This window comes from Sapajus apella, unplaced genomic scaffold (genome assembly GCF_009761245.1).
Source record: "Sapajus apella isolate SASKATOON/1434 unplaced genomic scaffold, GSC_monkey_1.0 scaffold24, whole genome shotgun sequence".
Classification (NCBI taxonomy): domain Eukaryota; kingdom Metazoa; phylum Chordata; class Mammalia; order Primates; family Cebidae; genus Sapajus; species Sapajus apella.
Window position 1 is genome coordinate 5,425,540 of NW_022436964.1, and position 144,179 is coordinate 5,569,718.

Below are 144,179 nucleotides of genomic sequence, written 5' to 3' on the forward strand. Positions count from 1 at the left end.
TATGTATTTACCCTCAACACTAGTGAAGAATATGTTGTTTTTCTTAATAATTTGTGCTGGTGCAATTGACCTACCATTAACATCATTCTGTATTTATCTGACTGTACTACTTGATAAGAATACACCATCAGAAGCAAGCATTACAAAGTACTGCAAAATGACATATTTCATAGACTATATGTAAATTGAAATTCCCTAAGATCACCTGCTTGTGGTCCCAAATAAGTCATTTCAATGGCAATCCCCAAAGTCCAGAAAATTACTCAGTCCCAAAGAATTCAGCCACTATGTCTGTGTCTCTTGAATAGTCTCTGAATTGGGGATCTTGAGGATCAAGAAGTGTCACACACATAACCAGAATTCCTGGAGCTGTCTTTAACTTGTTGATTTGTAGTTCTTCATATAAGCTGGACATACAGCAAATATCTACTTCAGTTGTGACTTGCTTTCATTGTCTCTTCGGTGTCTTTACATGAAGAGAAATTCTTAATTTCTATAAATTAGAACTTACCAATTTCTGTTTGCATGTTTTACACTTGTTTAAGAAAGGCCAACTTTGTACCCATAAGTTTATAATTACCCCTACAAATCCACCATGCTCATTTATCAGATTTCCATGTTACATTGCTCTGTTCCTATTAGAGATGTATTCTGCTCCACTGGTCAATGTCTCCATCTCTCTCACAGTACCACAAAATCTTGAGTATCATAGCTTTATAACAACTCTTATTACCTACTAAGGCAATTTCTCCCCCACTTTATTTTTGTTTAAGGATAATTTTGACCATTCTTGGTATTTATTTCTGCTCTGTGAATTTTATAATCATCTTGTCAAGTTCCTCAAAAATATTCTATTCGGATTTTGAGTGGAAGTTCTTTATGGATTGCTTAGAGAAAATTATTATCTTTAACATATTGAGTCTAATGAATATGAAATGTCTCACTCTGTAGATATTCTGCCTTTCAAGACATATTTTTAAATTTTTTCTATAGAGATTATACAAATTTGATTCTAATATACCCATTTAAAAAAATTGGTATTGCTAATTTCTTTTGGTTAATTAACTTAGAATAATTTGTCCATCCTTTTATATAAAACTTTCTGTGCCCTTAAGTGTTACATTTGTCTAATATAAATAGCATGTGTCAAGATTTTTTTTAATCTGACAATTTGTTTTCTAACCAGCTAGTTTAATATATCAAAATTTATTGTGGTTAGTAATATATTTAGACTTGTCTACCCTTTTATCCTTGCTATGTGTCCCTTTCCTTCAAGAAATGTTTCTTTTTTCTTGCTTTCTTGCCTTTCTTTTTTAACTTTAAAAATACTTTATCCTATTTTATTAATTCATAATAGACGTAGTTTGAAATTACATGTGATAATTTAATACATTCATATAATTTTTAAAGATAAAATTTGTGTACTTGAAATATTCATCACCTTAAACATTTTTCTTGTCTTTATGGCTAGAAACATTCAAATTATTTTTTCCAGCTCTTTTGAAATTTATAATAGATTATTGTAAATCACAGTCACCCTACTGGTCTATCAAACACTAGGTCTTGCCTCTCTTTTTAATTCAACTGTTGTTTTTGTTGTTGTTGTTTAATTCCTCCGTACCCACAGGCTGAAAAGTTATATATGCTATTTTCATTTTAGTTAAAAAGTTAGTATCTTAACCTTCCCTCAAAAACAGTATGAGAAACATAATGCCTTCAAGTCCTCCCTCCTGGTGTGCATGCCATCATTTGTATCGTATTTCTGCCGTTTTCAACTACTAATTAGACAATGCTATGATCACTTCTCATGAGATGGCTTAATTTTATTTAGCTACATGTTTACCTGTTTCTATGCCTTCTTGATCTTACATGTGAGAATTTCCTTCTGATGTTTTTTCTTAAGTGTGACTTTTAGAAAGTGCTTTACATAAAAAACTTCTAGTTTTTGAGTGTCTAAAATGAAGTCTGGATTTTACATTTATTCTAAAAGATATCTTACCTGGGTACCCAGCTTGGTGCTGACAGTTATGTTTTGTCTTCGAATTTCCATTGTTGCTATGAGATGTTAACTGTCATGTAGCTTTGGCAATTTGCTGGATTATCTATATTTTCTCTCTGGCTGCTTTTAACCTCTTTTCTTTGTCTTTGATATCTTACAGTTTCTCTACAATGGATCTAGGTCTAGATTTCTTTTCACTTATATCTGTGAATTCATGTCTTTTATTATTTCTGGAAAAAATACTCCTCAAATATTGCCTCTCCTTTCTCTCTTCATACAACTCTGATTAGATATATCGTGAAACTTGCGGTTCTGTCCTCCATTCTTATTGGCCTCTTTTCATGTTCTCCATTTTATTGTCCCCTTGGACTATACTGTGTGATTTTTTCTAATCTAGCTCCCAGTTCACTAACTTTATTCAGCGTGCTGTGCTAATCTGTTGTTTACATATGTCCTTGAGGAATTTTTTTTACTTTGACAAATAATACATTTTCATTTCAAAACATAGTACCTGGTTCCTTTTAATATCTGATTGACTATGTTCTTTCACTTGTTTAAATTTCTTATTACCTTCTCTTTATTAGCATCTAATGAGAGTTGTTTTTAATACTCCATATTGAAATATTTAATATCAGAAGTATTTGGTTTTTCTCCAAATGTTTACCATTGGTGGCTTATTTTGGTGTATATTTGATGACCTTTGGTTGTGAATTTACATGTGCTTGGTTGACATTATTCTGTGGTTTTGCCTTTGTATCTTCTGGGAACCAGAGGGACTTCCTATCTTGAACTACTTCCCTATTCAGGGTTTCTGGTTTTATACAAGCAACTATGGGTCAGATTAACTTCTTCACTATTCGCCTGAGGCTTAATTCATATGATATGATACTAATATTGGTTTTGCCTTTGGGAAAATCCAACTTTGATTTGCTTGCCCTTCACTGCTTTAGTTTCAGCACACAGATTTTTGCCGCTCTTTATCATAGATGTTTAGAGACTTCTTTTATGTCCTGGAAGCCCAACACTAAATCCAAAAGTATTTTGAATGCAGAATCCAGCTGACTTCTAGCAGAAAGGCTCATGAAGGTACTTGCTTCACCACCCTTGTTTTGAAGCCTAGAAAACCTCTACCTCTTAGGCCCATCGATATCATTGCCAGTGTGCTGCTTGGGCCACACCTGTAAAAGCTCCAACTTCAAGCTCCAGAAGCACCTTTTTTTTTTTTTTTTTTTTTTTTTGAGACGGAGTTTCTCTCTTGTTACCCAGGCTGGAGTGCAATGGCGCGATCTCGGCTCACCACAACCTCCGTCTCCTGGGTTCAGGCAATTCTCCTGCCTCAGCCTCCTGAGTAGCTGGGATTACAGGCACGCACCACCATGCCCAGCTAATTTTTTGTATTTTTAGTAGAGACGGGGTTTCACCATGTTGACCAGGATGGTCTCGATCTCTTGACCTCTTGATCCACCCGCCTCAGCCTCCCAAAGTGCTGGGATTACAGGCGTGAGCCACCGCGCCCGGCTAAGCACCTTATTTTAATGTTCTGAAGCCCAAAGTTCCACAACATGTCTTTAGTTGTCTTTTATTTTCTATTCTTATGACACATGCATGATTAAGGCTCCTATTGAAAGAGCCCAGTCTGTACCATCCAGCACCCTTTGTAAACAAAACCGATTCCTACTGAATGACTTGGGCTTCCAGTGCCTCAATTCTTTAATTTCTACCTACAAAACTGTCTTCTTAGCTTAATTAATTAATTAATTAATTTCTTACTAGACAGGTAGACTAAATACAGTCACAGTCTGACTCTATATCCAAATAAATACATTTTTTTATTCTCCTACTACACAGGCAAACTAAATATAGCCACAGTCTGACTCTATACCCAAAATCATTATCCCATTTTGAAAAGTAGGACTCATTTCTGAGTCAGCCCTAGTAGACTCAATCCCTTCTGCACTTTCACAGATTTTCTGCCAGTCACTTTCTGAAATCTGACTTCCATCATGACTCTTCTAATCCACTAATTTGTATAAATCTCAGTTATGGTGGTATCCAAGGTCTTTTTCTTGAGCGTATTTACTCCTGATAAAATCAGTCAGTGTGGCTTTTTAATTAACAGTTAATGATATTGCTTACTTGTCCAATCACGCAAAGGATCTTAAGGAGGGCAATGATTATTCCATAAATAGGTGAATCTACGTTTAGCTATTATCTTCACTCCTGAAAGTGGCATTGAATCTGGGCAACATATTGCCATATTACTTGAGTACTTTTAAGCTAAGTTGATTATTGGGAAATGTATCCACCTAAGAGTATTAATGAGATTTAATGTATTTATTTTTCTCTTTTAAGATATTTTTAGATATCATAGTTAACTAAGGTTTAGATTAAAATATCAAATTCTTCAGAATCAGAGAAATTGTGTATAAATTTTCTAAAAAGAATAATATTTGAAATTTTATTTAGCAATTCTTTTGACATTTGTTTTGTTGTTTAAGACCATGTATCACTGGGTTACTCAGGCTGGAGGGCAATGGCACGATCATGGTTCACTGCAACCTTAAACTCCTAGGCTTTAGAGATCCTTCCACCTCAGATTCCCAAGTAGCTGAGACTACAAGCATGCACTACCATGCATGGCCAGTTTTAATATAAACATTTTTGTAGAGATGAGGTCCTATCATATTTCATAGGCTTCATTTTATAGTCAAAACAGTTTTAGGAGTATTTTTACTAGGCCTTTAGCTACAATTGTGTTCTTTGAACCCAGTATGAGGAATTGGCATGAATTACATGACGTGAACTAGCCAGTGAGACTAGTGTGCACACTGCCTGCCCAGGTATATTTGTGAAACACTCTAGGCATCTAGATTTAAAAGTGGCATGCATCATGGATACTCATCTATCTATTCATTCTTTGTGTAGTTTCTTTTTGACATATTTCAGCTGAATGTTTTTCTTCCTTAAAGATATATTAAAAAGCTTATAGAATTCAGACTACTTTCACATGATACACTTTATTTTCCTTAGCTAGATTGTATAATTAAAGTAGAAAACGTATATGAAAAATAGCAAAACACATAAACAGTGAAAGTAATTTTCCCTCTCATCCTATACCAACCCAAAGGGAACTACTGCTTAAAAGTTTTTGTGTATATTTTCTGGAATTTTCTATGTAAATTATTGTTCCCTGTGTTATCTTCTTCAACAACTTTTGTTCTAACAATATATCTTAGAAAATTTTATGTCAGCATGTCAGAACATAGGGAGGTACCTCATTTTAAAAATGACTGCAGGGTAATCCATTATATGAATGTTCTATAATTATTTTAATCAGTTTCCTATTAACGGGTCTGTGTAAATGTTTCTAGACCATTACTAATAACAATGGACACATATTTGCTTATACATTAGACATATCCATAGGAGAGAGAGTCCTTGAGATGAAATTGTGGAGTCAAATAGCAAATACGTTGAAAAATGTGTAAGATATTTCTAAATTGTGCTTCAAAGTGGCTATTCCAACGTGCTTTCCTGTTAAAATTGCCTGAAATTTTTCATTTCTCCACATCTTCAGCAATGATTTTTTTGATGAATATGAAATTAAAATGATATTTCACAGTTATTTTAATTTTGATATAAAATATGAATGCTGCTGAGCATGTATTCATATGGTCTAAGCTATTTATATTTCCCTTTTTGTCAAACTATTTATGTTCTTTCCCTTTTCTCTATGGATTTATTAACTCTTAATGATTTATAATAGCACTTTAAATGATAGTTTAATTCTAAACACAATCATGTGTACTGCCAATACTTTTTCTTTTCTTTTTTTTTTTTTTTTTTTAACATAAGGATAGTTGGCCCTAAAAACTGTTAAGGTATTGAGATTTGTTACCTTTCCTCTTAGATCAGTGTTTAATTGCTTTTTATCAAAAGATACAATAATATTTTAGAGAAATAAATGACTATATTATTTCCTTCAATTATAGACATAGACCAAAGTTTTTTTAGTTGCCTTTCACTTAAGAACAAACACATTTTAGAAGAAAACACAAATAACTTGGAAACATGCTTGAACATATGCTCAATTTCACCCATAATTAAATAATAAAATTTAAATTTTTTTCATTTAAAAAAAGAGACCATCATGATTTCCTTCAATAGATGTAAGAAAACCTTCGTTCTTATTTTTTAGAGTATTAATACAAGATTCCACAATAAGAATTTTGTTTCCACTGGTTTTCCTCTGGATTGAAAAGTAGCAGTTGCCCTGGTACCTGGCAGAGGTTAAGCAACACAGTGGACCTCTCATCTAGGAAGCCCTACAGGTTCCAGCTTGCTCGGCTATGGCAACCTAGTAAATTCAATGGGGCCTGGAATATACTATGTCACGAGGCAGCCTCTCTTATAGCGCATTTTAAAGTTTAACTTGCCCTTTGTATCTTAACAACCTGTCTTACAGCTTCCTGCTCACTTCTGACAACTTGATTGAACTGGACGCCCTTGGAAGTTCATGGTGTCGCCTGTGACAGAGTCTGTGTAGGCCAAACCCCAGCCTGTGCTGGAATTTAACATTTAAAAAGCAACTTAAGTAGAACACAAGATTATAAACTATAAGGAGATTCTAACAACAAAAGAAAGTGTGACTTGAGCCAATGAAATGCCAAAATCCAGTTCTAGCTGACATCGATAGTGGAAGACAGACTTCCACTTGCCATTTGAGGAAACAGCACATGAATTCATGAGTGTAGCAGCAGATAGCCCCACTACCAATTACCAAATCCAGTGCACATTCCTGTTCTCCAGTCTCCTTTTCTCCATAAATGTTTGTTGTATAAAATTAAAACCTTTGGGGAGGGAGCTAGGGAAGGGACAGCAGGGAGTGGGGAGGCCAGGGAGGGATAACAGGGGGAGAAATGCCAGATAGAGGTGACGGGAGGATAAAGGCAGCAAGCCACCTTGCCATGTAAGTACCTATGCAACACCCCTGCATGATCTGCACATGCACCCCAGAACCTAAAGTACAAAAAAAAAACCCTCCATTATAGTATTTTGCTTGCTCTTCTGGGTATTTGAAACTTTTTATAATAAAACTGTTTTAAAAACCTCTTTAAAAAAAAAGTAAAAACCTTTCCAAATATTAGAAAGTAAACCTTTATTATCTGATTTCTTTCTCTAAACTTGTACTGCCTTCATATTCAGTATTACTGCCTTGCACCCAACGGTTTTCTGCTTCTACTGTAGGTGCTATCTAAAACTGATTCTGTTCTTGAGTCTTCAGAGTGAGCACAGCCCTGCCACCTCTGGATTTCAGCCCAGTGCAAGTGCTTTCAGACTTTACATGTATTTTGCTTCACTAAGTTTGTGGTAATTTGTTATAGCAGCCATAGAAGACTAATGCGTACCTATCAGGAACTGTTGCTCCAGTGAAAACATGACTGCAGACACAGTGGTGAGCCTGCCGCAAAGCTGTGTAAATGCTGTTCTGGGGAAGCGAAGCTTTGGTTTTAAGGGATTTCTGAAACCAATACAATGACTGCCACTTTTCCCCATGTTCATCCAGGGAATAAATACCTAGACACCTGGCAGCAAGAGGTCTTTCCTTCCCCAGACACCCTCTCTTCTATTACTTTAAGAGAAAATGTTACTGCTCATCACTGAAGTCACATTATTCTCTTCCTTTATGCCCTGTTTCCGATACATTTCATCCAACTTATCTTTCTGAACTTTAAGGAGAACAGAGTCTTGTCTCAGGGGACTTAGGTGCCACCCCAAGTTAATATTCCAACCATGTCTCATGCCCCCTCCCAGGTTTCATTCCTGAGAACTTCTGAACTTAAATTCTCCCCAGATTCCAGCATCACTGACTTTCTCATTTCCCTTTTCTGCCTTTCATTCAGATTCTTGTCAATTTAGTCCTTGCCTTACACATGGTTGATAATAAGGTAGTACAGTCAAGTGACAAAAGTTCAGATGGTCTGGTTATAAATCCTGGGTTTTTGCAATCTACTAACTGTGTGACATTGGACACGGTATTTAACCTCTCTGGGCCCCAGTGTCCTTAAAAAATAAAAAAGTGGGATTATAAATGATACCTATTGCTAGAGTTATTATTAAGATTAAAAGAATCGGAATTTGCTAATGACTTACAATAGTACTTGGCATAGAGTAAACACTATTTGTTAATAATAAATGCAAATCCCAAGCTTATCACTTACTCTAGTTTCTGTCATAAGTTTTGATATTCATCAAGGTTAGGCTCACAAATATTACAGCATTTTAAAGGCCCATATTTTCTGTGCGTAAATAAAATATATATTTGATAAAATCATAAGACTTTAAGGGAAAGAGAAAAATACTTTTTAGTGATTGTCCATGTGGTTAACTTAGGCATTTCACTAGTTAGTGCTTCTAAATTTCAATACAACAGCTTAGGCTAGTCCAATGTCAAATTAGAAATTGACCTAGTATGTGTTTTGAACCCTTAACTTCAATGCATTCTCCCCACAAACCCCTATCTTTTTGCTCATAAATGTTCATTTTTCCCTCCATCCTGTGAGACCTACTTCCAGGCATGCCTCTGATACTAGTCATTAACAAAAGAATAAGAGTTTAAAGAAAAGGTGCTATTTACCTAAGACAAACCGTTTTTAGCAGAGGTTCTGTTTGGTTTGGTTTTTCTGGTCCCTCACACGCCCCCCTCTCCCTGCTTTCAGTAAATCCTGGAACTAGATCATGGCTCTAACATTTAGCAGCTGTTTGATGCCAGGATCCTCAGTTTTCCCATCCAGAAGGCACACCGGAAGATGACACTCCTGTCCTGGAACTTCTGAGAGAGTCATTCCCAGCTCTATCTCAGGAAAGGAATGAGCCGTCGTTCAGGAGGCCCTCACTGCGTCACATCGCCCTGGAGTCACAGCAGTGACTGGTTCAGGGAGGGCCTAGGCAGGCTCCTTATAGCAAGGGCAGTTTCTAGAGCTCCAAACAAAAATATTTAGAGCCAGAAAGACATGCATCCACATCTCTGAAGTTCTAAAATTTCCCACAAGCCATTTTCTAGTCCCTGAGAAGTAGATGTATACTAATAAGCAGGTGAATACTCTGCTTATTAGTAACTAGGGTTTTAGCCCCAATTCCTATATAAAATTATTTATCTGATGAGATGAACAGGCTCTTAGTGAGCCTTTGCCTAAGGCCTGAAGCAGAATTTGGGGGATATGCAATGTAGACTGTCTGCATCATATGTACCTGGGGTGCTGATTGAAGTCTAGATTCTTGGCTCCACCACAGATCTAAAAAATTAGGACAACAAGGCCATAATTAGACATTTTTTGTAATGAGTGACTAGTGAGCACTTCTGGCCTAGCCTAATAGCAGTTTCAGTGGCGCCTTTGGCCCTCTTTCTTCTGAGACTATGTCCTTTGGCCTTAGAGCTTCCAAATGGATTTGGAGAGGCACAGGGTTTCTGGAAAAGAAAGTAATCCAGTCACGTAAACAATATTGACCTTGAAAATACAAAATACTTTCTTGTGGCAAAGAATGCAAGGATTTAAAAAGAAAAGACAAGTCAAATTGTAGGAAAAGCAACAAAATCTATACGGAAAAATAATAATTGAAGTAAAACGCAAACAGAAATATAGCAACAATTGATGGAAAAGACCTAAGTTGGGGCACTCTACCTACAAAGAAGAAAATATAATCCTACCCCTCTATTTTCCCCAGGACTCAGCAATACTTAGTCAATACAGCTTGTTAGTCTTCACCCCTAAGAGTCAACCTATGAATAAAAAATGGGGTACTTTGCTGCCAGTGCATGACAAAATGTAAATGTTCACAGCACAAAGAAAAGCAAAGGTCACCGACAGAGGTGAGTTGTGCAAGGGAAAAGGAAAAGCAGAGGAGTCGTGAGAATATAGCTTTCAGCATAAAGTCCTAAGAATAAACATTGATAAAACAATAACATAATACTAATAGAAAATACTTGAGATTGTGTAATGGACACTAACATCTACAAATCCATTTTTCCGCCTACGCATCAAGAGCTGCCCATGTGATGGATATTAGCCTTTTCCCTGATTTACAGATAAGGAAACAGGAGCATAGGAAGGATCTGTAAGCAGCTGCATAGCCAGTAAGTTAAAGAGCAAGGATTCCAAACCAAGTGATCTATTTCCAGAACCAATGCTGTTAGCCACTATGCTACCATTTTCCCTCATCAAAAAAGCTTACAAACATACGTGAGTTATTGAACAAAAGCAGCAAAATTAATAAAATGAATATGACGCGTGGGAAAGAAGAGACCGGAAATATGAGCGGGAGTGGGAGTTTATCGTCCTCTCTCGTGTTAGGGTGTTAGAAATATTTTCTAAAATGAATATGTCACGACAGAGCAAAATAAGCATAAAGTTTAGAACTATGGGGGTAACAACAAAGTGGCTAAAGACTCTTTGGAGAAGGGAACTGGTGTAGAAAGGGTTGAATTTCAGCATTATTCAAATGTATATTATGCTTACTTTAATAAAAACAGAAGAATCTATTTGTTTAGAAATAGTTAAAGCTGTGTAAGCTCATCAAAACATAAAAATCAAATTCATCTTTCTATCTCTCACACATTTTTTTTAAGTTTGTCTTATCAGAATCATAATTGAAGGTCTTTTCTCAAATGACAAGAAATGTGAGTTTTTAAAATTTGTCCCAGGTAATATTGTTCCCATGCATGGTAGAGACAGGGGGCAGGACTATTTAAAGCAAACAGATTTTGGCCCTGCTTCTGAGAGGCAGGTCTGACCACAAAGGGTGGGTGATTCTCTGCAGCCAGTGTGCAGGAACTCTGACCCTCTGGAACTGTGCTAAGCCACTGACAGTAAAGGAATCAGGCACCAGGGTGCCAGGAGGAGTCCACCAGTCTCTTTGTGATGGTTTTGTTTTTACAGGGCTAATCTCATAAATATTGCACTAGGCACAATGCTGTGCATTTTTAGTCCCAGTTATCATATTTTTACAGGTGTTAACTTTGTAAAAGTAAGCATTTTTATGCTCCCTTTAAAATAGGGTTCTTCTATTTGCATTGTCTAGTAAAGGCAATCAGAGGACCACTGCCTAAGGAACTCACTCATGGAGGACACATATATAAGTATATGCTCTCTATCATTATGTATCTGTCTGTCTGTCTATCTACCTATCAAGATCCCTATCTATCTTCCTACTTACCTACCTATCTATATTAGTCAGCTTGGGCTGTGTATTAGAGTTCTCTAGACGGACAGAACTAATAGGATATCTGTTCTCTAGAGGGACAGAACTACTAGGATACATGTATGCACACATACTTACATACATACATATAATGGAGTTTATTCAGGAGTATTAACTGACACAATCACAAGGTCCCACAATAGGCCATGTACAAGCTGAGGTTCAAGGAGAGCCAGTCCAAGTCCCAAAGCTGAAGAACTTGTAGTCTGATGTTCAAGGACAGGAAGCATCCAGCATGGGAGAAAGATGTAGGATGGGAGGCTAAGCCAGTCTAGTCTTTTCACGTTTTTCTGCCTGCTTTATACTGTGGTGGCACTGGCAGCTGATTAGATGGTGCCCACCCAGATTGAAGGTGGGTCTGCCTTTCCCAGCCCACTGACTCTAATGTTAATCTCCTTTGACAACACCTTCACAGACGCACCCAGGATCAATACTTTGTACCCTTCAATCCAATCAAGTTGACACTCAGTATTAACCATCACAAGCTGCTATAACAAAATGACATAAACGGGTGGCTTCAACAACAGACATTTATTTCCTAAAGTTCTGGAGCTTGGGAAGTCCAAGATGAAAGCAGATACCATTTCCTTTGGTGACGCTTTTCCTGTCTTAAAGACGGTCAACTTCTTGCTATGTCCTCCCATGGCAGTGAGAAGAAACTCTGGTGTTTCTTGTTTTTCTTATACAGGCATGAATCCCATCATGGGGGTTCCATCCTCATGACTTCATCTAAACCTCGACACTTCCCAGAGGCCCAACCTCCTAATAACAGCACATGGAAGGTTAGGGTTCCAAAATAAGAATTTTTGAGGGAATGCAAAATTTCAGTCTGTACCTCTATCATCTATTTATCCATCTATCCATCCATTTATCCAGAGAACAATAACAGCAATGGTGTCTAAGTTACTTCCTTATTTTATTTTATCCTTATCAAAATTTTCTCAGGTAAATAGTCCATAGTATAAGGACTGATTTCATTGAGATGCTTGAAGGTTGACTCCACTGTTTGTCATGATCCAACTAATAAATGGTGCGAGGAATTCATCCCATATCTTGTCTGTCCTCCTCCCCTCCCTCCCTCCCTCCCACAAACTAACTCCATTCCAGCCACATTACCTCACTAGCTGCTCCCTGACACCCCAGGCATCCTTTTCTGAGCCTCTGCAGTGACTATTCCTATTATCTGGGATGCTCTTTGCTCAGATATCTGGCTCAGTTGCCTCTGATGTTCACATTTCACTTTCCCAGTGCGGTTCTCTTGTCCACAGTTTAAATGGAAACCCCTGCTTCACGCCACAATCTTAATCCCCCGCATACTTCTTTATTCTCCATAGCATTTGTTACTGGCTAACCTGCCAGATAATTTGCATGTTTGCCATTTCTTTTGTCGTCTGCAAAGTTAGGAATTTTTCCTTTCTTATAATTGACACTACTACCTACAATAGTCCACAGCACATCCCAGATGCCCAACAGATGTTAAATTCATAGAGTGAATACACTGCTTTCCAAATAGAATCTGAATCTTCCATCATCATCTCACACTATGAAAAGTAGAACTTACATTTTTGCCAGAAACACTTATGTTTATTTACTCAAGCCAGCTGATGAGGATAGGCCTGGGCTCATTGCTGTCACCCATTTCACTTCCCTCTTCTCTGATCTCCTGACCGTCTCTGCTGTCAGCTCCTTTACACCAGGAGCTCATTGCTTCATCTTTGCTTGGGTAACTGAAGTATCATTAAGCTTCCTGTCCTCTGGCCTGACACCATTCACTTCTTCTTTCTCACCCAGTCACAGGGAGGTTTCTAAAATCTACGTATAATCTTGTCATATCTTTGCTTACAATCCCTTCATGACTTTTCATACTAGCAGAAAAATGAACAGATGCCCCATTGTGGTGTTTAAGTTTGTGTTCATACTGCCCTTGTTGAACCCTGCAGGTGCACCTCCCAGCTTTGGTTTCACTCTTCAGACATTCCTGACCACCCATCTGGTGCCCCACTGGCCGGTCATCTCCATTCTTTCCTGTTGGGAAAAGCAGCAAAGGAGAAAGGACTTACAGAGTACCTACATACACTGGTTATGAATAACATATAAACAAGGACCAACAAACTGTGGAAGGCCACAGGAGGCCTCTGACGAGGAAGGCCTCTCCATATCTCACATTCCAGTGCAGAGTGACCTAGACGCTGTTACCATAAACGTTGTGCTTAAGGATATAAAACCCCTTCGTAGCGCTATGATGCAGCCAGACTTGCAGGTTCCTTGTAAGGCCCACTTTCCATCAGCTGCACATAGGTAATAGGCTAAAGATAACCACACGTTCTTATTTTATGAAACTTCTAAACCGCCACCGTTATCAGTCCTTAGAATGATACACCAGTTCCAGCTCACTGATTCAGTTCCAGCTCACTGATTCATCACACCATCACTCCACCCCTACTCTGTAGATCAAAGGGATTGTAACCAATAAATAGCGTGGATGACCAGAGCTTGGGGTCTTCACTGCCTCCTCCAGAGTAATAAGTGATGGCCCCCTGGTCCCACTATCCCTCTTAATCTGTCTTTTTTCTCATTCCTTTGTCTCACCTAACTCAGGGTACCCATGGGTGATATAGGGCTGCTTCCCTACACTTTCCCAATTTTTCAATGCTATTGCTTTGACCTGGAAGTAGTCCTTCTCCACTTAACTGTCCCCTTCTCCTCCTTGAAGGTGCAGTTCATGTTTCATTTCCCCCAGAAGTAGTTAATGTTCTTCTTACCTGCTTCCATTGTCTCAGCATCTACCTATCCAGTTAAATGTTTGGTCTGGTCATCTGTCTCCCAGAATACATTGTAAATTTTCTGTGGCAAGAGATGTCTTTCAACTCTGTATCTCCAGGGCCTAGCACAGAGTTGATTGTAAAGTCATCACTGGCAAATGTTTAATATGCTAGAAGCTGAGGGAAATGCTTGTACTTTTCTCCTTTCCCCATCTTGAGATGGTTCTCCTGGGTTGTGAAATACCTTAGAAAAGGTATTATTTTCACAGCAGTGTAGTGGAGACCTAGCAGAATGCTGGAGTCAGCCAGATCTCAGTGTAATTGTAACTCTTGTGATTTGACGTCTTGGTGATTTAGACTAGAGCCAGAGCAGTTATTCAAGAGAAGCTTTTCTGATCGTTTTAAGCAGCATGATAAATTCTAAGTAAACATAAATTTTTATTAATTACAGAGTAGGCATGAGTGCTTCCTTTCTTGGTTCCTCTACATGCAAGAAGCTGGATGCCAAGCCCAACTTCTCTGGGTGAAGCAGGAATCTATAAGGATGACCTGCCTAAGTCTAAATTAAACAAAAAGACACACACAAAAGACATTTAAACATTTTTTAAGTGAAAATGAGCAAGTGAAGTTTCCTCACACACCTCGGGAATTATATTGCCTCCAAGAGGTAGGAGTGGTTGGAGAGAAGAACAGAGGGAAGAAGCAAGGGCGGGCCACCTGGTCTCTCCACGGTCTGAACCTCATGTCTCACTAGGTTGTCATCCCTGATGCTCCAACCTCACACAGAGGCTTCAGGACTCAGCCTGTGAAGTCAGAAAGGGTTGCTGCTTCCACATCCTATTCCCTGGGACACAGAAAGTTTTGGGTAAAAATCTACCTCAACACATCATTTCTCATACGTGTCAATTCTTCCTCCACAGTTGAGTCTGACAGCAAAGACACATGAGCAGAGGCACATTAGCAAGAATAAGGTTTTAATACACACAATCTGGAAAGATAAGGGCCCACTAAGGAAAACAGGCAAGGGGAGAAGTACCACCTGCAAATAGCAGTGGGTATCCATCCTGTCAGTTCAAAGATTAGAGAACTGGCTGAGAACTTGGGGCAGCCAGGTGAACAGTCAAGCCAGGGAGACCACAGCTGACACATGCTGGTTTCTTCTATCTTCCACCACAAGGGAGTGTATCAATTTGGGTCATCTGGTTCCTAAAGGGAGAGAGCAGCTTAAGTTTAATTTAAAGGAACTGAGCCCCTTCCTCCAGGGGAAACATTTGTTCATGGAGATTACATGTGGAAGGAGACTTGCTCTTATTTGTCCTGCATCACACCATCTGTGTGTAACAGCTGGGCCTCAGGTGCTCTTTGTGTATGGGGACCCCATAAGTGTGTCCAGTCACAGCATTTGTGGTGCTGTCCCCCATCACACCATCTGTTCTTTGTCCAGGTGGCCCCGGCTGCTGTGCTTGGTTGCTGTGCCAGCATATCTTGGCCTCTCATTATAGCTATGGTGGCATTCACTGTAGATGCACCATTTGTGTTTTGTCCAGGGGGGTCAACCATGGACTGATGGAGAAAGGAAGCACAAGGGCCTCTGACAATGGGAATGTGGTTGCCTCCTCTTGGTGCAACACCTGGGCTCTGGAGCAGTGCATGTCAGGTACTTGGCATGAAGATGGAACAAGTAGGGATGGTGCTGGTGTTTTGGGCCACAACCAATGTGATGTGGACAGGTGAGCCCCAGGCTACCTGACCAGATGGGAGAACAGAAGTGATGCTGCCTGTTCTCCTCTTTTCTGGTACAGCTTTTGGTGTTCCTGATGTGGAACTGGGGCCTCAGACAGAGGTGCTAACCCCAGTGTTCTCACCATCTGTAAGGGCCCCAGATCTCATTATCCCCTGTGGGCCTAGAGTAGAATTGCCAACCAATGTAGTACTGTCCCCAGGGCCAGGCATCCCAGGGCTAAATCTAAATGTAGATGACTTGGCTGTGCCAATGAAAGCACTTGGGTTTTTAATCATATCAGACTGCACACTGATAGGCAGGCCAAATCCAAAATATGGTGTCACACTAGTAAGGTCTGCTGCCATGATGCTGCCACTGGGTGGCTGGGATGCAAGGAGACCTTAGGCCTATAACTGGTGCTGGGGTTGCTAGGTTTCCCAGAATAAAAGAATGGCCTGACTTCTCCTGCCCATCAGAAGCCCCAGATATGGATCACAGATTTACTACATGGTGGGAAGTTGGGATCGGTCCCATGACTGACTGTGCAGGCAAACTGGTGACGATGTGGGCTGAGACAATGTTGCCACTGGGTTCTGTGTTACCAGGACAATGAAACACCAGATAAGATAGGGTGCGCTTCTTCCTCGAGATAGCAGCAGACTGAAAGATGACAGTTTTTGAATAAGGAGTCACATCCACAGTGCTGCTGCCAATGGTGGGTGTGGATGATAATGATGCAGAGGCTCTACTCCCTAAACTGGAGGTGTCTGGAGGAGCCATCAAAGGAAGGCTTAGAAAAACAGGGGTACTGGGAAGACAGGCTTTCCAGTGTTGCCCATCAGGAGCCCCCAGTGTGAGCTGAGCAGTGGCTCCCGCATTTATGTGGTTAGAAGTTATGGTTGCTCCTATGGCTGACTGTGCAGGCAAACTGGTGGAGATGTGAACGGAGGCAATGTTTCTATTGAGTTGTTTGTTTGTAGAAGCAGGGAGCCCCAAATAAGATGGGGTGCACTTCTTCCTTGAGACAGCCGCAGAATGGAAGATGGCAGCTTTTGAAAAATAGGTGGTAGCCGTAGCCTTGCTGTCAATGGTAGGAAGGAATGATGATGTTGCAGAGGTGCCGATTCCTAAACTGGAGGTGTCTTGGAGTTTCTGAGAAGTCTCAGAAAACCACTGATGAGAGAGGCTTTCCACTGCTGCCCAACAGGGGCCCACAGTGTGAGCTGATCAGTGGCTCCCTGATTTACGGTATGGTTAGAAGTTACAGTTGGTCCTACAACTGACTGTGCAGGCAAACTGGTAAAGACATGAACTGAGGCAACATTGCCTCTGGGTTGTGTGTTCCTGGAACCAGGGAGCCCCAGATGCATGCAAGGAAGAGACAAGGATGCGCATCTTCCATGAGACAGTGGCAGACTGGAAGATGACAGCTTTTGAATAAGGGGTGGTAACCACAGCACTGCTGTCAATGGTAGGAATGGATGATGATGTTGCAGAGCTAATGTTTCCTAAACTACAGGTGTCTGAGGGAGCCATAATGGCAAGGCTCAGAAGAACAGGGGTACCAGGGAGACAGGCTTTCCACTGCTGTCCATGAAGGGCCCCCAATGTGAGTGGAGTGGTGGCTCCCAGATTTACAGTGTGGTTAGAAGTTGCCATTGATCCCATGACTAGCTGTGTAGGCAAACTGGTGGAGACTTGGGTTGAGGCAATTCCTATGTCAGGGGTGGAAAGGGGACCTGGGACCTGGGAAGTGTAGGTGGCCATGCAGAGGGAATATGAAGACACTGCAGGTGAGGAGGCAGCAGGGGAAGGCTGGGGGGTGCTGTAGTTTGCCTTGGCCAAATCAGGGGCCCCAAATTTGGGCTGAGGAGTGGGGCTGGGGAATACAAATGTAGCTGGGTGGATGTAGGTTGAGTCTTACCAGGGGGCACCTGCTGTGCACTGCCATCAACTTGGAAAACTAGTAGAGAGCTCATCCTGGAGTTTGAAAAAGTTCTGAACATAACAGTCTTAGGTGGGAAAGTGGTATCCCTATTGAGGACCTGAGGGTCTGAAAGAGGCTGCAAGGTCTAGTGGGCAGATGTGTTTGCTGTGATGGTGGAAATGACTGCTGTGGAATTCATCTGCTTGCTGATGACAACAGAGATCCTGGTGGAAGGTCCTGGAAAAAGAGTGGGAGAGGAAAGGTGGAGGAGGGGATGCACACACACAGCTGTAGGGGTCTCCCTTCTGAAGGGATGCTGGAAGGAGAAAGGTATGGGACTAGAAGGTGTTGGGGGGTCAGAAGTGGGAGGTGCTGAAGCTACTCCAGAATGAGAAGAGCCTCGTTCCTCATTAGGTGGAACCAAAAAATGGGAACAAGGTCAGTGGAAGAGACAGTGGAGAGTCAGGGATTTTGGATATTCTTAGTGTAATGGACAGGCAGAATGTGGGGGTCTGGCAGCCAGCTCAGCCAAGTCAAGGGTGGAAGGAGGAGCTGGGAACTGCAAAGTGTAGGTGGCAGGGAGTCTGAAGTTTCCACGGCTGGGGAGACAGCAGGAGCAGTCTGGGTGGCACTGTACTTTGCCTTGGCCTCTGTTTTATCCTCCAAAGCTTGTGTTCTAGCCTCCAAGATTGTTGTTCTACTTATACCCCATGTTGCTCTACAGGTTGCCCAGGTATCCCTCAACAGATAGGCAAGGAAGTTTAGCAGGTTTGGGCAGCTCACCTCTATCCCACATCAACTGCAGGATAGGACCAGTGGTAGCAGCGGTGGAATCCACATTTTCCTTTTGTGTGGCCTGTTGCTAGCAACTCTAGGTTGAGAAGAGCTGCATAACGCAAGAGCTGAAGGCTTCTTGCCCTACGTCTCCTTCCCCAACAAGCCTGGAGATCCTGGGCAAGTGGTCTTCATCAAGCTCCTTCCGGGCCTCCTCCTCTGGCAGCAAGGAGCATCCCAGAGTCAGGTCAGGGAGCCAGGTCAGGCTTCCCAAGGGGAAGGCCACCTCCACTAGAGCTGTGTGAGCTGGGGATGTCATGGTCCTCCCAAAAGGAGCCACTTGCTGGAGATACCTGTGCCTTCCCACCCAGGTATCTGGGTTTTCCGACAACTAGGAGTGGGTGTTTCCCTGCAGAAGCCTGGGCCTGCACCTGAAGGAGGTGAGGTCTCCCTGGATCTCCAAGGCCCTGAATGTGGATGTTGCTTCCCTGTGGCTAGCGGGGCCCTTTTCTTGTCATCCTGTCCCTGGGTCTGTAAGTGATGCTCCTGCATCACTGTTCTGGGCTCTTGTTCAGCCCTCCCTTCGGTCCCCTTTGGGAGCCTGGCTGGGACCTGCTCAGGTGGCAAAGGCAGTGGGAGGGCGAACTTGCAGCTGGGAGAAGGGTCTTAGGGAGTCTGGGTGCGGTGCAGCAGCCTCCGGGAATTCCCAACAGACGGCTCGGAGGCCACAGCCTGCAGGAACCTCAGAGGGTCGCCCTTGTCGTATAGGACAGGACATGGGCGCCACACAAGCTGCCTGGAGAGGAGGGCCCAGGAGGCGGCCGCGGGTTGAACAGGAATCAGAAAGGGCCTGGATGTCCTGGACAGGTGCGGAGGCCTTGAGGGCGAGGGGCGGGCACTGACCCGGGGGCCTGTAGCGAGACCAGGGAGGAAATCTGTGAAGTAAATTACGAGTTGAGCGCCTGTGATACGGAAGCGGATGTGACGCTCTTCCGTCACCCGCCCCTCCGTGGCCCGGCGCCCCCTGGCAGCTGAGACTCCAGACGTCCCCATGCGGCTCCTAAGAGAGGAGCGCGCCAGGGAGCGCGGGCCCAGTGAGGGCGCCTAAAACAGGGTCCGCTGACGAAGGGCGAGGCCCACTGCCGGGCCCAGCGGGACTCTCTAGGCCGGGGGACCCAGGGACGCTGCTGCTGGGGAGAGTGCGTTGTTTCGGATGGGACTCTCCGTGGGGCTCGCAGGGATGCGGGCCTGATCTGCCAGAGTCTTTCTCAGCTGGCATCTGGCCCAGGCGCTGGCTTGGCATCCAGTGGCCCTGTCTTGGCTGGCCCTGTCCCCCGGGTCACAGGGGCAGAGCCTGCTGGAAGCCGAGCACGAGGACACCCAGATTCTGCCAGACTCCCCCGGGGCCTCTCCAGCGCTTCCGCACCCCCTGGAGCCAGGCCCTCCTCCTCCATGGCCGCCCTGGCCGTGAGGGCCGCCAGCGCCGCTGCACAGGTTTCCACCGAGAGGACGCAGTGTGCTGAACTGACTGGATGCCGCCCCTGTCATATCCCTGCCTGGCAGGCCAGGCCTTCTCACTTCTTTTTACAGATTGCTAAAACAACATTTGAGCCTGAGACTGTTCCCCAGATCACTCAGGCGGCAGTGGCCCAGCCAGGCTGTGAACCTGGGCTGTGTAATTCCACAGCTCACGTGTCCTGTGTGCCTCCTTATCGTGGAGACATGGTGTTTTCTCATTCTTTCCTATATTCCTTAAGGTACTTAGCACCGTGGGATATGTGTAATAAGCACATGCACTCCTAGGAGGAGGCCCTTACCTCAACTCATAAGTTGACCATGGCCCACACTGAGCTGCACTCTTCTAAGAAGATAGATGTAGGACAGGGACCAGCAATTGTCACACGACTCATGCTACATTTTTCTTCTAATGGAGCCTTGCAGCCCAGATGTTCTTTCTGGTCCCGTGTGAAGAATCTAAGTATGTAAAGATTATGATCTAGATCCGTTATGGTGTATCCTGAAAGAAATTCACTAGTGGATTATTTCATATGGATAAGAATCCATGTTCTCTGGTTTTCCTGAAATATGTCTAGAAGGCAAATATATCACTTATTTGCCAGTTTATATTGGAGAAATGTATTAGTTTAAAATATGATCAACACAATTTGGTCATTGTGAGCATTCCAGCTGGACCTACTCTTCACCACACGTTATTGTCACCGAAATATCACTCTAAACCTTCTTATGCCCAAGAGGAGACATGATCTTCAGCGTCAGGAGGAGAGAAATGTGTGTTACTTCCTAGGAGCTAGAAGCTTCAGCATGACAAGAAAGATTTGAAACTCCTACAGGAATTTATCTAGTTCGAATCTTGTTTCTTGGGCTTATTTCATTGATGTGCTTTTCTCTCTTGGGGCTGATGTTGTGTACCAGACATATAAGACATTTAGAAGTTTCAGAACCAAGAACCGAGCTCTTTATACGATTTTAATATATGTTTACATTTTAAAACATCTATTTAAAATAACATTTTAAATAACAGTTGAGTCTTCTGGACTTAGCTGACCTATGGAGTTCATTAAATAAACTTTTTTTCTCTAAAATACCTTTTGTCTCCTTGCTGTCAGTCACTACACATTCCTCTCCTATGAACAAAAGTTTTCTGAACAAGGAATTTGGTGGAAAGAGACATTATTCCAGTGAATAGTTTGAAAACTATAGCCTCCAATACAAAATGAAGGAGTGTTCCGGAAAACAAAGGGAAGGACTGGGATGGTTTTTATGGTTTGGTGTTTTTATCTTTTTATGTTAGATTCGGGAGGCACATGTGCAGCATGCGTGATGCTGAGGTTTGGGGTACAAATAATCTCAACACCCAGGTACCATGCATAGTATCAAATCGTTATTTTTTAAACTCTTGCCCACTGTGAGATTTATTCCCGAGTTTAAAATGAGGAAACTGAGGCCAGTATAAGAAAATTAAATGCCAATTTATTCAGCTCCCGGGTGAGGTTCTATGGTCCCAGGGAAGAGGGGCCAGAGAAATCACACTGACTTCCTGGGGCGTGGGGTTTCTATGGCTATGAGGAACGAGCAACAGCTGGGTGCTCTGATTGGCTCCAGGGGAGCAGGATTGGGACGGGGCGGGCCGCTATTGTTTGGCGGGTTGTTGGGCGGGTTTTCCGGTGCAAGAGCCGGCCACGGTTGCATTAGCTGGAGCCTTCCAGGGGAGCCATGCGGCAGAGCTAGGTGCTGAGTGCAGAGCCTGGTGCCGGGCGCAGAGGTGGGTGTGTCCGGCCTCCCGGTGAGGCAACCGGCCTTACATTCTAACCCTTTTGATGATATAGGACGCCGCTTCTTTCTGGCTACTTCCTGCTGAATAGGGGCGGAGTGAGGGAGAAGGGTCAGTTGTCTGGTGCCTCACTTGGGAGTCGGACATAGGGGTGAAGTAGCATCTGGTTTACGGCCACCCTGGAAATTTCTTTCATGTGGGCCTGTAAAAACGTGAGGAAAAAGGGGGCTAGCATTAGCAGAAGACAAACTACAATAATGGGAGTGATGATAGGGGTTAGCCAGGTAAGCATGGGGGATTGCCACCAGTTGAGAGGCGAGGCTGATGCATTTTGCTTCTTGCAGAGGTCTTCTTGGAGGTGATAGAGAGTATTGACATTTCCTTCTACAAGGCCTGTTTCATTGATGTAATAGCAGCACTGCTCCTGAAGAAACAGACAGGTGCGTCCCTTTTCCGCTGTCAGCAGGTCAAGGGCCCGGCGGTTTTGGAGAGTTACCTGGGCCAGTGACATGATTTGTCGCTAGAGGGAGGCCAGGGGGGCGGCCAACGCTTCGATAGCCACGCAAAGCTTGTCTTCTAGTTGAGCCGCTGAGGTGACGCTGTAGCCCAGGGCGCCGCTACCCAGCCCAGCCGCCATCAGAGAGGATGCTAGAGAGAGACCAAAGACCATTGGGAGAAAGACTGCTCGTCTGTCCCAGTGATTAGGGGAAGGTGGAAGGAGGGATAGAAGTTCGGCCTGTCCATATACCTCTAACTGCAGGACCAAGGTGACAGGCACACAAGGGAAAGGGAAGGAAGCATTAATAACTTTAGTTAAGGTTCCATTACGCCAGAAGTATCCTCCTGGTGGCACGTAGATGGAAGATTTTACCTTTACTGTGGTGTTACAGCTGGGACTGGAGCTGCTGGCTGTCTCATAGCAGAGAGAGAAATTTTGAGGGTATACTTGGAACAAGGAGATATCCGTTGAGATGGTGCCGGGTCCTATAGGTGATTGTGACAGATTGAACCTGGACCTAAGGCAAACTGTAGCTAAGTAGGGGTTGCTGAGAGAGGCACATAAAAAGCAGTTGGTGATATTCATGGCTTTAGTTAAATTTAACATGTTGGCTCCCTGCTGTACTAGAGTCAGCCAAGAGAAATGTTGAGAGGTGCTATCTGAGAGTTTGAGTTGGTTAGTTAGGGTGGCTTCATTTTGCAGGATTGTATGGCTTACAGAACTGAGCTGTTCTATTGCTTCAGGGACGATACAGGTATAGGACCGGAATATTAGCCATGTTCCCTGAGGGTGGCTCCAGGTATAATCTTCATAGCCTTTACCGGACACTCCTGCATCCCAACAGCTGTGCCAGGGGTCGCGGATGTTGAGGGCTAAGGAACCATTGCTGAAGCGAGTGAGCATGCGACTGGGACGGCTTGGAGGCTGTGGCTTGTGAATAACACAAGAGCTGTATGGGCACCCCCCGTAGGTGGTGTTCCACCAATGACAGTAGTCCTTGGTTTGGTCATATAGAAAACACAGCCTGTGCCGAAAGTGAAACCCATGATTGCGACCGAGGGTGAGGATGGAGACAGTAGACTGACAGCCACCTGTTTGGCAGTTTGCCTGTGCAAGATAATGGGTCCTGGTGGTGGGGCCCTCAGTCCAGGATTCCTGGGCTGCAAAGATCCTGGTTCGAGCTCTCGGAGGAGAACGCTGTCGCCTGGTCAGAGAGGCGTCACTGGGTGGGGGTCTTCCAGTTCTGGAACAACAGGTTTTACAGGGAGATTGTGAGAAACCAGGAAAGGCCGGCAATACAGCAATTTGAAGGGGCCAAGGCCCATTGGCCCCCGTCGGGTGGTCCGGACCCGGGCCAGGGCAAGAGGTAGGAGTGTGGGCCAAGAGAGTTTTACCTCAATAGCAAGTTTGGCCAAATGGTCTTTGAGGCTGCCATGGGCCCGTTAAACTTTACCCAACGACTGAGGATGGTAAGGGATGTGCAGTTTCCGGGAGATGTTGAGGGACTTGGCGACTAGCTGGACTACTTGGGCCGTAAATGCTGGACCGTTGTCCAACTGGTTGGTGGCAGGTGGGCCGAAGCGAGGGTTGATTTCTTGAGTAAGGAGGGAGGCCACCGTGTCTGCTGTCTCCCAGGAGGTGGGGGAAGGCTTCAATCCAACCTGAAAAGGTATCAACAAAAGTTAGGAGGTAGCAGAGCTTTTTGTGAGTGGGCATATGAGTGAAGTCAATTTGCCAGTCTTGGGCCGGTAGGTTGCCACGCATTTGGTGAGTAGGAGACTGTGGCCTTAACCCTCCCCAAGGCAAGACCTTAGAGCAAGCAACGCATGCCTTGTGTACCTGCTCAATTGTTTGTTGCACACCTGGTGAGAAAAAGAGGGGCTGTACAAAGTGGTGTTACACCTTAGGCCCTATATGTAAGGATTGGTGGATTTTAGCAATAATTTTAGGGGCCTGTTCCCGGGGAAAGGCGATTCTGTTACTTAGGAAGATCCAGCCCTGATTAGATTCTGTTCCCCCCTTTAGTATAAGGGCCTGTTTTTCTGATGGCGAATATACAGGCTGTGTGGCCGTGGTAAGGAAGAGAACAGGGGTAGGGGTCAACTTGGTGTTAGTTAAAGATCTTGCTGCTGTATCTGCCCGCGATTTGCCCCAGGAGACAGCATCATGCTGGGCCAGGTGTCCTTGGCAGTGTATGACTGCAACTTCCCTGGGCAATGATAAGGCCTGGAAAAGGTTGGAGATCTGTGTAGCATTGACTATGGGGGACCCTTTTGTGGTAAGGAATCCCCGCTCTCTCCAGAGGGCAGAGTGGCAATGGGTAATAAGAAAAGCATATTTCGAGTCGGTATCAATATTTGCTCGCTTTCCCTGTGCTAGTGTGAGAGCTCGAGTTACAGCAATGAGCTCTGCCTTTTGTGATGTGGTTCCGTCAGGGAGGCGACATGCCTCGAGGGTGGCTGAATCTGCGACTACCGCATAAGCTGCCTTTTGCCTCCCGTGGGCTGTTATTACTGAACTTCCATCCACATAGAAAGTAAGGTCTGGGTTAGGTAGGGGAAGGTCGGATAGGCCCTACTGAGGTTTGGCAAGTGCATCCATTAGTTCAGGACAGGAGTGGGCTGGGGAAGGGAGAGGGGATGGAAGAGGAAGCAGGGTAGCCGGGTTGAGTGGGGAAATAGGGTGAAGGCTGACTGAGGATTCTCAATGAAGAGCAGGTGTAACTCCTGTAGACGAGAGGGCTGTTCAAAGAATGTCTCATCCTAAAAGGGGGACTGGGCATGAGGGTATGATTAAAAAGGAGTGGGAAAAGGGGTGTCCCTCGAGGACACAGGCTAAAGGGTAGTTTTGATTAGGACAGGAATGCTTACCATCAATTCCCATGACTGAAATCTGGAAAGGTATGCTAGGTCCTGAGTAGGAAGGCAATACAGTATAGGTAGCCCGCGTGTCCACTTAAGAAGGAAATGGACTTATCCGCTACCTGCAGCATTACCCTGGGCTCGGCAAGGGTGATGGGGGCCTTCGAGTCCGGGCTGCGTCAGTCATCCAGAAGGCGGAGAAGTTCAAGCGATGGGATTGCTTCCTGCTTACCGGCCTTCCCTCCACATAGAGGTGCAGAGGGTGGGCCTGTAGTCCGGGATGGGCAATCACTGCGCCAATGTCCAAGCTGCTTGCAGTCCGGGCAGGGCTTGGTAGGTGGTCAGGGACATGGACACTGACTTGCCCAGTGTCCTCCTGACTGCACTTGAAACAGGACCCAGGCGGAACGCCTCTGGAGTTCTTGGTGGGTTTAGATGGACCCCCTCTACCAGGCGCCTAGTGGGCTGCCGGCCTCAGAGCTGCCACAAGAGCTTGGGTTTGGAGGCTTACCTTTTGCTATAGACGGGCCTGGTGGGTGGCCTCAGCCTTTTCCTCTCGGCCATTAAAAACTTTAAATGCCATGTTTACCAGGTTTTGTATGGGAGTTTGGGGGCCCTCCTCAGCTTTCTTAAGTTTCTTTCTAATGTCAGCCGCTGACTGAGAGATGAAATGGGTGGCTAGAACTGTAGCCCCTGCTAAAGAGGCCAGGTCCAGCCAGGTATGAAGGATCATAGCATTTGTTAATCCATCAAGGAAGGCGGCTGGGTTTTCAGTAGGACCCTGAGTTACTTCCCTTAACTTATCATAATTAACTACCTTTTGGGCTGCGCTTTGCATGCCTGCTAGGAGGCACTGTAGCATTTGGTCTTGGCGGCGGTGGCCATCTTGACCAGTTTGATAGTCCCAATTAGGGTCGGCCTTGGGGACCACTGCTGCACCTACTGGCATTTGATTGTTTGTGAGATGTACCGGATCAGCGTGCACCTGGGCCGCCGTAAGAATGTGGTCACTCTCATCTGGAGTAAGGGTGGAGGACAGGATTACATAGGTATCATGCCAGGTGAGGTCGTAGGCCTCGGTGAAGTAGCGAAATTCTTTGGTGTAAGCAGTAGGATTGGTGGAGAATGACCCTAGGCGTTTCTCAATGGCTGATAGATCAGAGAGGGAGAAGGGAACATGCACTCGAACCTCCGCTCTGGCCACCTCGAGGAAAAGACAAAGGAGGGAGGTTTCATTGTTAGGAGCACAGCACAAGTGAGTGTGAGCACTAACAGGAGAGGCTAGGTTGGGACCAGGAAGAGGAGGAGCTGGAGGGGGTTGAGGTTCTGCATAGGGTGGAGGATTAGTAGATCTGGCGGGTGGAAAGGAGAGTTTTTCGGGCGGGTCAGGGTCAGAAAAGGAGGAGGATGGTGGAGGGGCCGAGGGCAAAAGGAACAGAGTGTGGGGCGGGAGTGAAGCTATCAGAAAGCCTGAACGTAGGGGCCCTCCAACCATTTACCATTTTTTTTTACAGAAATTGTCCAAATTGGTTAGAATGCCAAGATTGAAAGTTCCTTCCAGTGGCTGCTTGGACTGGTTATCCAGAGGATACTGGGGCCAGGCCACAGTGAAGAGGAAAAGCAGCCTTTTCTTTTTTATGGAGAGGCCCAGCTTGGGTAAGTTTTGGACTAGACATCCCAATGGCAACTTGGGGTCTAGGCAGGACTCCTGATTACCCATAGTTCCCTCTCTGTTGCGGGATAGTCAGGAGTGAGGAATGGCGTCCTGGACCTCAATACCCAACTACCAGAGGTTACGGGGAAGGACAGAAGTATAGGGACGTCTCCACAATATTCCTGTCTTCCAGAACGGGCGAGCAGGGGCACCAGGACATCTCTGCAAGGCCCACAGCTCAAGACGGGAAGGAGTCCCTGACGCGGCCACGATTACAGACAGGGTCTCCTTGGATCAGAGCAAACAGAGGATGGGGTTATGGGCAATAGGAGTCTTACCGAGTGATGGCTGCAGACGATCAGAGAGGCGATGGCTCCCTGGTTCAGCTTATGGTAGAGGAGTCAGTTTCCCCCAGGAGGGGTCTTGAACTCCTCCTGGGTTTTCGGCACCACTTGTAAGGGTTATTGCCGAGTTTAAAATGAGGAAACTGAGGCCAGTATAAGAAAATTAAATGCCAATTTATTCAGCTCCTGGGCAAGTTTCTATGGTCCTGGGGAAGAGGGGCCAGAGAAGTTGCACTGACTTCCTGGGGCGTGGGCTTTTTATGGCTATGAGGAACGAGTAACAGCTGGGTGCTCTGATTGGCTCCAGGGGAGCAGGATTGGGATGGGACGAGCTGCTATTGGTTGGCGGGTTGTTGGGTGGGTTTTCCGATGCGAGAGCCGGCCATGGTTGCATTAGCCGGAGCCTTCTAGGGGAGCCATGCAGCAGAGCTAGGTGCTGAGTGCAGAGCCTGGTGCCGGGTGCAGAGGTGGGTGTGTCCAGCCTCCCGACGAGGCAACTGGCCTTACACCCACCATCTGTCACCCCTCTAGTAGTCCCCAGTGTCTATTTGTTGCCTTCTTTATGTCCATGAGACCCTGACGTTTAGCTCCCACTTATAAGTGAGAGCATGCAATATTTAGTTTTCTGTTCTTGCATTAATTGGCTTAGGATAAAGGCCTCTAGCTGTGACATGGTAAAAAGCCCCATAAAACTGCATACCTCAACCATACCTCAGCTTTCTGTTGAAAATGCTCTCTATAACCCAAATGTGAATAAGTAATTAAATAATAATCGCCACCCTACCCAGACAATGTGTAAACAAATGCTAATCTTGACTTTTGTGAACCACTTAAGTAACAACCAGAATGTCAAAAAGTCCCCTGGCCCTCGGAATGTCCGGAACCCCTCACCCTATCTTCGCCCAGGAATCCACTGGAATGTCTGGAACCCCCTCACCCTCATCTCCGCCCTGAATATGATTTACAGAATCCACTAGCCCTTGGAATGTCCAAAGCCCCTCACCCCCACCCCCGCCCCTCACCCTCACTCCCAAGGTGATTTTTATGGGTATAAAGGGTGTTGACACCCTCCTTTTGGGGCCACGGGTTGAAGAGACGTGAGTCCTCCATGGCGTTGATGTCCCCTACTATTGTTGTGTGGCTATCTAAGGTTTTTAGTAGATCTAGAAGTGCTTGTTTTGTCAATCTGGGTGCTTTAATATTGGCTATGTACATTTTTAAGATAGTTAAGTTTTTTTGTTGAATTGAACCTTTTATCATTATGTAATGCTAGTCTTTTTTTTTTTTTTTAACTATTGTTAAAGTCTCTTTTATCTGATATGAGAATAACAACCCCTGCTAATTTCTGTTTTCCATTTGTGTGTTAAATCTTTCTCAACTCTTTGCTTTAAACCTATGGGTGTCATTATGTTTGAGATGGGTCTCTTAAAGGTAGCAGATGTATAGGTCTTGTTTTTTTAATCCAACTTGCCACTCTATGCCTTTTTACTGGGCATAGTAAAAAGCCCATTTATATTCAAAGTTAATATTAATATGTGAGGATTTGATCTCATTGTGAAGTTGTTAGCTGTTTGCTTTACAGTTTCTATTGGGTTTTTGCTTTATACGGTCTACAGGTTATGTACTTACTTGTGTTTTTGTGGTAGCAGGTATCATGTTTTCATTATCATGTTTAGAACTCCCTTAAAGATCTCTTGCAAGGTTTGTCTAATGATAACAAATTCCCTGAGCACTTGCATTTATGGAAGACAGTTTCTCTTTTACTCATGAAGGTAAGTTTAGCAGGATACGAAATTCTTGGTTGGAATTTCTTCTCTTTACAAATAGTGAAAATAGGCCCCTAATCTCTCCTCGCTTGTAAGGTTTCTGGTGAGAAGTCTGCTGTTAAAATCATGGAGTTGCCTTTCTTCATCATCTGCTCTTTTTCTCTACCTGTTTTAAAGATTTTCCTTTAACATTGACATTGGATAGTTTGGTAACCATATGCCTTGGTGCTCTTCATTTTGTATAATGACTTACAGGTGTTCTCTGGACTTCTTGTATCTGCATGTCTACCTCCCTAGAAAGATTAGGTAAGTTTTCTTGAATTATTCTCTCAAATATATTTTCCAAGTTATTTGCTTTTTCTCTTCTCTCAGGAATATCAGTAATTCATAGGTCTGGTTCCTGTAATTATCCCACATTTGAAGACTTTTTAAATTATTTTTTCTTTTTGTCAGACTAGGTTAGTTCAAAAACTGGTCATCAAGCTCTAAAATTCTTTCTTCTGCTTGGTCCAGTCTATTGATAAAGCTTTCTATTGTATTTTGAAATTCAGAAGCTCTGATTTTTTGTTTTTGTTTTTGTTTTTGTTTTGAGATAGAATCTTGCTCTATCACCCAGGCTGGAGTGCAGTGTCTCAATCTCAGCTCATTGCAACCTCCACCTCCTGGGTTCAAGTAGCTCTCCTGCCTCATCCTCCCAAGTAGCTGGGACTACAGGTGCACGCTGCTACACCTGGCTAATTTTTTGTATTTTAGTAGAGACGGGGTTTCACCATGTTGCCTAGGTTCGTGGTAAACTCCTGAGCTCAGGCAATCTGCCCGCCTCTGCCTCCCAAAGTGTTGGGATTACAGGCATAAACCACTGCACCTGGCCAACTTTTTCTTTTAAAAATGTTTATCTCTTCCTTCATTTCCTGGATTGCTTTAGCAGTTTCTTTGTGCTGGTTTTCAACTTTATCTTGGATCTCATTGAGCTTCCTTGCAATCCATGCTTTGAATTCTTTATCTGTCAATATCAAGTTTCCATTTTGGTTAGGAATCAAACCTAACTAAATCTCCATCCATTAATGGAGAGTTAGTGCAATCCTTTGGTAGTGTCACTACATTCAGATATTTTATGGTTCCAGAATTATTTGACTGGTTTCTTCTCTTCTGGAGACACTGGCACTTCTAACTTTTGTAATTATTTTCCATACAGGTAGGATTTCTTCTTTTTCTTCTTTCTTTCCCTGTAATAATAGTATTATTGTTTTCTTTTTTTTCTTTCCTTTTCCCTTTCTACCCTCACATCCCCTTCCTAAGGGAGTGTGACTGTAGAGAATGTTGGGTAGAATCTTTTGGCTTTGCTTTTTTTTTTTTTTTTTTTTGAGACCCAGTCTTGCTCTGTTGCCCAGGCTGGAGTGCAGTGGCACAGTCTTGGCTCACTGCAACCTCTGCCTCTAAGATTCAAGTGATTCTCATGCCTCAGCCTCCCAGGTAGCTGGGATTACAGGCACCTGCCATCACACCCAGCTAATTTTTTGTATTTTTAGTAGAGATAGGGTTTCACCATATTGGCCAGGCTGGTCTTGAACTCTTGACCTCGTGACCCACCCACCTCAGCCTCCCAAAGTGCTGGGATTATAGGCATGAGCCACTGCACCCAGCCTTGACTTTGCTTCTATAGCCCCATGCAATCCTCTTGGTAGGTTTTATGTTAGGCTGTACAGTTCAACCTATAGGGAAGGCTTGAGTTATAGAGCAGAAATTTTCTGCCTAGGTTCCCATTCAGGTCCATTTACACAAATGAAGGTTTGAAACTTGCTTAATTCTGATTGGTCAAGGCAGCTGAGTTCCAATAATTTGATGCAACTGAGCTCTAATTAGCTGATGCAGACAAGCCCTGCCTGGTTCATACAGCTGAGCCCTGATTGACTTAGGCAGGCTAATTGGTTGGTTCAGGTGAGCTCTGAAAGTTCCAGCGTTAAAAAGGTGTGGATTTTGAGGGAATTCAAAGTACCTGTGTTACCGCTAGTAAGCAAATGACTGCTTGGCTATATTTTAAGTTTAGACCGAGTTAGCCACTCAGGGTCCATTTTGTAGGATCAGAAGTATTGGTTGTTTCAGGTTCACATTTGTTCACACTCTTCTGCCTTTGACTATACCCAAGGCTCAGCAATCAATCATTAATGATTTAGAATACAGCAGTTTCTAATAAGGAAATAATACCTATCTTATGGAATTGATTTGAAGGTGAAATTAGGTAGTTAACATGAAAATGCTTTCTAGAATTTTGAGTTCTATAAAAATGCTTTGTGTTATTGTTTTTGTTATTACTACCTCAATTTCATATATGACATTGTTTAGATGACACAGGGTCTTCTTGTTTATTCTTTCATAAACCGACCATATTTTTCAATATCGCAATGGAAATGTATGACATTGTAAAGGTTGAGAATGAAACCATAGATATTTCTTGACACCTATCACTTAACAATGTTTTTCGCAACTATTTTCTCATGTATTCCACTTTTCAGTTGTATTGAGGACCTACTTCCAGTTACATCCTTTACTTGAGGATTTAGCAAATATTTTCCAAACTTTAAATATTTTAGGCTTTGTAGGCCATATGCTGCTTTTGTAGCTCCCCTTCCTCCTCCATTTCCTCCTCCTTTTTCTTCTTCTTGAAGAATCCTTTCAAAACGTAAGAATCATTCTTAGCTCACTGGTCATACAAAAAGATCTGTGGGCCATTTTTTGCCCATCACTGATCTATTTCTTTACTGAGTAGAAAGCAAATCTTGGAGTAAATCACTTCTGTAAAGAAATTGGTCTCCCTAATCTTTTTCTTACTTTTCTGCAATTTTTAATCAACGTTGCATCTAGAGAGCTCCTGTTAAAACCTAAGTCAGATTGTATCAGTCAAACCTCTATAAAGGCCTGCTCAAAGCAAAAGCCAAAGTCCTCTGAATGCCTCCAAACCCCTAGCAATCCATGCTCTCCATTTCCTTTCTGACATCATTTCCTTGTCCTCTCCACTCTGATCCCTCTCTCCCTCACACGCTTGTCCCCTTTCTGTTCCCTGAATGCTCATAGGCACTCTTGCCTCATGACCTTCCCATTAGGCTGTTTGCTATGCCTGTAATGCTCATTTCCAAGATATGCACACTATTGTTTCCTAGAACACCCTTAGATTTCTTCTTAAATTTTACCTCCCCCAGAATTTCAAATTACAACCTCCCTCCACCATCTAACATTCTTTATCTCCTTTCCCAGTTTTCTACTTCTTCCTAGCAACTACCTGATATACTATTTATTTTTCCTATTTTTATTTATATATTTATGCATCTTTTTATAAGGTTATTTTTTTGTCCTCCTCCAACTAGAAGGTGAGGATATTTATCTTTTTTGGCTTATGGCTATATTTCCTTAACATACATGTGAAACATACCAAAGGACAGTACCTAGCATTTCGGAGGGGATAAATTATCTTGCGTGAATAAATGTGTGCATGGATTAGTGAATGAATCCCCACAGTGTCTGAATTGAGGACTGGTGTGAAGAAGAAGGTAGCATGGTTGGAACAGGCTACTGCAAGAAGCAGTATTTGGAGTTCTTTTCTATGTATGTAAACATATAGGGTTTTGTTCATTTAGGTAATTTTAATGGGGGAGCTTGGAACTGTTTGATGGAGACGCATCACCTATTTTTTCTATAGTGCACTCTAGAGAATTCATTTGAAATGTCTGTAAATATTAGCAATATATTCATGCATATACACCTCTATTAATTGTATATGTATTTATGTATGTATTTATTGTAAGAGAACATTGAGGTAGGGACAGCAAGTGTAAGTATCTTTCTTTTACAGATGAGCTTAACTTGCTCAAGGCTACCCTATGATTTTGTTATAAATGTAATGCTAGACTGAGAGTTTTTCAGCAGATCTTCCCTAGAAACCTGTGACTTATATAAGTGATCCGGTAACCCACAAAGATTTATTCAGATTTCAACAATACATACACTACAGACTCAGATATAGCCCATCCATTTTAATGAAGGGAAAAAAATTATTTAGCACAAAACATAGTATTAAATGCTGTATTCTATTAATATTAGTAATGAGAAATAAATAGGCTCTATCCCTTGTAACATAGCTTGAGCCCATCATATCCACATTATGGTCATGGTGATATTCAGCCAGGCTGCCCTTCTCTGTCACTAGATGAATTCTCATATAATTGTACTTATTGAAATAGTTAAGGGAAATTGGGTAATTAAGAGTTTATCAGCTTGATTTTTCCAGAAGTCTTCCCTATAAAGCAAAGATAATTGGTCTAGATACTTTCAGCTAGAAAGAGGTTGTTAGGTTCTTAATTTTCATGGTGAATGAAGTGAGCTTACTTTATCTCTGCAGCCTCCCATATGCCTATATCCAGTCTCTGTTCTATGTTTGGAAAGAATCAAGTAGAAATAAAAAATCAAGAAAAATAAATGATAAATGATACATGGGATATTTTACTGATTTACATCAACGTATATAGATGTATGCATGTATACATGAATGCATGTAGAATTCAATGTAATCTAGTCCAAAAATTTTAGAATTATATGTTGGGGTGGAACCTTCAAGGTACCAGAAAACAAAAATTCAACTGTTGTTTTATTAGGAACTACAGTCCTCATACACCTTTATTTACCAGTTCTGCTCATCTGTAGTATCAGAGGTCTGTATCTTCATTTTTGGAATTTTCCAAATACCTCCTAATACTCAGTGCTGCAATATCAATATTGCCAAGCCCTGCACCAGTTACATGGAACAGAAGGATTTTATTTTCTGTGTTTAGAACCCAATGAAAGAACAATAGAGTGGAATTGAGGACGTCTAGGTTTTTGCCTCAAGCCTACCAGAAAACAATTGTGGCCCCTTGGAAAAGTCAGTTATTCTGGGGCCTCTTTACTTTTCCACAGAGTCTACTAGATGACACCAAATAGTAATAGTTTAGATGTCATTGCTATTCTAAAATAAACACAATTACACATAAAGCTGTGCATCATCTCTCACTATGTTTTTAGAGATGCCTCCATTTTACAGATGATAAGCTGACAGAGATATAGCAGAAGTGAATAATTTGATCAGAGACTCCATAGTAAGTGGAACTAAAACACAAGTTTCTTTCACTTCTTGAGCTCACTTAGCCAACACATAGGTTGTTGAATATTTAACCCGCATTTTAAAGGAGGCTGTTGTTATAGGTCTTCCAACCAAAAGCAGGAAGTATTGAAATTCCTGAAAGATCACTAACTTTGTGAGATTTCCAGCTCATTTTCATGTCGAGCATGTTGTATAAGCACCAGATAATAACTTCTCAATGATTCTCTCAGCTAAAATTCTGAACCTCTTGAGGTCTCCTCCTTGCTAACTTAAGTTTATCCCAGATAGCAAGGAGAAAACCAAGGAGAAAAGATAAGTTTTCTATTTCAAAATAGAAAAGTGATTATAAGGGTTTTGATGTCAAATAAGTATATGTTTACCTGTAATAATTTATTGTACCTACTAATTGTGTTCTCATTTGGAAATGCAAAGGTGTTTGAGGCATAGGCTGTTGTTTTTTTCTATTTTTCTGCAAATACTGTAAGCTTCTGAGGTAGAACTTTATTTCACTAGCATCTGTAACCAGAACCTAACGCAAGTCTATGAAACAGTCAATAAATATGCAACAAATAAATTAATAGGTGGAGACATGATTTATTTCCAGATAAACACACTATTAAGAAAGATCTGAGACATAAGCAAAAAGAAAGATTTTATTTCCAGTCATAGAGTGGCAACCGACATATGATAGAGACAACAAGTGCTATAGTGATTTGAAAGCGGCATAAAAGTTCTTATTGGATTTCCATAGGATAAACCACTAGAAAAAAAAAAAAAGGAGAGTTGGATTTTTATTTGTGGGGGAGGAGTCACAGGCCTAGTCTTGATTTTAAATCAAATTTGCAAAGCAACCATATTACAAGTAAAGTAATGACATAACTCACTATACTGAGACCTGCACAGCTTACAATGGTTGTCCAAGATACAGAAACAAGTAATTGTGGACCAGAATTTTAACCAAGTCCTGATGATCTCAAAACCCAAAGTCCTTTCTCTGTCCTTAAGTTGCCTTTGACAGTAATTTTTGGTGGAATGGTAGAAACTGGCTATAAGATGTGGATGGAAAATAATAGCATTGAAGACTGGTGAAATATATAGAGATGGTACTTTAGAATGAATGGCCTCTGTCCTGTTGCCAGTGAATGAGGATAACTCATTAAAAGTTTCAATGAAAAGACTGACAAGAGTAACATTAGCAAAGTGGCAGAGGAAGAATATCTAAGCTCTGAAAACAGCAAACACACCAAGGAAGAACCAGAAACTATCTGAACTAACCTTATAAAAGCTCTGAAAAATAGTCATAGACTTATAGCAAATGAATGTATCCTCAATCAGGAAAAAGACACCTTCCTATGGTAGGAAATCTTATGATGTTTTCACCTGCCTTTGCTCAAATTCCCATCTCCCGTCTGTGTTTCATGGTCTTGAACTGGAAGAGGTAGCAGCCCAGTTACCAGTTCTCTCTCTCAAACTGGAGATAGTGGACATGATTCTATCTGCAATGTTCTAAACTGTCCAGGTGCTGCTCAAAGGCCTGGTTTCTATTTCTCATAACTCACATCTCAGGTGGTAAAAGTATCATCCTCTGCTTTTGAAAGCTGCAGGGAGACTTCAGACCTGATGATATCTATGACAAAAGATGATAGGTGGAGACATAGAATAGAACATCTAAGGCCCTGAGGAGAGTCTAGTGTAAGATTCTTTGGAAAATTAGGACATCTGAGAGAAGTCATGTATATTATAGAGTTGAGAAGGCCAATTTCAGACCCCGGAAAGATGCCGACTCAGAAAACGCCCTAAACTTCCAACTTTAGCTGATCCCTGTGCTCAGAGAAAATCCAGCTAATCAGTGAAGCACTGTCCTCAACAGAGTCTATCTTCAAAAACTGGAAGATGTGTCTGTTTTTCAGATGCCCAGATTTCAACTATTATAACAAATTACAAGGCATGCAAGAAACAAGAAAATATGACCTATTTAAGGGAACAAAATAAATTGACAGAAACTGTTGATGAGAAAGTCTACAAAAAAGAATGACAAAAAGTCAAAAAAAAGCTTGTTATACCTGTGGCACACCTTTATGAGGACCAATATATGCATTATGAGAGTTCAAGAGGGCAAAAAGAAAAAACAAAGGGCAAAAGGATAATTTGAAGAAATGTCTAAAAATCTCCAAATTTGATTGAAGATAGGAATCTACAAATCCAAGAAGCCCAATAAACTCTACGTAAGCTAAAGTCAAAGAAACTACGCTGAAACACACTATTAATAAAGTGTTGAAAAACAAAAACCAAAAGAGAGGCACTTGAAAGCAGCAATAAAGGAGTGATTTATCATTGCCAATCATCAGCAGTAAGATTATCCACCAATTTATAGGGAAGAAACTTTGGAATCCAGAGTTGGTGGGCTGATATATTTAAAATGCTAAAAGAAAAACAAAACTGTGAACTGAGAATTCTATGTCCAGCAAAACTATCCACAAGAATGTGGGAGAAATTTAGACATTTTCAGATGAGCAAAAACTGAGGGGTTTATTACCACTAGATCTGCTTTACAAGAAATGATAAAGGGAGACTTTTGGATTGAAATGGAAGGATGCTACACAGTAACTCAAAGCTGGCCTTTATCAAATGCTTCTAAAAACTCAAAGAGCAAGAAATCACTTTTCAGCTTTTCCTGTGGGGCCAGCATTATCCTGATGCTGAAGCCAGACAAAAATACTACAAGAAAAAAAAATACAGTGAATGACTCTTATGAAAATTGATGTAAAAAATTTAAAAACTTCAACAAAATATGAACAAATTGAATTCAGCAGCATATAGAAGGATTACACACCAGGATCAAGTGGGATTTGTTTCTGAAATGCAAGGATAGTTCAACATATGAAAATTCATTGAATACATCATATGATTTAGCAATTCCACTTCCAAGTATATATGCAAAAGAATTCATATCAGGGACTTGAACATATATTTTTATATATTTATAGAAGCATTATTCACAATAGCTAAAGGCTGGAAACTGTCCAACTATCCAAATATGGAATAATGGGTGAATAAAATGTGAAATATACATGTATACCTTATTTTATTATACTTTGCATTATTGTGCTTCATGATATTGCATTTTTTACTAATGGATGATTTGTGACAATTCTGCATCAAGTCTATTGGTACCATTTTTTCCAATAGCATGTGCTCACTTTGTGTCTCTATGTCACATTTTGATAATTGCCACAATATTTCAAACTTTTTCCTTACCATTTTATCTGTTATGGTGATTAATATCAGTAATCTTTGATGTTACTATTATATTAATACTTTTCTAGGTCTGCCATAACAAAATTCAGTTGCCTCTCCATATTTGTGGGAAATTGGTTCCAGTACCCCCACGAATACCAAAATCCAGGGATGCTCAAGTCTCTTATGTAAAGTGGCAGAGTGTCTATTTGCATACAACCCAACAATGCAAAAGCCACAATTATGTTCACACCAACCTAATAATTATTTTGGAGTGTCACAAACCTCACTCATTTAAGATAGCCAACTTAAGCAATAAATGTTGTATGTGCTCTGACTATTCCATAACCAGCAGTTCCCCTGTCTTTTCCCTCTCCTTGGGTTTTCCTATTGCTTGAAACACAGTAATATTGAAATGAGGCCAATTAATAGCCATACAGTGGCTATAAGTATTCAAGTGAAAGAAAAAGTTACCAGTCTGTCATTTAAATCAAAAGGATTATGCTTAGTGATGAATGCATGTGAAAGCTGAAATAGGCCACAAGCTAGGCTTCTTGTACTAAACAGCCAAGTTGTGAATGCAAAAGAAAAATTCTTGAAAAAATTTAAAAGTGCTACTGCAGTGATAAGAAAGTAAAATAGCCTTATTGCTGATATGGAGAAAGTTTTAGTAGTTTGATAGAAGATTCAAACCAGTCACAACATTCCCTTAAGCCAAAGCCTAATCCAGTGCAAGTCCCTAAATCTCTTCAATTCTTTGAAGGCTGAGAGAGGTGGAGAAACTGCAGAAGAAAAGTTTGAATATAATGCAGGTTTGTTCTTAGGCTTAAGGAAAGAAATCATTTTCGTAACTTAAAAGTACAAAGTGAAGCAGCAAGTGCTGATGCAGAAACTGCAGCAAGTTATTAAAAAGATCTAGCTGAGCTAATTGATGAAGGTGGCTACACTAAACAACAGACTTTCAATGTAGATGAAACAGCCTTCTGTTGGAAGATGTCATCTAGGACTTTCATAGCCAGAGAGAAGTCAATCCCTGGCTTCAAAGCTTCAAAGGGCACAGTGATTCTCTTTTTAGGGGACTAATGCAATTGATGACTTTAAGTTGAAGCCAATGCTCATTTACTCTCCAAAAATCCTAGGGCCCTTACGAATTATGTTAAATTGACTCTGTCTTTGTTCTATACATAGAGCAACAAAGTCAGGATGACAGCACTTCTGTTTACAAAATGGTTCACTGAATATTTTAAGCCTGATGATGAGAAAATATATATATATTTCTTTCAAAATATTACTGTTCATTGATAATGCACCTAGTCATTCAAGAGTTCTTGAATGGGGGTGTACAAGGAGATTAATATTGTTTTCATGCCTGTTAACACAACATCCATTCTGCAGCCCATGGATCAAGGAGTAATTTCAACTTTCAAATCTTATTATTTAAGAAATACATTTTGTAAGGCTATAGCTGTCATAGATAGTGATTCTTCTGATGGATTTGGGCAAAGTACATTGAAAACCTCCTGGAAAGGAGTCCCCATTATAGATGGCATTAAGAACATTTGTGATTTATGGAAGGAGATGAAAAATCAACAAGAATAGTATGGATGTTCTTATTTTAAGACATTGCCACAGCCACCCCAGTCTTCAATAACCACCACTGTGATCTGTCAGCAGCCATCAACATCAAGGCAAGACTCTCCACTAGCAAAAAGATTACAACTCTGCTGCACAAGGTGGCTCACACCTATAATCCCAGCACTTTGGGAGGCTGAGGCAAGTGGATCACTTAAGGTCAGGAGTTGGAGACCAGACCGGCCAATATGGTGAAACCACATCTCTACTAAAAACAAAAAAAATTAACCAGAAATGGTGCAACATGCCTGTAATCTTAGCTACTTGGGAGGCTGAGGAGGGTGGATTACTTGAACCCAGGAGGCAGAAGTTGCAGTGAGCTGAGACCACAATATTGCACTCCAGCCTGGATGACAGAGAAAGACTGTCACTTCAACTAGGTAGGAGGGAGGTGGCATCTGGGACCAGTCTCTATTTGACAGAGCTTAAGATTATAGCATCACAGATCTAAATAATCACAGCAGAGTCAAGAGTACTTTTTATCCAAGAATTAGAGAGGTTAGTAGAGTAAGAGGATTCCATTAAGAAACTCTTGTTTAGGTAGACTAAAGAAGAGAATAGAGATGCTTAGAGGTAGTTTTTTTCATTTTTTGGAGAGACTGGATCTTGCTATTCAGCCCAGGTTGATCTTGAACTCCTGGCCTCAAGTAATCCTCTTGCCTTGGCCTCCCAAAGTGCTGGGATAACAGGCATGAACCACCACACCTGGCTTATTCTGGTTTATTTTTGTAGTGAAAAACAATATATAACACACCAATGCTCCTCTTTGCTCTTTAAAAGTAAAACTGGTGGCTGGGCGCGGTGGCTCACGCCTGTAATCCCAGCACTTTGGGAGGCCGAGGTGGGTGGATCACGAGGTCAAGAGATCAAGACCATCCTGGTCAACATGGTGAAACCCTGTCTCTACTAAAAATACAAAAATTCAGCTGGGCATGGTGGCGTGTGCCTGTAATCCCAGCTACTCAGGAGGCTGAGGCAGGAGAATTGCCTGAACCCAGGAGGCAGAGGTTGCAGTGAGCCGAGATCGCGCCATTGCACTCCAGCCTGGATAATAAGAGTGAAACTCTGTCTCAAAAAAAAAAATAAATAAAACTGGAGAAATACAAATGTGTTATACTTGAACAATTCATAAACATTCAAAGCTTTTTATATATATCTTGCATTATGATAACCAGCATTTCCATTAAAAATGCATTACATATTGAGAATTTTGCCACAACCTTTTACTGGTGGAAAGCTTTTTCGAAAGTGATCTTTTTAAAAGATGTGGTCAGAAGGCTGACTACAAACAGCCAGGAAGAGCTTCTCCCACTGAGAGAGACCAGGCCATCAGGTAGACTGGCACACTCTGAGCAGATCTGAAAGTCGTTTCTGAATGACTTTTGGGCATTGAGGGTTGACAGAGGGAGGATGCAGGATGCAGGCTAAAAGGAGAGGTAGCTGGGAAACCGGCATGGGGTTGCTAAGAACCAGCACTCATTCCTCACCCTGAGTAGCTCCTAGGAAGGAGCAAGTGAAACAGGTGTGGACTGGCCAACTGTAGCCATGGTCCTCTGGGATCCTAGCTGCAGGAGACCCCATAATCCCCACAGACATCTGAGCCAGTAGGGAGAACTTCCCAGAGACTTTGCACAGGCAGAACTCTAGCCTGCACAGAGCCCAGAAGGTTTAGCATAGGAATGGCTGCAGTGGAGAATGGCCATTGGTGCCCATCCCCCAAAGCTCAACATACTCCCCCAGGTGCTTTAGCTTTTGTTAGCTGCTGCACCTGGACAAAGCAGGGCTGTCTTGCCAGTGGGGTGGGGCCTGTGTGATCTGAACACCCCTATATCTGCCAGCCTCTCCCAGGATCACTGCCTGGCTGCACCCATTAGCAGCACAGCCTCAGTTTGCTAGCGGCCATGCCACAGCTCTTTAATTGACAGACATTACCTGCCCATCATAATACTTTTGAAGATGAATTCCCACCAGTATGGACTCACCCACAGCATTCCCTGTCCTGTGCCCACTCACCCTTAGCCTTCCCCCAACCACCCTGCTGGTGTATATGTGCATGGAGCCAGCCACTGCCTCATCAGCATGCCTGCATGCACAGACTTGCAGATGCACATGCACATGCAAATCTACAACCACAACCTGTGCACATGCACACAAGGACCCGTGACGTTTTGCTGGCATGCACACATGAGAGAGGTCACTATTGCCCCCTGGGGTGCTTTGCCAGCAGTCTCCATTGGAGTATTGATGCCAGCAGACTGGGAACCCCTTAAACCCTCTGCTGCAACAGGTGCTTAACCTTGAGGGGCCAGAGAACAAAGCTGCAGGTGGCCTGCTCCCAGTCCCCAAGAGTAAAAGCATGCAGCCCAGGAATGCTGAGACAAACATTGGCCCCCTGAAAGCATGCAGAAATGATGCCAGTTGACTAAACTCCACCAATACCACAGTCAAATGCTCAAAGGCATCAAAAAATACAAAAGTAAAAAGCCTCATCCAAAAGAAAACAACTTCAAAGAATAAAGGAACATTAGGCCACACAAATCAAACTGAACGAGCACTCTGGCAACTCTAAAAGCCAGAGCACCTTCTTATCTCCAAATGACTGCACTAGCTCCCCAGCAGTGGTTCTTAACCAGACTGAAATGACAGACATAGAATTCAGAATCTCGATGGCAAGGAAATTCACTGAGATAAAAGAAGGTTGAAATTCAATCCAAGGAAAACAATAAAATGGCCCAATAGTTTAAAGATGACACAGACATTTTAAGAAAGCACCAAACTGAACTTCTGAAAATAAAAAATTGACTATGGGAATTACAGAATTCAACTTGAAGCATTGATAACAGGATAGACCAAGCTGAGGAAAGAATCTCAGAGCTTGAAATTCCCTTGAAATAACAAAGGCAGTCAAAAAAATTTTGATGATTTTTTTCAAATGAACAAAACCTCCAAAAAATATGGAATTATGTAGAGACCAAACCTATGACTCTTTTGCATTCCTAAAATAGATGTAGATGACAGAGCAGCTTGGCAAACATTTGAGGATACTGACCGTGAAAATTGCACCACCTTGCTAGCATGCAAATTCAGGAAATTGAGAGAAAACCTGCAAAATACTGTACAAGATGGCCATCCCTGAGACAAGTAATCCTCAGATTCTATAAAGTCTACACAAAAGAAAAAATAATACAGGTAGGTAGAGAGCATGGGCAGGTCACATGCAAAGAGAACACCATCAGGCTAACAGTAGACCACATTCAGCAGAAAACTTACAAGCTAGAAAAGACTGGGGCATGTATTCAGCATCCTTAAAGAAAAGACATATCAACCATGCATTTCATATTCAGCAAAACTAACCTTCAGAAGTGAAGTGGAAATAAAATCCTTTTCAGAGAAGGAAGTGCTAAGGTACTTCATTATCACCAGCCCTGCCCTAAAAGAAGTCCTTAAGGGAGTGCTAAACATGGAAATGAAAAACAGTTACCTGCTACCACAAAAACACACTTAAGTACATTGCCAACTGACACTATAAAGCAACTACATAATCAAGTTTACATAACAACCAGCTAACAACACAACAACAGTATCAAATCCTCACATATAAATACTAACCTTGAATATAAACAGGTTTAACGCCCCACTTAAAAGGCACAAAGTGGCAAGTTGTATAAAGAAGTAAGACAATCCTGTATGCTGTCTTCAAGAGACCCATCTCACATGCAATGACATCCATGGGCTCAAAGACAAGGAATGGAGAGAGATCTATCAAGCAAATGAAAAACACAAAGAATAGAAGTTGCTATATTAAAAAAGATAAAACAGATAACATAACAATGAAAAAAGACTAAGAAGGGCATTACATAATGATAAAAGGTTCAATTCAATAAGAAGACTCAACTATCTTAAATATATATACACACTCACACTAGAGCACACAGATTCAAAAAAAAAGTTCTTAGAGACCTAAGAAGGGACTTCAATAATGGCACAATAATAGTGGGAGACTTAAACACCACACTGATTGTGTTAGAGTGATCATTGAGATAGAAAACTAGTAAAAATATTTAGAATCCAAACTCAACACTTGACCAAATACACCTAACAGACATCTACAGAACATGCTACCCAACAACAAGAGAAAATGCATTCTCCTCATCTGCCCATAGTACATGCTCTAAGATCAATCCCACATCAGCCATAAAAATTTCTCAACAAATTAAGAAAAAAGCAAAATCACACCAACCACACTCTTGGACCATAGCACAATAAAAACTTAAATTAATACTAAGAAGATCTCTCAAACCATATGATTAAATAGAAATTAAACAGCTTGCTTCTGAATGACTTTTGGGTAAAAAATAAGATGAAGGCAAAAATTAAAATTTTTCTTGCAACTAATAAACAAAGATACAACATACGAGAATCTCTAGGACACAGCTAAAGCAGTGTTAAAAGGAAAGTTTATAGCACTAAATGCCTACATCAAGAAATTAGAAAGATTTCAAATTAACAAGATTCACACTTTAAAAGAACTGAAAAACAAGAGCAAACTAACTCCAAAGCTAGCAAAACCAAAAGTTGATTTATTGAAAAAAATAAGATTGGTATACCGTAGCTAGACTAAGGGAAAAAAGATCTAAATAAACACAATCAGAAATGACAAAGATGACACTGCCACTGACCCCACAAAAAAAAAAAATATATATATATATATATATATCAGAGATTCTTATGGATACATCTATGCATACTAAATAGAAAGCCTACAAGAAATGAAGAAATTCCTGAAAACATACAAGATCCCAAGGTTGAACCAGGAAGAAATTGAAACCCTGAACAGAGCAATAACAAGTTCCAAAATCGAATCAGTAATAAAAAGCTTGCCAACCACAGAAAACCCTGGACCAGACAGATTCACAACTAAATTCTATTGCATGTTTAAAGAGCAGGTACCAACCCTACTGAAACTATTCCAAAAAACTGAAAACAAGGGACTTCTTCCTATCTTATTCTATAAGGATAGCATTATTCTGGTAGCGAAACCTTACAGAGTCACAATGAAGAAAAGAAAACATCCAGCCAATATCCCTGATGAACACAGATGCAAAAATCCTCAACAAAATATTAGTACACCAAATCCACCAATATATCAAAACACTAATTTACTACAAAAAAAAATAGGATTTATTTTCTAAGATACAAATTTTGTTCAACATATGCAAACCAACAAATGTGATTCATCACATAAACAGAAAGAAAAACAAAAAAAAATATGATCATCTCAGTAGGTGTAGAAAAGGCTTTCTATAAAATTCAACATCCTACATGTTAAAAAACCCATCAAACTAGGCATTGAAAGAATATACTTCAAAATAATAAAAGCCATCTCTCACAAACCCACAGGCAACATCATGGAGCGAAGACAAAAACTGGAAGCATTCCCCTTGAGAACCAGAACAAGAGAAGTATGCTCACTCTCACCATTCCTATTCAACATAGTACTAAAAGTCATAGCCAGAGCAATCAGGCAAGAGAAAGAAATGTAAGGCATCCAAATAGAAATAGAGGAAGTCAAACTATCTCTCTTCACAGATGATATGATTCTATACCTAGAAAACCCCATAGTTCTGCTCAAAAGTTCCCAGAATAAATAACTTCAGCAAAGTTTCAGAATACAAAATCAATTCTATACACCAATTACATCCAAGTTGATAGCCAAACGAAAAATGCAACCACATTCACAATAGACACAAAAATAGTAAAATGCCGAGGAATACAGCCAACTGAGGACATGAAAGATCTCTACAACGAGAATCACAAAACACTGCTGAGAGAAATCAGAGATGACACAAACAAATGAAAAAACATGCCATCATCATGGATAGGAAGAATCAATATTGCTAAAATGGCCTTATTGCCTAAAGCAATTTACAGATTAAATGCTATTTCTATCAAACTACCAATGTCATTTTTGACAGAACTAGAAAAGCTATTCTAAACTCTATATGCTACCAGGTAAGAGACTTAATATCCAAAGCAATCCTAAGCAAAAAGAAGAGGCATCACATAACCCAACCCAAAATATACTACAAGGCCATAGTAACCAAAATAGCACAGTACTGGTACAAAAAATCGGACACATAGACCAGTGGACAGCATACAGAACCCAGAAATAAAGATGCACATCGACAACCATCTGATCTTTGACAAAGTCATCAAAAACAAGCAATGAGGAAATGACTCCCTATTTAATAAATGCTGTTAGGATAACTGGCTAGTTGTATGCAGAAGATTCATATTGGACCCCTTCCTTTTACCATATACAAAAATCAACTTAAGATGGAATAAAGACTTAAATGTAAGACCTACCGCTTAAAAATCCTAGAAGAAAACCTAGGAAATATCATTCTGGAGATGGGCCTTGGCAAAGATTTCATGATGGAGATGCCAAAAGCAATTGCAAAAAACAAAAATTGACAAACGGAACTTAATTAAACTAAAGAGCTTCTTTTGCACAGCAAAAGAAGCCAAAAATAAAGTAAAGTAAACAGACAGCTACAAAATGGGAGAAAGTATTTGCTAACTATGCATCTGACAAACGTCTCATATCTGGAAACTATAAGGAACTTAAGCAAATCAACAGGCAAAAAAAGAAACAACAACTCCATTAGAAAATGGGCAAAGGACATGAACACTTCTTTAAAAAGGTATGCATGTGAGCCACAAGCATATGAAAAAAAAAATGTTCACCATCACTAATCTTTGGAGAAATGTAAATCCAAACCACAATGAGATACCATCTCACACCAGTCAGAAAGGCTATTACGAAAAAAAATAATACAGAAAATAACAGATGCTGATGAGGTTGCAGAGAAAAGGGAACACTTATACATCGCTGTAAATTAGTGCAGCCACTATGGAAAGCAGTTTGGAGCCTTCTGAAAGAACTTAGAACTACCATCTAATTCTGCAATCCCTTTACTGGGTATATACGCAAAGGAATATAAGTCACTCTTCCAAAGAACACATCCACACATATGTTCATTGCAGGGCTATTCACAATGGTAAAACATGGAATCAACCTAGATGCCCGTTAACAGTGAACTGGATAAAGAAAATGCCATACATTTATACCATGGAACACTACACAGCCATAAAAATTAATGAGATCATGTCCTTTGCAGCAACATAAATGTAGCTGGAAGCCGTAATCCCAAACAAATTAATGCAGGAACAGAAAACCAAATACTACATGTTCTCACGTATAAGTGAGAGCTAAACATTGATTACACGTGGACACAAAGAAGGTAACAATAGGCACTGAGGCCTAACTGAGGGTGGAGAGTGGGAGAAGGGTGAGGATCAAATAACTACCTATCAGATACTATGCTGATGACCTAGCTGACAAAATAATCTGTACCCTAAATGTCTGCAATGTGCAATTTATGCATGTAAGAAACCTGAACATGTGCCCCTTGAGTCTAAAATAAAAGTTGGGAAAAAAAGAGAATTTTATAAAAAAAAAAAAAAAAAGACATTGAGGACTGCTAGAGAGGCAAGTAAGGGAGGGGGGAAAAGTAACGAAAAATTACCTATTGGGTACTATACTCACCAACTGAGTGACAAGGCAATTCATACCCAAAACTTTAGCATCATGCAAAATATCCATGTAACAAACCTGCATATGTACCCCTTAATCTAAAATAAAAGTTGAAATTATGAAACAAAAAATAGTGCTGAAATTAAGAAACCCTGCTCTAGGATACTTGAACACCTAACTCATGATTTGCTAATCATTGTATCTCTAGAATGGTGTCTGGCCATAGAGGGAATTAGATAAATCATTTAAGATGACCAGAGACAGCAAGTACTCCGCAGAATATCATCATGTAGGGAGTTATTGAAAAGAGCATGCAATTTCATCTTATTTGATTTTTATGTCATTCACAGCATGCTCTTTCTATTCCAATCCTTTAAATGTTAGTGACCCTGAGAATTTTCCCACTGGCCCTTTTCTTTTCTTGTCCTCTTACTTCCTCTTTTCCTATTCTTTTTGGAGTCCCCTCATGCTCATAGACTTCTGAAATAATCTCTTCCAGTTGTATAACTCACTATGAAATCTATATTAAAAGTCCACAAAGTTCTATTTTCAGCTCAGACATCTCTCTAGGGCTCTACTATTGCCTATTCACATGTGAACGCTCACAGTCTCCTTTCTCCACAGAACCCCTATACATACCACACATGATGAGCACAGAGCATATAAATCAGATCTCCCTCCCAATTCCCTGTTTCAGCAGAGGAATGACCAAAAACCATGTGTGTTGCCTGACACATGGACTCCTCTCTGACTTCTCAACCCCATTTTCAATCCTTACCACGTGTTGTAAATTCTACTTCTTAAATAGCCTAAATTGATGATGAATTTATACCTTCTCGTCAGCTTTACCCCTAGAAACACATTTCTTCCCTGTATCCTGTCCACCAACTCTTAGCTTGCCTTCGTGTCTCCATTTTTGCCTCTTCCAGTCCCTTCTTAGAGTCACATCCTTCATCTTTCTACAAATATATATCTTCTCATATCCCTCTCTATCTTAAAATTCTAAGATTTAAGCATATGGATAAATCTAAACTTCCTAGCTCTAAAATGCAAGACAACTTATGATTTTGCCTCTGCCTAACTTGCAGCTCACCATTATAAATCTTTTCCTTCTTCATTCTGAGTTTCTTTTTCTCTTTTTGTTTTGTTTGTTTTTGCCACCTTCCATCCCACCTGCAACACTGAGTTTTTTTCAATGTTTCTATTCACATGCTGTTTCCAGGTCTGATACACCCTCCCCGTCACATTCACCTAGTTAGTGGAGAAAGCTGTATGTTTTCCTCACTATTTGTGATGGTCCATTTCATGTGTCAACTTGGCTAGACTATAGAACCTAGTTATTCAATCAAACACTAATCTAAGTGTTGCTGTAAAGTATTTTGTAGATTTGATTAACGTCTATAATTAGTTGACTTTACATGAGGGTGATTAACCTGGATAATCTGGGTGAGCTTCATCCAAGTAGTTGGAAGGCTTTAAGAGCAAAACTGAAGTTTTCCTGAGAAAGCAAAAACCCCCCCTGTGAGCTGCATCACCCCTGGTTGGGTTGTTCAGTTTGCCCTTCCTAATGATCCACCCTACAGATTCTAGATTCGCATAGTCAGTCCCCACAATCACATAAGTCTCATTTTACACACATACACACATACACACACACACACACACACACACACACCCCACATTCTACTTATTCTGTTTCTCTGTTGAAACCCTGGCTGATACACTACTCATGCCTCTCAATCTGACATTCTGCATGCAGAAGACAGTATTATAATAAACACTTAGGCTTTCTCTCTGTCTTTCTCACTCTCTCTCTCCCCCTCCAACTGTTCCCCCAATCCACTCTTTTCTAAGGAAGAAGTAGTGACTATAGTGACCAATTAAAAGAACCAGAGCCGGTATTCTGTGGCTCATGCTGTTTTATTAATGAGTGGAGCTACTCTGTCTTGTAACCTGAAACAAAACTGGCGTCCTGCTGAAGCATGTACACCTGGGTGGGATGCTGCTGTGCTTGTGGCATAGATATGATTTATTTGAACCCTGCCAAGTCCCCTGCTGAAATGTGATGCTCAATGTTGGAGGTGGGGCTGATGGGAGGTGTTTTGGTCACGTGGGTAGAATCCATCATGAATAGCTTGGTGCCATTCTCATGGAAATGAACGAGTTATTGCTTGATTAGTTCTTATGAGAACTGATTGTTAAAAAGAGCTTGGTACCTCCCTCCCTTCTCTCACTTCCTCTTTCCTCTGCATGTGCTCTGCACATGCCAGCTCTCCTTCACCTTCCACCACGAATGGAAGCAGCCTAAAGCTCTCACCAGAAGCAGATGCTGGCAATATATTTCTTGTACAGTCTGCAGAACTGTAAGTTAAATACACCTATTTTCTTTATAAGTTCCCCAGCCTAAGGATTCCTTTATGGCAACACAAATGGACTAAAACATAAGATTGGTACCAAGGAGGGGGTGTTGCTGTAAAGATATCTGAAAATATGGAGCAGCTTCAGAACTGGATAACGGGCAGATGTTGGAAGAGTTTGGAGGGATTGGAAAAAGAAAGACAAGGGAAAGTGAAATTTATTACAGAATTTGGTTAAGTGGTTGTAACCAAAATGTTGGTAGAAATATGGACAGTGAAGGCTAAGCTGACAAGGTCTCAGATGGAAAAGAGGAACTTACTGGGAACTGGAGCCAAGGCCACTCTTGTTACACTGTAGCAAAGAACTTGGCCACATTGTGACCATGTCCTAGAGCTTTGTGGAAGGCAAGTTTAGCAATCTTAAAATCAGCCTTCCACAAGGTTCACTTAAACTCAGTTGGAAAAATTTTCCATCATGAGGTTCAACATACTGCCGTATGTTCCTACCCGAGCCTTACATAAGGCCAAAGCTTGCTCACCTGAGCCATTGCTGAGACCTTTCTCTTTCTGAATCCTGAGAAGTGAAGACCTCTGCCTGCCATGTGCTTCTCCTCCCAAACTTGCAGTGACTGTGGATTTCTTTAGCTCATTCTGGCTGACATAACCTCCCCAAACTTGTTACTTAGTGGTCTCTGAGAAATAATGAACCCAAAAAGCTTTTCCTTTTGTCAATATTCTGGTGTCTAAGCAGCTAATCATTCAAGAAGTGCCATAGCTAGTTTTAGCAGCTTATGATCAGATATAGGAGCAAATAAATGACCTAAAGTTGGAATTTGTAATTAAAATGCAGAGTGTGAAAATTTGGAACAACTTGCTGCAGAGATTAGCAAGAATAAAATGGAATCAGGTGCTAACAGTCAAGACAATAAGGAAAAGGTTCTGAACGCACTTCAGAAATCTTTGAGGCTACCCTTTCCATGATAATCCCAGAGACCAGGCTGGGCGTGGTGGTTCATGCCGCTAATCCCAGCAATTTGGGAGGTGGATCACAAACAAGGTCTAGATATTGAGACCAGCCTGGCCAACATGGTGAAACCCTGTCTCTATTAAAAATACAAAAATCAGCCGGGCGTGATGACGCACACCTGTAGTCGCAGCTACTCGGGAAACTGAGGCAGGAGAATCGCTTGAACCGGGAGGCAGAGGTTACAGTGAGCCAAGATCATGCCACTGTACTCCAGCCTGGTGACAGAATGAGACTCTGTCTCAAAAATAATAATAATAATAAAATATAACCCCAGAGGCCTAGGAGGACAGGACAGTTCTGGGGAACTGGTCCAGAGTGTCACTGCCCTGTGCCATTTCAGGATGCTGCTCCCTATCTCTCACTCCAGCTCCAGCCATAGCTCAAAAGGACCCCAGGTGCTGTGCAGGCTGCTGCTCCAGAAGGCACAAGCCATAAGCCCTGGCAGCTTTCATATGGTGTTAAATCTGTAGGCTCCCAGAATTCAGGAGTGATGGAGACTTGGCAGCTTCTAGCTAGATTTCAGAGGATACATAGAAAAGCCTGGGTGCCCAGGTAGAAGCCTGACACAGGAGCCCATGCAGATAACCTCTACAAAGGCAATGCTAAGCAGAAATATAGAGTTGGAGCTCCCACAGAGAATGCTTTCCAGAATCCTGCCTAGTGGAGCTGTGGAGAAGGCTGTCATGCTTGAGACCCCAGAAAGATAGAGCCACTGGCAGCATGCACCCTCAGCCTGGATGCCACAGGTACCAGACTCCTACCCATGAGAGCACCCACATGGGCTCACCCAGCAATGCCATGGGGAGGTGGATGCCCAAGACATTGGGAGCCCACGTCTCACACCGGTGTGCCCAGGATGTGGGACATGAGGTCAAAGAAGATTATTTTGGAGCTTTAAGAATTAATTTCTTGGTTGGGCACAATGGCTCACACCTGTAATCCCAACACTTTGGGAAACTGAGATCAGAGAACTGATTGAGGCTTGGAGTTCAAAATCAGCCTGAGCAACACAATGAGACCCCATCTGTACAAATTTCTTTTTCTTTTTCAATTAGCCAGGTGCAGTAATGCACACCTGCAGTCCCAGATACTCAGGAGACGGAGGTGGGAGGACTGCTTGAGCTTGGGGGGTTGAGGCTGCAGTGAGCCATGATCATACCGCTGCATTCCAGTCTTGGTAACAGAGCAAGATTATGCTTCAAAAAAATAAAAGAAGAAGAAGATTTAATGTCTGCCCAGCTGACTAGTGTGGGGCCTATTGACCCTTTCTTTTGACTGATTTCTCCCTTTTGAAATGGAAATGTTTACCCAATGTCTGTATCACCATTCCATCTTGGAAGTAAATAACTTGTCTTTTATTTTACAGGCTCACAGCTTAAGAAGCTTGCCTTGAGTTTCAGATGAAACCTTACACTTTGGACTTTTGAGTTGATGCTAGAAGAAGTTAAGATTTTTAAGGACTAGTAGAATGCACGATTGTATTTTCCATGTGAGACAACATGAGATTTGGAAGACCAGGGGCAAAATCCTGTGGTTTGGGTATGATTTGTTTGGCCCCACCAAGTCTCATATTGAGATTTGGTCCCCAGTATTGGAGGGGGGCCTGATGGGAGGTGTTTGGCTTGTGGGGGCAGATCCCTCATGAAAGGCTTGGTGCAGTTCTCATGTAATGAATGAGTTCTCGCTCTATCAGTACTTACGACAGCTGGTTGTTTAAAAGAGCCTGGCACCTTCCTCCCCTCTCTTGTTTCCTCTCTTGCCATATAATCTCTGCACACACCCGTTCCCCTTTGCCTTCCACCATGAGTAAAAGCTTCCTGAAGCCCTCACGAGGGACAGATGCAGGTGCCATGCTTTCTGTGCAGTCTGCAGAACAAGGAGCCAAATAAACCTCTTTTCTTTACAAATTATTCAGCCTCAGGTATTCCTTTATAGCAATACAAACAGGCTAGCACTGACACGTACCTGGGACCAACAACCTGTCTTTTACAGGCAAGCTTTTGGTCCTTGTTTATGGAGCTATTTGGGTCAAAGGACCAGCCATTCATTTGACCAGTTTTAGCAGAAGGCAGGATCTCCATGCCTCCAAACTAGATGATCAGCTTACTTTTTCACTCTCACATGCTCAGGAGAAGTGTGAGCTTTCTTCTAGCTTCATTGGTTACAGTGAGTGAGATGGAGGCCACACTCCTCTCTCTGTTCCAATTCTTCTGCTGCTTACAGTGCAGATCATTACGGCACCTCTGGAATGACAAGGCCAAGGAATCTGGACCTATCAATCATAGGCCCCAGCAAATGACAATCATCTGCATCTGTGCCAGGGATCCTAATGCAGTTGGTCACAGGTAGAATTACCACTAAAAGAAACTCACTGTTTATTTGGAATCTCAAAATGAATAAGCAGGGATCTGGTCTGGAGCAGAGATAGAGACTTCTCATCTGGCATCAGTTAGGTTTTCTTGGACCGTCTAATTTCTCCAGGGGTTCAGGATCTCACGGAGCCTTTCACGGACTGCAGCCCTGAAAAGAACAAGGACTTTAATAGCGTTAAAGAAGACTCATCTCAATTGAACCTAGAAATATTCAAATGTCAGAGAATTCAAATGGATGAGATATTTGGAGAGTTGAGCATGTGAGAGACAAGGTTACTTGCTTAGCTTCTTGCCTTTGTCCACTGCTTTGGATTTAATGTATCAGGACATGGGTGGTTGACAAGGGATTTTGTGCTGCCTCTTGGGCAGCTGAATTTATTCAAAGCCTGGGGAGTTAAGGAAAATATTGGGAAAGGAAAAGCTTTGAGGGTCATTATTTCTCAGGGACCACTGAATCACATGTTTTGGGGGTTATGTCAGCCAGAATGAGCTAAAGAAATCTGCAGTTACTGCAAGTTTGGGAAAAGAAGCACATGGCAGGCAGAGGTCTTCACTTCTTAGGATTCGGAAAGAGAAAGTTCTCGGCAGCGGCGCAGGCGAGGAAGCTTTGGCCTTATGTAAGGCTTGGGTAGGAGCATATGGCAGTATGTTGAACCTCATGATGGAAAATTTTTCCAATTGAGTTTAAGTGAACATGTTGTATACTCCAGACAGCTGGCATAGAGTAACTGGCACACAGGCAAATCCAAAGACAAGATGATTTTTTTCCCCTTCATACTTTTTTTTTTTCCTCTGTGCTACTTCCTCCACATAACAACACCAACTCTCTGCTTTGATCTATTGCTGGCTAAAGTAAGAGGGGAACATCGCTTCTATTTGCGAAATGCTTTTCGCAAATCATCATGTATAAATGGTGCTTGTATGGGTCTGATGCTCTGATCAATCATCTTATGAGTCAGGTTGACTATTTGGCCCTTTGGGGACCTGGGACACATTAGATCTCTGGGGTTGGCCGAATCTACTCTTAGAAGGATTCGGCAGCTGTAGCACTTCCCTAGAAATCAGCCTGCAACAGCCAGGCAAGACTGACTCTGAGCAGAATGGGAGATGGAGGAGGAAGGTATTTTAGAATTAGGCTTCTTTGGTTGACAAGGGAAAGGGGAGTTCGATTTTTATTTCACTTTTGAGCTCTAATTTCTTCTAGGACTTTAGTAGGGAGATAAGTTATCTATTTTTGATATTGGGGAATCAACATTGCATTATTTTGATCCAGTTCCTAATCTTGGGTATGCTATTTTGGCTAGTGTGCCTGGGTATTGGCTGAGGCATGAACTCAGCCTAAAATTCGGCTTGGCCTTTGAAATAATGTCCTTTTGTAGCCCCTCTGTATCCTACTGAAGTAAGAGCTGAACTGCACGGCTCTGTAGGGCCAGGAGATGATCCTCAGAGTCTTGTTGAGTATGGGACAGTGGCCCAGCAGAAGGAGCAGCGTGGCCCTGGTACCGCTGACCCCTTCTCTCTGGGGACAGCTGTGTCCTCGGCTGACTATAGGCTTGTCCAGCAGTCCAAAGGTTTGAGAGAGAACTGAAAGCTGAGGAGAATTTGGGGATGCCTGGCCACCTGGCGACCTGTTGGTGCTCATGCCGTCTGGTTGTGCAGGGACATGTTGGCAGGAGAGATCTGTTTTTTTCTCCACTCACATCTTTATCCACTCACCCTTCCGGAATGGAGAGGAAGGTGCTAGCCTACTAGGTGAGAATTTGAGACCCTCAGTTTGCCTCACAGCACTAATGGGTGCAGTTACTGGGCTCACACTCCCGCCCCAGCATCTGGGCCAAGGGAGTGAGATGGTGGGTACTGGGAGATGACAGGAGGTATCCATGCTCATGTTGAGGAGTGTTCTATCCCAAACATTGTCTAGAAGTATCAGGGCATGATGATAATATGAAGCAGAGGACTCTGGGTCAGTACTACCATTGTCTTTAAATTCTCTCCAGACAATGCACCCCCTATTGTGGGTACCAGGACAGACCACACCCACTGCCCTCCCCGGGTGCACCACTGGGTAGAGACTCCCAAGGCTCCCCTCTCTTTCACCACATTATATTCCAGATCACTCCGCCCTCTCTATCTCTTTCTTGCCACTCTAGCTACCACCATCGTCTGCCCTCACTTTTGGACTTTTTTTTAAATCTGAGATGAGTCTCACTCCATCTCCCAGGCTGAAGTGCAATGGCACCTTCTCAGCTCACTTGAACCTCCCAGGTTCAAGTGATTCTCCTACCTCAACCTCCTGAGTAGCTGGGATCACAGGCACAGCTATGTGCCACAACTCCTGGCTAATTTTTTTGTATTTTTAATAGAGATGGGGTTTTACCATGTTGCCCAGGGTGGTCTCAAACTCCTGACCTCAGGTGATCTGCCCACCTTGGCCTCCCAAAGTGCTGGGATTACAGATGTGAGCCACCACACCTGACCTCTTTTGGACTTCTATAAGATAAGGCCTCTCATTGTCCTTCCTGCTTCCTATTTGCCCATTTCATTCCATTCTCCTCACAGCAAGTAGAGTGAGAATTCCAAACTTAACCCCTGCCCCCCATAGTGTCCCATCACACTGCAAACCACATCCAGCATTTTTATGCCGGTCCTCAAAGCCCGGCTCATTCCAGCCCTCTGTTACCTCGTGGTCATGAGGCTATAGCCACACTGGTTGCCTTAATCAGCTCAGGCTGATTAACAAAATTCCACAGACTGGGTGGTTCAAAAAATAGGCAACTATTTTCTCACACTTCTGGACCCCAGATGTCTAAGCCAAGGTGGCTGCAAGTTTAGTCTCCTCACACAGTCTCCTCACAGGGTCTTTCCTCTGTGCACACACATCCCTGTGTCTCTTCCTTTAGGGACACCAGTTCTATTGGATTAGGGTCCCACCTTTATGACCTCAAGTAGCCTTAATTACCACTTTAAAGGCTCTGTCTCCAAATACAGTAACATTGAAGATCAGGGCTTCAATATATGAATTTTGGGAGAACAAAATTCAGTCCCTAACACTGGTTTCCTGCCCCCAGGACCTCTGCCCATGCTGTGTCCTCTGCTCATAGGACCTCTCCAGGTCTTGGCATGGCCAGATCTCTCTTGTCATTCAGCATTCAGCCTGAATGTCATATCTATAGAGTGACCCTCTGGCCACTGATCTAAATATCTGGCAGTCACTTGCCATCACTTCACCCGTTTTGATTCAACCACAGTACTTGCTCTCTCCTGCTATTGATCACGTATCTCTGTGTTTGCTTGCTGCCTGCCCTCCTCCATCAAAATAAAAGTTATTTGAGAGAAAAGGCCCTGCCTGCCATGCCCACTGGTTACTACTGTGTTCCCAGAGGCACACAGCAGATGCCTAACAAACTTCTATTAAATGAATGAAACAAAATTGCCTTTGCCTTCGGAGTTAAACTGATACATTGATTCATAATGAGGTAAGTCAGACAGCTTTCCAAACTGAAAAATAAACTATCACTGGTGCCCAGAGAAAATCTTCCTCTGATCAAGCGAGCAGAGTGTAGCTCGAGGCCAAGTTGCAGGGCATTAGAAAGTTAAAACACTGGCAAAATTCTTGCGGAAGTGCCTTCCAAAACAAGTGAGATGGTTCACACCACCATCAGGAAGGCATGCATATGCTGGGCTCCCACCCTCTCACCAATGCCATGTGGGATCAAACTCATAAATATTTATCAATTTTTTGAGTAAAATGGTATCTTGTTTTAATTTTCATTTCTTTAGTGACGAGTAAGATTGTGTATCTTTTCATTTGCTTATTAACCCACTGTATTTTTTCCCTGCCACTTATCTTTTCCTTTATCTAGTTTTACATTTTCTAATTCATCGTTTACTTATTGGTTTGCTGGAACACGGTGAACCTAAAATAAAATGCCTTATTTGTCAAACTAAAAATACATGCGTACATTCTTTAAACCAGAAATTATGCTTTTAGGCGGTTAACCCAGAGATAGACATGCCTTAGTGCACGAAAATACAACTGCACAAGGAAGTCCACCACAGTTTTGGTGTAATGGCTGCAAAATAAAATCCACCCAAATGTTCATTACTAGGGACAGGTTGCCAAAAGCTGTTCCTATTAATGAAACTGTTCACAGTGGTTAATAGTAACAGCAGGAGAAGAGAGAGCAGGGGAGAAAGAGATCTTAAAGATTCAAAGGGTTTTTGGTTGTTGTTTTATGTTTTTTATGACTTTTTTTTTTTTTTTTGAGACAGAGGTCTCACTTTTCTCACCTAGGCTGGAGTGCAGTGGCACAATCTCGGCTCACTGAAACCTCCACCTCCCAGGTTCAAGCAATTCTCTTGCCTCGGCCTCCCATGTAACTGGGGCTATAGGTGCCCGCCACCACTCCTAGCTAATTTTTGTATTTTTTAGTAGAAACAGGGTTTCGCCATGTTAGCCAGGCTGGTCTCAAACTCCTGACCTCAGGTGATCCACCTGCCTCAGCCTCCTAAAGTGCTGGGATTACAGGCGTAAGCCACCGCACCCAGCCTATGACTTTTTTTAAAGAGCAATTCTAGGTTCATAGCAAAATTGAGAGGAAGATAACAGAGATATCAACTATATCCCTTGCCCGTATAATGTGAATACAACCTCCCCCATCACCAACATCCTCCACCAGGGGAGTACATTTGCTGTAACTGATGAACCTACATTGACACATCACATCACTCAAAAGTTTATAGTATATTACAGGGTTCACTCTTGCTGTTCTATATTTCATGGGCTTAGACAAATGTATAATGACACATATTCATTATACATTTGTGTAATTACATTATCCTGCAGAGTATTTTCACTATGCTTGACCTATGCAACCCTAACGCCCAATCCTGAGCCCCCTGGCAACCATGGATCTTTCTACTGTCTCCATAGTTTTGACTTTTCCAGAAAGTCCTATAGTTGGAATTATATAGTATTGTTTCATTTTTTAACACAAACCTTAAAGAAGCAAATCTCTTTCTGTCATCCCTCCAGCTCTCTGCAGATATTCAAAATTGCCAGTAGCTGTCCAGAGTTTTCTCCATTACCTGTTTCTGTGAAAACATTGAATACTTCTTTAAATTCTAGAATCAGTCATGACTCATTAAGAAGTATTAATTTTTGCATCAGGCTGTTCCAAGCATAGCTGTGAGAGGATGTTTATTAAGGCTTGTCACTCTGCATGCAGTATCATGCCACTAAAGGCACATTACAAGAATTCTACCTGCATTCAAGCATTTCCGCACAAAGCAATGGCTCACATACGGTGTGAAAATTGAGTGTGCACAGCCCTCAAAACTTGGAATTCTTGCCAGAGTTGAAGAGGTTTCCACTGGAGCTAGCTGTTCTGAAAGTACTTGGCATCCAAGACAATTGTTTTTAGGTAGCCCCCTCTTGGCAGTCCAGGTGTGCATCCCCAGAAAAGTATGCGTGATTGCATCCTTGGCACACTCCTCACACCCAGGACCTGTGCTCAAGCCACCAAATCATGCTGGTTCCTAAGAGCACCTCTGCAAACCAGATGTCTCTTTGTATGGAACATGCTGGGAGGATGAGTGGGGCACCAACGTGGAACGAAGTGGCCTCTCCTGCTAGAAATTATACCAGTGAATGCACTTGAGGTGCAACTGCTTGATCTCACAACAGTGAAAGGATAAATGGACACAAATTTAGCTGCTTTTGATATGTTGAAGACAGGCCCCTTCTTTTATTTATTTCTGAGTCTTAATGATGACAGGAGTAGAAAAGTGGAACTGTTATGACCACCCTGTGACTTTTGAGCTGGGCATGGCTTGGGGCACTAAAATTAGAGTAGCATTGAGTCATCTACTCAACTCATTTCCAACACCATTTTCCATTGCACACTTTCAAATCTGCTCTGAAGAGCCACCCACACATCAGTTGAAAAAGATGAACCTCCCCTGGTCTCCACACCTCTCCCAGGTTTCCAAGTAGTCAGGATAAAGCCTGCCATCTATGGCCCCGCTTCACCACTGTCAGGAATAAAGAGGAAGCCTCAGAGCACTCCCAGCAAGACTTCACACTCAGTGCCCTGCAACACTCCCAGCCTTCTCCTCAATGCTTACATTGAGAACTTCCAGGCAAATCTCATTTTGCCATTCTCTCATGTACATCAAACCTCACAAGGAGCCTGGAGCTCCCAATCAACCCTGATCTTCCTGGATTCTTATTCTCAATTATCCCTACAGTCTCCCTTTTCCCATCCACTCACCTGAAACCAGTCTACACTGTCTTCTGGAAGTCACGCTCAGCTGTTAGCTTCTTCTCAGAACCTTCTTTAACTTCTTGCTGTAAATGGACAGGCTCTCAGGAAACCACTTGCTTTTACCCAGCAGTCTGAAAATGGTGGCTGTGGTATCTTGCAAGGTCCTTGTAATGCCGGATCTGGAGGTAGGGGCAGGTGTTCTGCTTTCATATGCTGCTTGAACATCCTTTTTCCTGCCACAAGAACAAACAACACCACAAAGTTCTCATCTTTTAATGCCACATGTTTAGTCCTTATCAATCACTGTTCTAGCTTATTGCTGTTACCTACAGACCCACAGGTCACTCACCTAATTCCATGAAGATTTTAGCACCTAACTCACCGCCACTTCTCCAATGTATTTGGTAATGTCAATATCCATATATATGATCTTTCCAATATCCTAGACTCTTGGTTTTTTGAGGCCCTTTTCCAACTCTCACATTTCCCACCCTGCCTCAGCCACTCCCTCCCAAGGCCATACTCTAGCCTTGTCATTACCAGCAAAGTCATCCATAATTACAGTTTCAACCATTCTGTCTTTCCAGCTCACTCACTAATGCCCCAACTCCAAAACCTTTGACCCCCTAGGCAGTATTAATCATTGACTACTTAAGCTTTTTTTGGTCCCTTAATTTCCTTCCCTATGTAGATTAGATTTGATGGTTCATCATCTCGCACTCTTGCATATATTCTTAACAGTCTTGTTAAGAAGATTAACAAAGTCCCAGGCTAGGATAAATCAACTCGGTTTACTCTGTACACCAACAGAGATAGCCATGGCTGAAGAAAGCCACGCAGCTTGCTGACTGATCTCATTTTAAGTGGATGACCCCTACCTTCAAAAAACTGTCTAAGCTCCTCCCTAAAGCCAACCCTTCACTTGCATTCTAGATTCCGTCTCCCCTCTCTCACACAAACCTGACTCCTGAAACTTTTCCCCTCCCATTGCTCTCCCTACATTAAGAATTTCTTCCCCTCTATTGGGTCATGCCCATCAGTGTCAAGTGTCTTAAAGAGAACCCCCTCATTACCCTCGTGTTATCCTCTTTCCCCTTTACAGCAACATTCCATGAAATTTGATCTCCTCGGTTTTCTTCAAACTCAACCAGGCACACCCTTACCTCATGGCCTTTGACCTGATTTTTCTCCATTCTGAAGATCCTACAAGGCTGGCTCAGTCTTCTTTTTCATGGCCTTAATGAAATGCCATCTTGTCAATGACATTGACCAGCCCATTAAAAATTGCCACACCTGTTTCCCAGTGGCCAGCAGCTCCCACCTCTCAGCCCCACCGACCACCAGCTTCCACCCCTCTTCTCACCTTTACTACTCACAGTCCGAAATTCAGTCTCAGTTGAATTCTGGTAATAATTGGCATTAGACAAAACTAACATCTTTCAGACAGGGCTTCTAAGAATGCTCTTTGACCACATCTAAATTGGTTAAGGTCTTCCTAAAAAAAACACATTTTAGATATTTTTTCACCCTCTTTGTTTCCACACTTTGTAATGAAGTTCATGACCAATTGATGGCTTTGTCGTCAGTGACGTTTAAATGCCACTGGGTCTTGGAGACGGACAGATTTCTCTTGAGGTCTCTCCAAATGTAGCTTAATTCTTAATATTTTTGTGGCTTTTATTAATTTAAAAGACAGACATGTAAAACCTACCTCATCTTCCTTTCTGTCTACTCATCCGTCTCTATATTAAATCCTGCCTGGATAAACCAGGAAAGAAAAAGAAGAAAAAAAAATGGCATGTCCCTATCCTAAAAGAATCACCATGTCAGTGGTGTCAGAGGAATTCCTATGTCATTCAAGAGATGCTCAAGTGCTCTTAAGAAATTCAGCAGTGGCTTCGAGCAAGATCCCTGGTACATCACATCACCTACAACACAGTGAACCAGAGGGGAATGAATGTAGCTGAATCCAGCAGACAGCATATGCTGTGTAGTACTCAGGAAAGAAAATAATCAGTCAAAGTGACAAAACCAAGGGATCACCCTGGAAATTGAAGGACATGAAATTTCTCCTCTGCACAGTGTCCAGATAAAGGAGAGGTCATACGAAAACCCCAGACATTAAAGATGGAAAAAATGATAATTAAAATATTTGTGGAACTTCCCTCTAGAACTCTTCCACTTTAGCTTATGGGGATAGTTGGTCAGAAATAAGAAAAAAAATAAAATCTCCATGTAAAAGATTTAACTGTAGGCAAATTTTACATAGCATGGTTTCTCTCTTTGAGTGATCTAAAAAATAAATAAATAAAGACCCACTGAGGCTTTAAGTGCTACAAGTGCCCCAGGCAGAAAGATCAGGCTTGGTTAAATCATTACATAGTCCATCATTTGTGTATCATGTCATCGAAGGTGTCAGGGAGAAAAAGAAATGTGTCTCTTCCTTCGTGCTGACCAAAGTGGCAGAAATCGGTGTTCAGAACTGAAATGACGAACCCTTCAGATTAGAAGAATGCACATTAGAGCATTCTGACCTTTCAGTTCTCTTATGTTAAAATAAAATAAAACCACAAAATTTTAAAAAAGAAGAAGAAAAAATGCTAGGGCAATCAGATCAGGAAGACAAAATCTCTCCCCCTGGCAAGGTTCAGGAACATTCTGCACAGAAGTTCTCCACTTGTCAGAAGAATTTATTTTTCCAATTCCTTTCTCTTGGGGAGCAAGCATTTCCCCAGCAGATATGAGAATGACCTGATTCTCCCAAGGTAGCATACTCTCCACTGAAGCTCTGTTGCAGTCATTCGTAGAAAATTTCCTGTTCCATTATTGCACCAAATGAGCTCTGGGCTAATCAGACCCTCTAGGGAAAGGATAAAAAATAAAAAGCACCCGTCCCCTAAAGCGAGGCTCTGAGCTGCTTTGAACTACATTTACAGTCTTAATATAACCCAAGAGATTTCACAATTCACATGAGAAGCCAAACTCTTCTAATGAAATATTTATTGGGTTTATCATAGAAAAAAGGGGAATATTTTTTGATGAGCATATTCTTCTATTTATCATGTTCATTAGAAGTGCCAGTGAGAGGTTTCAAAATATTTTTTTTTATTGTTGCTTGGGATAAAATATATAATTTTCACCATAAGCAAGATGACTGTAAATAGAATACAGTTCTTGCCAAGTACTGCCCAAGTGTTTGGTGAAGAGGAGGGAAATGGGTATCAAATGCTTCCTCCTGCACCTTACTGACTAAGCCTTACGTTGGCAACTCACCCCTGGTATGCACTTTCTCCTTTCTGCAGCTTAGTGAAGGATTTCATCAGGCTCAAATAAAATGACACTAGCACAGAAAGCAAGATCCCAAAGCAGGCGACTAGGGAAAAACACACTCAGTGCTGCTGGCCCTTGGAGCCTTGAAAAGGCCAAGGGTTGCGGCCAAGGCAGTCCTGGTGTCCACCAAACAGGAAAGGGAGGGTTAAAAACTCCGCCAATTTCCTGGTCCTCTCTTTTGCCTAATAACATGTGCATCTTTAACCCTCACTTCATACTGAGAAAAAGTAATAGACTCATTATGTTATTACAAGCAGATACTCTTACTCTGTTTTTTGCTTTGGTGAAAAGTGTGCCGACACAGCACTGCGCGTTCATGGGCTTCCAACTGCCACCTCTTCTCCCAAGGGGTAAGAAAGCTGTTATCACTTCCATGCTGATAATAGAAAATTTAGCACAACTGCCTTCCCATCTTTCAAACCACTTCAATATTTTAAAAACAAAAAACAAAACCCCCTTGACTCAAGAGGAAGAAAGAAAAGAAAACTTAGATTACAGTTGATCAGCTCTAAAAACAGTTGTCTAACGTCTCTGTGCAGCTTTTTTTTTTCCTGTAATTAAAAGAAAAAAATATTTGATGTCTCACTTTTGTCCTATCAATTATGGGAAAACTGAACCACCAACATCACACTCCTCCTCCTGTGTTTCTTGCTGGTCCCACCAGGCTGTTACTTATTTCTTCTTAGATATCAACTCTCACCTAATGAATGGCTGCTGTTGTGAAAAACAAGTTTAATTTATATAAACATTAATGTAATACCTAAGGAACTTGCTGAAAAAATAAGATATAATTTTTTTTTGGGCGGGGGGACAGAGTCTTTCTGCATCACCCAGGCTGGAGTGCAGTGGCACAATCTCAGCTCGCTTCAACTTCCACCTCCCAGGTTTGAGCAATTCTCTTGTCTCAGCCTCCCAAGTAGCTGGAACTACAGAAACCCACCACCACACCCAGCTAATTTTTAGATTTTTAGTAGAGATGGGGTTTCACCATGTTGGCCAGGCTGGTCTCGAACTTCTGACCTCAGGTGATCTACCCCTCTTGGCCTCCCAAAATGCTGGGATTACAGATGTGAGGCACCGCGCCTGGCCAAGATATAAATTTTAAGTGCTACTCTGGTTCACAGTCCAAGAAACTACAGCTCACTGGGTCACGTAAATTCTTTGTCTTATTAAAATATAAGATTGTTATAAAAATATCATGGCACTATTTAGAATTTAGATAACACTTTTCCTTTTAGGAGCAGCATATCTGGAAACAGATGACCTTATTTCATATTTATTACAGACTTGTATGTTAGAGGAGGTATTCTTTGCTAGTATCCCTGTATTATGAAGGAAGAAATGGGAGTCTTACAAACTCAAGCAGCCTGCGTACTAGAATGGAATTGAAGCAGCAGAGTTAAAATGCTGCATGGGAAATTCATAGAAGTAAGGCTACTCAGTCGTTCATTGAGTTCAGAGTTTGTAACAACCCCCGATGGTGCTAAAAACTTAAACCTCCAAAGTGTTCCCAGTCTTTCAGACCAGCACATTTGCCTAAAGCAATTTTCTGCCCCAAAGAAGGACCAACTGAACCAACTGAATTAGAATTCAATATGGTCCAATTAGCTAGGCTTGGTGCTGCTTGGTTTTCCTGGCATGTCCAGCTGGCAAGAATTCTACCCTTACTGGCAACATGGGGGATGGAAGGATTGTAGAATTAAGCTCTACAGGTAAAACAAAAACTGTTCTGAATATTCACATTTCCTTTCTTCGCCTCTCAAATGTTATTGCAAATGAAATTATGTCAGAGCAAAATGCTAATAAACCAAAGTGGATTTGTTTGTGTTTTTTTTTTTCCTACCATGGGGAGCAGCCAGACGGCTTTACACTAGCTAGATGTGGTTTTCCAACCCTGGTTTAAAAAGCAATGCAGGTATGTTGTCATTTACTTTCAGTCTGCAAGTCCTTTTGATAAAAGAAGCCCTTTGCAAGAAGCATTTCTCTCCTGTCCTTATAAATCAAATAAATAAAAATAAAAATTTCTGCCAAGCCATATGCTTCTGTTCCTCTCCTTCAACTGGCCTAAAATAAAATAGATTACCCTTCTCTGTTCTTTTTCCTATCCCTCTACTTGAGAGGGAAAAAAAAAAAGCTAGTGAAAGAAAAAGAGAGACAGAAATCAAACAACTGTCTAAACAAATCACTCCAACATTTCCAAGGGCTTTTGACCTGCAGCAATGTCAATCTCGCCTTTTTTTCCCTTTCTTTCTTTGAATCAACATAACCTATGATTCTGATCACTCCAATATGTCAGTGCCTGCTGAGGGCACATTTTATTGTTCATAAAGCTCCAGACGATAATGAAAAATAAGCAAGAAAATGATAAATTCATCAAAGTTGCAAGAATATTCGAGGAAAAAAGGAATTTCCCGAGGTAACTGTCCTTGACCCGGCTCTTTAATCGAGTGAAATTTCATCACTTTATCTAATATCATGCTTCATGCTTCAGGCTCCCAGCAATTCTATTTTAGTGTGGTCTAATGGGCAGCTGACACCTCCACTCAGCACCAGACTGCATAATATGTGCTGACACACTGTGTGGCAAGCTGCCTTTGCAGGGGCTGTTTATTTGAGCCTCGCCAGGAAAAATGTCATCACAAAAAGGTTCTTTATAATTCCGGGCTCAGCTTTCCGGGACTGAGAGGACTTCCCGCTTTAAGAGGTCTGGGAGCCCTTGCAGGAAAGCAGGCAGTGATCTGCGTGGCTGTGTACATTTGACTTTAGGTGAGAGGTTGGGAAAGCCCCAGTTATGGTTGTCTGAAACCTGAATCTAGATAGTGTAATGAAGAGTGTCATTCTAACGGCTTTGCAGGCTGCTCTTCTCAGAACCTCTGATTCAATTTGATATTCTGAGGTTAACGTACTGTATTGGGCCTGAAAACAGGAATGCACACGGAAAGCTTTTATACTTATTCAGTTCAGTAAGCATGGCAAACTCATCAACAGCTATTTGTACACTGTAGGCATGATGGGACTTACTTTGATGTTCTGATTTATGCTTGCTATTTTCCCCTCAGTATTACTTTGGAGTTGAAATGCACTTTAAAAAAAAGTCAGCTTTTGACATGATAGCTAAGGATATTATCATAAATGAAGCAACATACACACGTGCACACACAAATATAGAAATGCTACAATCTTTGACTCTAAATTTCCAGTATAGACAAAATTCAAATTTTCTAAACATACAAAGGAGACTAAAGATAATTAGATGAAATGGGTGACCGTGGACTGAATTCAGTGCTACCAAATGGAAAAAATGCTATCAAGGACATTAGGACAACTGACAAAACATGGGCCATAGGTTGGAGAAAAGTATCGTATGAGTGTTAAGTTTCCTGAATTTAATCGCCTATTGTTGTTATGTAAGAGAATGTGTTTTCTTAGACAATTCAGAGTGAATTAAAGATACTAAAGGGTATGGGCGCATGGTGCATACAAATTACTTTCAAAGGGTTCCGAAAAATTTAATTAGAGCAAGAGGGAATGATAAAGGATATGTGGCAAAATGTTAAACATTATTGAATCAGTAGAGCAATGCAAAATAATTCTTGTCAAAAAACAGTAAATAAATTCTGTTGAGTTGAGGTTCAGTTGTCTTCCCTCCATTTCTGTAAAAGAGGCCAGTTTGGCATCCATATGCAAATGTATTTTGATATTCCCAATCTATAAATGAACCTTTGTTCATTCGCCTGTTTCCCTCACTAATGATGAACTAAAACCTCTAGCACGTGCTCCTTCAAAATAAAATTGGTGAATCCAAATAAAGTCCTTAGTTCTCTAAACCAATCTTGTGACATTTCCATCAGTCCAAAATCACTGCAAAATAAATATTTTCTAAAATTGCTATAAACAGCAAATAACGATGGGTGGGGAACTGGTGTAAGAATAAATACCTGCTGCATGTGCACATATTAAACAGAAATGTGCTTTATAGGGAGATAATGTGCTTACTCCAAAACTGTGGCACCAATAAGGTTAAGCAAGCTCTGGCCAGTCTAATACTACCACAGCTCTGATCATAATGGAGCTCCGTGATTTGTGGCCCTCATTAGAACCCTGGAATGGCTATTTAGATCTCCATGTATGCTATGCCTTGCTTCACCTCACAACCTTTATACTTAAGAAATTGGAGTAGAGTAGCTTTACAGTTCCCAGAAAGATCAAATTTAATCTCAAATGGAGTAAGTCATTTCTATCTTATAGTAGGTAAGAAGTCGCATGGACTGGCCTAGTGATCCCCATGGTCTAACTACGGAGGAAGAATCTTTTGTCTTTTGTCACAAAATACGGGTAGTTCAGTTATGGAGGAAGAGCATGGTCGGGTGGGATAGTAAAGCAGCGAAGCCATCTGTCCATCAAAAGGTTGAAAGCAGGGCATTCATCAGTGGTGAAATAAGAACACTGTTCAAATGCCAACATTTACACCACAAACATTTTTCACTTTAAGCAGAAGTGCTTTAGTAAGACCGATCAACTATTCCTTCCCCAGTGATTTCCCACTCTGCTTTTTCTAGAAAGCAATTAGTACTAGTAGCAGTATAGTAGGAGCCATAATGATAATAGTCTTTATATTATATTGTCCACAATATCACATTACCCCTTTATTATTTACAGTTCTCTGAACCAGATATTATTAGCACCATTTCACAGAACAGTAAACTGAGGTACAGGGAGGTTATGTGACTTGTGACACCAAGAGCTAAGCAGTGGCAGAGTCAGATTTCATATTAGGTTAAGTCTGGTTCCAAATCCAGAATGCTTGCCTTTATACTATACAACCGCTAGAACACAGAATTGATGAAAACAAGTTTAGAAATTACTTTACTAAAAGCTCATTGAAGAAAACAATACAAATTAGGTGTTCACAATACGGTACTGTCCATGTCATGGCCATGGTGATCAATGGTCTTGTGTAGCATCATGTCAATGAAATAACTAGTTTAAATAAAGCAGGTAGACTATTTTGAGCAAAGAATGCAAAGCAGGGTTATTTCCTTAGATGAGCTAAAGTTATTAAGAAGAGAAAAAAGGAACTACTCTTTAATTTTCCATTTTGAAGATTTTAATACCCTACTTGGAGAGACCCTATATTTTCTAAAACTGTAAACGAAACTGACTGCAAAATTATGAGAAATTTTTTAATGCGAGCTTCGAATGTTGTTGTTTTAGCAATGGTAATAAACTACGTCAACATTTTTCCTAGTAAAAGCAATGATTTTTCTAAAGGGGAAAACTTTAACTTATAATGACGTTTGCTAGTCAAATCATGGCAAGAAGTATTTGGGGTCCGATATTTTAGGTAACTTGATTGTATCTCAAAATTAATCCTGTCCACCATTTTATGTGAACGCCAATTTCCCTTAATCACTGGAAAGTATCAAGTGTTGTCAATGAGGCTTTTAAACGTTCTGAAGAACATAAGTCAAATAAAATAGTGACTTTGGATATGATTTCATTTGTTATCTGCCTGTTAGGTCCTTCATTCAACTAACAAATATTTATTAAATGTGTTTTGATTCTTGCTCTCAATAACCTTAGAATTCAAAGATGAGATAAAAATGAACAGTTAGCTGTAACAGAGAGCAAGCGAAAGTACCCAGTAAAGAATGTAATGAATAAAAATTACTCTTTTGGGAAACTGTTTTTCACTCTGCATGATTCTGCTTGTTCATCGCATGACCCTACCTCCCTCATCATTGGAACAAACTTATGACCTGGACGGGCCAATCAGAGAACCCAGGCTTCCCAGAAACAATGATACCCCCTAGGCAGACACATGCCTCACCTCCAAACAACCCAAGTCCTAGGGCGAGTTGATATAAATGCTGCGAACGAGGATTTCTCTCCTTCAGAGAGCTAAAAATACTGTGTAAATCTGGAGCTTCTGAGAATCGCTTTCCCATCATGTATGAGTGTAGGGTCTGCTTAAGACTGAACCCAAAATGGAGAAAATCAGAGCCAGGAAATATTATAAGGGACAGATTCCTGAGAACATTTAGCCAGGCACTGAATTCAGCCGGCTCAACTACTGGATTTTCAGTTACATGAGACAATAAATAATTCTTTTATTTACCCTCCTTTGTTTCTTTCATTGAAAACTAAATTGCCTCTCCAATACCAAGATGATCCCTGAATGGAGATTAATTGAAGTGTAAAACTTTATCCATCTCTAACATCGTATTAATTTACTTCACGTGAGGGACAGCAGAAAGGGCAATTACCTTCAGCTAAGTAATACACTCAGGGTTTCATGGAGGAAGTGATATTTGAGTTGACCTACGATTTCCAAAACTGTAAAAGCGGAATAAGGACATTTGGGATGAGGAATTAACAAAAACAGAGACAAAGAAATATGAACGTATCCAGTGCATGTCTGTAACTCATTGGTAAAGAAATATAATGAGCAATGGAGAAGCTAAGACTGAGAAGATATTTGAGAAGTTGATGATAAAAGATCTTGAATATTGGCCAGGTAGTCCAAACTTTATTATGTAAGCAAATGCAAACCACTGAAAGCTTCGGCTTTGAAAGAAAAAAAAATCAGGATGCATCATATTTCCTGGGAAAATAATCCTGGCAACAGCCTAAAGAAATAATTACTTTAGTAAAGATTGGAACGGAAGGCCACCTAGGACCTAGTGACAGGCCTGGTGAGAGGTGTTAAGGACTTAAAGTGCCTAGAGGGATGGATAAAAGCAGATATATTAAAGAGACATTTTAGAAATAAAATTAACAGGGCAAGGTAACTAATGTTAAACCTTTTAAACGGTAATATCTGCCAAGACAGAATTTTTAAAAAGAAATTGTGATCTGATGACGTTTTGAGGCAACAGTTTTTAATGGTTCAAAACACGATCTTTCAGGCAAAGTGGAACTAACCTTTGAGAAATGCTTAGAAACGATCCAAAACAGGCAGATGTACTACGCTCACTCTAGTATCAGGAAGTGAAAGAATTTTACTTCTAAGTTTTGACTTTATAACACATTTTAAACTGCAGACAAATGAGCTGGCATAATGGTAGAGTCACAAAATGAGTTGCAAGTTGAATGTTAAATGATGCTTGCTTCCTCTAGGTTTTCCTGTGGTCGGGCTTAATCTCAGGACAGCAACCAAATGTGGATGCAGACTGTCTTCATTTCTTTCTTCCTCCCTTCTCTTTTTTTCCTCTGGCTCTCTTCCTTTTTTCTTTTCTCTTTCTTTCTCAGTCCATCCTCCTACTCCCCCACTATTATTAAATTCTTAGCTAGATTTAGAATGAAAACTTTTTATTTTCACAGTGGAAATTAATCAGCATGCTGTTTTAAAACAACACAAGAAAAATTAGCAAAGTTTTCCATGGACTTTAGAGTGAGTGACCTTTTAAATTTTAATGCAGCAAATATTTAGAGAGTGCTTACAATGGGGCAAGGAGAGTGCCGAATGCAGCCACTGTCTCCAAAGACCCAGTGCTCAGAATCTTCGCTTAGAGAGTGGTGACTTGTCAAATCTCTTTCAGCAAATTACACTGAAATTACATTAGGATGATTTTCTTTCCCAAATTGACTACATTGTCATTTGAATTCAAATAGGGAGTATGATGACATTCCAGAAATTTCCATAATCATTTTTCTAAAGGTATGCAAATGTTGATTTCAAGTTGGAACCCCTGGGATGACGGTTGGGGCTTCATGGCCAGTTTTAACTTTCAGGTGGATCATAAGCATTAATCGGTCATATTTAGTTAGGTATTGAACGTAATAACAAACTGTAGTATTCATTACTGAGTGTGAAATAACAAGCGCTCATGTCAGGGAGGGACAGCAAGTGGTAACTACAGGATGACTGCTTGAAGATGAAGGGAGAACGAAAGGGAAATTGAGTTGTCAACGCCAGAAATCAGTTGGCAACCATCATCCGTTATCTACAGGTACCTCAGTGATATTTTTAACTGTGCCTAAATCTAACACCATTAAAAAAGAAATAAGAATTAATATTTTCTTAACTCATAGGATCTTTTTACGTAAATACCACGTACTATTATTATTACTCTAAGTAATCATCTAGGAGTTTAAACTATGCACAGATAATGTTTTCTTCAACTTCAAAATGCAAAGAGGATAAAAAAATGAATTCCTGTAATCATCTTCGAATCGCCCCTCACAAAAAAAGTAGGAAGCTGGGATACAAGCCAAGAGAAAAATCTCATTTTAGAACTTCAAGATCAAGTACCTAGACCAAGGGTGAAAAAGGCATCCTTAAAGAGACCTTAGAAACTAGTTCTGAGGAACTTGAACATGGGGTTTTTACGTAAAAGTTCAACTTGGCCAGCTGTGGTGTATTACGTCTGTAATTCCAGCACTTTGGGAGGCTGAGGCGAGAGGATCACTACAGCCTAGGAGCTGCAGATCCACCTGAGCAACATAGGAAGACCCTATCTCTACAAAAGATATTTTGAGGCCAGGCGCAGTGGCTCACACCTATAATCCCAGCACTTTGGGAGGCCGAGGCGGGTGGATCACGAGGTCAAGAGATTGAGACCATCCCGGTCAACATGATGAAACCCCATCTCTACTAAAAATACAAAAATTAGCTGGGCATGGTGGCGTGCGCCTGTAGTCCCAGCTACTCAGGAGGCTGAGGCAGGAGAATTGCTGGAACCCAGGAGGCAGAGGTTGTGGTGAGCCGAGATCACACCATTGCACTCCAGCCTGGGTAACAAGAGTGAAATTCCATCTCAGAAAAAAAAAAAATTTTTTTGAAAAAACCAAAACACCTAGCTAGGTTTGGTGGCACTTGCCTATAGTCCCACCTACCAGGAAGGACGAGGTGAGAGGATCGCTTGGGCCCAGGAGTTCCAGGTTGCAGTGACCTATAATCATATCACTATACTGCAGCCTGGGCAACAGAGTGAGACCCCGTCTCAAAAAATATATGCATATATATGAAAACAAAAAGTTGCAACATTAAACTGTCCCAGATGAACAAACAAGTTAACACTATTAAAAACACTTTTCAGTAAAATATAACTTCTAAATTATATCACACAGATCAATGCATTAATTAAAAATAAAAGATATATTTCACTCAATCAAGGATTCTTGAGTGTTCAGATCTTAAAGAAAATTATATTCTTACAATTTCCTTTTTTAGCTTCATAGTCAACTAACAGTTTAACAAAAGGCAGAGGAGAAATCTGTAACATGCATTAAACTTTCACTTTCATTAGCAAAACAGACATTGAATGGATGTGCTTTTGCCGCATCTGTTTAACCTTGAAGACTCTGTATTTTGTTCACTCCTCTCCTGGCAGTTTTAAATGGCAAAAACATTCCTGGTTTCATTTGCAGTCTGAATGAGTAATTTCAATGATAACAATGACATCTGAAATATTTGTGGTTTTGTGCAGCATTTCCTCCAGGAATAATAAATAAGCCAAAAACATTGAATAATGCAAAGAAGACCTTCCTTAAGAACCATAGAGGAAAACAAGATTCTGTGCAAAAGTCATTTGTTTTGGCAGTGTAACCTCGTTCATAATGGAATTCATACTGCCCAGACTCTTTGTTTTGGGGCCAATAAATTTATTAATAATAAATTTAATTAAACATCAATGAATCAGTGTTTAGGTCTCCATTTCTGAGCTGCTAATATTTATCCGGCAGTGGTTGAAGTCCAGCTGTTATTTGTTTAAATTTAGACTTATATAGGTCCTATATGTTCAGAGGATCTTTATCTTGTATTGTCCTCACTATTAACCAACACTTGAGCATAGGAGTTGGGGAGCAGTATGTGATGTTCTAGTTCAAAGGATTTTTTAGCCAAACTGAGCTTAAATATGTACATAGGCATATTTTAAGGTGTGTATACGGTATTAGCTGGCCTCTCAAGCTATATATTTTTAGATAAAAAGCACTTATACTAAATACAAATTCTTTATAAACGAATCAGACCACCAACCACAAAGTCAAAACGCTTTTAAAAAGACTTCACAAAAATACCAAGCTTAAATTGTCTCCTTTACTTGTAGCAAAATGAAATAAACAGAGAAAAAGGAAATTTCCCCCAAGCCAACACATAGACAGGAAAAGACTTCAATAATCCAAGAGGAATGACAAACATTTTTAAAATAACATTGGATTTTAAATTAAAGTCTTAACTAAAAGTGGTTCTAAAAATCAATGTACTCTGCTTAAGGGAAAGAGGGAGGAGGACTCCAGTACATTTCTAAACACACAGTAGGCACTCGAGGAATCATTGTTGATTGCTAGCAAAGCCGTGACAAAAATCTTGTGTTTTTCTAGTATAGAGGCTGAATCAAAGTTTTCTCTCTGTCTGGATAGTATGGATGTTCCAGAGAGTATAACAGTAAAAGGACAAGCAAGTAAGAAAGAAGCACTTAAAGGAATGAAAGAGAGACTTTGGAATTAACAAAGACAAGATCAGTTTCTCATTTCCATATCCCTTCAAAAAAAGTGGCTGGGTAGGGGGACTTGTTATCTCATCATTCTAATAAAGGCGTTGATCTACATGTACTCTATAGAGGGCCATAAAGTTCCCAGTAGACATTATTCAATCAATTCTCACTATATTGTTTTATAATTTTTTGAAAAAAAAAATGATGGTATTCTCTCTATCTTCCTCATAGCATAAAGAAAGATCTAAGAAGGAGCTAAGAGCTTTCTAATCAGTTGGTCCTCATTGTTCCAGGAAGTTAATGGATAAGAGATTGCTTCCGGTTTGGAAGAATTATTGAGTCATTCAATTCTTTCCCCTCTCCAGATCTGTCTCAATATCCAAAAGTAAATAAAATGCAGAGACAGTGGGACCACCAGAGGAACTCTCCCACTGTCCCTTTAACATCCAGTTGGATGGCACTATCTAGTCTCCGGGTAAGTATCATTGCTCTACGCATGTGTAGAGAAAGTGTAACCCTGAGAAGACTGAAGAAGAGAGAAGCTAAATAATTACTGTTACAGGAAACACAGAAGATTCCAGTTGGCATGTTCATAAAAATCAAGGACTTTTTTTTTCCAAGAGCGCTGTTCAAGCAGGTAAACAATACATGCAGATTTACTGCACTCTACACACAGCCACTGGTGTTTCCCTGTCTTAAAGCATTACCATTAAAAAGGAATTATCCTACTTAGGAAACAAGGCTGTGTGTATTTAACTTGAAAACAAGATTTGACAAGGTGACCATCTGTTTTCTCTTTCCCACTTAATTACAAAAGGAATGGTACTTGAAGCCCACCAAAATACCCAGGGAGGAATTGGGATTATGACATATTCATTTTCTCTGCAAAGTGCAAACCTAACACTTGCTTATACGGCCACAGTGAAGGGGAGCAGAATTAGCATATCTGCAACTGCTCTTCCACCACAGCCACTGGGACTGAAGTTAGTTAACCTGAAGACCTGACACCACTCAACGTAAGTCCATTGAAGGGCACCCAAACCGTTGGTAAAGCCTCCCTTTGGGAGGAACAAATGCTCCATTGGATGATACCTTCTCTCACTGGTTTGCATGAAATCATCTCCACTCAAGGTCTGAGTTTCTATCAGCAGAGTTTGTTTGGTAAAATATGCTTGAATCCAAGAGTACAGAAATAACCCCATGTCATGGAAAATACAGAAGACTGGAAGTCTGAAAATCTAGGTACCAGTTCCAGGTAAGTCACTCCTTATCCTGTGTGGCCCCAAGCAAGTTATACGAACACCCTGAGTCTCAGTTTCTTCATCTGTAAAATGGGAACACTAATACCAATTCTGCTTACTTTACAGGATGTCTAGAAAAGTTTTATAAGATAATTGGAAACTGATAGGTAAAATATAAATTATTTTACGAATATATTAATAAGAATATCAACAAAAATATGGTCACAGTAAACCTAGAAAGAGTCCCATAAGGGACATCTCTACAGCATGAGGAAATACCCATTACAACAATAAGATAATTTTTCTAGCTTCTCCTTTTTGTTTAAGCAGAGATCTGACCAGCTTCCAAAAGGCCTTGAAAATAGTCAAAACTGTCCCAGAGAAATACTTGCTTCAGAATATTTCCACTTGTGTAGACATGACTTTTTGCAAGAGCTTTTGCATGACATTTTGCAAGAGCAAAAAGTGAGTTCTGTGTCCCTTAATTCTTTGGTATTTTCCTGAAAACACAGTGACCTTCATTCTAGTGCTGCCTTATTCAGTGTGGGAGCCACCAGCCGCATATGACTATTTAAAATTAAATTAATTAAAATTAAATAAAAAACTAAAATGTTAGTTGCTCGATCACACTAACCTCATTTTAAGTACTCAATAGTCCCAGGCAGTAAGTTACTGGCCATATCATAGCAGACAGCTCAGATGCAGAACATTTTCATCAGAGAAAGTTCTATTGGACAGCAAATATAAAGGTTTAAAAAGTAAGGCTTTCCTGGAATGAAACTGGGGAAGGAAATATAGTATGTGCTTTCAAATTCAAACTGACTCAATTCTGCCTTTCACTTGAGTGAATGGTTTAAATTCCCTAAGTCTCAGTTTTCTTCATCAGCATAATGGGGACAATAACAGTAAAGCTTCATAAAGTACTTACAGTAATTATGAAGACTAAGTGAAATAAGTAAAGCATCAAGCATATTATACGTACTCAATAAATGTTATTTATTACTGAATTTCATCAAGTCTAAGATGCAGAACTTTTCACATTTTAACATATCTCAAATTCGCATGTAATTTATAACCAGTGCCAAAAGAAACTTGGCAGAGAATGGAGTTGTGACATAGATGTCAGTGCCTGCACATGTGCAAATTTAGCATGTGTGTAGAAGGTTAGAGATTCATCTGAGTCTCACCTAAGCTGAGATATAAGCCTTGTTAGTATGGCATGTTGTTGAACCTTATTTTAAATTTGGATTTCAATTGTCATTTAAAATGTCTTTGAAAGGAACATATTTAAAATTTAACAGAGAAACAAATGATTATTGTTGTTGCAGAATTGTCAGGCTCTATGTAGTATAATTAAATGCAATCGCAATTGCCAAATCTCTTAGGATGGGCATGTATTTCTCAAAATTATGAAGGCTTGATGATGTCTGTTCTTGAATTCTAAATGACTATCACTCTGATTCCATCACCCATCCATCAGAAATTCCCAGCTGACTTTTAAGAACTGTTTAATGTCCATCAATATGTGATTCAATTAAACGGGAAAAAAATGTAATGATGATTTTAACCACATGGGAACTGTTCATGAAAACTGAAATACTGTTATATTCCTCGAAATTAGTCTTTTGTTCCTGAACATGCTAAAGAAGAACAGATTATAAAACTCAGGTTCTGAGGAGAAGTGGAGAAGTCACCAAGATCCCACAGATGGTGTCCAAATAGACTCGGGAGAATATTTGGACTTTAAACGCAGGAAACCTTATGCTTAAGTCAAACTTATGAACTGAAGAATATATATCTGTCAGGAAAAAGAAAGTTGTGCGATATTATAGGTACCTATTTTTTCTGAAAAGCTGTTATTCAGTTTATGGTGTATTTAGCAACTTACGGTGTCTGCTGTCAAGGAAATGCAGCATGATCAACAAGAAAAGACATATGATGAGAGAAGAAAGAGATAAATCCCCATATCTCCTAATCTTAGCTCTAGAGGAGAGAATTTCTTCAGTTTATTTATTTATTTATTTATTTGCTTTTTTTTTAGTTTTGTTATTATTAATATAGTTCATCAAATCTGATAACTTTGCTGAAAAACACACAACGGTTTTAATAGTCACTAAGGAAGAAAACTTACCAATTAAACTGAAAAAAACGCCTCCCTATCAGATTTTTTTGTTTTATACTTATTGAAATTATTTTTAAAACTTATTTTTCCAGACTCCTATGTATCCAAAACAATGAAAATGTTAGCTAAAATGCTGGCATTTTAAGCATTGCTTCACATGCTTAATATGCAGTTAAGATACTACAAAAAAAAAAAAAATCTTCATAGAAAGAACCCAAAAGGCCTTTCAAGCTCGTCATGAGAACATCATACCTGGGTAATGTGGAAAACAACCAATAAGGATTGGAGAAAATCCCTCATGAGTCAGCATCAAAGACTGCAAGAGTGAGGGGCGGATGGGGTGCTTGCTTCACAAGCAGGAAGAGGCAGGGTTCATTGACACAAAAACTGTCCAGGGCCTCCACAGTCAGGAAATATCATTCATCCCCCCACCAGTCTGCGAGCTTAAGGACATTCAGACCTTCTCTCACAAAAGCCATCCCACAACCCGGAATATCAGACCTATGACAGTGATTTTACAAAAATAATATTTATTGAGTTTTGTGGTGTTTTCTTCTGGTTTTGAAAGGTATTCTTGTTTATTGTAAAGAATCCAGAAAAACAAAAACAAAACGTAAATTAAAAAATAAGTGTCCCAGAATTTCATCATTGATAGCAATTTGATATATATCTTTCCAGTCTTCTCCCTGAGTGTTAATTAGGATAATATTGATTACGCAATGCTGTTTGTTATCATTTTCACTTAATATTTCCCAAAGCCAATATATATTCTGAAAAAAATTCTAAGAAAAAAATTCAGCAGGAATCACTTTTATACACAAAGTCATTAATGATATGCCTTGAAATTAGTCTTTCTATGTTTTTCTAAATAGTCTATGTTTTTCCGTACTATTTTATTGAAAGGTAATACATACCTTGCATATACTGCGATAGAATACTCCGTTACTGACTATGGAATTTTCTTCCAAAGGACTGACACCAGTTGCTAAGTGTTGATATTGGTACTTCCTTGATATTTTCAGACAATATCAGGACACACATTCCTTTCTCAAATGTTCTAACTTGGTTTGCTATCTCCAATATCAAGGAGTTATTGATGTCCAGTCATGAATATATCAAATTTATACCCCCTATTCTGTTTCTGTGTTGCTGCACACACAGCAATTTTTCCTTCCAATACATAATCTTGGTGCAGTCTTTTTGAAAAAAAAAAAAAGTGTGAGAATTAAACTCAGCACTCGTAATAGCACACAACTCAATGGGCACGATAGCAATGTAAACAGCCAAGACAAGTTTGCACAGCCTGGGGAATGACAACGATATCATAGCTATCACCTGAGAAATTGTAATACAATGCCTTTAATGATAAGATGTGTCCTAATTTCAGTTTGTGAAAAATGCTGTCTTAAAAATAAATGATCGTCAATTTATAAGGAAATATAAAGGACTTGATGAATGAACACCACAGGGATCCAATTGGCAAAACCCAGACTACAGGAAATTGCAGGTCAAACAAGCTGGCTTCTTCAACAAGTAAATTGCAAGAGAGAAGAGAGAAACAATAGATTAAAAGAGACTTACCATATATTTTTAGAACATAATCAATTTCAATGCATTATTATATTCATCAGACAACTGAAAACTTGAACATTGGATATTTGAGAATATTTTATATATATTTGGTTATGTATTTTTTGAAGGAGCCCTTATCTTTTGGGCTGTATGTTGAAATATTTACAGAAGAAATGACATGAAATCTGGGATTTGTTAAAAAATAATGTTGGAGGGTAGAGATGAAGGGAGGCATGGCAGGCAGACTTCGGACGTGGCCTCCAAGGATTTCTGCCTCCTGGCATGTGATCCCCTCCCCTTGGGTGTGGGCTGGACCTAGTGACTTTTCTCTAAGGAACAGATATGGCAAGGATGATTGGGGTACCTCTTTCATTAGACTGAATCTTCCCTTCTTGCCCACTGCCCCTTGCCCCTTTCTTGCTGGCTCTCTGATGAAGTAAACTCCATATTGTGAGATGCTCTCTACAGAGCTGCCCACGTGAAAAGGAATAGAGGGAGGCCTAGAGCCAACAACTCATGAGGAACTAAATCAGGCCTGGGAAATGGATCCTTTCCAGTGGAGTCTTTTTTTTTTTTTTAGAAACAGGGTATCGCTATATTTCCCAGGCAGGTCTCGAACTCCTGGGCTCAAGCTATCCTCCCGCTCGGCCTCCCTAAGAGCTGGGATTACAGGCGTGAGCCACAGCACCTGGCTCCAGGTGAGTCTTGAGATATTGCAGCCTGTGAGAGACCCACAGCCAGAAGACCCGAATAAGCCCAAGGCAGAGAGCGAATCCACAGAAACTGTGAAATAATAGATGCATTTTGTTTTAAGTTGCTACAAAATGGGATGACTCATTTCAGCTAAATAATACAGTCTGAGACGAGGCCAGGGTTTGATGGCTATTGGGGCTGAGTGACAAGTATATGTTCATTTACTATTCTACTTTTGCATATGTTTGAAATTCTCCATGATAAAGAGTTGTTGAAAAGGAATCGTGAAATGTGGCATTAACAATTCACCATTCTATCTTCCACCATTTAATGGCAGTATAGTTTTTTTCCATATAGCTAAGTTTTGTCTGTCTCTTCTGTTTTGATGTGTTTTCTACTCTGATTTGACCAACTGAGCTCTGTTGAGTAGACACTCAGCAAATGACAGTATACGTTCGCTGAGTGTCTACTAACTACTAAGAAAGAAATGGCCTAATGCACAGATTAAAATAAAAACTAAGAGAAAAGGCTCTTCTACTTTTATATTCAATTTGGGGAACTGTAGCAGGATAAATGGAAATAAACAGAAGGGAGGATTTTAAAAATATATAAATAACGGAGGAAAGGAAGTCTGGCATTGGACTAAGAAAACACAGATGAAGGCAAATTTGTTAGTTCATTTTCCAGGCTGTGTATTAATCGGCAGCTCTGTTTCCATTTAGTTTTGTTTTGCTTAATCTTTTTGACTCTTGACCATGTCACTAGTTTTTAAACCTCCACCAGCAGAACAAGAGAGAAAAAAAATGTAATGCAGTAGTCAAATATTTCTCCTTGTCACCACATGTAGAAAATGTCAAAGATGATGGAAACAAATAGCAAAATTAAACACTGAGTTAATTAATGCAAAGTGAATATTGAGTGGGGATTTGGATTCCTAGTGAGCATGTAGCTTGCCGATACATTATAGGTCTAAGTTTATAAGGTCACGGCTCGTTAAAATTTAACAAGTGTTTTAGAAGAGATATAAAATGTTTTTTATCAAACCCACACGTAATTTTCTTATCTTCTTTTGACAGGGATAATTTTAAATTAGCTATTTGCCACTTTGTTCTCATAAAACGATTATAGGATGTGACTCATTGAGGCCTAAATTATGTGAAGGTGCTAGAAAGAAATCTGCTGAACGTCGGCTGTTGAGGACCAGTCACCGTTCAGACCCCGGGAGCAGGCGTCCTTCCACTGTGATTCAGTGCTGGACTTCAGCATCCAGGCTCTGGGTAAAACCACTGCCACCTACAAAGGGTCTAGCTTGGGAAAGCAGTTTAAATGCTCCAGACTTCAGTGTACTCGTCTGATAAGAAAGTATGGCCATAATATAGTTAACCTCTACATCTGTAGTAAGGAGCAAGTGAAATAACACCCATAGATGACTTAGCACACGGCTCAGTTGCTCAATAAATGAGAACTAATATTGTAGCTATTACCAAAACAGACGATCTTGCGTCCTTGGGCCCCCAAACTCATAAGCATTGGATGTATGAATGTGAATTGTGGTGTAGAGTGCAATAAACATCTTCCTCCTTTTCAGTTGATATTTTGATGTTAAAACAGGAGGTAAAGTTGGGAGGATGGGTTTGTGCATATAATTTGCTTCTTTATGATATTTTAATGTAATATCTTTCCAGGATCTTAGTATGCCTATAACTCAGTGGTTCTCCACTGGGGGCAATTTTGCCTCACAGTGGGCCCCAGGGGACATTTGGGATATTAAATTTGGGACATGTGGAGATATTTTAATGGTCATGACTGGTGAGGTGCCAAAGATCCTAAAATGCATAGGACTGCCCCCAATAACAAAGACTTATCTGATCCCAAATGTCAAGAGTGCCAAGGCTAAGAAATCCTGCCCTAGTTGCTACAGCCAAGGACAGAATTATTTTAGTTAGTTTTTAAATGTTCTGGGCAAGCATTTAACAACAGCTAAGACTGCTTTTAAACTCTCTTACTTTCAGCCAGTGGAATTACTCATGATCTTTTAATTACACTGACCAAGACTTCAGAGGGCCTCTTTCTGGTGCTGTTAGCCAAAGCAGACTTTACTGTGAGAAGAAACAGGGAAAGAATAGACATGCCATGAGTGAAGAAAAGCCTCTCATTATTCCTCAGCATTGTGGCCTGGGAAAACAGATGCATATTGCACCCTCTCTATAATAAACGTGTAGCATTTAACTACAAATGATGTGCTATTTTATACCTTCCAGTGCCTAGAACTTGTGGTCCACATGACCCAACACCACTGAAAATGAAGGGTGGGCAGGAGAAGGTAGGAATTGAGCGCCACTGAGATCTCTTCAGTAGCTCTGATCTTCCAGCCCATCTTCCTCTCCACTCCAACCAAAACACTTCTAACAGTCTTTATGGGTGTTTTTACACTAAAACCAACAACAGATCCCCACCACCATCAGCTTCCACAGCATTGCACAACACCTATTATTTGAAGAGCTTGAAACCAGAAGCCCTGTTTTTCCACACTGAAAATATTTGAATGGGCTGTCAAAAAGCCTCTCAGAAATACGCCCCATCCAACAGCAACAAACCCTGTGCAAACAAATCAAGTGGTGCAGAAATCCTTTGCACAAGATGATAGGGAGGCCTCCATGCTGACACTGTAGGCGAGCCAAGTTTTCATGTACTTGGATGGCTGACCTCCAACTTCTGACATATTCATTATATTCCAGCATGTCGGCTGCAGATTGCATTGAAGTGATGACAGCTACAAGACAGCCAACGAGGAATATGGCCATTCTGGCAACAGGTGGCCTTTCACTTGTACTGGGAAAGTTAATCTAGTTTATCATCAAAGTATATTGTGTTCAAGGAGTGTCATGTTTTGAGAGCTCTAGTGACAGGTCAAATAGAGAAAGCATTCTTCCGTGGAACGTGACATTTTGGGGAGACCAACCCTTTCAAACTATTTCATTGTTTATGCTTGATTCAAGTCTGTTAAGTTACTCAGTTGTTTCAAGGTTTACATTACAGGTTCTGAATTATGGTTTGTGTCTTCTGTCAAAGGCTGACAGAGGTATCCACAGTCTTACCTTAAATAATCAACTGCCTCTGCAGCAAGGAATTTTTAATGGCCCTAATTTGTCAGCAGAATAACACATTGAAGAAAAGCCCAGCAGCAAAAGTATATTCATATACATGCAAACTGACTATCACATTTCCAGTCAAATTTTCAAATTTTAGATGCTCAAAACTGGCTCTGCCTCCTGCCAATCAAAATACAATTTTAAAGTAATCGATGAAGGTTACATGGACCTAGAGGGTGGAATAATAGGCATTGGAGGCTTGGAAGAGTGAGATGGTGAGACGGTGGGGGTAAGGGATGAAATATTAGCATTGGGTACAATGTACACTATTCTGGCTAAAAGCCCAGACTTCACCACTATGCAATAGATCCATGTGACAAAACTGCACTTTTACTCCCTAAATCTATCATTAAAATAAACAAATAATAATCCATGAAGGTTCATAATGGAGGAACAGTGACCCCTGGACTGGACTGCCTTCTCTTTGGGTTTAACTTTAGAATATGGCAAGAAATCTCTTCACAACCTTGCCCACATCCCACTAAAGCCTGAAATAAATCATGCTAAATGGTAGTATTTATTCAGTCATCTCATTCCATGGCTACCTTCCAAGTAGGATGATTATGTTCTGCTGCACTTTGGACCTCATCTGAAGAACTCTTAAGATATCTAAAACATAGGGAAATAATCCAAAGGCTCATTTGCCTTGTGAAAAATAATTTTTCTTTGCTTGAAAGTCTTCTATTGTGTCATACTTTATGAAGAGTCTTAGGGTAGGAGGAATGGAATCGCATTGTTTATATTCTGATTTCTATGTGAACTCCTTTTTCCCCAGGGACAGTCCAAGACATTGACTCTCTAAAAGCAAATCCATATCTCTAATCCACAACTTCCTTTCTGTACTTCAAAGGTTGGCAATACTCCCATAAACATACAGAGAGAAGGCCACCTATTCATACTTCTCTCCTATTCTTGGGCTCTACTGAAGAATCTAAGAGGAGGCATCAGCTGACTCATCTCAGATGTTGATGATTCTGAAGCAGTAACCTCAAACCCTGCCAGTACTACAAGTGATTCCTTGGATATTGGTCAAGTTGAGGACCCTTCAGGCTAACAATCTCAGATTTTGCAGTTCTGCTGGTTACCGAACACTTCAGAGAAAAAGAAATATCGGCACATGTAAATAGATGGAGTGACATGATGTAGTTTATTTTGTAATCACACCATTCACTGTTTGTTTTAAAAATGTATCAAGCATTTCATTTCATTCAAACAATCACCCAGATAGCAATTAGTAGACGTTGTTCTCAGTACTATCTATTTATACATATATATATATGCGTATATATGTATTAATTCTCATAAAAATGTCATGAGATAACATTATTATTGTATCCTTTTTGCAAATGAGAACACTGAGGCACAAGAGGTTATGCCTTTCCAAGGCCACAGGATGAGTAAGTGGCAGGCCAAGTTTGAACCAACAGCCCTTACACCAGAGTCCACAATATTAACTATCGTGTTTCGCTATGTACACCCATAGCATAACAATAATATTAATAATATCTAAAATTAAATGATCCAGGCTAGCCACCATGCGTAGTATATTTTATCCTTACCACAATCCAATGAGGAAGGTATAATTATTATTCCATTTTATACGTGAGGATTAGGGAGAGATTCAATAATTTGTCCAAACATTCACAACCAGCAAATGGTGGAGCTCGGGCTGAATATTGTGGAGATAAAGAGATGAAACAAAAAAATTATTCTGTTTGAGTTTGTAATCGTTTATAAAAGGAGATATTTGTTGGTCTGGAAGCATTGGGAACATTTTTAGAAGTGTGGTTTTCACTATCCCTAGAAATGGAAAGTGAAACTGAAATTTTGCTTTTCTGGCCTTCCTCAGATATTATGTCTTATTCCTAAAGGATTTGGAGATTTAGTTGTTACTCTGCTAAGTTAATAAGACCCTGAATCTTTAAAAATATCCAAAGCTAATTTACTCATTATAGGAAACTCAAAAAATTGAATCCTTTCACAAAGGTAAAATTATATTTCCTTTAAGAAGTGTTTATCATTCCTTTTTTGAAAGGAAAATAATTAGATATGTAAGACATATACTTTAGAAAATACAATAAAAAATAAGTAATACTAGCAAATGTCATTATTTCATCAGGAAAAATATAAGCCTCTTAGAAAAAAAATAACACAAATTTTAAAATTATCAATAAAATATTAAGTGTAAAGGCTATACATACGCTTAACTATCAGCAAGCATTTAAAATTGTGTTTATGAAGATCTTTATAAACTTAGGGTAATATGCATTTATGTTAAAGAAAAAAGTAGCCTAAAGCTCTGTACACAGCGTATAATTAAATTCTTTTAAGAATCCATTCATTTAGTAATTTTTATGCATAGAAAGCTTCTGTGGGAACTGTTAACACCACGCACCAAAGGATACCCCTAAGTGTTAGAAGTGGAATACCCACTGAACAAAGGATACCCACCGACTTAGAAGAGTGCTTATTTTCTTCTTTATATTCTTTTTATTTTTCAATTTCTTACAACTACTTATTAGTTTTATAGTCAGAAAAAAAATAACCCTAATCAGAAAACTGTAGAATAAGTATTTCAATTGGCATAGGCCCTGATTCCAGGCTGTCTGCTTGAACGTTGCCCCTTCTCAGCCCAGGCCCTGGGAATACTGGAGACAGATTCCTAAACTGGACTGAAACTACCTAGAGAGGGATCAAACGCATGAAGCCAATCAATGGATGTTTCGAGGTCATATGTGGAAACACAATAGTATCTATCCTATGGGGTATGAAGAGGCAAGTCCAAAGCCAGGAAGATCAGAAGCAGAAGAGGAGAGCTGGAGCCAAGCTGGGTAAGTTCAGAAAGAGGACAAGGCATCACAGAAAGCTACAGGGCTTCACTTTGTGCATCGTTGGTGCACATTTCTAAAATGATCACAGTAGCTCAAGGGAGCTATGTAAGTAAGGACCAGCTCATGGCTAGTTTTCTAACACAACTACGTGTGCCAGTTACACACCAGGGAAGGATAAGTTCTTGACACCTAGAGCAGAATCACCCAAAGAGGCCTCTATTTTCTGCCATATCTTTGAATTCAGAACAGTTCTAGCATTCCAAGAACCATCCAGACACTCAAGCCTAAACCGAACAAGGTTGGCAGGTCCAACAACCATAGCTACTTTCAAAAAGGTAAAATGATGTGGATTTTAGGACAAGTTTAAAAAGAAAAAAAAAATTCTTAAGAGATTTACAGATTCTAAGAAATGAATCACCCTGAAGTGAATTGCCCAAGTTACAGGGATCTCTGAGACATTCCTGAAGAGAGCCAAAATTAGCCTTGTTCAAGGAAACTCCTAATCACGAACCAGCCGAGATGGAAAGCCTCTCCTACCCCCAGACATAACCAAAGACAGCGAGCTTGTTCAAATATAGCTACAGTCAGTGATATTTCATTTCACTAAAGTCCTTTTCTTTCTAGCCTGCTATCTTCCTTTTAATTATCCCTTGGTTCTCTTTTGTTGTTGATTTATTCCTTGATTTTGTTGTGGTTAAAGTATGTGGTCTGTAGAATACCAGCTCTTTGAAATTTGTTGAGTTTTGTTGTCTGGTCCAGTACCTGGACAGTTTTTGTAAATCTTGTATGCATGTTTAAAAAGGTACCTTGGCTTGCAGGAGTCTATATATCCATTAAATAAAACTTCTTAATGGCACTGTTTAAATCTTTTTTTTTTCCTTTTTTTTTTTTTTTTTTTGAGACGGAGTTTCGCTCTTGTTACCCAGGCTGGAGTGCAGTGTGTGCAATCTTGACTCACTGCAACCTCTGCCTCCCGGGTTCAAGTGATTCCTATGCCTTAGTCTCCCAAGTAGCTGGGACTACAGGCACACGCCACCCCACCCAGCTAATTTTCTTGGTATTATTAGTAGAGATGGGGTTTTACTATGTTGGACAGGCTGGTCTCGAACTCCTGACTTCATGATCTGCCTGCCTCAGCTTCCCAAAGAGCTGGGATTACAGGTGTGAGCCACCAAGTCCAGCCTGTTTAAATCTTTTGTACTTGAAATTTTGTCTACTTGATTAAAGGGAAATATATTACAATCCACACTATGACTGTTAAATTATCCCCTGCTCCTTGAAATTATATTATTTTCTTTATTAGGTATTCATGTCAAACTTTTAATTTTCTCACCCACCTGCTATTTCTCTGCTGTTCCCCTTCTCAGTAACTGACAACTCTTGTTTTTCCGGTTCTCAAACTAGAATGCAAGAGGTTATTATCTGCATTCCTCTTTTTCTCTCACACCAACTCCCATGGACTCTGTTTTGAAATTTACCCAGAACTTGATTGATTCCTTCTCCTCACCTCCAGTGGTCCAAGCCACAATCGTCTCTCATCTGGACTCCTGCATTAGCACTCAGACTGGTCTTTCTGTTTATTTTCTTGCCCTCCTAACAATCCAAACTCTGTAATACAACCCAAGTTTAGTCTTTTAAAACAAAACATACCTTTGCTCAAAAACTTTCCATCTCACTCTGAAACAAAATCCAAAATTGCTGCAATGGCCATCAAGATCTCCGTAATCCAACCACCTATGACCTTTGGGATGTTATTTCTTGCCACTTTCTGCATGATACACTCCACTCCTATCACACAGGCTTCCTCACTGTCCCACGAACACATTAGGCACACTCTTCCCTCAAGGCCTTGCACTTCCTAATCCCTATGCTGTGAAGATCTTCCCTCATAAGTTTACATTGCTTATTCCTCCCCTTCTTTTGGGCCTTAGCACAAATGTCATCGTAATTTTAAAAGCTTTCTTTTACCACTCTACAAAAAGTAGTACCCCTGTATTGTTTTTCTTTCTCTCCTCACACTATTTCATTATTTTTCATAGCACATATTACCTCCTGAAATTGTTTTCTTTGAGATGGGATCTTGACGTGTTAACCAAGCTAGAGGACAGCAAAAAGATCATAGCTCACTGTAACCTTGAATTCCTGAGCTCAAGTGGTCTTCCCACCTCTGCCTCCTAAGCAGCTAGGACCTCAGGTACATGCCACAGCACCCAGCTAATTTATTATTTTTATTATTATTAGAGATGGTGTCTCTTTGTGTTGCCCAGGCTGATCTCCGACTCCTGGCTTCAAGCAATCCTCTTGCCTCAGCTTGCCAAAGTGTTGGAATTATAGGCATGAGCCATTGCACCAGGCCTAGCAATCCTTTTATCCCTAAAGATGTTCTTGGCCTGAATTAAATATAGCTATACCGGCTTACTCGGGGTTAATGTTTCTGTTGTATATCTTATCCTCTTCCTTTCCATTCAGGCTTCCTCAATCCTACACTCCCCTACAAATCTTTTGTGTTTGCCTCTATCACACCACTAAGAGATAGTATCAGACACAGACTGATGTTGACCATAAATTCTTGACTTGCAGATTACAAAATTATCAAAGTAGTGTAACAAACCCATGTGCATGTAGAGCCATAATTATGAAATCACACTTCTTCCCCCACCAAGAACACAAGTCAAAAAGACAAGATTTTACTCTCCCCTCCTTTGGTCTGGTAGGTAGCTTTATAGTTTGGTATTCATTTCTTTATATTTGCCTAGTTGGCTTCCCCTACACCATTGTCATTTGGGTAATCCTTGTTAGGCTCCTATATGTGGAGAGTTAAGATAAAGTTCATTTCTCTTCTAATTCCACTCCTATCATAGACCAGAGATTCAGCTCCTCGTGTCATTCTGGTGGTCATTAAAATGTATGCCCACAGCTTTCAGAATGAGCACTCTACCTCCATCCCAAGGCAGACAAAATTAACTCCCACATTCAACTCAGTTCCTCAGGCTTCTCTTAATCTTTGGTCCCTAGGACTCCTTTGACTTTCTTCAATGGTCAGATCTTCATTTAGAAATGCCTTTGTTATATTTTATCAAACAATTTCAGCTGTTTTATAGCCCAAGAGTTTCTTGTCTTTGTTATTTTTATGCCACCTAGTCTGCCATATATTGCCAGAAATGGAAATCCCAATCACCTGTCTTTAAAATGTAATATTTTCTTTCCCTTTGTAATCTTTGCTACTGCAAATTCAATCACACTTTCATGTGTAATTTATTTTTTATCTTGTTTAAAATGTCTTCATTCTTTATGGTTGGAGTTGGCAGTCAGCCTCTGCCTCGATTTGGCTTTATGCCTGGTTGAGATTTTCTCCAACGCCATGTGTCCTGCAGCCTGAGGCTCTTTCAAAGTGATGTTCTTTTCCTCCCTTTCTCCTTTCATAGGTGTCAAACCGTTATTATGGTCTGAAGGCTTTCTCCACCTGTATCTGTTCCCTATCCTTATTATCATTCCAGACACTTTCCCCAATGTTTCTTAGTATATCTGTCTTGGCATCTGACCCATTCAACCCATTACACTCAGTGAAAATGAAGTTTGCCCCGTATGCTTGTTCATCTTTGTCATATAAATTTCATGGTACTTCTGCTTAAATTGCAATAACCTCTCTTAGATTTCTATATTTTCCCAAAGATCATCTTTGTTATTGTTACATTGTTATTACTCACTCACCAGAACTCATGTGCTCCAAACTGATTTGGAGAAACTGCAGATCATGAAATACTATGGTCAGTGTTATATTTGCAGGATAACCTTCCTAAATAGTTTTGAAACCCCCTTACACAATTGCCATCCTATGGCTTGATAAACCAACGGTGATTTGGTGGGACATGCTTCATAGTTTGTCCATGTAGCAAAGCTTTGTTCTAACATACCTTCCATGGATTCTCCACATAGCCACTGATGAGGGAGGTTTTGATAGAATAAAAATCCCTTGTCTCTCAGGAGTTCTCCCTGACACACTCCCTAGCTCCCTTACAAAACAGGCTGTTTATCAAATTATACTTTATCACAAAAGTTTGATTACAATTTTGGTGTTTATATAGTATTACTTGTGACACTCAATTAAATTGTGTTTTAAATTAATTAATTAACATCTTATAAGTCCATGTTTTGCCTCTTTCATTTTGATTATCCTTTGAATGCAGTGAGTTTACCTCGTATTTCTTTTTATTCTGCTCAACACAGATGATCATTACGTGTTTGATTAGATCTCAAATTAAAACCTAAATGTGATTTATTTTTCTACCCTCTATATTTATTGGCCAGGTTTCTCAAAAATTAAACTAAGTTTTATAAAGAAATATGCAGAGATTAAGCACTTTTACTAGAAGCGTTAATGGATATAAAAATTTTGAAGTAATAATTCTGTTATTTTATAGATGATTCAAAAGAGAATCTTAATTTATTTCTATTTTTACATAAATTGGTTCCGATTTTGAAATTACCCATTGGTGTAATCCTTTGGAGAAGAATTTAATATAATATCTTCCAGTTTGTAAGCAGTTCAGAAAATATATTCAAGAAAATAATCAGATAATTCAGTTTATTTCTTCAAATTAACATTTCACTACTAAACTGCCACATTGACTAATTTTCAATTAGAAGAGCATATTTTTAATTTAATAAATAAGAAAGTAAGTTTCACTAACATGTTCTATTTAATACTAACACAATACACAAATAGAAAGACAAGATGGAGAGGATAAGTATTCATTGACCTTTGGTATTATAATGAAACATATATTAATTGGATTATTTTTAATAACACAATACTGAAAATGCATTATATAGATTTTTAAATATCAATAATAAGAAAAAGATAAAAGAACCATGTGTTTGCAGAGCCTCTGTTTATTAGAAAACTTTTTTTTTCTGTGATGGTATTTTAATCTAAAATTCAGAAAAACTACATGCCAAGATGTTCAGAGCAGTCTTACATATAATAATTTAATTGACCAAAGCCTAAATGTTAGCTATGATATGAAATGTTTAGAAAATTATTTAACATGGATGGAATGGTATATAATCTGAAACAAAAGATGTTAATAATATCCTAACATTGAAAATACTTATGATTAGCATTATACTAGTAGGATAATCTTCCTGAATATTCAGGGAAACTCTTTTCAGAATTACCAGACTAGAGCAGCATTCCAGAAACTCCCATGGATTAATAAACTGAGAAATGATTTGGGCAGGTACCCTTCCTATGCTGTCATTGTAGGAAAGCTTTGTTCTATACATTCCTAGGGTAAGCAAGAAGAATGCAGAATGCTCTCTCATTATATGATCAAAGTCAAGATTATTAGTTCCCATTGCATAAGGTAAAAATATTGAGAAAGAGAAAAATTATCAAACAGACCATAAGGAAAGTAACAAAAATTAGATAAATTCTAACTACAGTTCAGAGTCAAAAGTTTGACCCTCTTTTTATTCTCTCACCCCCCAAGACCTCTGCGAGGCAGCAGAAATCAGGAGGTGGAGAAGCTTTGGCATTCATTGAGCAGACAGAGTGTAAAATTGGCAAAATGCAAAAGAGTTCTCTAAATATCGTTACTTCTGTATTGAGGAGTAGCCCATTCTGTGAAATGCAAGAGATAGGGAGGAAAGAGAATTGAGGTTGGGAGAGGGTTCCTATAAAGGAGATAGCTATGGGTTTTGGAAAATGAAGGAGAGAAAGGACAAATGTCAGAGAAGAAAAGTAGTACAGAGAACAGTGGAATGCTTTTTCACTTGCTGCCTTGACACTTTTGCTTTTTGGTGTTAAGACTGATGGCCAAGACCAGAGGCCAGATGTTTATTGACTCTGGGTGACACAAATAACTTGGAAGTTTCTTTTGAAAAAAATCAAAATTTCCATGAAATTTACTTCTACAATGTTTAGAATCCTGTCTCCTCACTTAATGCTTTGGTAGTGAGGTCTCCTGTGTTATACCAGGTAACTAGATTAGAGTATAATACTTGATCCACCAACCCACCCTCATGCTGCCCCACCCTATCTCCAACGGGCGTTAACAATCACTACTTAAACCCCTTCTTTCAGACAGATGCTGGTGAGGAATTATCTGGTCTGTGGAGAAGAATCGTTCCCTTTCTCCACGGTTGTTGATAGATATTGACCATCTCCTTAGAGATGGTTAAAGATATCCATCTGTGAAAAGCTGTGGACCCCCAAGTGTTGAGAAGTCAGGACAAACTCACAGCAACTACAGTAAACTCAACATTTCTAAATGTCTTTTTACCACTCCTCCATATCCCAGAATAGCGAAAAATAACCCTCAGGGACAAAAGAGGTGAGGGAACACATGCACTGAAAATACCAACAAAAACAAAATTCATGCTATGTTGAACAACATCATGTTATAATTAAATAGCAAAATGTTTACTTATAAGCATATTGTTGTTTGTTAGTTTGTTTTTTATGAGACAGGGTTTCATTCTGTTGCCCATGCTGGAGTGCAGTGGCGTGATCTTGGCTCACTGCAAACTCCACCTCCCAGGTTAAAGCAATTTTCCTGCCTCAGCCTCCTAAGTAGCTGGAACTACAGGCGAGCACCAACATGCCCGGCTAATTTTTATATTTTCAGTAGAGACATGATTTCACCGTGTTAGCCAGTCTAGTCTCAAACTTCTGACATCAAGTGATCCGCCTGCCTTGGCCTCCCAAAGTGCTGGGATGACAGGCATGAGCCACTGCACTCAGCTTACTTATAAGCATATTATGTCTTCCCATATAATTCAGATATTTTCACACCCTTTTTGAATCAATGTACAATTCCCTCTTTCCTTTTGTGTAGTGTCAGACATGTCAGTCTCAGGGTCCATGCCGCTATGGAAACAGTAAGAGAGGGGCTAGAACAGGGAAGTCTTAATAGAATATGCATGTATCTTTGTTGGCTTATATAGAAAAGTGGTTAATCATGTCATGCCTCCTTAATTCCTCCTGAGTCTACAGTTTGGAGAATAGAAACACAATGACACAATTCAATGTGGCTTTCTAGCTAGTGAACTGCTACCTTCTCCTCTTAATTTCTCACTTAAGCCAGCAAGTGAACTGCTACCTTCTCCTCTTATTTTTTCAAGCCAGATAAGGAGGATAAGATGAATGGGGCAGAATTATGGGGAATGCTTTGTAGAACTTTTTTGTAAGAATGGAATGCTCTATATGTTGAAGTGAGCAAGAAGACAAAAAAAAATTTTGAAAAAAAAAAGGCTCTATTTACATATTATTTTTTAATTCTTTACCTAGGACAAAAAAGACTAGAAGGAAATACTTTCAAATAACACTGAATTCCTTTGGGTTTCATAACTCTTTTTATTTTCTTTTCACTGTTCTGTTTGCTCTAAATTCCCTTTCATGACAAGTATTGGTAAAACTTTTAATATATTTAATAACATTTTAAAAATACTTGTTTAAGAACCAATGCTCATGGTGATTTCAATAGATTTTAAAATCGGTATTTTTAAAATGTTCTCTTTTCTTAAAAAGTAATATAATTTTTATCTCAATTTTACACACTTTTCCTAAGAAAATGAGAAGAATTTTGCCTCTTGGAATAAACGTCTTTATAGTTGAAGGTGGGCACCTATGAGTGTAATATACTGCATTTCTTTTAGCATACTTGTTCTACTTAGGGCCAACATTAGAAAGACCCCAGAGACCCTCTGGAACGGAGCTTTTTAGATGCTGTAGATCTACTTCCCCAGAGAATAGAAAGAATTAACATGCACCCAGCAGTATCCAGAGCAGTGATTTCAGCACTATGTCTTCATTGTGCAACATTCAGGAGGCGGAAATTATTTTAAATCATTTTGTATAATTTTTAGAAAACTGTCAAAACAGAAAGTATTAATGCAAAATCTAGGAAGGCATTTTTAAGCAGAGTCGTAGAGGGAGCATCCTAAAACTAAATAATCACTGAGAGATAAATATACAAATGGACAATGGCTAGACCACATGTAAAAGTAGAATGCTGACTAACAGCCTGAAGCAACCTGCCCAGGAAATCAACTCTTTATCTATGATAAGCAGCCCAGGAAGCCAGCCTAATATAAATCACACTTGTAGAAAGTCAGACTCCTGTCTCTAGTAACAATCCAAGAAGCTTAATAATAACTTCTATAACAATCAGTACAAAATGGTGAGGACTTGGTTAACCTGACAGCTTCCCTTATTTTTGCACCCATTTCTAACTTAAGACCAACCAGACAAAGCCAAATGTACAGCCCTAACCAATCACATAGGATGTCCCACTTCTAGTAGCCTGCCTACAGCTTCCCCATGCCAGCAACCTTCAGTCAGAACATACCTGAAACCTTCCCTTTTTTCCTCTATGGAGCTTTCCTACCCTTCTGATTGCCTTTGAGTCTTTGCTAAAATGCAAGCAATGGTAGCTGACTCCCTTGCTATAACAACCTCTGAATAAACAGTCTCTGCTTTTGGTTTGTCTTCATATATTTCCACACCACGGAAGAAGAGAGAAAATCCCATGACCAACTTGTAGAAGAATTCATTGAAAGGCACAGGAATTTAGTGATTGCAAATGGTGTACGTGAAATTTACACCTACATATGACATATAAAGTAATAAACACAGGTACACTTTATAGAGCACTCCTTGAGGAATCACTACAGCATCTCTTTTTAAAATGCATTCTCACATACAGTGATCTTCAAGCATTTTTAATCCAGTATGCCATCAATAAATGTTTAGCAAGCATTCCAGAAATATACTTATTTATACATCTTATATATGTAGCAAATTTAGAAAATTTAAAAGATGAAATAAAGCGTGTGTTAGTTCACTTGTGTGTTGCTATAAATACCTGAAGCTGTGTAATTCATAAAGAAGAGAGATTTATTTGGCTCACCATTCTGCAGGCGGTACAAGAAGCATGGCACCTGCATCTGCTTCTCATGAGGGTTTCAGGCTGCTTCCCTTCACGACAGAAAGCAAACAGGAGCAGGCCTGTGCAGAGATCACACAGCAAGAAAGAGGAAGCAAGAGAAGGGGGAGGTGTGGGGCTCTTTTTAACAACCAGCTCTCTGGGGAATTAATAGAGCAAGAACTTACTCATCAACCTCAAGGACAGCACCAAGCCATTAGTGAAAGATCCACCCTTTTGACCCAAACACATCACATTAGGCCCCACCTACAACACTGGGGATCAAATTTCAACATGAGATTTGGAGGACTGAAACACAGCAAACTATAGCAAAGTTAAATGAAACTACTTATAAACATTCTGCAAATCACAATTACTTCATACTATCAGTAGCTAATAATTTTGTTATGGGTATAAATTCACGTCAGAAGGTCTTCTTGATAATTTTCGAGCTTTATGTCCAAGAATTAGATAATTAGATTGTCATTGCTTTTACTTCTGAGGTGACTAATTATGAACTCATATTGTAGGGAGTGGTATAAATGTCAGCTCTGTCTTTTTTTTTTTTTTCCTGAAGCTTGCTTGTTGCTTACATCATCGTTATCAATATATTTTATCTTTGGTATCTTTGCAAGAATCTTTTAGTCCACTTGCCATCTAAAGTTTGAGGTGGACACAAGATAACATTTTCTATAAAACCACATAAGTCCAAGAGAAGTGGCTCATACCTACAATCCCAGCATTTTGGAAGTCCAAAGTGGAAGGATGGCTTGAGCCTAGGAGTTCAAGACCAGCCTGGACAAGATGGCAAGACCCCATCTCTACAAAATTAAAAAAAGAAAAAAATTAGCCAACCATGGTGGCACACGCTGAAGCAAGAGGATCACTTGAGCACAGGAGTTTGAGACTGCAGGGAGCTATGATTGCACCACTGCTGCCTAGCCTGGGCAACTGAGTGAGACCCCCCATTTCTAAAAATTAATTACTTTCTTTTAAAAAATAGAACCACTTCACAGATTGGCTGTAAAAGGTTGCAAGGTGCTGAAAGCAAGCAAATTATCAACTGTCCATCAACATTCCCTCTGAAATAAACATATCCAAGCCAACCAATAAATTCAATTTCAATAAATTTAGTTTATTTCTCATTTTGGATAATATATTAATAGAAGAGTAAGAGCTAAAGAGAAGTACTATTGTTTTTCTCCCATATCTCAATAGATCCCTCTGTGGAGACATGCTTTGGAGACTAGGCAATCTTCCATATTATTTCCCTGAGTTTGATAAACTAACACAGTTTTATTTTTTTCCTTTTTTTGCAAATAAGAGTGAGAAGGGGCCAGGCATGGTGGTTCACGCCTGTAATCCCAGCACTTTGGGAGGCCAAGGTAGGCCGATAACAAGGTCAGGAGATCAAGACCATCCTGGCCAGCATGGTGAAACCCCATCTCTACTAAAATACAAAAAATTAGCTGGGTGTGGTGGCAAGCACCTGTAATCCTAGCTACTCAGGAGGCTGAGGCAGGAGAATCACTTGAACCTGGGAGGCAAATGTTGCAGTGAGCCGAGATCACACACTGCACTCCAGCCAGGCCACAGAGCAAGACTCCTTCTCAAAAAGAAACAAAAAAGAGTGAGAAGGAAATGAGGTGAAGAATGTGCCTACATTTTCTTTGCTTAAATTCACATCAGATAGGAATTATGCATAACCCTTTTCAACTATTGGCCTTCTGAGCTAAAGTGGGGAGGGGTCGATTTAAAGAATAAAACCATAGAGCTGGTGCCCTGAAATATGTGTTACTCGAATTTCCCTCCTTTCTTTCTTTGAAAATTGGCAGCTCCAGAGTTCAATGCATTTAGATACTTAGTTCATGTTAAATCAGCACAATTATCTTATAAAAATTATGCATCACAAGTAGTTTGGTAAACACATTAGCTAATTCTTGTATTACCCAAGAGGTGGCATATCAACCAGATGTGCTGATATATCTAAGTTCCAAGTGCAGACTGTCACTTACCTGCATTTTTAGTAGCCAAGTTTGCAATTTTCTTCATTATTCATTAGTGCTCTAAACTCTCCTTCATTATTTCTTTTCATAGTTACAGAATTTAAACCCTAGAAGCTCCAGCATTTTCGAGTCATTCATGTTATGCCCATCTCTCCTAATTATAGAACTTTTTAAAACCTTTTATCTATTTCTTCCCTGATATATTTACAAAAGTCCCGTTATTATTATCTCTCTCTGCTAACAAACTCCATTTGCGTTTTGGCTATTATCTTTTCCTTGTCAGTCATAACTAATGGGGCAGAATCTTGTTTAATTTTTTTCCATCTATTCTATTCCTGTCATGCATTTATTTCCCCCTACATATAGATCTTAAAATAAGTCAAAGGAACCAGTTCATTTAAAAATTATTTGAATGCTTCCTACAGCACACAGACTTTCATTTTGGTATCAGTGCAGATTTTTATCTCATTCTTATTTTCCCAACTGGATCTTTCTCTTACTGTAGAATACGAGGAAACTCTTTAAAATAATCTTTCTTAAAATCTGATAATGATACAATTGGTGAAACCAATCTGTGATAGCCACCTTTGAGTTAGCCATGGTAACTGGGAAACATTGGTCTGTCCTAATTAAGGGAAAGCTCTCAAAAGAAGCTGAAATTCAGGTACAGCATAGTTCCTTTTTCTTTTTTTTTTAAGATGGCGTCTCGCACTGTCACCCAGGCTGGACTGCAATAGTGCGATCTCAGCTCACTGCAACCGCTGCCTCTTGGGTTCAAGCAATTCTCCAGCCTCAGGCTCCCAAGTAGCTGGCATTACAGGCATCTGCTACCACATCCAGCTAATTTTTTGTATTTTTAGGAGAGACAGGGTTTCACCATGTTGTCCAGGCTGGTCTTGAACTCCTGACCTTATGATCCGCCTGCCTTGGCCTCTCAAAGTGCTGGGATTACAGGCATGAGGCACCATGCCCGGCCTAGCATAGCTCTTTATTGAACACCAAATTTGCACTAATATTCACATAAATATCTGCATTCAAGAGATATCATTCCAGATGTGTTCACCTATTTTCCAGTGGGCATGCTAATAAACATTCAATTAAGTTTAAAAAAAAAAAAAAAAAAAGGTCAAAAACAATAGCTGAACAGGAAGTATGGACCGGACCACTGACACCAATTCTTAAAATCAGTTACTTCCGGGAAAGAGTGTGTGATTGATGAGTAAAAGGGAAGATAAAAGAGGATGTTTAATTTCTATTGTATCCCCTTCTACAACAATGTAACATTTTACAATAAGCATGTATTTTCTATAATTTAAAATAATGTAAAGAAAAAGAAGGGGGCATATGAAAAATAATTACCTGTTTAAGTTAATTGCTTATATAAACAATAACATTAGAATACATTATCAGTAACTTCCAACCAAGTATATACGATTGCTTGGCCAGCCACCATCCTCTTTAAGGTAGTAGGACCGAGAAGACAGCAAGGCACCATGAACAGTTTGAAACACTTGGAACTGAGGTTGAGATTGGGTTTAGAAAAAAGCAAGCTAAAATAATAACCACAATGTACCTGTGCCAAATGTTTGCGACTTGGATATTTTGCTAAAGGCCAACCCTGTTGGAGACTTGCTGCTATATATGCTTCCTCACAGTCACCAGTCACCCAAATAGACATGTCGTTTCCTAGACTTCCTCTCTGCCTCAAAGGAGACAGGCACATATTTGGATCAAGCCTGGTGGGAGATGTGCTATTGCTGGTGTCAGTGAGACTCTGCACATTCCAGGAATTAAGACAGGATGTGCATAGTTCCTCTGTAAGTGCTTCATGGGCAATCGGTATAATCACCAATATCACAGAAGGAATTTTTTTTCTTATTTTTCCCCAAATGCAACTATTCTCTCTTCTGGAAAAAAAATTTACAAAGTAAATTCAGGTGGAAGAGACAATGGCAGAGGTGAGGGTGAGGAGAGACTCCCCTGTTGATGGTTGAGTTTTTGGGAAATGTTCTCAAATCATACTTGGCCACAGTCCCCAGACAAAATCCTTTGTTGTACCCATCTCTCAGCAAGGTAAAATCATGAGAACAAAGCCTAAGTCAGAAGCACAGTGGAGCAAAGAGGGACACATCTCCTGCCTCACTCAGAAAAATTAAGTTCTGGCAATTCCTTAAATTCATCCTAAAAATGACATCTTCATTTTGATTGAGTGACAATTAACATGTTATGATTTTAAGCAGAAATTTATGTATATGCTTCCAGCAGTCAATTCTTCAGGGTAAAGCATTTGAGAATAAAAAATGTGCATTGCAGCCCCTTGCTCCTCACTAATACTGTTGCTAAGCTTGGCAGAAAGAAATGTGCCTTAATGTTCTTAAGTAACAATGGGGAAATTACACAGAGAAGCATCAGGAGAAGATGATGGGGAAAGTGTTGGGCTACCCTGATGGAATAATACAGAAACAGAAACAATGTCATCCAAGCCACAATCAAAATCTCCTATCCATTGAGTTACCTGAGAAAGGGACACTCATGAATAAGAAGACAGTATTTAAAGCAAGAGAGTCTCTAGGAGTTGGAAGGTGGCAACATTTGATGATGATCATTTGAGCTGAGATCACTCGAAGAGCAAAACTATCTGCCCAATGGAGTCTAATCATGAAGTTAAAAACAGCCACAGCCTGGGCAAGTACGTGCCTTCATTCTCTCTTTTAGTGAATCAGTCAGGCAACATACACCACACCAAGCATCTAAATTCTGACAAATAAACTGTAAGATAGGTTTGGTATCCCCAACTGAAAGACAAGAAAAATAAAACCAGAGATGTTAAAGAGCTGCTGTAACTCGTTTCTCAGATGGGACAAGCTCAAGAAAGACCACCTTAAATACCATCAGCTTCTCATTCCCTGTTCCTTGACAATACCTGAGGTAGATTCTATAGATTTTTGGTCATTTTTAGGAATTGAAAGAATTTCATTTTCAGGTATTGAAAAGTCCAGTCCAGTCCAAATCAAAACTTCAGTCTCTTTAGCAATTAAGAACTTCTCCCATCCTCCACCCCTAATCTGAAGCCACAGTTTCTCAGGCCGTGAGTGAACAGTAGAGGAGGCAGGGTCTCTTCTCTGCCTGTCCTCAACTACTCATTGTGTTGGCTGTAGCTCCTCCGTGGTCAAGAGCAATAAGTGGAATGAGTAGCAAAGGAGCCAACACTTTTTTTTCTTGGCTGATGCTTTTTATAGTTCTTTTTTATGTGACTAATAGCTCTTGCAAAGCAGTCATTCAAACTCTGGCTCTTCTGTGGGGTTCATTGTAAATGTTTCCAACTCCTCTTCAGCGATCTCCCCACAACACCATTTCCCCAGGGTGAGGGGTGCAATTTCAAGCTCATCTTTTTTACTCCACCTCAATCCCTACCCTCTATTTGTACACCATATGCAATCTCTTTCTGTGGGGACCCCATCGTCCCAGCAAACATTCTTCCTGGACAGTGTTTTCCAACAGAGTTCACTCTTGGCTGTCCTGCTCAGGGTCAGTTTGCCTCCAGGAAACACTATGAATCTTTGTTCCAACAAACAATTCAAGTACAGGTCCCTTCGCCTGAGTTCCCTAAAAGTAGGGCCTGAACAGAGGCTTGCATGCAGGTATTTTGCTTAGGATTATGATCCTAGGAAGAAGAGAGCAGGTGAGCTAGAAAAAAACAAAAGGACGCAGAGCCACAGGAGGTATGCTTTATGAAGTTGACCCCAGTGAAGGACAGGTCATCACAGTGAAGGAGGTCATCCTGCCAGAGCTGAAAATGGACCTTTATGAAATGCACCTCAGAGCTGGGTGGATGGTGGCCGGGGGTAGGGGTGGAGGGTGGTAAGCTGAGGAAAGTGGAAAAAATGTATCTATTGTCTCTCATTCCTTGTTGACCAAGTGTGGCCCCACTGGTATTAACTCCCCACAATTGCAAGTTGAGTATGAATGAATTCAGGGTCACTATACCAGAGAAACCGAAGGCCAGGAAGGGAATGCTTTGCAGTGTGGGCCTGAGGCCAGGACCTGTCTCACTGCACCTGTAGGAAATGGCAGCAGTAACTGGGGTGAGAGGTAGGTGGCCAAGGAACCGTTGAAGTGATGCACAAGAGATGCCCAATGCACTTAGTCTAATGTCCTCGCTCCTTTCCTGGCTGTTAAAGAATAATTGCTTTAAAAAGGATGAAATTGTCAGGCACAGGGGCTTACACTTGATATCCCAGCATTTTGGGAGGCCGAGGTGGATGGATTGTTTGAGCCCCGGAGTTCAAGACCAGCATAGGTAACGCAGAGAGACCCCACTTCTACACAAACTATTTTAAAAGTTAGCTGGGTGTGGTGGTGTGCACCTGTTGGCCTAGCTACTTGGGAGGCTGAGGTGACAGCATAGCTTAAGCCTGGAATGCAGAGGTTGCAGTAAGTCAAGATCATACACTGCACTCCAGCCAGGGTGACAGAGTAAGATCCTGTCTCAAAAAAATTAAATAATAAATAAAATGTTAAAATCATGACTCTTACATAAATATAAAATGAACATGCATAAGTTGGGCATGTTGGCTTACGCCTGTAATCCCAGCACTTTGGGAAGCTGAGGTGGGCGGGTCATCTGAGGTCAGGAGTTCAAGACCAGCCTGGCTAATATGGTGAAACCCTGTCTCTACAAAAATACAAAACTTAGCCAGACATGATGGTGGGTTCCTGTAATCCCAGCTACTGAGGAGGCTGAGGTGGGAGAATCACTTGAACCCGGGAGGTGGAGGTTGCAGTGAACTGAGATTGTACCATTGTACTCCAGCCTGGGCGACATAGCAAGACTCTGTCTCAAAAAAAAAAAAAAAAAAAAAAAAAAAGAACAAGCATAAAGATTATTTGCAAGTCATTAATTAATGAGGGAACCAGTAAGATGTTAGAATCAGTTGAAAAAAGACTCCAAAATACAGACATACACTTAGGCCCTTAAGAATGTTGAAGTAAAAAGAATTTCCTTAAGAAATATAAAACTGGCTTCTTTGGAGACGGGAGGGAAGTCAAGCACTCTCCATTAGACAAAGTTCACTTGCATGTCTATGGACAGGAATAATTTGCATTAGTCAGTTTTCTTTAAGTTATAGCATTGTAAAGTTACTCAAAGAAGGTGAAAGATAGAAACCCCAGGAAATCACACAACTATGGAGAATGTTCTAAGAAATGTCTAGCTTTCCATTCAAAGAGACCCAGTTATCTTTTTTGCTCCTTTCAGAGTCTTTTACAATTTTTCCTGACAAGGCCATCGTAAGATACCCTAGTCTTTATTTTCTCATATGCCCTTCAGTCATTCTTTCAGGAATTCATTTGTGATTCAACCAAAAGAACTAAAGAATAAATCGGTAAGTCAGGGGTCAGCAAACTGTGACCTATAGTCCAAATCTGACCGGTTTATTTTTGAAGATAAAATTTTACTGGAATACAGCCATATTTATGTATTCTCTATGACACCTTTCACTCTACAACAGCACAGATGAATAGTTGCAGTAAGGACCTAAGGCCCATAATACCTGAAATATTTACTATTTGGCTCTTTGAAAGAAAAAAAAAAGTTTGATGATCTCTGCTATAGGCCATAAAGTAAACAATAGGATTGTGAAACGTCCATATTTCTTTCCATCAGACGGCCCTTGTCTCTAATGATGGTTTTCCAGAGATTGAAGCCAAGAAGGGAGTACAGGAGAAAAACTCTGGCATTTTCTAATCATGTTACACGCTTCAATGAATCCTCCTCTTCTCTATTGTGTTACCTAACTTTTTCTTATATAGAATGAAGCTGGGCAACAGGGGCAGATTGTGAAAAGATGAGTCTGATCGCTTCCTAAGGAAGTCTACATAGAAATGTCAGCACCTCTTCCTGCAAAGTATGAGCACCTACCACCCATTGTTTCGGTTTATGAGACTTCATTGAAATTCCTAGATCTCAGGAAGGGACTTATGCTACATTGTGTTCCACAACTATGCGAAGGCAAAGCTACTTAATTAAGGTATTAGGACTGAGATTCAATTCCAGGTCTGACCTAATTCAAGGCTTGCCCCGCTCTCAGTATAGGCGTGATTCACAAACAGAGAGCTCGTAGGGACCGACCTCAGGCTGACGTCATAGACTTTCAGAGCCATTTTGCTGCTATTTTAAAAGACATTGGATGTGGCAAGAGCATTAGGGTGAGAAAAAATGTTTTGGGTGGAAAGCTTGATATCTCCTTTCTGCTTCCTCCGATATTCAGAAGGGGGAGGAGACGGGTCGGCTTCCACACCAGCCTGGCAGAGGAAACAGACATCTGTCTCAGGACGGTATTTCTTACTATCGATAGCAGCCAGGAGTGCTTTCTGATCCAAAAGAAAAAATGTGCCTCAGCTAAGAAATGTGAGATTAAAATTCAAGCATATTGAAACTAAACTTTGAATTAAGTTTCTTTCTTTCCTCTTTTTTTTTTAAGAACTGCTTAACAACAACAACCAAAAAAGAATATTCACATTTCTAAAGCACCAGGTAGAGTGTTTCTAATTAAGACTTAGAGAAAAAGCATCCGGAAGCCAATTAGTGTAAGGTGAGGGGAGACCCACGCCATCAAAGTACAGCATTTTCACCATTCCTCTTATCTCTTTCTTTCAACACAGTAAAACTAACACAGTGATTCCCTTTTTAAAATATTCTTATTGTTAATAGTGTTGTTGTTATTATTATTATTATGGTCATAACAGGAGAACGAAAGACACGGGTTTTGAGGTGACTATTTTACAGCGCAGATAGGGACTCTCAATCTGAGTGTCAAGACTGGATCTTGAGCTGACATTCGGAGACCTTAACTTGCTTTCCTGGTTTTCTGTGAGGGTGTTTCCTCTGTTTATTTCCACTTAGGGAGATCAAATGCTACATTTAAAGCACTTGTGGGGATGTCTTGACCTACTCTTTCTTGAGTCATTGTGAAATAATCAGTAGATACCATATAAAGTATGGTGTTTATAGTGTAGGGGCAGAAAGGTATGGTGCCTTTCCTTACCCATCAAAAGGGTCGTAGCTGACACTCCTATAACAAAAAATAGATTAACACAAGAAAAGCCTAACAAATGTATTTAATCTAAATATTATGTAGCATGGGAGCCTTTAGAAATGAAGACCCAAAGATCAAAGGAGGTGGTGGCAGAAGGTGTAGAATCTATCTGTTTTTAAGCTTAAATTGGATGAAGAATGTACAGCATGTAGAAATGTGATTGGACAGAGAGTATAAACTAATGAAAATAGACTGAGGATGGAAGTCTGGCCAGGCCTGTCTGTTCAGAGCCTTCTTGGCATTTCTGTGTAGCATTCCTTCCCCCAGGTATGGGGCAGTTCCCCTCTGGAATGAGAGTCTTTAGGGGAGAGGAGAGAGAGTGACCTTTTAGGTTTTATGGCTTGCTTTGCAGGAGAGAGGTTCTATCTTCTATCACCTCCTTGGGGAAGAAGAATTTTGGTTTCTACGTCCTGTTTGCGGGGAGAAAGACAGAGGAAGACAGGAAGGCAAGAGGAGAAGGTCCAAGAGAACTTTTATTCTCACGCTGCTTCTGAGGCCTTACAATCTGCTTTCAAAGTACCTAGGATGCCAAAGCATCATACTATGGGGCATTGTATGCTGGAAAACAGTAAGTAAACTGGAAAAAAGTTAAGCTTTTAGATTTGAATTTGGGTTCAGATCCTGGCTCTGCCATTGATTAGCTGTGTGATGTGACACAGATTGTTTTACATCTTTGAACTTTAGTTTTCTCATCCGTGAGTTAGGGATAATAATAACTTCTGGGTTTTGTCGTGAGATGTAAACGAGAAAAATGAGGAAAAACTTACCACAGAGACTGATACATGGTAGGTATTTCTTTTGTTTCTTTGTCTGTTTGTTTGTTGAGACAGGGTCTTACTCTGACACCCAGGCTAAAGGGCAGTGGTGTGATCACAGCTCACTGCAGCCTCAACCTCCCTGGGCTCAGGTAATCCTCCAACCTCAGTCTCCAAAGTAGCTGGGACTATAGGTGCACACCACCATGCCTGGCCAATTTTTGTATTTATTGTAGAGACAGGGTTTTACCATGTTGGCCAGCTGGTCTCAAACTCCCAAGCTCAAGCGATCTACCTGCCTTGGCCTCCCAAAGTGCATGGTAGGTATTTCAATAAGAGTTTGCTCCTTCTCTCTCTAGCTACTCTGCTATACTCAGCAGTTATTATGCTTCAGAGAAATTTCATAAGTTTGCATATTGCCATTACCCAAAGATGTACTGCACTACATTATTAATTTCTCTGACTTTCTGTAATCATTCCTATTACAGATGCATCTATATTTCTCCTCAGGTTAGCTGGCAACTTCTTCACCAAGGAAAACAAAAGGGAACTCAAAGTAATTGCCTATGACAAAACCCGTCACTGGGGTCGGATCTAACTGAGAAATTTTTCTGTAGGTCTTAATACAAAAGGGCCCTCAAGAGACAGTGACACAGTTGAAGACAATGGGTAATGACTGGCATTTGAGATAGTGGAGAACATGGACTTAAGAAGAGGACTCTGAGCTTTGCAAAGTTAATGGCTCTTTGTGTGTGCAACAGACCACCAGCTGCTTTCATGGAGTGTAGCTTCAGAACAAAGTTTTTGGGTGTCTTGAATTCAAAAGGAAAAAGAGTCCTAAACAGCATGATAACAAAAAATATAAAATATGCAGAAAATCTAGAAACAAACAGTCTATGAAAAGATGTTGGCTGTTTATTTTGGTTTAGATGGACTTTTCCAAAAGGATGAGTCACATAGTCAAAATAATAAATACATAGTACTCGTGGGGTGTAGCTTTATGTTGATTTTTAAGTTCTTCAATGGATTGGAAATAAAAGCTACGTAGCAATTTAAAATGTGACTTCCTGCATTTTTCCAAACCAAATAATTTTACAAATTACATTAGGGTTAGAATTTGCTAGAGGCCAAAAATGTCCTTGTACATAACCCAAAATAAGACATAGTATCTACTCAATATAAATAATACCAAAGATGTCTGCTTTCAAGTATATGAATGGCTTCATGGTATTTTTTCTAGTTATTCCTCTAGAAATTCTCTATTAACATTACCAAATAACCCCATACCAAGAAAGAAATCTATCAGAATTAATTTAAAGTCCAGGAAACTGGCTCACAGTGATGCAGTTTAGTCAGCAATGCAGGTATGAGGGCCAAGCAGTCCACCCAGAGTAAGGCGATACTTCCTGGTTATTTGCTCTTGGCATCTGCTTCAAGCAGATTTTCTGCCATTCAGAGCTATCATGATAGAGAACTTCCCAATTGCATCCTACTCAGTGAAATATGTGTCAAAAGGGAAAATTATTTTCTCACCAATCATGCTACCTTAATTCCAAGAACAATGAGCTATTCTCTCCAAGTCAAGAGAGGTGGGAAATGTCTGTGGCTCAAGCTGCTAATAGTTACTCACTCTTTCCAAAACACTCATCTTCAGGACATGTATTTTATGTTAATATGAATTTATACAATAATACTTGAATTTCTCTCGTGGTTACTGCCGGTTGAAAATAAAATTCACAAGCATAAAACCACTAAATAATTTAAGCTATAACTGTATCCCTAGCTCCTAGAAGAACGCCTGGAACACAGAAGGCATTCAATAAATGTTTGCAGAGTTAATGGCTGCCAGCAATAAATAGTCATTAAGCCAAAGGAGGGAATAAGTTCACCCTTGGAGAGTGTAGGAAAAGAGAAAGGAAGGGAAATATGGGAATAAAAAGGAAGACAAAGAAACAGAAAGAGGGCCTTCAAAGTAACCATGGAAACCACCAAAAAGTAAGTTAGAACAAAAAGAGACTACCAAAAAAACCGAGTAAGGCAAGCCTAAGAGAGGGAGAAAACTCCTAAAATAACAAGAGGCTGTGGAAGAGTAACATTCGACTCTTTTAGGGAAGTGTACAATATTTCCTCCCTTTTAACTAGCCTTTTCCGTTCTGCATTGTCTTCTAAATAAACAAATATACTTATTTTCAACTTCAACTTTTATTCTGATCCTTTGTAACAAAAATTTTACATATCTATAATTTTACTGACAGTAAAAAAATAGTAAAATAGAATTAATTGTGATAGAAACACTTTTCTCTCACATGAGGAAGAGAGAAATACATGGAGATGTAAGCAAAATTAAAATTCTAAATCCCCCCAGCCGGCTGAATGGACCTTTTTCTCAGCCAAAGTGATTCTAAAGACACCTGAAAAACTAGCTCAGCCATGACAGGATGGAGGGGTCAGACATGCCTCATTATACCCTCTCCCCTTTGGAGTCTGACATAGCTGACCAGCATTAACATTAAAATAGAGACCCTAAGACTAACAGAACAGACTCTTGGTAGCAATAAGATACCAGCCCCAACCTTACTCTGGTATAACATCACAGGACAGATAATAGTCCCTAAAGGAAATCAAAGTATTTACCCGTAAAATCTATTTCTTTGACATATTTTGAAATGGCCTTGCAAAGCTATCTCTTGTCAGGGAAATCTACATTCTGTAGAGAATTTCCTTCTTTTTCTTAGTCTTTTTCTGATCCAGGAGAGAATTAACTAAGAGTCTAACACCTTTTAAAGTTCAATAAGAAACATTCACCATCTATTCTCTCTGAAGCCTGCTACCTGGAGGCTTCATCTACCTGACAAGAACCTTGGTTTCCACAACCAATCCCACCCCTTACCTTAACTCAAGCTGACTTCAACTCTTCAGGCAGATCTCTTTCAACCAATTGCCAGTTAGGAAAGCTCTGAATCCATTTATGACCTGAAAGTCCCCATTTTGAGATATCCCACCATTCTAGGCTTAACCAGTGTATACCCTACATGTATTGATTTATGCCTTTGCCTGTAACTTCTGTCTCCCTAAAATGTATAAAATCAAGCGGTAACCCAACCACTTTCGGCACATGTTCTCAAGATCTCCTGAGGCTGTGTCATGGGCCATTGTCCTTAACCTTGACAAAATCAAGCTCTAAATTGAGACTTGCCTCAGGAAATGTTGGTAAATAGATACATAGGCCCATAGATTATACTGATAGATGTGACATGTAAATGGTTTAGCTCATCCTTGTTGGTATCCATTTAATTTTCATAGAAAGTACCCTGAACAAAACAAGAGTGTTCCAGCAACAGTGCAGGAGCTTCCTCACCTTTCATAACCAGTCTTTTGAAATCACACAGCATCCCTTCTGCATACTCCACTGGTTGAAGCAGTTACAAGTACCCCCAGATTCAAGGGGAGGAGAATCAGACTCAACCTCTTGATAAGGGAGGAGAAGGTCACATTGTAGAAGAGCATGGGAGGCAAAAGAGAGACAAAGAGATTGTAGTAGCTGTCTTTGGAAAATGCCATCTGCCACAACAGCGTTCCGAAACTCCAGGTGGGGTTAAAGATCTGGGTCCATCTTTTACTACAGGACTTAACCCTGCTGCCTTCTCTGGGAATGCCCATTACTCTCAGACTGAGAATTCTTTCATTGCCACAGACTTTCTTGCTTAGCTGGAATTGTATTCAACACCATCAACTTAATTCCTCAATCACTCAGTCTTCTAACCACAGAAAGAAAAATTACTCTTATCAATTTTCTCATTATTAACATGGGGATATAAAAACTTGACCTGCCTGTATCACACAAGGTTATTCTGAGAATCAACTGAGATGATAAACTATGAAATTACAAAACATTGTTTTCTAACATTGGTTTCTAGATGAATATAGAGCTTTACCCTTTATTGCCAAAGCTTGTAAAATTTCAGTACTTTGCACTACATATTTTCTCTGCCCTATGAACCATACCAGACTTCATACACTGTTGACTTTAAGTATTTAGGGTCATAAATCTAAGCTGCACAGACTATAACTCTTAAATATGCATTTTAATTAACTAAATAGGGGTTTAAAACAGATATAGAAAGTAATTTCTCCATAGACTATTTCATTTCAAAGCAGAAAAAATCCCAAGTATATAAAGAAAGGATTCCCAAGAAGCACAGAGGAAATGGAAAGGGTATAATAGATGGCAATGAACTTACTAAAGCTATATGCAGATTGCTCTTCTAGGGATTTTGCTTGGCATTTTGCATTTAGAAACAGCCTTCTTGAAAGTACTTTTCCAAAAAAATACATCATCATCCTCAATCATTATAAAGTATATTTTTTAGAGAAATAAAGCAATTCACTCTCAAGACAATGAATATTTGTTACCTCGATAGCAATAAAAATTAAGTCATGCTAATAGCTGCCCTATCTTCTTCCAAATCTCAAATTTTATTTTCATAAAACAAATACTTATATATCATAAAACTTTTAAGGTTACTGCATTTAATGAAAGCAGGAACCAAATTCTGGATATCCATAGTAATACAGAATTGGCTTGATTTCTCTCTGGGGGAATTTGCAACTCAAAAATGTAAGAGAATATACGATGAATCAAATACGATGTTTTTATTCACTTTCTCTAATGTCAAGAAACGTTGGTTATAAAATTAAAATGCAATTGAGAAAAACAGAGATTAACTAATATTTATGTGCAATTAGCTCTCACACAGGAAAGTTTTCCAACCAATTTTCAGTCTAGATAGGGGAGCTATCCCACTCATACTAACATGTATCTAAACCTGCAAGGAACAAGCTGAGGAACTGGATTGCTGTCTCTAAAGTTGATATGGACCAGAAGCTTCCCATTCCTCACCAGGAACTAAGGAACTTACAATATTACCAGGTGACAATCAAGCAGCCTTGGCCTGAGCTGCATTCCATTTCCCACCTCCTTCCTGATATTTCTTCTGTCTTCCCAACTCTCTAACACCCATTTTGCAACCTGCCTTGTTATTCTAGCTCACCTTGTCACTCTCTCTCATGTGTAATTTAGGTACCATAACATGCTGATATTCTCAGAGTTAACATTTACAGTTTTGACTCTTCAGAACCATGAAGGGGTGGCCAAAAGGCAAAGAAATTGGTCATGTTGCCAAAGCAGGAATTTGAATCCCATGTATTTCAAAGCCACAGTGAGAGCAGTAGTCCGTTTAACAGGGGATTGTGTTCACTTAGCTTCTCTGCATGGCTCTCAACACATCCCGTAGGCAACAACTCTGGTCCTCAAAAGAAATCTAATGATTACTGCCAGTAACACAGTGAAAAGAACATGACAAAGGTTCCTATGTATTGTGTAGGTCCTTAGCCAGAAAACAGATGCTCACAAAACAGTCCATGTAGTAGATTGGTCACATTACTATGTCTCCAGATCTTTGCCCTTTGCCATGTAACTTTGCATGGCCTTTCATGGTGAATAAGGTGATCTCCCTCACCTCTTCACTCTGAGCTCAGCCATGTGACTTGTTTCAACCAGTAAAATGAAGTGTAGAGTTGCCAGATTTAGCAAATCAGAAAATATAGGCCATCCCGGTAGAAATGAGGTATGTGTGTTCCAAGCCTGGACCTCAAGAGTCCTTGTGTATTTTCGCTTACTTTTATGTCTCTATCTGTCTGAGCTACACTGTTATAAAAGATGTATATGAGGCTGGGCACTGTGTCTCAAGCCTGTCATCCAGCACATTGGAAGGCTGAGGTAGGTGGATCACTTGAGACCAGGAGTTTGAAACCAGCCTGACCAATACAATGAAACCCCATCTCTACTAAAAATACAAAAATTAGCTGAGCATGATGGTGCATGCCCATAATCCCAGCTACTTGGGAGGCTGAGGCAGGAAATGGCTTGAACTCAGACAGCAGAGGTTTCAGCAAGCCAAGATCGTACCACCGTGCTCCAGACTGGGCAACACGGTGAGACTCAGTCTCAAATAATAATAATTAATAAATAAACAAATAAAAGAAATCTATGGAACAGAGCCACATCTCTACTGTCACTCCAGCTGAGGTCAGTCTCAATCAACCAACACCCGTCTCATCTTCATTCAAATGAGTGAGCCCAGCCAGGTCAGCAGAACCATCTGCTTGACCCCCCGTCGACCCCCTGAATCATAAGCAATACACATTGCTTGTTATGTGCCACCAAGCCTGTGGTCATTTGTATTGTAGCATTATTATATTAAGAGATCGCCAAATAGCCCATAGGGGAAATATGCGATAGTGGAACTTGTGAACTTATTTATTGGAGAAGGAATCTAATGATTTCCCCCTAAATGCCGATGAATATGCTCTTCTCCCTTCCTACCGCATCCCACACATTGAAACACTTGGGGGGATACATCCTAAAGTTTTCTGTCTCTCCCCTCACAACAGTGAACTGAAACCCTTCCTAAGTGCTCATTACCGTCCCCACCTCTACCTCCAAGAATTGAGTGGAAATACTGGCATTGCCTTGTGCTCTTAATGAAAAGGACTGGTCACCTTAGGTGTATTCTTCTGTGGCATCTGAAGTTGGCAGACCCAAATGGCTTGCCCAATGTTGCTGAACAGGGGCAGAATAAAAGGTCCATCACTTTCTAGTCTGAGTTACTTTAGGTAACATGTGCAGCCGTATACAAGAAATTAATTCTTCCAGCCTTAGCTTTGACTGGGATAAAACAACAGATATTGTATATCAAAGTAAATAAAACAAGATCATCACCTCTGTATACAATGGGAAAAGAACATGGCCTCAAAACCTTGTCCCATGAATCTTGAACCTTCAAGCCAGATCAAAATTATAAAAGGACATCAGAGACGGTGGAAGAATAAAACTGGCAAGAGCTTTTTCGTTGGTTTGCTGGAGGTTTTGCTATACTGTGAACCCCCATTCTTTCCTTTTTGGGAAATGATGAGGGGACAAACATATAGGATGACAGGCTGGTGAAGATTTTTAAAACCCCACAGTATTTGAATATGTTCCCTGCAGTTGGTAGAGGACCAGTTCTTGACTCATGATGAGAAAGCCAAAATGAAGCATTGTCTAAGGCCTGTCCTCCGGTGGGGAGCAAGGCACCGTGCCGGGAGAAAGGAGCTGTCTCACTCTTTCATGACAAAGCCAGGAGAGTGCTCCATGTGGGGTCAGCCTGCATGCCCAGGACTTGTTTGGCAAAGCATCCTGGGGACTAGGGTGAGTCATGCCCCTGGAGAGAGACCCAGCTCATCTTGTCTTGGATCCTGCCCAAAAGAGTAACATAGAAGGGTGGGAAGACCTCAACAGGAGTTGGAAGGATACGGCTGGACCCTACAGGCAGAGGGGGAAGTTGCAAATGGCCACCTGAAAGAGAGAAATCTACACAGGCAAAGGAAGCCGCAGGAGGAGGAGCTCAGCAGAGTACCTCAAAGACCCCCAAAAAGCACCCATGGAGAAAGGGTCTGTTTTAATCATCTTCTTATCTACAACCTACTTAGGGACAGCAGCCTTAGCTACCTAAGGCTTGTAAAAACCACCATGCGCCCTTATCTCACCTTCTCCCACCTTTGACCCTGGCAAGGAACCAGAAGGAAGAAAAAATGTGCGGGAAGAAGAGGTGAGCAGGCAGAGGCAGTTGAGAAAGAGTCAACCAGGGGATGGAGCCTGATGCAGGTCAGCGCTGAAGAAACGGCAATGAATCAATGCTATCACGTTCAAAGTCTTGATGAGCGTCTTTACCGTGACATTCTAATTACTGAATCGAGATTGTGTTTGCAACCTACAGTGACCTTGGAGTACCTTTTATATAGGAATGGAGGCAAAAGCAGTAAGATCCACCAGAGCTGACATCCCAAACCAGGGGAAAATTAATCCCACTTAATTGAGCTTCAAGATGGGTGAAAGACTATTATTCTGTGTTTTGCTTATGACCCACATGGTGCTTGTAAAACCCACTTACATATGCATGAAGCTGTATTTTCTACTCCTGCTTTATACTCATTGTTTTCCAGTGTCTTGCCAGAACTTAGGGACAGGTGAAATTCTTGTGCTTTCAGTCACTGAATCCTGGTTGTGATCACAAAGAGACTAAAGAGGATGAAAATTCTTAAAGATCAAAGAACACTGGGGCCTGAAATATCCAAGACGGATCAGAAGGACTAGGGGACATTTCATATCTCCTTTATTGCCCCTATGGCCTGATTGAGCTATGTCAGATCACTCCAGCCACCTGCTCCCAAACCCGGGTCTTCCACAGCCCACACACAGCCCAGCTGAGTCACCAGGAGCTGAGGAGAACTCCTGCCCTGAGCCCTCAGACTTCTTCGTGCGCTCTCTCTCTCTCTCTCTCTCTTTCCCTCTCTCCCCCTTCCCCAAATCCAGGCTCCACTTGAGAAAGTAGAGATGGGAATTAGTATCAAGAAAGAAATTGTCTAATATTTCAGCTAGGGGGCCACTGCAGATGTAGAACATCCCCTGTTTTCAAACAAATGGCCCAAAACAAAATGAAAACATTAGCGTAGGAAGAGAAGAATTTCTGTATTAGCTTTTTGTTTGTGAACTGTTGGGCCCAGTCCTTAAGATATACAAAAGCAAGCATAGATTATTATTTTAAACAGCAACAGCAAGCTTTGCCTTGGGGCTGGTGAGGCTGATCCCCAACCAGCTGGTATTAAAAGAAACTTGTTGCTTACATTGTCTTATCTTCCCTGGCGCCACACAAGTCCAAGCCTGGTGGCCAGATGAGATTCTCCCTCACAGGGAAAGAAGGTCAGCACTGCACTCCAGACTAAGAGAGAGGAGAGGGAGGAGAGCAGCCCTCCAGGAGCCCAGAGCCCTCCCCTCCGCTGACAAAAGAAGCTCTGCTATAACACAAAGAGAATGCCAGAAAAAGGAATGCTGTTCAGTTCATCTCTGAGATAGCAAGAAGGACAAACAGACCATACAGGGGAAAACAATGAAAATGATAGATTGCTTAGGGAAGAAACAGATCTACACTGGGTTGGTGTAGAAATCGAACTTGCAAATTTGTCTCCTTCCTGGGAGCCTCATCTATTTCTGCCTCAATCTACCACCCAAATCTATACATTTTCAAAAGTATTTGATGTTCTCAGTTCAACCTGAACTATGGCAGATTTTTAATCTACTTCGTTTCAACAAGAAGTCCTTAGCCATTCGCTTTGTACAAGGCACTGTGAAGGGTGATATGGAGACAGCAATGATAAGGAAAATATGAATCCTACCCTCAGGGAGCTTTCAGTCAAGGTAAGATGTCAGCACAAGTAATAAAGATAAATACAAGACAGCCTTTGGTGTGTGCTATAATAAAGGAAGCACAAAGGAAAGAAAGATTAAATCCAGCTCCAGAGAGGAGGAAACAGAATGTTGGCGAAGCCTCGTAGACTAGTGGCCTCTGACACGCACCTTGAAGGGTATAAAGTATTTCAAGGGTTAAGAGAGAGAAATTTTTCCGGTTTTTTTTTTTGAGATGAAGACTTGCTCTGTCGCCCAGGCTACAGTGCAGTGGCATAATCTTGGCTCACTGCAACCTCTGCCTCCCAGCTTCAAACGATTCTCCTGCCTCAGCCTCCCCAGTAGCTGGGATTACAGGTGCCTGCCACTATGCCCTGCTAATTATTATTATTATTATTTGTATTTTTAGTAGAGACAAGCTTTCACCATATTGGCCAGGCTGGTCTCAAACCCCTAGCCTCATGATCCACCCGCCTTGGCCTCCCAAAGTCTGGGATTACAGGCATGAGCCACCGCACCTGGCCTACTCCAATTTTTCAATATTGTCTGCCAGCATCCTGACAAGAATCCCGGTTTACGATTCCACCACAGCAGATTACCTGCTTTGATCACGCCATGTCAGTTCAACCAGACTGCAGCTCTAAGCATCCTACCCTGGTCATGTTGGCAGTCAAATTCGAATCAGGTTCCCTGGGTTTAAAGAGCAGCAGTGGATCCCAAATGCAGTGCAGGTGCTCTTACCAGGCTGCCCTAATTATTCCTGATTGCCTATGAAGGAAGTCGATGTTTAATTTCACTTTTTAAAATCTTCCTTTATTTTACAGTAATGGTGTGTCTTAGCCTGTTTCGTGTTGCTATAAAAGAATACCTGAGACTAATTCATAAAGAAAAGAGGTTTATTTAGCTCACAGTTTTGTAGGCTGTATAAAAAGCACGACTCCTACATCTGCTTGGCTTGTGGTGAGGACTTCTGTGATGAGTCAAAACATGTCAGAGAAGGTCAAAGGAGAAGCAGGTATGTGCGAAGACGGGACAAACCTGGGGGCACCAACCCTTCATGAGGGATCCATTCTCATGATCCAAACACTCCCCACCGGGCTGCACCTCCAATATTGCCACTGCAGGGATCAAATTTCAGCATGAGATTTGGTGGGGACAAACCATATCCAAACCATAGCATCACTCCAGAAGATATAATATGCAGTTTCGGGATTTGCTTCACAAATGTATTCAAATTGAACAGTCTATCAAGAGTGCTTTAAAAAGTCATTTGAGAAGAGACGCATGTTGGTGCCTTTGCTTTGGAAGGAAATGTGAGATGTTTTACAGAACCATAGGAATGAGGTCAGAGACTGAGAAAAGATCTTAAAATTACAGGTGTCCTCTGTAAACACGACCATCCAGGCCATCTGCTCTATGACATACAGGATCTAATATCAACAATGCCTCCCGGTGGTACGCTCCCCCACTGTTCAGATTGTCTGTCATTGTGTGAAACAAACATTCTAATTGCTTAGTGAGCAAATGGTGCAGGCTAGATCATTTAAGAAAAATTCACTGGAAACTGAGATCTTCAAGTCAATAGCTGTTAAACATAAAGGATCCCTAGCAACAGAAGGAGCTAAGAAAGCTTTGCCTCTCTCTGCCTCAGTTTCTTCCTTTGTGCAGTGGGGATAAAAATGGTGCCCTCTTCATGGAGATCCCGTGAGGAATAAATGAGCTAAGACCTGCAGGGCCCTTGAAAAACAAAATGTGTCACATAATAAGTACTCAGTAAATGTGCACACAGGGCAAATGAATAAAAGGTCAGCCATCAATCTCTCCAAGGCAGCCGTATTATAGGAATTAATACCAAAGGCATTAATTTCAATAGTAAAAGTGCCCCATCTGAGTGACGTGGGAATGATGGAGGCTGAGCAGAATTCGATTCCCACCTCTTTTCTGCCCGAAAACCACACACGAAGAGAAATGAGAAGCCTTTCTAAAGAAAGAATTCCTCTTTAGTAATAGCCTCAGCTCTCCCCTTCACATCCAAACCGACGCCCTGCACTGTGACTGCCTCTTCCACAAGTGTGTTTTTTCAAATGACAGCATACCCCAGGAATCTCTTCCTTGGCTGGCCAGGCACCTTGGGCAAGCTCAGACTCTGCCACCTCCCATCACAATCAATAAGGACATTGAGAAGCTTAGAGAAGCCTCACCTCGAGGCACTTACAAACCTTCGGCAATCACTCCTGGACAGAATCAGATAAATGCTACTTAGCTTTACGTTTCTGCTTTAAGAAAACACACACCAACAAGCTCGCACTATGAAAGAAAACCTAACAATGCTAAATGTCTTGCAGTGAGGATATAATACTTTTTACCTCTTCTTCCTTGATTTCCTAGGGATTTCTGCTTGGCATCTAGAGTGAAAGCATATCCATCAGGTGCTGCAGGGGACTGCTGTAAAGGCAGAGAGCTAACCCTGTATATCAGACTCTGCTGAGCTTAATTTCTATCAATTAATAGTCTCTAGATTTGGATATTGGCTTCTATTCGTACTTTCTCAAGTGAGTCTGGCTTTTAGCTATTAAACTGAACACGTGTGGTAAATCTTTAATCGTATGGAGATTAAGTCTGAGGGCGTGAGAAAGGGGTTTCTGTTGGCTCCTGCCGACTCAGCAGGGGCTTTTGTGTATCCATTTTACTGATGAAGAAACTGAGTCTCAATTCGGTTAAACGACATCTGAAGGTTACACCAATGCTAAGCTCACAAACCAAGAGGATCAAAACTGCTGTCTGCCAGCTTCAAGTTCAGCACAGCCTCCCTTCCACTCAGCCGAGTGACTGTGGCTCACAAAGGAACAAAACAAAAGGCAGAAGAGAGAGTGGTAAGCAGAGTTCATCTTCAGGGCTCTGTCATGGAGACACATTCAAGCCGGAAGCACCTGGCTTATGGGTAGGTGGAGTTCTGATGGCCATTTCTGATGCAGGGATAGACTTTTTTTTTCACGTCTCTGGTGTCTGCTTGGTCCAACATAAAGATAGATGGAGGTAGATGATAGGCCAGCAACAGTGGCAAGAAGGCAAAGTGAGTCAGTGCTTCAGGAATGAACCCCAGGGGTTCTCTCTGCTTTCTTTCTCCAGGTAGAGTACACTATAGTTCAGCAACCAACGTGGGGAACATAGAAACAAGAAAAACAAAACTCCAGATGCGGACACACCATTGGAATCTTGGAAAAGTCCCAGGGGACTCCAGCCAGGTCAGAGCTCACTGCCCTCATCACAGAGGGAACCCCTACACAAGGGGCTTGGATGAGGAGCCCTGGAAAGGGAGAATCCTGCTTTCCAGAGGCAGAGAGTAAAGGTGGCCCATGGAGCAGATATTCTGGGTGGAAACCAGATGTTTGTAAAATCATGTATGGTCTGTATCTGTGCGTGCCTTTCCCTCTGCCAATTGAATTTTTTTCCATAAACTTGTACTTAGAATGCCGATAAAAGATTGGCCAATCCCTGCCTATCGGAGCAGGCATTCCTGGGGAATGGAAGAGGAGTTAATAAAACTAACCCAGGGCCCTGGCGGCGGTTCACGATAGCACACTTGTGGCGGTATAATCCTGCAGAGATGGCACTCAACACTTCCCAAACTTTGGTTTTCTAGCCTGGTGTGTGGACTTGGCTGCCTTCCAGTGCCTCTCCTTATCAAGTGGCAGTGTGAGCTGCAAATGGAACCAGGGCCGCAGAGCTGATGAGCGATTTAATCGACTGCTCGTGAAAAGTGGACTTCTTCATAGACTCATGGGTAAAGAAAGATGCTACCTCTAAACCCCTAAAATTTTCTGCCTGCCAAGAAAAGCAACAGAATAGATAATTAAAGCAGTCCTTTTTAAGAACTCAGAAGGAAAAGACAGCCCAGATGAAAGGCTGGCTTCTCATCCTAGGCTCTTTTTCTATCCCTCTGTGTTATTAGAGGTTAAAGCTGTTAGGCATGAAGTCTGGCCCACTTCAAAAGCTGGAGGTCTTGCCTGAAGGAATCATGATTATTTTAGTTCCAACCTTCTGTAGTATCAGCCATGGCATAAGAAGTGAAAATGCCTAGACTTGAGTTTTTTTTTTAATGACATTAAATATATACAAGGTATAAAACTATAAAGTACACAAGGCATGAACTCTAAAATGTGAAGAAGAAAAAAAGGTGTGACGGAACTATGATAAAATGTAATGGAGAACAAACATAGAAAGCTTGATCTTCTGTAAACACCGGAACACCACTTCAATTCCTTTTCTATTTCTTTAGAAAATATGTATTTACTATTCCTTCAGGTTATTCATACTGCCTACTTAATGTCAAAGCAGCAACACTGAAAAAAGTATTACATTGATAAAATTCCATCTATTTTATCCAGACCAAGGATGGGTGTTTGAGCTGGTCTATCTTTATGTAACAGATGGAGTAAGGGAACATTTTAAGTGAACAAAATTTGGGCACAGTACCTAAGGAAATGCCCCTGTTTAACTGTATTTAGGTTTTCAGCAAATCACAAGGTTTTCAGTAATTATTTTGTAATGGGATCCATATTTACGTAGAGGCATGATCATTCTAAATATATAAATTTTCACATACTGAAATTTCCTACAGTGAGGTAGGGCTGAGTTTTATCATCTTATTCCTTCTGATTGGCTTGATTTTTGTGAGTATTGCACAATTTGTACTGCAAGTATAAAATATGGGGCCTGACCCCATAAGTGAGAAGAGAATAAATTGGAGGCCACTGGGGTACAATTCGGTATATTAACTCACCCCTGATTTAAATTCCAGCCTAATGGAATGAAGTCACGGCTAGGTGGAGAGAAGAACAGTTTCCTGCCAGTCCGTGGGGCTGCCCGGGCAGGACGAAGAGGGACCAAGGTGTCCTGGGCAAAGGCTAAGGCTGAGCATGAGTGGAAGGGTTAAAGCACTCCAGGCTCGCATAGAGCCACACAGGCACACATGTGCACCAGCCAAATTGCAGTGCTTAGGGCGGAAATTTAGCTGTGGGCAACAAAGATCCAAAAAGAATCGGAGTTTTCAGAAAGGAATTTATTTCTGACAATAAACGACAGTTCAAGACTGTCAGTGGCTCCTTGATTATCTGGGACTCAGGGTGCTGCTTCTGTCCTCTCTCTCTTCCATCACTGGGACGTGATTACCACCCTCATGGTCCAGAATGGGATACCAGCAATCTTTCCACTTTTGAAGCAGTGTTACAGAAGAAGGTCTATGGGTGGAAGTTTCGACCCTTACATCTGTTCTCCTTCACCAAACTAACGGAAGCTACGTGGCCACCTGGACTAAAAATCACATTCCTGATGCTGCAGCTAGAACTTCTGGCCAAGGGGACATGCAGGAAGGATGTGAGCACAGTTTCCTGGCTGTTTCATTAAAGGCAGTGTCTGCGGGCGGCTTTTTCCTCCCTTTCCTCCATCTTGCACAATGAGGTCAAAGGCCCGGGACCTCCACTGGTGCCAGGACACCAGCCCTGCTCTGCCTGTCGTAAGGCTTTTACATGAGCATGAAATGAACTTCTATCTTTTTAGCCACTGTCCTCTGAGTCTCTGTGGAATGCTGGGGAACTAAATCTTATCCTACATACACATCTTAAGGGAAATTTCATGAGAGGAGAAAAATCAATATTTTAATTTACTAGAGTCCAGCAGTTAGCCCCATAATCTGACCACTGGCCCTTTTCATTTGCGGATTTAATATATATTTATCTAGTATCTGCAATGTGCCAGGCCCTCAATGCAATGCAGAATGAGCATCCCCTGATCCCTTCCCTCAAGGAACTTCATATCAAATGGAAGACAGAAAGAAGGAATTAATGGATTGAATGCTAGTGATATGCCAGGTACTGCGGTCTTGGTTTTCACGTTTGTTTTTTTGCTTGCTTTTGTCATTTGGATCTCATAAAACATCCCTGTGATTTTCATCTGTTAGAAGTGAACATTGAAGCTCAAGGGGTTGTAGAATTTGTCCAGAGTTACACCTAGACTAAGGGATGGAGTCAAAATTTAAGTTTAGATTTCTGACTCATGAGTCGACAATTGCACCAGGCTGCTTCATAGACATGTACACGAAAGGCAAGAATGCACGGCTCGATGTGACAAGTGCCCAACACATCAAATGCCTTAGCCAATGTGTAACTAACTCCTCTGAGTGGCCACTCAGATATGATAGGCTTTCACTATGTGTCTTACATTAATCAATTATAATCTTATTCCTACCCATTCTGTAGAGAAGAATAAACTCATGTAGGATTGCCACGCCCACATCATGGGCACAAAAGTTTCACCTTACAGGTTCCATTACTATGACTACAATCCGCAATTTTATATATTTTTTAATGTCTGCCAAAAAAAATCATTGGAAACCTCCCTTCCTGACCATCACTTTTGCCTGCTCATTCACTCTGGTTTCTAGCCTTTTTCCCTTGGCTCATTTCTCTCCCCACATTCCACATACATAAAATAGCATGTGTGGCCTGTATTTCCCCTCACCCAGTGGGTTTATTATGTATAATCTACCCTGAAGCATAAAAAGTAACCTGTCCAGACTTTTGCAGAATTATTATGCCATCTCCTAAATCATATTACATCTTCTGCTAAAAATACCCAGCAATTATTATACTGTTTGCAAAGGTAAACCAATGTTCAAAATTCCAGACATTCAAAAAAGTCTAAATGGGATCCATTGTTTTAATGAAAGCATTTATGTGTGCCAAGTTATAATACCAATTCTGAATGATCACTCAACACGTAGGCAGAGCCTGGCTTGCCTAGCCACTTTAAAGGTAGTGAGAAAAGATGACAAGCCTCTTTTTTATACCAATCAGAAGGACTTGCCATAGAGCATTATTTGAATTCAATCCACCAGAGTTCCTTGTCAGAAGTATCTTTGAAGAAAGAAACTATGATCTTCCATATTTTCTGATGACTACTAACACTAGCTCATGAAACTAATAACCTACAAATCTCACTGACTTCACAAAATTAAGGCTTATTTCTTGCTCATGTCATCATCCAATTGGGTTTTCAGTGGCCAGCCTTCAATGTGATGATTTGGGAACACAGGCTCCTAACATCTGGTGGTTCCTCTGCATTTGGCTATAAGAAAATTAAAACAGTGTGCTGCTGTTCCATCATCAGTCTTGGACGTCACATCTTGTGTAACATGGTCCATTATCCAGAACTTAGATCCCACAGCCTTAACCTAAGTAGTCTTGCGGTGTGCACTGGACAAGGAAATGGGGCTGGAGGGCAAAGAGCCAGTTTCTGCCCTACCTTTGGGGACAAGACTGTAGAGGTTGGCTTCACCACCCTGGTCAGATGGCTGGCATGTGTTTTCTCCCTCCCTCAATTGCCTGGATGCAGGCATGTCCAACAAAGATGATTGGCCAACATCCTCTGTAAGACACAAAGAGAGAGGGAGGTCCTGGTCATGAATCTGAAACCCGCAGTGGCTGTGTTTTCTAGTAAGTTTGGATTTCTGTTGCTATCCTTGCCAGTCATCCCCTACCCATCTTCAGTGCCACCCCAATCTGACTTTCTACAGCTCTGGAAAGTAGAACAGTGAGCTTTTCACTTCTGCAGATAACAGATAAAATCCATGAACCTTTATCCAGATAAGAGGATTTTACTCCATGAGGATGACTTTTGTTTGGACTAAGAATATCCTATCTTCAGAAGGAATTCTCTCCTAAGATCATCAAGATCATCAAGAAAGAAGCCTTTTTAATTCAGCACTTTGTAACTTTATTAGAGTTGTAATGGACTTGTCCTAGAGCATTATTTGAATTCAACCCACCAGAGTTGCACAATTGTGTGTTCTTCTAGAGCTTGGGATAGAAACAGCAGCAATGAACTCAAAATTTGGCTATGGTTATATGATAGTCATTATGGCCTTTAAGTCTGTCCACAAATACTCAGTTCCTCTTTCTACAGACATAGTACTTTTCAGACATCTTTGAAGTTAGCAGGGCCTTAGGGCTTAACTTGGCCAATGCAATGCAAGTGGAAGTGACATGTCATTTTAACCTTCTTATAGCCAAATGCAGAGGAACCACCAGATGTTAGGAGCCTGTGTTCCCAAATCATCACATTGAAGGCTGGCCACTGAAAACCCAATTGGATGATGACGTGAGCAAGAAATAAGCCTTAATTTTGTGAAGTCAGTGAGATTTGTAGGTTGTTAGTTTCATGAGCTAGTGTTAGTAGTCATCAGAAAATATGGAAACCCTTGAGTCTGGGTCCCAGAGTTACCACAATAGTCAGAGGCCCCGATGACTCTCACTGGACATGTAGCATGAGAGAAAAACACACTTTACTTCATTAAGCCACTGAGAATTTGGAGAATAAGCTAATGAGACATATACGTCCCAAGTGATATCTTTAGTCATACTCTTTTTTTCCACATACTCTTTTATTTTTTTATTGCATTTTAGGTTTTGGGGTACATGTGAAGAACACGCAAGATTGTTGCACAGGTACACACATGGCAGTGTGATTTGCTGCCTTCCTCCCCTTCACCTATATCTGGCATTTCTCCCCATGCTGTCTCTCCCCACCTCCCCATCCCCCACTGTCCTTTCCCTATTTCCCCCCCACAGACCCCAGTGTGTGATGCTCCCCTCCCTGTGTCCATGTGTTCTCATTGTTCAACACCTACCTATGAATGAGAACATGCGGTGTTTGATTTTCTGTTCTTGTGTCAGTTTGCTGAGAATGATGGTTTCCAGGTTCATCCATGTCCCTACAAAGGACACGAACTCATCATTTTTGATGGCTGCATAATATTCCATGGTGTATATGTGCCACATTTTCCCTGTCCAGTCTATCATCGACGGGCATTTGGGTTGGTTCCAGGTCTTTACTATTGTAAACAGTACTGCAATGAACATTCATGTGCATGTGTCCTTGTAGTAGAAAGATTTATAATCCTTTGGATATGTACCCAGTAATGGGATTGCTAGGTCAAATGGAATTTCTATTTCTAGGTCCTTGAGGAATTGCCACACTATCTTCCACAATGGTTGAACTAATTTACACACCCACCAACAGTGTAAAAGTGTTCCTATTTCTCCACATCCTCTCCAGCATGTGTTGTCTCCAGATTTTTTAATGATCACCATTCTAACTGGCATGAGATGGTATCTCAATGTAGTTTTCATTTGCATTTCTCTAATGACCAGTGATAATGAGCATTTTTTTTATATGTTTGTTGGCCTCATGTATGTCTTCTTTTGTAAAGTATCTGTTCATATCCTTCGCCCACTTTTGAATGGGCTTGTTTTTTTCTTGTAAATCTGTTTTAGCTCTTTGTAGATTCTGGATATCAGCCCTTTGTCTGATGGGTCGACTGCAAAAACTTTTTCCCATTCTGTTGGTTGCCGATTCACTCTAATGACTGTTTCTTTTGCTGTGCAGAAGCTGTGGAGTTTGATTAGGTCCCATTTGTCTATTTTGGCTTTTGTTGCCAATGCTTTTGGTATTTTGGTCATGAAGTCTTTGCCTACGCCTATGTCCTGAATGGTTTTGCCTAGATTTTCTTCTAGGGTTTTTATGGTGTTAGGTCTTACGTTTAAGGCTTTAATCCATCTGGAGTTAATTTTAGTGTAAGGTATCAGGAAGGGGTCCAGTTTCTGCTTTCTGCACATGGCTAGCCAGCTTTCCCAACACCATTTATTGAACAGGGAATCCTTTCCCCATTGCTTGTTTTTGTCAGGTTTGTCAAAGATCAGATGGTTGTAGATATGTTGTGTTGCCTCTGAGGCCTCTATTCTGTTAAAATTGGTTTATATCTCTGTTTTGGTACCAGTACGATGCTGTTATGATTACCGTAGCCTTGTAGTATAGTTTGAAGTCCGGTAGTGTGATGCCTCCCGCTTTGTTCTTTTTGCTTAGAATTGACTTGGCTATGCGGGCTCTCTTTTGGTTCCATATGAAGTTTAAGGTGTTTTTTTCCAGTTCTGTGAGGAAGGTCATTGGTAGCTTGATGGGGATAGCATTGAATCTATAAATTACTTTGGGCAGTATGGCCATTTTCACGATATTGATTCTTCCTAACCATGAACATGGAATGTTTCTCCATCTGTCTATGTCCTCTCTTATTTCGTTGAGCAGTGGTTTGTAGTTCTCCTTGAAGAGGTCCTTTACGTTCCTTGTTAGTTGTATTCCTAGGTATTTTATTCTCTTTGTAGCAATTGTGAATGGCAGTTCATTCTTGATCTGGCTCTCTTTAAGTCTGTTATTGGTGTACAGGAATGCTTGTGATTTTTGCACATCGATTTTGTATCCTGAGACTTTGCTGAAGTTGCTTATCAGTTTCAGGAGATTTTGGGCTGAGACAATGGGGTCTTCTAGATATACAATCATGTCATCTGCAAATAGAGACAATTTGACTTCCTCCTTTCCTAAGAGCATCAACACAATGAAGAAACTGCATCAACTAACGGGCAAAACAGCCAGCTAGCATCAAAATGGCAGGATCAAATTCACACATAACAATATTAACCCTAAATGTAAATGGGCTAAATGCCCCAATCAAAAGACACAGACTGGCAAATTAGATAAAAAGCCAAAACCCATTGGTGTGCTGTATCCAGGAAACCCATCTCACATGCAAGGATACACAAAGGCTCAAAATCAAGGGATGGAGGAAGATTTACCAAGCAAATGGAGAGCAAAAAAAAGCAGGAGTTGCAATTCTCATCTCTGATAAAATAGACTTTAAAGCAACAAAGATCAAAAGAGACAAAGAAGGACATTACATAATGGTAAAAGGATCAATGCAACAAGAAGAGTTAATGATCCTAAATATATATGCACCCAATACAGAAACACCCAGATACATAAGGCAATTTATTATTGACTTACAAAGAGACTTAAACTCCCACATAATAACAGTGGGAGACTTTAACACCCTATTGTCAATATTAGATAGATCTATGAGACAGAAAATTAACAAGGATATCCAGGACTTGAACTCAGACCTGGACCAAGCAAACCTAATAGACATTTACAGACCTCTCCACCCCAAATCCACAGAATATACATTCTTCTCAGCACCACATCACACCTACTCTAAAATTGACCACATAATTGGGAGTAAATCACTCCTCAGCAAATGCAAAAGAACAGAAATCAGAGCAAACAGTCTCTCAGACCACAATGCAATCAAGTTAGAACTCAGAATTCAGAAACTAACTCAGACCCACACAGCTTCATGGAAACTGAACAACTGTCTCTTGTATGTTGACTGGATAAACAATGCAATGAAGGTAGAAATAAAGATGTTCTTCAAAACCAATGAGAACCAAGACACAACATACCAGAATCTCTGGGACACATTTAAAGCAGTCTCTAGAGGAAAATATATAGCAATAAATGCCCACAGGAGAAGCAAGGAGAGATCTAAAATTTACACCCTATCATCAAAATTGAAAGAGCTAGAGGAGCAAAATCAAAAGTACTCTTATTTTATTATAAGAAATTTCCCACTTTCAAATTATATATAACATACCTGCCTAATTGTTTAAATGCACCCATTAACCTACCACCCACTTTCAGAAATAGAACACGATCAGTTCCTTCAAGCTCCACTGGTGACTCACCTCTATTGACTTCCCCCTTTTCCTCTCAAAAGATGACCACTATCTCATTTTGTGTTAATAATTCACTTATATTTCTTAATCATTTTATCTCACATTTAGAATCTCTTTGATACACTGTTTAACTTTATGCAAAGGGAATCTTCTTGTATGTATTCTTCTCAAACTTGCTTTTTAATCTAATATTATGTTTTTAAGATTCATTCATGCTGATGCATGTAGCAGAATACTATATTGTATGGGCATAACAAAATGAATTTACTCTTTCTCTTATTAGATGGTCATTTGGATTTACTGTTTGAAATTTTCGCTATTAGAAACTACACTGATAAGAATATTCTTGCATATATTCTAGTGCACGTATGCAATAATCTCCTTCGGGTGTATACCCAGTAGGGGAAATGCTGAATTGTGTAGTATTCAGATGCTCTACTTTATGAGATAAGATAAAATTGTTTTCCAAAGTGGCTGGGCCAATTCATGCTTCCACCAGCTTGTATAAGTGTCTTTGCAACACATCCTCACCAACACTTGATTTTGTTGGCCTTTTTCTTTTTTTGCCACTGTGGTGGCTACAGAATGTTATCTCATTGTGGTTTTAACTTGTATTTTCTTTAGGGCATACTTTCATCATATATGCATTCAAGAAACCAAAATGAGAAACATTTGAAAAATTTTGCCATCTATACTTAAAAACTAGAAAAACTTCACAAATCAGGTTCCTTCTTAGAGGAGAGGCTGAATAATTAGAAAAAGCACAATTATTCATTTTTTGGATGTTAGAAAATACCAAAAGGCTTATGCTACCGTTTGTGTTGTAGGTTAAACTGCCGTTTCTTAAACGGCCCCTCATAGGGGTATTATCAAAAGCCATGGGAAAGCAAAAACATTTCAGGGAAATTATAAACATTCCTTTTATCTTACCAGATAAAGAGATTTAGTATAAATCCTAATGCACCCACTTGGCTGTAGACAATTTATAGCAGAGGAAGAGTTTGAAACATTTTCATGTAAACAATCATAGATTTTTTTCTCTGAAGGTTGCTAAAAGGCTGTTTGACACTTTTGTAAGTGGGGAACATCTCAGAATACGAGCCAGTTCTGGTTAATATCAGAACTCATTTCCCACTGGCAAAGCAGCTCCATTAAGCACTGTTTTCATCTTCACAGTCTTTACTTTTATGTAATGTTTACATCATTGACACCTTCTCTTAGTGAATCCCTAATATAAACAAGAGGTATATTTTAACAAGATTTAAATACATTAAGCCCTAATGTATTTTAACAAGATTTAAAAGCATGTGGCCTTGGGATGAGAATAGCCAAATGGAGTACAGATTAATGTAAAAGTTGTATACTTCCATCTCCTATGACGAAGACAGCTCCATAATTTAAGTCTGGAAGAAAAATAGTCTCCTGTGTTTATTCATCAATTAGAATTTGATGGCCTCCAAATGTCATCTGACCAGCCAAATTCTGCAACACAACCTTTTAGCAGAAAGTTATAAACTTTGCCCTATTGGGAAGAGGGACATGAAAATAAATTTTCTTTGCTCCATAATATCTACGTACTCATGGGAACTGCGAGTTTCATGAACGACAGCAGTAATACGTGAAGAGCAAATCTTTGTCATTCATCATCCTAACGCAATAAGAGACAAGCCATCCACATGATCTATTTTGGTTGAAAAGGGTCATTTGAAAGTTTGTTTGGTAACTGTCTGACCAATCTAGATAGAAAAGGTACCTTCTGATTAACTTGCATGTTCGTGTCTTTATTCTCTGAAAGGCTTGTGGTGTTCCCTGGCAAAGATCCATGAGTTCTGGGCAGCAACAGTGGCTATTCTGGATCAGAAAGGCCAGTGAACTGGACAGGTATGGTCTGGGTGGTCCATAGCCTGCTACCAGCCCAGGGACTCTTGTTACCAGTGTCAAATAAGAAAATTACACAAGTTTTAGAGTATGTTTTTTTAAAAAAATTGTAGCAGGCCAGTGAGTGATGACTGGATTTGTCTTGCTGAATAAGAAGTTTTCTAAAAGAATGGCTCGGTGACAAATTTAAAACAAAAACAAGAAATTTAGCTCTTTCTCCACAAAGTTTGAGAAGCTCTGGTCTGACTCATCTAGGGAATTTTGTCAAAATGCAGATTCTTTACTTGACAAATAATAATTGTATATATTTATGGGGTTTTATGGGGTACAATGTGATGTTTTGATAAATGTTTACCTTGTGGAATGATTAAATCAAGCCAGTTAGCATATCCATCACTTCACACACTCACTCGTGATTTGAACATTTAAAATCTACTTTTAGCAATTTTGAAATATGCACTATTATAACTAAAGTCATCATGCTGTGATGACTCTAAAGTCATGACTCTAAGTTTAGATCTCTAAAACTTATTCCTCCTGTCTAACTGAATCACTTCTTTCCCTCTCTACCCCTCCCTCCCTAGCCCACAAGTCTGGTAACTATCATTCTACTCTCTACTTTTACCAGCTTGACTTTTTTTGAATTCTGCATATAAGTAAGATCATGCAGTATTTGTCTTTCTGTGCCTGGTTTATTTCACTTAACATAATATTTTCTAAGCTAATCTGTGTTGTTGCAAATGACAGAAAAGAATTTTTCTTTTTTACAGCTTAATAGTGTTCCATTGTGTATATAAACCACATACACATTTTCTTTACCCATTTATCTGTTAATGCACACTTAGCTTGATTTTGTATCTTGGCTATTGTGAAAAATGCTTAACATAAAAACATATATATCTCTTCAAACAGCAGATTTTCTTTGTGTGTCAACTCACCAACCACAGTAATTCTGATTCAGTAGATTTGGAGGGGGCTTGTGAATTTAAATTTCTTTCTTTTTTTTTTTTTTTTTAAACAAGAGTTTTGCTCTTGTTGCCCAGGCTGTAGTGCAATGGCGCAATCTCGGCTCACTGCAACCTCTGCCTCCCGGGTTCAAGTAAGTCTCCTGCCTCAGCCTCCCAAATGGCTAGAATTACAGGCATGCACCACTATGCCTGGCTAATTTTGTATTTTTTGTAGAGATGGGGCTTCACCATTTTGATCAGGCTGGTCACAAACTCCTGACCCTCAGGGGATCCACTCGCCTTGGCCTCCCAAAGTGCCAGGATTACCGGCATGAGCTATCATGCCAGGTTGTGAACTTGCATTTCTAGCAGGATCCCGGGTGATGCTGCTAGTCGGGACCATGCTCTGAGCAGCACTGGTCTAGAGTAAACAAAGTGCAAGGCGCTCTCCACCATTTGTCACTGATGATTAACACACCTGGACATTTTCATTTTGTGGTTTCAGAACATAACACTTTTCAGATATTTATATTTGCCACCTTCTGTGCTTTTAGGAGAATGCACAGAATTAACATTTGTTATTGTCAGACTGTTCTGCTCAGTAAGATTTTTCCATGTTATCCACCTTCTACCCTTACAGAATTGACAGTATGGTGGCATTTTCCTGCATTTATAAAGCTCCCTGTTTTATTATCGATATTTGAAAGACTTGCCAATGTGTTAGCAGCATAGCACATACTGGGTCTAAGGACCATAGTAGGCATTGCCTTCAGGAAATAGACATAGATTACAACTGGCATCAGCACTGACCTAAACTTTTAAGACATACTCATAAAAGATGGGCAGGGCTTGAAATCTCACAAAGAAAATCAATTGTGCCTGCCTATCCGAGATGCTCAGTAACTTATGATGTCTTCTCTGAGTTTCTTTGCTGTGGTTTCTAGAACACCAGCCAACTGAGGTTCCCTTCAAAAGGAACAAAGCTTAGCACTTAGAAAATTAACTGCCTCAGCCAGCCACATGGCTAACCCCTGCAATCCCAGCACTTTGGGACGCCGAGGCGGGCAGATCACCTGAGGTCAGGAGTTCAAGACTAACCTGATCAACATGGAGAAACCCCATCCCTACTAAAAATACAAAATTAGCCAGGAGTGGTGGTACATACCTGGAGTCCCAGCTACTCGGGAGGCTGAGGCAGGAGAATTGCTTGAACCCAGGAGGTGGATGTTGTGGTGAGCTGAGATCATGCCATTGCATTCCAGCCTGGGCAACAAGAGGAAAACTCCATCTCAGAAAAAAAAAAAGAAAAAAGAAAATTAACTGCCTGAGGATGCAATGGTCACCTTCTCTGCTATGTGAACAGACATCTAGGAAGTGCAACACAGCCGTTCCTGGGACTTCAAGTCTTCCATCAGTATCTCTGGCATAGAAAAGCAGGAGCTTTCTTTGAGAGCAATTCCACTGCAAAGTCAATTACCACAGGGTGTGGCAGGCTTTTAAAGAGATTAAACTACCCTTTCTACTGAAAGAATATGATCAGTTCTCAAATGGGACCCCTCTAATTATCCATTTGCTCAGATACAATGTACTCCTGTTGGCAAATTATCTAGTTTCATCTGCATTGTTTGAATAAACCTTCAGAATTCCGGGAAGGATGTACAATTTAGAAAGCTTGTACACAAAAATGAGGCCAGGGTCCTAAGAGGATGAAAACATTCTCAGAAGTCCAAATAATTGAAACCAAATATCTAAATCAAAGCCATTAAAAAAAAGTTCCGAAAGACTAAGTTTTAAATTCTGTGTATATCCCAATTGCAGTAGTTCCTTTAATTTGATTTAGCAACTACTAAGTATCTGTGCACATGCCTCTGTACCTCAGTTTCCTCATCTGTAAAATGTAGATAATAGCACCTACTTTATAGGATTGTGGTAAGGTTAGATTAGTTAATAAATGTAAAGTCTTGAAAATCACTCCTGGTATATAATAAGCATGATACAAAATTTCTGAGGATCTAAGTTATGAAGAGTTTTATGACTTCGTATACCCTGACCTCACTGCACACCCATACCTGGTAATTGGCATGCCTATCCTATGTATGAACACAATCCATGCTGGGTACAGTGGAAAGATTGTAGACCAGCTCTGTCAAATTATAGAAATACAATGGAAGTAACTGATATGGTTTGGCTGTGTCCCCACCCAAATCTCACCTTGAATTGTAATAATCCTCATGTGTTGAGGGTGGGGCCAGGTGAAGTGGATTTCCCAATACTGTTCTCATGGTAGTGAATAAGTCTCATGAGATCTGATGGTTTTATAAATTGGAATTCCCCTGAACACACTGTCTTGCCTGCCCCCATGTAAGACATGACTTTGCTCCTCATTCACCTTCTGCCATGATTGGAGGTCTCCCAGCCATGTGAAACTGAGTCAATTAAACCTCTGTTTATAAATTACCCAGTCTCAAGTGTGTCTTTATTAGCAATGTTAGAACAGACTAATACAGTAAATTGGTACCAGGAATGGGGTGCTACTATAAAGATACCTGAAAATGTGGAAGCGACTTTGGAACCAGGCAATGGGCAGAGGTTGGAACAGTTTGGGGGGCTCAGAAGAAGATAGAAAAATGTAGGAAAGTTTGGAACTTCCTAGAGACTGGTTTAATGGCTTTGACCAAACTGCTAATAGTGATGCAGACAATAAGGTCCAGGCTGATGTGGTCTCAGGTAAAGATAAGGAACTTGTTGGGAACTGGAATAAAAGTCACTCTTGCTATACAAAGAGACTGGCAGCATTTTGCTCCTTCCCTAGAGATCTGTGGAACTTTCAACTTGAGAGAGATGATTTAGAGTATTTGGCAGAAAAAAAAATTTTTTTTTTGAGACAGAGCTTCACTCTGTCACCCAGGTTGGAGTGCAGTGCTGCAATCTTGGCTAACTGCAATCTTCTCCTCCCCAGCTCAAGTGAATCTCATGCCTCAGCCTCCCAAATCGCTGGGATTATAGGCATACACTACCACGCCCAGCTAATTTGTGTATTTTTAGTAGATATGGGGTTTTGGTATATTGGCCAGGCTAGCCTCAAACACCTGACCTCAGACAATCTGTCCACCTCGGCCTCCCAAAACACTGGGATTACAAGTGAGAGCTGCCGTGTACAAACTTTTTTTAAAATTGAGAGGAAGTCTCAACTCAGCCTGTTGCCCAGGCTGGAGTGCAGTGGCATGATCTCAGCTCATTGCAACCTCTGCCTCTTAGTTTCAAGCAATTCTCCTGCCTCAGCCTCCTAAGTAGCTGGGACTACAGGCTTGTGCCACCATGCCCAGCTAATTATTGTGGGGTTTTTTTGGTGGAAATGGAGTTTCACCCACCTTGGCTAGGCTAGTCTTGAACTCCTGACCTCAAGAAATTGGCAGAAGAAATTTCTAAGTGGCAAAACGTTCAAGAGAAAGCAGAGCATAAAAGTTTGGAAAATTTGCAGGCTGACAATGCCATAGAAAAGAAAAACCCATTTTCTGGGGAGGAATTCAAGCCACCTGCAGAAATTTGCATAAGCAACAGGGAACCAAATGTTAATCACTGAGACAATGGAGAAAATGTTACCAGGACATGACAAAGACCTTCACAGCAGTTCCTACCATCACAGGCCTGGAGGCCTAAAACGGAAAAATAGTTTCGTGGGCCATACCCAGGGCCACCCTGCTCTATGTAGCCTCGGGACATGGTGTCCTGTGTTCCACCTGCTTCAAGTCCAGCCTTGGCTAAAAGGGGCCAACATACAGCCCAGGCCATTGCTTCAAAGGGTGCAAGCCCCAAACCTTGGCAGCTTACATGTGGTGTTGGGCCTATGAGTGCACAGAAATGAAGAACTGAGGTTTGGGGAACTTCTGCCTAGATTTCAGAGGATGTATAAAAATGCCTGGATGCCTACGCAGGAGTTTGCTTCAAAGGCAGGACACTAATGGAGAACTTCTACAAGGGCAGTGCAGAAGGGAAATGTGGGATTGGAGCTCCCACACAGAGTCCCTGCTAGGGCACTGCCTAGTGGACCTGTGAGAAGAGGGCCACTGTCCTCCAGACCCAAGAATGGCAGATCCACTGACAGCCTGCGCCACGCACCTGGAAAAGCTGCAGACACTCAACACCAGCCTGTGAAAGCAGCCAGGAGGGTGGCTGTATGCTGCAAAGCCATAGGCACAGAGCTGCACAAGGCCATGGGAGCTCACCTCTTGCATCAACACACCCTGGATGTGAGACAAGGCGTCAAAAGAGATCATTTGGACCTTTAAGCTTTAATGACTGCCCTATTGGATATCAGACTTTCATGGGGCCTGTAGCCCCTTTGTTTGGGCCAATTTCTTCCATTTGGAGCAGGTATGTTTACCCAATTCCTGTACCCTCATTGTATATGGGAAGTAACTAACTTGAACTTGCTTTTGATTTTACAGGCTCCTAGGCAGAAGGGACCTGCCTTGTCTCAGACCAGACTTTGGACTGTGGACTTCTGAATTAATGCTAAAATGATTTAAGATTTGGGGGACTGTTGGAAAGGCATGATTGGTTTTGAAATTTGAGGACATGAGATTTGAGAGGGGCCAAGGGCAGAATAATATGGTTTGGCTCTGTCCCCACCCAAATCTCACCTTGAATTGTAATAATCCCCAAGTGTTGAGTGTGGGGCCAGGTGGAGATAACTGAATCATGGGAGTGGTTTCCCCAAAACTGTTATCATGGTAGTGAATAAGTCTCACAGATCTGATGGGAGTTCCTCTGAACACACTCTCTTGCCTGCCACCATGTAAGACATGGCTTTGGTCCTCATTTGCCTTCCACCATGATTGTGAAGCTTCCCCAACCATGTGGAACTGTGAGTCAATTAAACCTCTTTCTTTTATAAATTACCCAGTCTCTGGTATGTCTTTTATCGGCAGTCTGAGAACAGACTAATATAGTCAATTATATATTTTACATATATAATGTTAATTTTTTTATTTTTATTTTTTGAGATAGAGTCTCACTTTGTCACCCAGACTAGAGTGCAGTGATGTGATCTAGGCTCACTGCAACCTCCGTCTCTCAGGTTCAAGCAATTCTCCTGCCTCAGCCACCCAAATAGCTGGTATTACAGGTGCATGCCACGTGCCTGGCTAAATTTTTTTGTATTTTTAGTAGCCACAGTTTCACCATTTTGTCTAGTGTGGTCTTGATCTTCTGACTGCATGATTCACCTGTCTCAGCCTCCCAAAGTGCTAGGATTATAGGCATGATTTTTTAAAGTAAAAAGAGGTGAAACCAATTTCAATATTTTAAATTTTAACCCAATATACCCAAAATATATTATTTCAACATATTATTAATGTGAACATTAATTATGTATTTTACATTCTTTTTTTCCCAATAAGTCTTCAAAATGTGTTTACGTTACATGTAAGACACATGATTTAGATACTAAGTTTTCATTAGAAATACTTGATGAGAGGCTGGATGCAGTGGACTCATGCCTGTAACTCAGCATTTTGGCTAAGGTAGGAGGATCCCTTGAACTCAGGAGTTCAAGATCATCTTGAACAATATAGTGAGACTTCATCTCTATTTTAAAAAAAAATTAGCTGGGTGTGGTTGCATGTACCTGGAGTCCCAGCTACTTGGGAGGCTGAGGCAGGAGAATTGCTTGAGCCTGGGTGGTCAAGGCTGCAGTGAGCTATGATAACACCTCTGCACTCCAGCTCAGGCAACGGAGTGAGACCCTGTGTCAAAAAAAATTTTTTTAAAGAAATACTTGATAAGGCCAGGTGCAGCAGTTCACACCTGTAATCCCAGCACTTTGGGAGGCCGAGGCTGGACGATGACTAGACTCAGGAGTTTGGGACCAGCCTGGGCAACAAAGTGAGAACTTGTCTTAGAAAAAAAGTTTGAAAATTAGCCAGGCTTGGTGGCATATGCCTGTGGTCCCAGCTACATAGGAGGCTGAGGCAGGAGAATTGCTTGAACCCGAGAGGTGGAGGCTGCAGTGAGCCAAGATCATGCCATTGCACTCCAGCCTGGGCAACAGAGGAAGGCCCTGTATCAAAAAAAAATATTTGATCAGTACTTAGATTTCATAAAATTTAGCATTGAAAATGTAGATTCACTTATCCAAGTTGTTGCAAACATACTTGAAATTTTGCAGTAACTAAATTGAGTTTTCCAATTACTGAATTGAATATTGGTTTTCTAATTAAAATTAAATCATAAATTCAGTTCCTCAGTCAAACTAGCCAGATTTAAGTGCTCAAGCACAATATGTGGCTGTGGGTACCATATTAGACAGCACAGGTGCAAACTTTGCAAACAGATAGGCCTGCCATTTAGTCATATGGTGTTGAACATGTTAGTTGAATTGTCTTAGTCACAGTTTCCTAATTTACAATTTACAAATTTACTAATCCACAAAAAATATATATCCACCATGAATTATTCTCTTTAGTATGAGAGGTAATGTATCAACAATGTATAGCACAACAACTAACAGATTTTAGTAAGTCCTCAATAAGTAGTGACTACTTTTTACTTACTATTTTAAGAACAAAACAGAAACACCACTAAGGCTAAAGAATTATACAATGAATCCCAATACACTCATTTCCTAGATTCTACAATTTAATATTTGGTTATATTTGCCTTATTATTTATGTAGCTAAATATCCATTCATCAGTTCATCTTACTTTTTCATGTATTTCAGAGTAAATTTCAGACATCAGTACACCTCACCCCTAAAACTCCAGGATGCATATCATTAACTTATTGTTTGGTTTTGGTTCTTTCTCTTTATTTCTTCTTTCCTTCCTTACTTGTGTTCATCCTTTTTTTCTTTTTTCTTCCTTCCTTCTCTCCCTTTGCTTCCTTCCTTCCTTCGCTCCTCATTTTTTCCTTATTTGCTTTTAGATAAAATGTTTGTCTAGTGAAATGCAAACATTAAATGAACAACTGCCAATGGGCATATCTGTGTAAGTCAAATCTCTATCAAGGTATAGAACATACCCATTATCTAGAAAGTTCCCTCACACACCTTCCTTGTTAATTCCAGCCCCACTGTACTGCCCCTCCCCAGGCAATGATTATCCCAGTTATCCCCCATTGATTAATTAAGCCTAATCTAGAGTTTCAAGTAAATGGAATCACACAATATGTAGCCTTTTGTATAAGGCATCTTTCACTCAGCGCTATGCTTTTGAGACTCATTCATGTTGCATATTTACTTTTTTTTTTTTTTCACTATTGAGCAGTAATCATGTCTGTTTTTAGTCAAGGGAACTGATGACGACCTGACCCTCCCTGAACAACTCATTCCATTCTTTCACAGCACAGAAAATTCTTCATTGGGTCAATCCAGCATGGATCTCCCTAAAATGTGCAGCTTTTAATGCTAGCTCAACTCCTTAGTATTAATGAAGAATAAAAAGCACTTTTTTCATACAACATCCTCTATAAAGTTTACACATAGGTAAGAACTTCTGATACTTCTATGAAAAAGACAACAATCTTCCTAATTCCTTTAGTCTTTCTGTACACAATTGTGCTTTCAGAAAAGGTTTTTCAGAAAATAGGTTCTTTCAGTTTCCTTCTCATTCTCTGTGTTCACTCCCTTAGCACAATTTGTAATTTATATTGTTTTCTTGTTTATTGGATATCTTAACCCACTAGACTGCAAGTTCCGAAGGAAAACCTCATGTCTATTTTAGGCACCAGTGTACACCCAGCACCTAGTACAGTGCCTGGCACTCAACAAATAATTTGTTGAATGAATAAGTGAATATATGAAGGAAGGAAGAAGCTCACCTGTGAATATGTTTAATTTTGTTAATGTGTTAAGTGTGTCTGGAGCAGCAAGCAGGTCTTCCAGGGGCCTGAGGCTGGAGTTTGTAGGAAATACTAATTCCCAAGAGATACACCTTAGGGATGCACCAACCCAATGCACTGACTTCATTTTGGCCAGAAGAAGAACCTTGAGTCGCTATCTCTGTTGCTTTTTTACTGAGCTGAATGGATAGACTGGACCAAAACCTGAAATTTCACTTAAAATCTAAAATCAATCATAATTATCTGGGCCCCGATTTCGTGTTCCAACCCCCTCAGATCTCCAGAATTAAGCAGACACTGTTTAGGAGGGTTTTCCCCACATGCCCAAAGTCCAAATATATGAGATAATTTTCTAAAACATCTATTTGTTTTGCCCTTCTTGGAGTTTTCTTTCTCCTCTTCCAAAAACATAGCCAGACCTTTGTGTTCACTTTCTTGTTTGTCATCCATAAAAGCAGAAATTACGTTTAGACAATTTGACTCTCTGGCTTGTTTTTCCAGAATCACAGGACTCCTGAAGGAATTATCCTAGGGATAGGGAGGAAGGAGGGATTTTAAGGTAGCTAGAGGAAGCAGAGATATTTTTTTCCCAGACTGGGAAGCGGTTGGGGTTGTCAGATTCTTCAAACAGTGTGACCCACACCCACCCTCCCTGCACTGTGGAGGGAGGGTAGCAGGACCTCAGGATGCTATGAATGTGGGGTCTGGGAGGATCTGGACTCCCACCACCAGGCTCCTAATAACGACAGATCAAGTCCCAGCTTCACAAAAAAGCTGCAGAACTGCTCACCTTCAGTGAGTTACCTAGCTTGGGACCCAGGATTTCAATGCTCAGTCTGATGTCCTGAGTGAAAGAGCCTTCTGAATTTAGTGTAAGCTTTCTGTTTTCTTATATGGCGCTAGAGAAAGAGAAAGAGGAAGAGAATCCCATCCTCATGCCCTCCTCCGTAATGACTAAAATTGACATATTTTTGCCACTTGAGAGAGATGGAAACTCTGAGATTAATTTAATTTGATTTTTAAAAATAAAGAAATATCACATTAAGCACTTGAGATTATGGAGTAAGATTTATAAGGACAAAGAGGAGTGAAGAGGGGTATGCAAGGGAGAAATAGAGCCACACCTGAGGCAAGAGAAAAGAAAAGAAGGGAAAATGAGGGAAGAAAGAAGGTGGAATGTGGTGAGGTTATAAATGGATGCCATGTACTACAGAGCTAAATAACTATGAGCTAACAAACTGCCAAATAATGGCCATTCTATCCTTTTCTTGGCCAAACACATATTCATAATGATAAAATGAAGAAAGATTTTTAAAGCTATGGTTTTTGCATGACTAAAAGTCAACAAACTCTCAAATATGAGTAGATTTAATTACGTTGTGTGTGTCTGGGTGTTTTCTTGATAGGCCAGTAGTGTTTGATGAGTAATAAAATAGGTGTCATTAATTCACAAATACAATCCACAAAGTTTGCTTTTTTTTGGCCTTTGTTTCAGCAAAACACTATGTTGTAATCGGCACTTCCACTTATTTTATATTCTATTGACGGTAATGCCAAAATAGATGCTTTTCTTAAAATGTTATTGTCCTAAGGTAGTTTTTTCATTACTAATTTCTGTTTGGGGAAAATTTACTCTGCTAACACAGTAGCAACTGGAGTTGTCAATAAAATTCCTTTATAGATCATGTCCAAACATAGTATTTGGATCGTCAGTCATAGATTATTTTTACCACAGACAATATTACCAAATATTTTCATTTTAATATATAGTCATATCACAATTTTCACCATCTCTTAAAGTAACATCTAGAGTCATATACGAAAAACAACTACTCACAAAATGTCTAGATGTGTAGTTACAACGATGTAAGAGTAATTCGGATGATTTCATTTCAGAATATGCTCCTCAGACTCCATGTGCTAGTGTTCTGAATGCTGTGCTAATTTGTAAATACCTGTGGAAACACAAAGAGAAGTAAGAAAGTAGATGCTCAGCACAACTGGGAAATGATATTTGATCACACAAGGCTCTATTGCCTTCATGCTATCAGAGAAAAACGATTTGACAAGTTAATTAATTTGTCTTTTCTCTTACCTAAGTGCTTCTGCCACTGAAAATCTTTTCATAGACTCTAAGGTAGTGTTCATCACTGATGTGAGTAGCAGCAGGACAGCTCATAAGTCTTTAAGGCATTTGGATACAGGACAAGGATGGAGAAGTATTTGCCTGGGGCCTGAATGATCTGAGTCATGAGGGTGGGTATTTAGGGTCACACTGTCTCAGCACTGAAAACTGGATCCCAAGTGGCAGAGGTTCCCACATGCTCTTTAATTAATCTGTGTCTCTGTGTGATGTGTAGGGCTCTCTAAAGTATGGGGTTAGGGCTGAGCCCCTCTTGCCTGGCCTAGCTGAGTACTCAGAAGGAGAAGAGAGAATGAAGAGAGGGAAGGAGGAGAGAGAAAAAAGGAAAGTAGATAAGAAAGGACCTGAAGTTACCTCCCACACCTCCAAAATGTTAAAACCTCTAACATTAATGATCTCATTAAAAAAAAAAAAAAACCCTCAGCACTGGTGCATCTGTGAAACAGATTCAGCTCAACTGCATTCAGAGTGTCTACAAATGTACTTAAATATGGAAATATGATATATATATTTACTAAAAGTCTTTAATACAATATATTGGTTAAAAATATATATATATATGTCCTCTTCTGTTTTTTTCTATTGCAAATGAGATCACTTTTTTTCTTCCTGATTCCTTTCCCTTTACTCTTCTTAGACTGTCTCCACGGATGAGTTGGGGGTGCAGGTCTAGGATGATAGGGACAGTAAACATCATGTCTCACATTACTGAGGACCACATTCAGAATTTCAAGGAACAGTAGACATTTTTTATAATTTTGAGAATCCATGTGGAATTGACCATTTGCAGAAGGGAGAGGGCAAAATAGGTCATTGAAAACAAACATTGGCCATCTGAAATCTCCATCAATTCTGAAAATGACGTTTCTAATACACATACAATCAGGAAAATATATACTTAGACTAAAGACTATTTGAATGGATAGTTTTTTTTTTTTTAAGAAAACTTACTTATTGCACTTATTCATTTGTTTGTTTGTTCATCCATTTGTTGCCACAATCTGTTGAAAGTTTCATGAAAAACATGACCCTGTCTTTGGTTTATCTTTTGGAACCCGGTGCACAGTTGTGTCCACCCAAGCAGAGCCAATGAGGCTCTTACGAGTTCTCCACTGAATGCATGGCAAGAGCTTTGATACTGCAGAATACATTGTGTGTGTGAGAGAGTGTGTGTGTGTGCATGCATGTGTGTGTGTGCAGTTGGTGAGGACTTTGTTTCCAAAACTGATAGAAGTCTAGAAATCATTGAATATCACTCATTGCATTGACTTTTAAAACATCCCTAAGATGGTGGCCCTGAACACATCAAGCCATCAAGAGATTTTTTGTTTATTTAGACATTAAGCATAAGGAAACCAGTAATCTACACCTCTAAATTGAACCAGAGGCTCGGAAAGAAGAGAGGGAGAAACACAGATGTCACTGTGAGAAATATGGTCGGATGAACAGCACAGACTCTTGCACTCTAAATGGCCAAATGACAGCTGGGTGACAACAATCCTCGGAGGAATGAAGAGGGACTTTTTGCTCGCCCAGAAAACTGAAGGGCTTACAGAGTGCTGACAAATGGCTGATAATCCCCGCTGTAAAGCAGCCTGGTTCTGAGCTATCACATGCTGCCTCTCAAGAGAGCCGCCCGAGCGTGGTGGCCGCTGTTGCTCCCACCACTCCTCAGTAGAAGTGCAAAGACGTAAGTGACACCCAGGCCGCAGGTCAAGGACTCATTTTCCCCCTTGGATAATCAGGATCTTGGCACAATTCACAGGTGGGCTTTTCCCCCGGGAGGAAAAGTTGGAGCAGCTGATTGTGGGTGATGAAACTCTGGTTGAGTAAACTGATCACAACACTTACTGGTTATGGACTCTGCACCCATCACTTTGCTTCCCAGAGCCTCCACTTCCATGCATTTAAGCAGGGCTAGGCCCACCTAATAACTGTGTTACTGTGGAGCTTTGATGAATGTTGTAAATGGGTAACCTACTCAGCAAATAATCATCCCTTTTCTTTTTTTCTTTTCATAAAATTTATTTTTCAAATTGACAAATATTTTTTTCTATTTATGGTGTATAACATGCATTGCAGAGTGGCTAAATTGACTTTATAATGTATGTATTGCCTCATACACATCGTTTTTTGTGGTGAGAACACTTAAAATCTGTTTTCTTAGCAATTTTCAAGTATACGATACTATTATTAATTATAGTCAGAATGTTGCATAATCAATCTCTTGAACTTTTCCTTTCTAATCGAAATGTTGTACCCTTTGGCCAATATCTCTCAATCCTAGCATCACCCCTAGTGCCTGGTAGCCATCATTCTATTCTCTGCTTCTATGAGTTCAACCGTTTTAGATTCCCTGTAAGTGAGATCATGTAGTATTTGCCTTTCTGTGTCTGGCTTATTTCATTTAGGATAATATCCTCCAGGTTAATCCATGTTGTTGCAAATGACAGGATTTCCTTCTTTTTAGAGCTGAATAGTATTTTATATATATCTATATCTGTATCTATATCTAGATATATATAGATATGAATAAAGAAAATGTGGTATATAATTTATTACATATACCACATTTTCTTTCTTCATTCATTGTTCATGGGCGCATAGATTGGTACCATTTCCTGGCTATCATGACTTATGTTGCAATGAATATAGGAGCGCTGATATGTCTTTGACATGCTGATTTCATTTCCTTTGGATATATACCCAGCAGTGGGCTTGCTCAATCCTATGGTAGTTGTATTTTTTTTTTAAGGATTTCTTTTAGAGACAAGATTTGGCTATGTTGTCCAGGCTGGACTCAAACTTCCTAAGCTAAAGTGATCTTGCCACTTCAGCCTCCTGAGTTGCTGAGACTACAGGAATACACTGCCACATGGTATTTTAAAAATTTTAAGGGAACTTTACATGGTTTTCCATAGTGATTGTACTGTTATCTCTTTTCAAATATTATTTTTCTCTCTCAATATAAATATCCCATGAGCCTTTCAAAATTTCCGTAGGCCTATCATCTTATAAAATGATTACCGCCATCGAATAGGGAGGAAGAGGAAGAGAATGCTTGCCACTGGGGAGGATGAGTCATTGCTGAATAGCTATGGGCATGACAGAATTCCCTAGGCCTCCCTGATAGAACCCTGAGCCACTTGCCAGTTCCCAAGTCCCGACCCAGGCATGAGGATTCCTGCTACAGGAAATATCCCAAATCCTCAAGGAGCACATTCAGAGAATGGCTATTTGCTGGGCCCCTTTCTTCTGTCACTACTTGCTGGCTCATGAGAGCTGAGCTGTCCTGTCGAATACACACTAGCTTCCTTCACACACATGCAAAAACTCCAGTGGAAGCTCCCCCTCTATGGCATGAACCAGATTCCTTCTATTTATAAGCAGCAGCCCAACAGGCAGGCTTCGTTCTGTAACTTGCAGTTCTCAGCAAGCTGCACCAGAATAGAGATGTGTTCATACTTTCCAGTCACCCAGATTGCCACTTCAGAAAGAGAGTGATAGACAAATACGCTGCAACCCGTTTATAACATTTTCCCATGTTTAACTTCCAAATTGGAGAGTCTTAAGCTCAGTTGCCAAAAGCAATTTTTTTTTGAAATGCAATACTTTTTTTTTTCTTGGTTTCTTAGTAAATGGTAACTGAATTTTTTCCCCCTACTGTTTCTTTTCAGAGGCCAAGAGTTTTTCACTCTTGGTCTGCAATACCCTGCCTGGGCTATCACCCAAATGGCTTTCACACTTAAAGTGAGAAAGAATTAAGTGCTTCTGCAATTGAAAAATTGTTCTGTCTGCCTTGGAGCCACAAAGCTCTCTTTACTGAACTATTGCTTTTAAGACTCCAAAGCTAAGTGTACCAATGAGCCTACGATGGTGCCAAGAAACTAGAGAATGAAGAAAATCCCATCACTTTTCTGGAGCACATCTCAGTGTATTCACCTAGTTTTTACTCCCAGATGTTTTGGAGGAGGGAATTTCACAGCTGTTCTCTGGTTTTCATACAGTGAGCCTAGTACAACCTCAAAGGTTGCTGTCTTGATATAATTTCCACACAATAACATTCTAAATTGGTTGTGGACTACATTTTCAAATTCAGTTGGTCAGGAGGAGATCCTTCACCTGTGCTTCTAGTAAAACACAATACTGAACTTACTCTAACGGCAGGGAAAAGCAGGTAAGCTCATCTCCATCGATGATTATCCTCTTCAGAGGACTAAACAAATCTCTTTACATCCCAAAAGTATATATTATCCTGTAATCTATGTATGTCTTTTACAAAGCAGGCTTGCTAAGGGGAAGACATATTTGAATCAATTTGCCCTAAACACTTTCAAGCATTTTGCTAAACATGTACTTACTGTTATGCCCCTAAACAGTATGGCAATCTTCCACATTCTAGCTAGCATTTAAGTACAGCCTTAGCTCTGTGAATGGTGGCCTGGCAAATCCTCCCGGAGTTTAGCAATTTGCAAGAAGCTCTATTACAATGCTTTATTATCACATTTTCTTTTCTAAAATGAACTGTAGATGTTCAAGTCATCATTTCCTTTAAGTGTTTTTTCTTACCGAACTTTGAAGCAAGGCTAACAATGTTTTTCAAAAGCAATTTAAAAAATTCGACAGGGATCAGCAAGGACACTAAAAATCAGTAAAAAGTAGAGAGATCTATATTTGAAACAGAGAAAGGGACAGCCCTGAAAATCATAGAGCAGTCAGTTTAGTTTTCATACCTGGAAAACACCAGAACAAATCATCAAAAAATCAATTTGCAAACACCCATAAGATCACAGAATACTAGGTAATAATCAACATTGCTTTGTGAAGAACAGTCTTGTCAGAACCATCTAATTTCCTTCTAAAACAGAGTGACAGGCCTAGTAGATCAGAGGGATTAAATAGATGTAACAGAGCTTGAATTTTACAAAGCTCTTGATTCTCTCTTCCATGATATGCTCATCAACAGATGACTTCAGACCAGAAGAAATTTGCTGTAAAGGTTTACTAAAAAGCAGAGCTCTTAGTGCTTCAGCAATTAATTGGCAGGTGGGGATTTGGATAGGAGGATATTTGGTGCGATACTACTTGGCACAGCAATGAGTGGCTCCTGGACACTTTGACATGCCCATCAGCCCCAAACATAGCCCTGGCACATGCTATGTCCTCAGTCAACTCTTGTTCAATGAAAGAATGATTAATCAGATAGCAACTGTTTGCTGAACTATCATGGCTCTAAAATGAATGGATAGGCCAGGTGTGATGGCTCACGCCTGTAATGCCAGTACTTTGGGAGGCCAAGGCAGGTGGATCACCTGAGGTCAAGAGTTCAAGACCAGCCTGTTCAACATAGTGAAACCCTGTCTTTACTAAAAATACAAAAATTAGCCAGGCATGGTGGCAGATGTCTGTAATCACAGCTACTCAGAAGGCTGAGACAGAAGAATCGCTTGAATCTGGGAGGCAGAGGTGGCAATGAACCAAGATTGCACCACTGCGCTCCAGCCCGGGCAACAGAGGGAGACTTCATCTCCAAAAAAATAATAATAAAATAAAATAAAACAAGTGGATAGACCAGCATTTTGTGGAGGAGTATTTGTCCTTCCTCTATGAAGAGCCAGCTCGCTACGGGCACTGAAGACTCTATTGGGTAAAGGATTTACATTGTTTGGGAAAGATTTAGTTATAGATTACTTTGAGGGGTTTTACAAATATGCAGAAATAATGGTGTTAAATTTATATTGGAGAAAATCAAATGACATAAACTCAAGTTTGTAAAATGAAAATGAAAGATATATGAAATACTGGTTAATTGAAAGGTATGCCATATCTTTAAGACATCTTGGAATGAAAATTTTGAGAAAGGTCAGAGGATACAAGGAGCCAGCACATCAAAGTCAGAATCTCAAAAGCTTGGACACTTACCAGTTGTGTGACTTTGGAAAAGTTATTTAACTTTTCTCAGGCTCCTGTGTCCTTGCATGTATAATGAGCATTCAAAGTCCCACAGAGTTGAAGTCAGAAATAAATGAGAGAGAATTCAGAAATATATGAAATATTTATATTTAGGCAACTAGTTAGACAGGTACCTCCCCCAGAGTCAGACATACTGTAGGCACGTAATAAATATCAGATTCTCCACTTCCATTCACACCCGCATGTGAATTGGGTGATATTTATTACATGCCTACCATATGCCAGCTGAATTTGGCTAAATCTTCCTCAAGAAAGTGACTTATCAGTAGATTCAGTGACACAGCTACCAAGTTCCTGTCTTCTGCCATCATTCTGAAGTCGTGGATGGCTGTCTGCTTTTCATCCCCCAGCCCAGTTTCCGTAATTTAAACACCATACTGCATCTAGTGTATGGCTTACCCTGTGAAACAGCTAACTTTTCCTGTGAGTATCTAGGGGGTTGCCTGACCAGTTGCTAGCCCTTCCCCTTCTCCCAGATGCATGGTTAGGCAATTTCTGGTATCTTCGACATCTGGGTCACAGTCAAGTCATCTGAAGAGGGCACCTGAGAAAATCTAGGCCAACTACCAGCATCAAAATCAACTATTCCATGGGTGGCCATCTGATCCTCCAGACTTGGCCTTCAGAGTCTCTTCGTGGAATTGTTTTGAACTTGAACTCAGAGAATTTAAGAGGAATCAGCCTTTCCTTTGTTGTTACAGTCTGTTGAACCAATGGTGATGTTTCCCACCATGAGAAAATGGCATTCTGTAGTAAATACAAAAGACTGCTCAAAGAACAGCAGATGAGTGTAAAGGGCACAACCTGGAAACCTTGGAACCCTGATTCCAATTGTTCCCAAGGCCCACCTGCATTCTTGCTCTTCTGTAACTCGTTTCTTCAAACCTTTCAATTCCCCTAGCCAACCAACTATTTGTTTTTGCTTAAGCCTTTTCACATTTGGTTTCTGTTATTTGTAACTAGATTTCAAAAAAAAAAAAAAAGAATTCAATTAAAATCCCTTTTTTAAAATAATCTTTGAACATACCCTGAAATATTTAGAGTAAAATGATAGAAACTGTATTGAGTCAAAGCTTATGCACATTAGGATGATTGAAACACATTTCTAAAACATCTTTCAGGCCAGGCATGGTGGCTCATTTCTGTAATCCCAGAACTTTGAGAGGTTGAGGTGCGTGGATCACCTGAGGCCAGGAGTTAGAGACCAGCCTGGCCAACATAGTGAAACCCCATCTCCACTGGAAAAAAAAAATGCAAAAATTAGCCGGGTGTGGTGGTGCACACTTGCAATCCCAACTACTGGGGAGGCTTAGGCACACACAAGAATCACTTGACCAGGAGGTGGAGGTTGCAGGTCGTGCCACTGCACTCCAGCCTAGGCAATAAAGTGTGACTGTCTTAAAAAAAAAAAAAAAAAAAAAAAGCCTTTGAGGAAAGTTTTACCAATTTCAACTCTCATCTACAATATATGAGAATTGAGAATGTCTGTTATCCACCCTTCTCTAACACTGGATTAAAAATAATTGTTGTGGACAGTTTGATAGGTGAAAAATGCTATCTTGAATTTGTACTCATTCAATTATAAATTCTCATAACAGGCTGGGCGCAGTGGCCCACACCTGCAATCTCAGCACTGTGGGAGGCCCAGGCAAGTAGATCACTTGAGGTCAGAAGTTTGAGACCAACTTGACTTACATAGTGAAAACCTGTCTCTACTAAAATACAAAAATTAGCTGGGCATGCTGGCAGGTGCCCGTAAGCCCAGCTACTTGGGAGGCTGAGGCTGGAAGATCACTTGAACCCAGGAGGTGGAGGTTACAGTGACCTGAGATTGCACCACTGCACTCCAGC

At 40.5% G+C, this 144,179-nt stretch overlaps 1 long non-coding RNA gene across 1 annotated transcript; it reads right to left on the reverse strand.

The window, feature by feature from the left end:
* Positions 1-51,203: 51,203 nt before the first annotated feature.
* On the reverse strand, positions 51,204-92,911 carry LOC116559773. Its single transcript, XR_004272613.1, has 5 exons — positions 92,771-92,911; positions 79,882-79,974; positions 58,485-58,711; positions 52,213-52,360; positions 51,204-52,083 (listed from the first exon to the last, which is right to left on the reverse strand). It is a non-coding gene; the product is annotated as an uncharacterized LOC116559773 (long non-coding RNA).
* Between the last annotated feature and the right edge of the window lie 51,268 nt (positions 92,912-144,179).